The sequence below is a fragment of the Sciurus carolinensis genome, chromosome 7 (genome assembly GCF_902686445.1).
Source record: "Sciurus carolinensis chromosome 7, mSciCar1.2, whole genome shotgun sequence".
In the NCBI taxonomy this organism is placed as follows: domain Eukaryota; kingdom Metazoa; phylum Chordata; class Mammalia; order Rodentia; family Sciuridae; genus Sciurus; species Sciurus carolinensis.
The window spans coordinates 65939319-66053905 of record NC_062219.1 but is presented as its reverse complement, the minus strand read 5'-3'; the positions used below and the strand labels follow the sequence as shown (position 1 = coordinate 66053905).

At 37.6% G+C, this 114587-nt stretch overlaps 2 pseudogenes; both read left to right on the top strand.

Moving 5' to 3' along the window:
- The first annotated feature begins 20970 nt into the window (after positions 1–20970).
- LOC124989235 (glutathione S-transferase A4-like) lies at positions 20971–30108 on the top strand (annotated as a pseudogene).
- Positions 30109–48377: 18269 nt separating this feature from the next.
- On the top strand, positions 48378–83523 carry LOC124989234 (structural maintenance of chromosomes protein 4-like; annotated as a pseudogene).
- Positions 83524–114587: the final 31064 nt, after the last annotated feature.

Sequence of the window (114587 nt, the reverse complement as noted above, 5' to 3'; positions counted from 1 at the left end):
GAGTGGTTTTAATTTACATTTCTCTAATTACTAGAGATGATGAGTACTTTTTCATATATTTGTTGATCACCTGTATATTTTCTTCTGTGAAGTGTCTGCCCAGTTCCTAAGCCCATTTATTGATTGGGTTATTTGTATTTTTGGTATAAAGTTTTTTAGGTTCTTTACAAATTTTGGAGATTAGTGCTCTATCTGAAGTGCAAATGGGAAAGATTTTCTCCCACTCTGCAGGCTCTCTTTTCACATTATTGATTGTTTCCTTTGATGAGAAAAATCTTTTTAGTTTGAATCCATCCCATTGATTGATTCTTGCTTTTATTTCTTGCATTCTGGGGGTATTGTTAAGGAAGTCTGGTCCTAAGTCAATGTTGGGGGCTATGCCATGCGGACTGTGCCGGGATGGCGCCTGGCAGCCAGCCAGAGGTTGCTTTGATCACATCGGCGGTGAGGAGGTTGATTAACATAAGCACACCCAGGTGATTTGTCATTGGCCTTATCCAATTAAGTCCATGCACACAACGCATGCACAGGTGTTCCCGAGTGCTCCTGATTGTGCCTGCTCATTTTGACCTTTACCATGCTTGGGCAGCTAGCTCCTCACCTAATCTTCACATAATTGGCATCAGCCCTACCCTTCACCTCCTGGAGGGGATATAAGCCGACTCTCCTCGAGTGCCGGGGTTCGAGGTTCATGGCCCCAGGTTCAAGGTTGGAGGTTCCAGGGTCGAGGTTCCAGTTCCCGGGTTTCCTGATTCATCAATAAACCATTCAGAATTCAAGAGCCTCACTACTCTTTTGTCCCCCGCGCCACATTGACTCCGCTGGATGGCGTCAAGTCAACACGATGAAGATTTGGGCCTACTTTTTCTTCTATTTGGTGAAAGATCTCAGGTCTAATTCCTAGATCCTTGATCCATTTTGAGTTGAATTTTGTACAGGGTGAGAGATAGGTGTTTAATTTCATTTTTCTGCATATGGATTTCCAGTTTTCCCAGCACCATTTGTTGAAGAGTTTATCTTTTCTCCATTGTATGTTTTTGGCACCTTCGTCTAGTATGAGATAACTGTACTTATCTCAGTGGGTTTGTCTCTGTGTCTTCTATTGTGTACCATTGGTCTACCTGTCTACTTTGGTGCCGATACCATTCCATTATTGTTACTATTTATTGCTCTGTAGTAGAGTTTAAGGTCTGGTATTGTGATATCTCCTGCATCACTCTTCCTACCCAGGATTGCTTTGGCTATTCTGGGTCTTTTGTTCTTCCAGATGAATTTCATGATTGCTTTCTCTTTTTCTATTTGGAATGCTATTTATGTGGGATTTTAATTAGAATTGTGTTAAATCTGTATACTGCCTTTGGAAGTATGGCCATTTTGATAATATTAATGCTGCCTATCCGAGAACATGGGAGATCTTTCCATCTTCTAAGGTTTTCTTTAGTTTCTTTCTTTAGTGTTCTGTAGTTTTCATTGTAGAGGTATTTCACCTCTTTTATTAGATTGATTCCCAAGTATTTTATTATTTTTTTTGAGGTTATTGTGAATGGAGTTGTTTTCTTAATCTCTTTCAGAGGATTCATTGCTTATGAATAGAAATGCATTCAATTTATGTGTGTTGATTTTATATCCTGCTATTTTGCTGAATTCACTTATTAGGTCTAGAAGTTCTCTGGTGGAGTTTTTTGGATCCTCTCAGTACAGAATCATGCCATCAGCATATAGTGATAGTTTGAGTTCTTCTTTTCCTATTTGAATCTGTTTAATTTCTTTGGTCTGTTTAATTGCTCTTGCTTGAGTTTCAAGGACAATGTTAAATAGAAGTGGTGAAAGAGGGTATCCATGTCTTGTTCCAGTTTTTCAAGGGAATACTTTCAGTTTTTCTCCATTAAGAATGATGTTGACCATGGACTTAGCAGAGATAGACTTTACAATGTTGAGATATGTTCCTACTATCCCTATTTTTTCTAGTGTTTTGAGCATGAAGGGGTGTTGTATTTTGTTGAACGCTTCCTCTGCATCTATTGAAATAATCATATGATTCTTAACCTTAAGTCTATTGATGTGATGAATTACATTTATTGATTTCCAGATGTTGAACCAACCTTGCATCCCTGGGATGAACCCCACTTGATTGTTGTGCACTATCTTTTTAATATGTTTTGTATGTGATTTGCAAGAATTTTGTTAAGGATTTTTGCATCTATGTTCATCATATTTGTCTAAAGTTTTCTTTTCATGATGCATCATTATCTGGTTTTGGTATCAGTGATACTAGCTTCATAGAATGAATTTGGAAGGGTTCCCTCCTTTTCTATTTCTTGGAATACTTTGAGGAGTATTGGTATAAGTTCTTCTTTGAAGGACTTGTAAAACTCAGCTGAGAATCCTGGTCCTGGGCTTTTCTTGGTTGGTAGGCTTTTGATGGTTTCTTCTATTTCATTGCTTGAAATTGATCTGTTTCAATTGTGTATGTCTTCCCAATTTAGTTTGGGAGGATTATATGTCTCTAAAAATTTGTCAACGTCTTCGATATTTTCTATTTTGTTGGAGTACAGTTTTTCAAAGTAGCTTCTAATTTTGCTATTAGATGGTGTCTGCATATTTCCCTTTTCATCATGAATTTTAGTAATTTGAGTTTTCTCTCTCCTCTTTGTTAGTGTGGCTAAGGGTTTATCTATTTTGTTTACTTTTTCAAGAACCAACTTTTTGTTTTGTCAACTTTTTTAATTGTTTCAATTTCATTGATTGCAGTTCTTATTTTAATTATTCCCTGTCTTCTACTACTTTGGTATTGCTCTGTTCTTCTTTTTCTAGGGCTTTGAGATGTAATGTTAGGTCATTTAGTTGTTGACTTTTTATTCTTTTCTTGAATGTGCTTCACGCAGTGAATTTTTCTCTTAGTGCTGCTTTCATAGTGTCCAGAGATTTTGGTATGTTGTGTCGTTGTTCTCATTTACCTCCAAGAATTTTTTATCTCTTCCCTGATGTTTTCTGTTATCCATTCTTCATTCAATAGCATATTATTTAGTCTCCAGGTGTTGGAGTAGCTTCTGTTTTTTTATTTTTCATTGATTTCTAATTTCATTCCTTTATGATCTGATAGAATACAAGGTAGTATCTCTATTTTTTTGTATTTACTACGGGCTGCTTTGTAAAGCTCTATGTAAGGGCATAATATATGGTTTATTTTAGAGACGGATCAATGTGCTGCTGAGAAGAAAGTGTATTCACTCATTGATAGAAGGAATATTCTATATAGGTCTCTTAAGTCTAAGTTATTAATTGTGTTATTGAGTTCCATGGTTTCTTTGTTTAGTTTTTGTTTGGAAGATCTATCCAGTGGTGACAGCAGTGAGTTAAAGTGACCCAGAATTATTGTGTTATGGTCTATTTGATTCTTGGAATTGAGAAGGATTTGCTTGATGTACATTGATGCCCTGTTGTTTGGGGCATAAATATTTATGACCCTTATGTCTTTCTGAGTTATGGTTTCCTTAAGCAGTATAAGATGTCCTTCTTTATCTCTTCTGATTAACTTTGACTTGAAATCCACTTTATCAGATATAAGGATGGAAACCCCTGCTTTTTTACTGAGTTCATGTGTGTAGTATGTTTTTTCCCATCCTTTAACCTTTAGTATGTTGATGTCTTTTTCTATCAGATGAGTCTCTTGAAGGCAGCATATTGTTGGGTTTTTGTCAATCCAAACCGTTAGTCTATATCTTTTGATTGACGAGTTTAGGCCATTAACATTCAGGGTTATTACTGAGATATGATTTGTATTCCCAGTAATTTTGGCTTAATTTTGGTATTTAACTTGACTTGGTTTCTCCTTTGATTGGCTTTTCCTTTAGGGTAGTTCCTCCTTTTGCTGACCTACATTGTTGCTTTTCATTTTCTTCTCATGGAATATTTTGCAGAGAATGTTCTGTATTGCAGTCTTTCTATTTGTAAATTCTTTTCACTTTTGTTTATCATGGAAGAATTTTATTTCATCTTCCAATATGAAGGTTAGTTTTGCTGGGTATAAAATTCTTGGTTGGCAACCATGTTCTTTCAGAGCTTGAAATATGTTGTTCCATGCCTTTCTAGCTTTTAGGGTCTAGGCTGTGAAATCTGCTGATATCTGTATTGGTTTCCCCCATGTGTAATCGGATGCTTTTCTCTCACAGCCTTTAAAATTCTATCTTTATTTTGGATGTTAAACGTTTTCATTATAATGTACCTTGGTGTGGATCTGTTGTAATTTTGTACATTTAGTGTTCTGTAAGCTTCTTGTAGTTGATTCTCAGTTTCATTCTTCAGGTTTGGGAAGTTTTCTGATATTATTTCATTGAATAGGTTGTTCATTCCTTTGGTTTGTTTCTTTGTGCCTTCCTCAATCCCATTAACTCTTAAATTTGGTCTTTTCATGATATTCCATATTTCTTGGAGGTTCTGTTCATGATTTCTTACCATCTTCTCTGGTCAACATTATTTTCAAGATTAAATATTTTGTCTTCTTTGTCTGAGGTTCTGTCTTCCAAGTGGTCTAGTCTGTTGGTGATGCTTTCCATTGAGTTTTTTATTTGGTTTATTGTTTCCTTCATTTCAAGGATTTCTGTTTGTTTGCAGTTTATTTTTTTCAGAATTCCTATCTCTGTTGAAATGATCTTTTGCTTCCTGTAGTTGCTCTTTCAACTGTTTATTGAAGTGAACATTCATTGCCTGCATTTGCTCTCTTATTTCACCCTTTGTTTGGTAAACCATTTTAATTATGTATATTCTGAACTCCTTTTCTGACATTTCTTCTACCATGCTGTCATTGGGTTCTATGAATATAGATCTTGGTTTCTATGTAACACTTTCTTTCCTTGCTTTTTCATGTTGTTCATGTATTTTCCCCTCTAGCAGTGTGAGTCTGGGGTATTGCAGTTTCCCCCTGTAGGCTTCAAGTGACCCTACAGGTTTCCAAAACCTCTTCTTTAAGGGGGAGATCAATATTAGTCGCACCTCATAACAACAATATTCAGCCCTAAACCAAATAGCCACTATGAAGACATTAACAATCTTGTCATAATAAACAGAGAAGATGAGTTCAATTATAATCTACAGAATAACACATAGATTTGCAATGATGTCTATAATTTCTAATGGTGGACAAAGAGGATGGGGAGGGGTATAGGATGTAACTGTTAATGGGATAAAAAAAGAATATAAAGAAATACTTGATCATAGAGTGATCATAGAATCAGAAGAAGTTGGTTGTTAGCATGAGAAAAGGGAGAGAAAGACTCTGAGAAAACAAGTAAACAAAAGAAAAATAGAGCAAGAAAAATAAAGAAATAAAAACAGAAAAATTTTCAAAAAGGAGAAAAAAATCTACACTATAACAGTCATATATATACTATTCAAACCTCCCAGGCTTCAGTAGCCTGATGCATGACAGGTACCTAACAATGAGCTTCCAGTCTCCAGTGGGCATCTCAGGATGGGATTGTTTCCATTGAAAAATGGCAGCTCCTGCTTCAGGATAATCCAAGATGGTTTCACTGGTTTCCAAACACGTTGGCAAATGGGGAACTGCAGCACAGGGCATGGGTTCTGAGTTCATTTTGGGCGTGGTCAGTTGGGCTGGGGGTCCTGGAAGCAGAGTGCAGTCAGGCCGGGGTTCCTGCAGGTCCTGGCTATTGTCTGAAAATGGTTGCAGCCATGTGTAACCAAACCTGTGGGTACTATGACAATGAACTTCTAAGCAGGCAGTCAGTGATCTACTGGCAGTCTATGGGCAGTCTGCAGGCTACCATAAGATGATCTTCAGTTGGACCTTGGGTGGTGGTTGATGGGTAGGTGAAAGGTAGGAGATGGGCAGGCAAGAGGCAGTCAAATAGGCAAATGCCAGATGATAGGCAGCAGTGAGTGATCTGCACTCAAAAAGTAGTCATATGCTTGCAGACTATAAGTGATGGAGATGGACAAATGGGGTAAAAAGCAGGGGCCTGATGAGCAGCAAAACTGCCTCACAGAGAAACAGATTTTCCTCTGCTTGAAACCCAAGTTACGGAGTAGTAAGGAACGCAGTCACTCTCAAGTCCGCCATCTTGGATCTCTCCTATTTTCACTAATCTTAATCCCATTTTGTCCCATGGTTCCAAGTGTGGAACACCAATAAAAACTCAAATATGCTATATATTAGAATATATGCTATAACTATAAAACATACAATATAGTTATATAATGATAAAGCTGTAATTATAATATAACAACAATTTTAATTAATATAAAGATATATATAAACTCTAGCTTATGATCTCCCACCTATTTTAATGCACCTGTGTCAATTTCATTGAAATATTTACATAATTAAAAACTTGGAACTTAATGCATTAAAGAAATAATTAGAGCTCTGAAATTTTTATCTGGGGATCCAAGATGGCGGACTAGAGGGTGACTGCATCTCCTGTCACTCCAGAACCCAGGATTCAAGAAGGGGAGGCATTGAGAGATTTGGACTAAAATAGAGCCATGGGGTGAGTCTCCCCCACCAGGTGAAGCTCAGCCTGGGCGGCAAGCCCAGATAGAGGTGGCTTATCAGAGCAGGGCAGGGCAGCTAGAGTCTTCCCCAGGCAGCTTTGCACACTCCTGTGGTGGGGCCCTCCCACACGGCCAGCTTCTCCAGCTTCTCAGAGCAGGCCCCCCAGTGACAGCCTTTCTGCACAGAACCAGCTCCAAGTCCCAGAGCCAGCACGGCAAGCTCCAGCCCGCAGGCAGCTTCAGGGACCAGGACAGGGCAGCCAGGGACTTCCCCAAGCAGCCCAGCTCCCTCCAGCGGGAGGTACCTTTCAAGGCTAGCTTCTTGGAGCAGGCCACCCAGTGAGAGCCTTTCTACACAGAGCCAGCTACAAGTCCCCGAGCCAGCAGAGAGCTCCGACCCGCAGGCAGCCTCTGGAACCAGGGCGGCCAGAGACTTCTCCAGGTGGCTCTGCCCCCTCTGGCCACAGGCTCTTTCCATGGGGCGATCCAAGATGGCGGACTAGAGGGTGACAGCATCTCCTGTCGCTCCAGAACCCAGGATTCAAGAAAGGGAGGCATTGAGAGACTCGGACTAAAATAGAGCCACGGGGTGAGTCTCCCCCACCAGGTGAAGCTCGGCCTGAGAGGCAGGCACAGATAGGGGTGACTGATCAGAGCAGGGCAGGGCAGATAGAGTCTTCCCCAGGTAGCCCTGCTCACTCCGGCGGCGGGCTCCTCCCACACGGCCAGACCCCCCAGTGAGAGCCTTTCCGCACAGAGCCAGCTCCAAGTCCTGGACCCAGTAGCGGGCTAGGGGCAGCTTTCTTCAGAAGCACTGCATTATCAAGTTCCTCCAAGAATTCAGGCTACTGAAGGCTGGGAGGTGATACACTGGAAATCTACAGGGACACAATAAGCCAATAGAGGAAATCTGCAATATCTCAGAGTTCCATTGAAATTTGACCAATATGAGAAAACAAGGGAAGAAAATGTCCCAAACAAACCTAGATACTATATCAATAAAAGTCAATGACAGCACAGCAGAAGAAATGTCAGAAAGGGAGTTCATAATGTACATAATTAAAACAATCAGGGAAGCAAACGAGGAGATGAAAGAGCAAATGCAGGCATTGAAGGAGGAGATGAAAGAGCAAATGCAGGCATTAAATATTTGCACCAATCAACAGTTAAAAGACCAAATACAGGAAGCAAGAGATCATATCAATAAAGAGTTAGAGATACTGAAAAAAAAATAAACAGAAATCCTTGAAACGAAGGAAACAATAAACCAAGTTAAAAACTCCATAGAAAGCATAAGCAATAGGATAGAACACCTGGAATACAGAACCTCAGACATTGAAGAAAAAATATTTAATCTTGCAAACAAAGTTGACCAAACCGAGATGGTAAGAAATCATGAACAGAATCTACAAGAATTATGGGATATCATGAAAAGGACAAATTTAAGACCTATTGGGATTGAGGAAGGCTTAGAGAAACAAGCCAAAGGAATGAACAATCTATTCAATGAAATAATATCAGAAAATTTCCCAAATCTGAAGAATGAAATGGAAAATCAAGTCCAAGAGGCTTATAGGACTCCAAATATACAAAATTACAACAGATCCACACCAAGACACATTTTTTTCTATTGTAAACAAATGGGATACATGTTGTTTCTCTGTTTCTACATGGCGTAAAGGCATACAATTTGTGTAATCATAAATTTACATAGGGTAATGTTGTTTGATTCATTCTGTTATTTTTTCCTCCCCCCCAACCCTCCCACCCCCATTGTGTGTCCTCATCCACTTATCAGCAATATCATTCGTCCTTTAGTTTTTTTGAGATTGACTTATCTCACTTAGCATGATATTCTCCAATTTCATGCAAATGCAATAATTTTATCATTCTTTATGGCTGAGTAATATTCCATTGTATATATACACAACAGTTTCATTATCCATTCATCAATTGAAGGACATCTAGGTTGGTTCCACAATCTGGCTATTGTGAATTGAGCAGCTATGAACATTGATGTGACGGTATCTCTGTAGTATGATGATTTTAAGTCCTTTGGGTATAGGCCAAGGAGTGGGATAGCTGGGTCAAATGGTGGTTCCATTCCAAGTTTTCTAAAGAGTCTCCACACTGCTTTCCAGAGTGGCTGCACTAATTTGCAGCCCCACCAGCAATGTACGAGTGTACCTTTCTCCCCACATCCTCGCCAACACCTATTGTTGCTTGTATTCTTGATAATCACCATTCTAATTGGGATGAGATGGAATCTTAGGGTGGTTTTGATTTGCATTTCTCTTATTACTAGAGATGTTGAACATTTTTCCATATGTTTGTTGATTGCTTGTAGATCTTCTTCTGTGAAGTGTCTATTCATTTCCTTAGCCCATTTGTTGATTGGATTATTTGCATTCTTGGTATAGAGTTTTTTGAGATCTTTATAGATTCTGGAGATTAGTGCTCTATCTGAAGTATGATTGGCAAAGATTTTCTCCCACTCTGTAGGCTCTTTCTTCGCATTGCTGATAGTTTCCTTTGCTGAAAGAAAGCTTTTTAGTTTGAATCTATCCCAGTTATTGATTCTTGCTTTTATTTCCAAGGCATATTTTTATGAAAATATCTATAATACAAAATAAAGACAGAATTTTAAAGGCCACGAGAGAAAAGAATCAAATTACATTCAGGGGGAAACCAATAAGAATATCAGCAGATTTTTCAATCCACACCCTAAAAGTTAGAAGGGCCTGGAACAACATTTGCCAAGTCCTGAAAGAAAATGGATGCCAATCACGAATCTCATACCCAGCAAAACTTACTTTCAGATTTGACGACGAAATAAAATCCTTCCATAATAAACAAAAGCTAAAGGAATTTACAAAAAGAAAGCCAGCATTACAGAACATTCTCAGCAAAATATTCCATGAGGAAGAGATGAAAAACAATGATGCAAATCAGCAACAGGAGGAACTAGCCTAAAGGAATAGCCAAATAAAGGAGAAACCAAATCATGTAAAAAACAAAAATGAGTCAAATGACTGGGAATACAAATCATATCACAATAATAACCCTGAATATTAATGGACTGAACTCATCAATCAAAAGACATAGACTGGCAGATTGGATTAAAAGAAAGATCCAACAATATGCTGCCTGCAAGAGACTCATCTCATAGAAAGAGATACCCATAGACTAAAGGTGAAAGGATGGGGGAAAACATACCATGCACATGGACACAGCAAAAAGCTGGAGTATCCATCCTCACTTCAGTTAATGTGGACTTCAAGCCAAAACTAGTCAGAAGGGATAAAGAAGGACATTACATACTGCTTAAGGGAAGCATAAATCAGCAAGACATAACAATCATAAATATCTATGCCCTGAACATTGACTCATCCATGTACGTCAAACAAATCCTTCTCAATTCCAGAAAGCAAATAGACCACAACACAATAATACTAGGTGATTTTAACACGACTTTCTCACCATTGGATAGATCTTCCAAACAAAAATTGAATAAAGAAACCATAGATCTCAATAACACAATCAACAGTTTTGACTTAACTGACATATATAGAATATACCATCCAACAAAGAACGAATACACTTTCTTCTCAGCAGCACATGGATCCTTCTCAAAAATAGACCATATTTTATGCCACAAAGCTACTGTTAGCAAATACAAGAAGAAGGAGCTACTACCTTGTACTCTATCAGATCATAATGGATTGAAATTAGAAATAAATGACAGAATAAAAAACAGAAACTTCTCCAATACCTGGAGATTAAATAATACACTATCATATGATGAATGGATAACAGAAGACATCAGGAGGGAAATAAAAAAATTCTTAGAACTAAACAAGAACAAAGACACATCATATCAAAATCTCTGGGACACTATGAAAGCAGTACTTAGAGGAAGAATTATTTCATGGGGCACATTCAACAAAAGAAGTAGAAATCAACAAATAAACGACTTAACACCACAGCTGAAAGCCCTAGAAAAAGAAGAGCAGACCAATACCAAAAGTAGTAGAAGACAGGAAATAGTTAAATTCAGAGCCGAAATCAACGAAATCAAAACAAAAGAAACAATTGGAAAAATTAACAAAATAAATAGTTGGTTCTTTGAAAAAATAAACAAAATTGACAAACCCTCAGCCATACTAACAAAGAGAAAGAGGGAGAAAACTCAAATTACTAAAATTCAGAATGAACAAGGAAATATCACAACAGACACGATTGAAATACAAAACATAATTAGAAGCTATTTTGAAAATCTATACTCCAACAAAACAGAAAACCTCGAAGACATCAAAAAGTTTCTAGAGACGTATGAATTACCTAAACTGAACGAGGAGGACATATACAACTTAAATAAATCAATTTCAAGTAATGAAATAGAAGAGGTCATCAAAAGCCTACCAACAAAGAAAAGTCTGGGACCAGATGGGTTCTCAGCCGAGTTCTACAAAACCTTTAATGAAGAGCTCATTCCAATACTCCTCAAAGTATTCCATGAAATAGAAGAGGAGGGAACCCTTCCAAACTCATTCTATGAAGCCAATATCACCCTGATACCTAAACCAGACAGAGACTCTTCAAGGAAAGAAAATTTCAGACCAATATCCTTAATGAACATCAACGCAAAAATTCTCAACAAAATTTTAGCAAATCACATACAAAAATATATTAAAAAGATAGTGCACCACGATCAAGTGGGTTTCATCCCAGGGATGCAAGTTTGGTTCAACATCAGGAAATCAATAAATGTAATTCACCATATCAACAGACTTAAAGTCAAGAATCACATGATTATTTCGATAGATGCAGAAAAAGCATTTGATAAAATACAGCACCCCTTCATGCTCAAAACACTAGAAAAAATTGGGGTAGTGGGAACATTCCTTAACATTGTAAAGGCCATCTACGCTAAGCCCAGGGCCAATATCATTCTAAATGGTGAAAAACTGGCGGTTTCATATGGCGGACTAGGGGGCGGCTGCATTTCACGTTGCTCCAGGACGCAAGATTCAAAAGAGGAGATAGTGAGAGACTTGGGACCAACTCAAAGCCGCTGGGTGAGTCTCTCCCATTGGGGAGGCATCCTGGATGGGGCGGTAGCTCCGGAACGCAGGGAACTTTGTGAAGTAGAGTTGCTCGGCGAGACGCCCCTCCCCCTACTGGAGCAGTAAACACGGACAACTGGGATCATCGTAGAGGAGGTGGCTCAGCACAGCGCTTGGACTCGGAGCAACCACTGGGGCTCCGGGCGGCTGCCTGAGGAGGAGCTGCGTGGCGAGCTGTTTAGACCCAGAACAACCGCTTCTGAACACCGGGGGGTTGCCCGGAGGAAGAGGAGGAGCGCGGCGGGTGCTTGACCTAGGAGTGACTGCATCAGAGCCACAGGCAGTTGCCAGAGGAGGAGCTGCGTGGCGAGCTGTTTGAACTCAGAACCACCGCTCCTGAACACCGGTGGCCTGCCTGGAGGAGGAGCGCGGCGGGTCACTTGGTCTAGGAGTGACTGCATCAGAGCCACGGGCAGTTGCCAGAGGAGGAGCTGCGTGGCGAGCTGTTTGAACTCAGAACGACCACTCCTGAACACCGGGGGGTTGCCTGGAGGAAGAGGAGAAGTACGGCAGGTCGCTTGGTCTAGAAGTGTCTGCATCAGAGCCACAGGCGGTTGCCAGAGGAGGAGGCGAGTGGTGAGTTGATTGGACTAAAAGCAACCGCTCCTGAACACCAGTGGCCTGCCTGGAGGAGGAGCGTGGTGGGTCACTTGGTCTCGGAGCCACCGCTCCTGAACACCCAGGGGGCTACCCCAAGGAGGAGGAGGAGGAACAGGGCGGATCACTTGGACTTGGAGTGACTGCCTAGGGCTACGGGCGGTTGGTGGGAGGAGGAGACCTGAAGTGAATTGCTTGGGCTCCTAGTGACTGCGTCGCAAACCTGGCCGCTGTCCGGAGGAGGAGGTGTGTGGCAGGTCTCTGGGTATCGGAGCTATTGTACGGGGCTCCAGGTGGCGGCTCAGAGGAGGGGCCGCATAGCCAGGCGATTAGGTGCAGAGCAGGGTCCCAGGAGCTAGGTGGCTTCTTGCTGGAAGAGCCGCACAGAGACACGCCTAGGGGCGGAGTGAAGTTTCCAGGACTGCGGGCAGAGTCTCTGGGAGAGGCAGCCTAAGGAGACTCGCCTGCAAAGGGTGAGGCTCCCAGGCCCAGGAGGTAGGTCTGGGCCCCTGGGAACGTTGCAGAGGAAGACAGCCCAGCCCAGGTGGTAGTTGTAGATTGAGGAGAACCTCTAGGAGGGGAACTGATCAGCAAGACGTCCCCACCGAGTGAGTCTTCCCTGCCGGGTGAGGTTTTCCCACAGGGACGGTAAAACCAGAGACACAGGCACAAACAGGACTTGCCTCAGACCGCAGCCTAGTTCCCTGTTGGATGACCGTTGGTCAACAAGTGGAGGCACCTCTGCCCACTAGCAGGGAATATATGCCACCTGAAGGTCACCACCCCTAGAGAGGCAGCTTCTTCGTGGAGCTCCGCATTATCAACTTCCTCCAAGACTTCAGGCTACTGAAGGATAAGAGGGGATATACAAGCAATCTTCAAGGACATTATAAGTCAATAGAGGATATCTGCAATATCTTAATGACCCACTGATTCCTGAACAATATGAGAAAACAAGGGAAGAAAATGTCCCAAACAAATCTAGATGTTACATCAATAAAATCCAACGACAGCATGGCAGAAGAAATGACAGAAAGGGAGTTCAGAATGTACATAATTAAAATGATTAGGGAAGCAAACGATGAGATGAAAGAGCAAATGCAGGCATTGAATGATGAGATGAAAGAGCAAATGCAGGCATTGAATGATAGCACCAATCGACAGTTAAAAGAGCAAATACAGGAAGCAAAAGATCATTTCAATAAAGAGTTAGAGATATTGAAAAAAAAACAAACAGAAATCCTTGAAATGAAGGAAACAATAAACCAAATTAAGAACTCCATAGAAAGCATAACCAATAGGATAGAACACCTGGAAGACAGAACTTCAGATATTGAAGACAAAATATTTAACCTCAAAAGCAAAGTTGAACAAACAGAGAAGATGGTAAGAAATCATGAACAGAATCTGCAAGAACTATGGGATATCATGAAAAGGCCAAATTTGAGAATTATTGGGATTGAGGAAGACTTAGAGAAACAAACCAAAGGAATGAATAATCTATTCAATGAAATAATATCAGAAAATTTCCCAAATCTGAAGATTGAAATGGAAAATCAAGTCCAAGAGGCTTATAGGACTCCAAATACACAAAATTACAACAGACCCACACCAAGGCACATTATAATGAAAATACCGAACATACAAAATAAAGACAGAATTTTAAAGGCTGTGAGAGAAAAGAACCAAATTACATTCAGGGGGAAACCAATACGGATATCAGCAGATTTTTCAATCCAGAACCTAAAACCTAGAAGGGCCTGGAACAACATTTTTCAAGCTCTGAAAGAAAATGGATGCCAACCAAGAATCTTATACCCAGCAAAACTTACCTTCAAATTTGACAATGAAATAAAATCATTCCATGATAAACAAAAGCTAAAAGAATTTACAAAAAGAAAGCCAGCATTACAGAACATTCTCAGCAAAATATTTCATGAGGAAGAGATAAAAAACAAAGAAGCATATCAGCAAAGGGAGGAATTACCCTAAAGGAACTGTCATTAAAGGAGGAACCAAGATGTGTCAAAAAATAAATAAAAAAATAAATAAAACTTTAAATATGAACCAAATGACCGGGAATACAAATCATACCTCAATAATAACCCTGAATGTTAATGGCCTGAATGCATCAATCAAAAGACATAGACTGGCAGATTGGATTAAAAAGAAAGATCCAACAATATGTTGCCTGCAAGAGACTCACCTCATAGAAAGAGATACCCATAGACTAAAGGTGAAAGGATGGGGAAAAACATACCATGCACATGGACTCAGCAAAAAAGCTGGAGTATCCATCCTCATTTCAGATAATGTGGACTTCAAGCCAATGTTAGTCAGAAGGGATAAAGAAGGACATTTCATACTGCTTAAGGGAAACATAAATCAGCAAGATATAACAATCATGAACATCTATGCCCCAAACAGTGGCTCATCCATGTATGTTAAACAAATCCTTATCAATTTTAGAAACCAAATAGACAATAACACAATAATACTAGGTGATTTTAACACGCCTCTCTCACCACTGGACAGATCTTCCAAACAAAAATTGAACAAAGAAACCATAGATCTCAATAACACAATCAATAATTTAGACTTAACAGACATATAGAATATACCATCCAACCAAGAGCGAATACACTTTCTTCTCAGCAGCACATGGATCCTTCTCTAAAATAGACCATATATTATGCCACAAAGCTAATGTCAGCAAATACAGGAAGATAGAGAAACTACCTTGTATTCTATCAGATCATAATGGATTGAAGTTAGAAATAAATGAAACAGTAAAAAACAGAAACTACTCCAACACCTGGAGATTAAACAATATGCTATTATATGATGAATGGATAACAGAAGATATTAGGAAGGAAATTAAAAAATTCTTAGAGGTAAATGAGAACAAAGAAACATCATATCAAAATCTCTGGGACACTATGAAAGCAGTACTTAGAGGAAGATTTATTTCATGGAGCGCATTTAATAAAAGAAGTAAAACTCAACAAATAAACGACCTAACACTACAGCTCAAAGCCCTAGAAAAAGAAGAACAGACCAACACCAAAAGTAGTAGAAGAGAGGAAATAGTCAAACTCAGAGCTGAAATCAACGAAATTGAAACAAAAGAAACAATACAAAAAATTGACAAAATAAATAGTTGGTTCTTCGAAAAAATAAACAAAATTGATAAACCTTTAGCCACGCTAACAAAGAGAAGACGAGAGAAAACCCAAATCACTAAAATTCGGAATGAACAAGGAAATATCACAACAGACACGATTGAAATACAAAACATAATTAGAAGCTATTTTAAAAATCTATACTCCAACAAAATAGAAAATTTTGAAGACATCAACAGGTTTCTAGAGACATATGAATTGCCTAAACTGAACGAGGAGGACATACACAATTTAAATAGACCAATTTCAAGTAATGAAATAGAAGAAGTCATCAAAAGCCTACCAACAAAGAAAAGTCGAGGACCAGATGGGTTCTCAGCCGAGTTCTACAAAACCTTTAAAGAAGAGCTCATTCCAATACTTCTCAAAGTATTCCATAAAATAGAAGAGGAGGGAACCCTCCCAAACTCATTCTATGAAGCCAATATTACCCTGATACCTAAACCAGACAAAGACACATCGAGGAAAGAAAATTTCAGACCAATATCCTTAATGAACATCGACGAAAAATTCTCAACAAAATTTTAGCAAATCGCATACAAAAACATATTAAAAAGATAGTGCACCATGATCAAGTGGGTTTCATCCCAGGGATGCAAGGTTGGTTCAACATCAGGAAATCAATAAATGTAATTCACCATATCAACAGACTTAAAGTCAAGAATCACATGATTATTTCGATAGATGCAGAAAAAGCATTTGATAAAATACAGCACCCCTTCATGCTCAAAACACTAGAAAAAATTGGGGTAGTGGGAACATTCCTTAACATTGTAAAGGCCATCTACGCTAAGCCCATGGCCAATATCATTCTAAATGTTGAAAAACTGAAAGCATTCCTTCTAAAAACTGGAACAAGGCAGGGATGCCCTCTTTCACCACTTCTATTCAATATCGTCCTTGAAACTCTAGCCAGAGCAATTAGACAAACCAAAGAAATTAAAGGGATAAGAATAGGAAAAGAAGAACTCAAACTATCCCTGTTCGCTGATGACATGATTATATATTTAGAGGAACCTGGAAATTCCACCAGAAAACTTTTAGAACTCATAAGTGAATTCAGTAAAGTAGCAGGTTAAAAGATCAATGCTCATAAATCCAATGCATTTTTATACATAAGTGATGAATCTTCAGAAAGAGAAATTAGGAAAACTACCCCATTCACAATAGCATAAAAAAAAAATAAAATACTTGGGAATCAATCTCACGAAAGAGGTGAAAGACCTCTACAATGAGAACTACAGAACACTAAAGGAAGAAATTAAAGAAAACCTTAGAAGATGGAAAGATTTCCCATGTTCTTTGATAGGCAGAATTAATATTGTCAAAATGGCCATACTTCCTAACGTGCTATACAGATTCAATGCAATTCCAATTAAAATCTCAATGATGTAACTTACAGAAATAGAGCAAGCAATTATGAAATTCATCTGGAAGAATAAAAAACCCAGAATAGCTAAAGCAATCCTCAGTAGAAAGAGCAAAGCAGGGGGTATCGCAATACCAGATCTTCAACTCTATTACAAAGCAATAGTAACAAACACGGCATGGTATTGGTACCAAATAGACATGTAGATCAATGGTACAGAGCAGAGGACATAGACACAAACCCAAATAAATACAATTTTCTCATACTAGACAAAGGTTCCAAAAATATGCAATGGAGAAAAGATAGCCTCTTCAACAAATGGTGCTGGGAAAACTGGAAAACCATATGCAATAGAATGAAATTAAACCCCTATCTCTCACCCTACACAAAATTCAACTCAAAATGGATCAAGGACCTAGGAATCAGACAAGAGACCCTGCATCTTATAGAAGAAAAAGTAGGTACAAACCTTCAACTTGTTGGCTTAGGATCAGACTTCCTTAACAGGACTCACATAGCACAAGAAATAAAAGCAAGAATCAACAACTGGAATAGATTCAAACTAAAAAGCTTTCTCTCAGCAAAGGAAACTATCAGTAATGTGAAGAGAGAGCCTACAGTGTGGGAGAATATCTTTGCCACTCATACTTCAGATAGAGCACTAATTTCCAGAATCTATAAAGAACTCAAAAAACTACACCAAGAATACAAATAATCCAATCAATAAATGGCTTAAGGAAATGAACAGACACTTCACAGAAGAAGATATACAAGCAATCAATAGATATATGAAAAAATGTTTAACATCTCTAGGAATAAGAGAAATGCAAATCAAAACTACCCTAAGACTTCATCTCACCCCAATTAGAATGGTGATTATCAAGAACACAAGCAACAACAGGTGTTTGTGAGGATGTGGAGAAAAAGGTACACTCATACATTGCTGGTGGGGTTGCAAATTAATGCAGCCACTCTGGAAAGCAGTATGGAGATTCCTCAGAAAGCTTGGAATGGAACCACCATTTGACCCAGCTATCCCACTCCTTGGCCTATACCCAAAGGACTTAAAATCATCATACTACAGAGATACAGCCACATCAATGTTCATTGCTGCTCAATTCACAATAGCCAGATTGTGGAACCAACCTAGATGCCCTTCAGTTGATGAATGGATAAGGAAACTGTGGCATATATATACAATGGAATATTACTCCGCCATGAAGAATGATAAAATTATGGCATTTGAAGGCAAGTGGATAAAATTGGAGAATATCATGCTAAGTGAGATAAGCCAATCTTAAAAAATCTAAAGGACGAATGATCTCGTTGATAAGAGGATGAGGACATATAATTGGGGGTGGGAGGGGTTAGCGTTAGGTTTAGGCTTAGGTTTAGGGTTAGGGATAAGAAGGGTGGTATGAATGGAGGAAGGAAGGACTATATAGAGGGAAAAGAGGGGTGGGAGGGGTGGGGGGGGGAAAAAATAACAGAATGAATCAAACAACATTACCCTATGTAAATTTATGATTACACAAATGGTACGCCTTGACTCCATGTACAAATAGAGAAACAACATGTATCCCATTTGTTTACAATAAAAAAAAATTTATCTGGGAGGGATTAATTCCTACTTTTGCATTGTTTTTTTTTTCCTTTGAGTACCTTCTCTGTAGGTTTCTTTGCTCTCTTTTTTATTTAGAGGGTTTGACTCTTATACCTTTAAATATTTGATTGTTGATGTATATTTAATATGTAAGATAGGCTAATCAGCTACTTTCTATATATGAATAATGTATATCAACTGGTATGTTTCACTTTGAAGTTACTGAGAGTTATATTTTCATTAGGAGATGTTTCCGTATCAATATGTAGAGAAGTTTTTCCTGAAGTAATTTCCAGAGAGTTCTCCCTTGAACAGTTTAACAGAGACCAATTACAAGGATATGAACAGGGTTAAAGGAAACCACCAAGGGATAGGCAGAGCCCGAGGATCATCAGAATCAAAGAGCTATTCCCTCCCTAGGACTGAAGAGGTGAGAAAAGAAATTGTTATTACAACCAGGTGGAGCTGCAACTATAGAAGAGGGTCGCTTTGCCCCACAGGAACTGTGGACTTAGGCAGAGGAGAGCAGACACTGCCAGATGTTTGCTCAACAGAAAAGGAAGAAATTCCTGATACCTCCTGATGCCTCCATTTGACTGAACCAACAGGAATCCAAAGAGCCAGCCCTATGTGTTAGGTAAGAGTGGATCACACAACTGCCTCAGCATAGAGTCCCCTGAAGACTGCACCAGCACCACCATTGGTGGCTCTTCTTGATTGCTTGTATTTTGTGTCACATGAATTTTCAAATATTTTTAAATGTCATTCCTATTTCTATTAACTTTTTAAAATTTCACAAAATGTTATGAACCTTCCTGCCTCAATATCTCCTCTTCATCCTCTGTAGATGATGCTGTGTGTGGGAGCAAGAGCTTATATTTTACTTCATTTTAATAGAGTCTGAAGGAGGAAAAGAAATAAATGTGTATGGACAAACTGACATCATGTTCAATCAAAACTCGATTTTTTCCTTTGATCTTGGACTTATGAATCTTTTGTAGATGTACACAGCGCTATGCCTTCAAGGTTTTTCTACATTGACCTGGAATGAACTCTATTCACCTGAATAAATTCAAATCTTTCTTCGAGTCACCTCAAAAATGTCCTTCTCTGGGAAGCACTGCCTGCTTCATCCCCAGCTGTCATTAATGCCCTCTTCTGAGCTTTTGTATATTACCACTCTCATGATTCTTTCCCCATTTTGCTCCAATTATGTCCACCTCTTCAATGCACTATTAGAATAGTGTACCTCTGTTCAGTGGTTCTCAAACTTATCATCCTAAGTCCTCCTGTTTATATTTTTAGTCAATTTCCATCCCAAAATGAAATCCACAGTTATTGTATCCTACATAAACATTTAAAATATTTATAGGCTTGATGGCCTTCTAGAGTAGAACACAGACTCTCGGCACCCACCTGCTCAGACCCAAAGCCAGAACTGCATCCCCAAGACCACAAGCAGCTCTTAAGGAAGATTAATCACATCCTTTTTTGTGACTTCAGAATCTTGTGTATGTTTGGCATGCAACACCATACAGCCTAAGAGAATAGTTTCCTTTGCTAGCAACAAAACATGTATTGGGAGAGGTGTTTTGGAGGAGTAATTGTGGTATATCATAATATGTGTACATAAAATTTTAATTCTATATACTATTATATGCATATAAGTTATTTATAATTTATATTACATATTATTTATAAATATATATATATATATGTAATTTATCCAAATATGCTACACAGTTTTCTGCCAAGGGAGTAAAACTCTGCAATGCCAGTGAGTCCCAAAACTTTTTTGGTAGTCTGGGATGCCCCAGTAGGAGATGCAGTTCATGGCATTTCAGTGGAGGTTTTTGAGATAGTGTTCAAAGAGAAGAACACAGATTATTCAGGTCAAGGAACAAATCTAACTATCAAAGTTGTTTGACATCATGAAAACCAAATCTTACAAAATAATTACCAGGTATGCTTAAAATATACACTCTCCTTTTGATTCCTCTGGTATCATGTCATTTGCAGTACTATGGTGAACAGTGACTTTTACCAGAGATCAGAAGACATGGGTCCCCATGTACCTTTCAGTATCTTATGATACCATTCATCACACACCAGAAGTCAAGTCACTTTGCACATACTCTGGAAGATGCCCATTGCACTATTATCACATTCAGCTATTGAAAATTAATTAGACCTTTCCTCAAGCTCAGAATTGTCCACAAGTTGAGAAGATTTTCAGATTTTCATGACTATTCAACTGGAAATGGTTGCATAAATTGCCTTGGAATGTTCAAGTCCATGGGCAGTCTGTAGAAAATGGTCTGGCTACCAAGGTGACAGCTTTTAGTTCTTTTGTTTTTACCCTAAATGAAAAAGAAACTAGGTCAAAAACCCATCAGTATCCTATCAGTCACTATGCATCATTAAGAACTCCTTCCTTTGGGGATAATTCTTTTAGTTAAAAAAAAAAAAGGCAGTAGATTCAGGGGAAAAAAAATACCTTGAACTTGCTTAAAGATGCATGAAAATTCTAAGAATATAAATAAGGCATGGAAATTTAAAGTTTATATAGCCTAAGAAAACATGTGCATCATTTCAAGCCTACATCTACATGAAGAAGGTAAGAGAATTTTAAGTATTATATAGATGATATCACTATACTGATACTGTTAATCATAATATATAATGTAGTTATAGTCATTTAAAATCATGTTCTTTTCACATATTCCTATCAAAATTATAAAGCAGCAATTGAACATACTGAAAAAACAAATGAACATATTTAATATATTAAAAACTGCCCTCAGCATAGAAAAAGGGAGCAATAAAAGGACATCATTTTTAATTTATGTGACTAATCTTTGATCAACACAAAACTTGAATTATTCCGATGTTTGCAACTCTATGAAGAACCACATTGAATACAGCACTGCTAATGCACAGTTCTGCATGTATGTGTTATAAGAGACTTGACTACCACAAACAGCTTTTCTGCCAGTGACTTGACTTTGTAGAATGATGAGCAAAGAAAAGGGCAACCCAGGCCTTGCACAGTATTTGCATTTTGGGAAAAGTCAGCACATATGAGTAAAATAGAATTAGGCTCTGGACTCAGATAACTACAAAATTAATCTTTTACTTCTTGTCATGTTTTTCCCACATTTTAATATCTTGAAATGAGGTAATTCATCATACAGTCCAAGACTTCTTTGTCTTTTTCAACCAGGTGGCAGTGAAAATGAGCAATCTTGATCAGCTCATCATGGTGCCATCACTTCAATAGAGTTACCTACTTTAGATGTCTCGAGTTCATTTGCTATATATCTAAAGAAACTATGCTGTGATTCTGCATGGGAACAAATAGTTTTTCACAAGGACAAATATACAGCATCATTTTTAAATTAAAAATTATTTTTCATTAGAAGGCATCATTCAATATTTTTTCCAAAGGCACATCTAATTGCTTTATAAAACACATCCCTTCATTTGAAAAGGACAAATAAATAAGTCTTTACATTTTCTTAACATGTGCAAGTATTCACTTGAATATGCAGGAGCTGGGTATTGCTTTTGTTGGAAATTATTACTCCCATGCCTGTTCCAGGAACTGGTACATAACAAGTGTTTGATAAATTTTTTCTCAAAGAGTGACTGATCAATGACTAAAATTTCCCAATATTTGAAAAGTGCTTGCTCAGTCACTGATCCTGGGTTAAGAATGGTTCAGTTGATTATTCCTGCCATGTACTGTAGTTCTCTAATGTAAATTTTGTGCCCTCCATTTAATAATGCATTGTTTTAGCAATTGAGATCACAGTATGATTCCCTTTTTTTCATTCACAGACACATTCAATGAATACTACTAACAATCTACAGCGAACGAGACATTGTACTAAGTTTTGTGAAAACAATGTAAAACAAATTCATATAGACCACTTAACTTACAATATCTTAAGCAGAATATTTTAAAAACAATAAAAATTAAGTAAGATAAGACTCAAGGTGGAAGGGGGTAGAAATAAAATTCGGTTAGTTTTCTTCATCGTACTTCATTTTGCCACTGGTAGATATGTTCTCATTTAAGATGCAGATGTCATTGTCACCTCAGTATCCCTGGAGGCTACCACAAAAGTCTGATTTCTGTAAGAGTCTTTTGGTTCAATGGAGAATATAATTAGCAAATGAAGTGTGAGCATGCTATTTTTGCTTTACACTGGTAAGAATAAGGATATTTTAAGTGAAAAATATTGAAATGACAGTCTTATATCAAGTTTTTATCCCCTATTTATTGTCTCAAGAGCTCTATAATGTCAGCTTCAGAAACAGACCTAGTAAGTGTTTGGCAGCATGCCATTCAACCTGTTCAGCATAATATAAAGTAGAAGAATGAGTCAAACTCTCCTTTTCTTTAATTTAAAAAAATTGGTAATATAATCCCTGATTGACATTTTAATTATTAGACACATATGAATGTACTTTTATAAAGTACCATTACCACTGTTATCAAATTACCAAAACTATTTTACACATCATGGTCACTTTTTTAAAAAGTTTTCTTTTTCTCATCTTTTTTGTATATATACACATGTAAATGTACAAGAATCTTCCCCAAATCTCAGCATTTTGAAAGAAAAAAAAGTGAAAGGTAACCGGACATCCAAAATAAAAATCAAATTAATAATTCCTCTTGTTGAGTTAGTGTTGTAACTGAAGATATTACCCCCAAAGTCACCCAAATCTGGTTTTCACATAGTTATATTTTCAAAATTATATTAAAATGTCACTTCTCACAGAAACAGTAAAAAATAACCTAATTAAAACTAAAATCCTGGGCCAAAAGGCATCCCTACCAGTAGTCTCAGACATATCTACCTCTTCAAATAGAAAGGCAAATACATCATTTTAAGATCTTTAAGACCTATCTTTCAATCTTTGAGAAACAGATAAATGGATGAAGAAAGTGTGGTATATATACACAATGGAATTCTACTCAAATATAAACAAAAATGAAATTATATCATTTGCTAGAAAGTAGATGGAAGTGTAGGACATCATGCCAATAAAATTAGCCAGGCTCAGAAAGTCAAGGGTCAAATATTTGTCTCATTTGTGGACTACAGAGAAGAAAGCAATAAAAAGATGAGGGGGAATCTCACAAAATAGAAAGGAGAAGCATAGAGTAGAAGAAGGGAAAGGGGAATTATTGGGGAATAAAATCAATTAAATTATATTATGTGCATGTATGAATATATCACAAAGAATCCCACTTATATATATAATTATAATGCATTAATTAAAATAAATAAATGGAAGAGAGACTAGTAGATTAGAGGAAGAGGTCAGAGGAGGTAGGAGGGGATGGAAAGGGAAAGTACTAGGGACTGAAATGGAACAAATGTGCATATGTGAATATGTCACAACAAACCCCACTATTCTGTATAATTATAATGCACTAATAAAAACATTAAAAATCTCAATCTTTGAGAAATGTATCTTTAATGTCATCAGAAATATTCTACCGTGAAATAGCTAAATAATTTAATATGGTGAATTAAAACTCTCATGTCCCTTTCGCTGGAGCATTTTATGATTTTTACTTCCCCAAATTTCTGATTCATTTCTGACCACTGAAATATTTTTCATGCTGATACTTGAACTTTGGTATCAGACCTCCCCCGCCCTGAACGTTTTCTTTTTCTCAACTTCCCTCACCCCCACATACACACCAAACTTGTTCCACACTTTGGAGTCATAAAGATGGAAAGTTTGCTGCTTGTCAGGGTGTTAACGAGATCATTTAAAATAAGCCTAGTGGATAGCATTTACAGATGCCTTACAGCATCACGAATGTAGATGTGAGAAGAGCCAAATTTGAAACCTTAGAAATCACAAGTGCTGTAGTTAAATCTTAAGCTCACTGTGATAGTTAAATCACTTCCCCTCCAGTTCTGAGAACTCAGGGGTGCTCTACTACTGAGTTATAGTCCCAAACCTATTTATTTATTTATTTATTGAAATAGGTCTCATTAGTTGTCCAGGTTGACCTCTACCCAACAATCCTCATGGCTCAGTCTCCTGAGTAGCAGGGATTACAAGCATGTGGCACCAGGCCTGGTTCAATCTAGTTAAATCTCAAGTCTATAAAAGGAACTTAGTATTGTACTGCTTCTGTCTTTCATGAGTTAAGTATTCTTTCCCATTTTGCACAGTGATAAAAATATATACTCATATATTTTAAAATGACAGTTAAAATTTTCTATACATGATAACCTGACACAAAAAATGCACAAACACTGGTGCATCTGCATATCCTTGGAATTTAAAAAGCTTGCAACAAGTGTGATCTAAAAAATATTTTTCTCCTCCTTTTTACCACTTGACTGGTAAAGCAGGTAACTGGTGAGCTGGGGATGTAGCTCCATGGTAGAACACTTGTCCAATATGCAAAAGGCCCTGGGTTCAAGTCCCAGCACTACAAACAGAACAGGTAGCTAGAAATGTGACTCTGATTTGTATAATTCTCACTTGCACCTCTTTCCTTCCCAGTGTGAAATGAGGATGTTCCATGAAGTACTGTCATAGATGCAAAGCTATGAAGGCACTTGACCTTGAAAAAAAAAAAAAAAAAAAAAGCAGCCAAGCTGTAGCAAAGAAGAATTAACAAAACCTACTTGACTTACCTAACTTCTCATTAAGTACTAATTCTACTCTTACATGAGCTTATTCTCTTAAAACAGGGAACTTGGGGTTAAATCCAGTGGATTAGTAACAATGTTCTGTAATCCAGACATGCAAAAGATAACAAGATGGAAGAGAAAAGTAAGATATTTTCCATCTCTGAAATATATATCATGAGCTACATTTATTACTATTTTAAGAGTATAATCTATATATGTATAAAAGTTATTTCAAAACAGTAGATTTCCTTTTTACCCTCTTTTATAAAACAGTAGGTTTCCTTTTTACCCTCTTTCAATATAAATATCAAAATTCTTATGAATCACAGAGCAATCTAAGATCTTTTTAATTAGAATTGGATTTACTTCTTTCAGTTTCAATCTGGCTATCTGCACCAACTATAGGCTTGACTCAGGTCCTTGATTTATTATCTGTAAGGGCCAAAACCAACTGTCTTTTTCTTATTTTGTAGTACTGGAGCTGTACCCTGCAAACTACTTTTCTGTTTTGTCAGTCAACTTCAACTTAGGTTCTGTCAATAGCAGGTGTAGAGGGAGAAGATGAGGCAGAGAAGAAAGAGACTACTTTTCCAGCAATATCTGACCTGTAACTTCAAGACATTAGATTATTTGTGGAATTCTTTGGAACTCTCTAGCCCTCAGACAGTAGTGGCTCGAGCTAAACTTGTTTTCTGTATGTAAGAACTCAAGTGCACTCTAATAAAATCAGTGACACACTGCAGTCAGTGTTACCATCTTTGGTACCTTAATGTTAATTTCCAATGGGACCTTTCTAGTACATTATCTTCAAGGCAATGTCTTAACCAACATGTCTGTAACTGTCAGAATCTGATCGAGAGACACAAATCATACTGATAAATTGAACTGGAAATGTTTAATATAAATCACAAAATATACAATATTTACTATGCAGAATGCAGAATTACAAAGGCAGTTGAATTCAAAGGCTTGCCAAGCTGTCATGTAAAATGTAGGGTATTGTTGGATATGAAATGGGACCTTGAAACTTGAAATGGGAGTATCTAGTTGGACTCACATCAAACTGAGAAATTAACACCAAATCTTCCTTTTAAGGAGAATTGATCTGCTCTCCCTGTGTATGGAGAACAGCCTTCCTTTGCTTTTCAAACCTAGAATGATCTTACTTGAAACAGACAGGCATCACAAAGGGTTGCCCATTATGCTCAAGGTGCAACCCAACTGCCTTTTAACACCAGAACCACAACTAGCATCAAATCTCAACTTGCTCCGAAGGATCAAATATAAGTATGATCCAAAAAGAACTAACCAACTCACTGAATAAATTATAGAATATTGCTAATATATTTGGCAGAATCCAGGGAGTATGTATGGAAATGGATTCTTAAGGATGTCATACAAAGAAGGGCAGATTATAATCTTGTATCAAGGTGAATGATTTAATTTGAGTGCATGGAGCAGAGATGTTAGATTTGATGTGTTAGCAAGTGTAGCTAGAATATTCTAACAATTTAGTCAGTTGATTGAGAGTTGATCTTAACAGTGGACTATGCTTAATGAGATTGATATGCCATAACTTTCCTGGCAAGATAAATAGAAAGGAACATAAAGACATAAGAAGATAAGAAGATTGGAGAATTTATAATGCATACTCTACATACGTGCACACATGCATACATGCACACACACCAACTATATACCATTACAGGGTCCAGAATGTCACTAAGGCTTCAAAATACATTAATGAGAGGAGCCTTAAAAATAACTGTTGGCCAAGCATGTTCACACATACCTGTAATCCCAGCAACTCAAGAGGCTGGAGCAAGAGGAACACAAGTTGGAGACCAACTTGGACAACTTAGCAAGACCCTGTCTCAAAATATGAAATGGGAAAAACAAAAGGAAATGGAGATGTGGTTCAGTGATAGAGCACTTGTCTAGCATGTGCAAGTCCCTGGGTTCAATCTCCAGTAACACACACACACACACACACACACACACACACACGCACATACAGAGTTGTATTAATTCTCATTTCTAAACCAGATATCTGGACATGACTTCTGGAATATTGGCATCAAGCTAGGCTCCCTTATTACAATGGGGATCTTAAAGTAATGGAGATTAAAAGCTAGCATTTTACCACCAAAGAATGATAAACATCCAGAAAATATAGGGACATATGGTGATAAGTAATGTATCACAGAGTCCCTGGGAATTAAAATATATAAGTAGCCTACTAGAGCATTGCTTGATCTATAAACAGAAAGAAAAAAAAAAAAAAACCCTCCTGGTTTTCATAGTCAAAACCCTGACTTGAGCCATTGCCTCTCACCCAATTTCCTGACCCAAGTATTTAAGAGAGCCTTTTGTTTAAAGAGAAGATCAGGTCTGCTTGAGAAGAAACACTTTTTATTATTATAATTATTAGGGGGAAAGAGTCTTTAGTACTGTTACAATATATACTGCATATTTTCCACCAACCTGTCCCCCCAAAAGATCTGGGGCCATTTATAGGGTGATTGTGTAGTTGAGGGGCAGATACTGAGGTGTCAGTTATTACTAAATACCGTGTCTGAAATAAAACCAATTCTTAAAGACCCAAAATGTCACTCCAGTCCTATCAGTTATAGTGAGGGTTTATAGTTGCGAGGAGATGAATGGAGGCTATGTTTGATTCACAACAATCTCTACAGCCCCACACACGCTCTCTGCATTGATACCCCCAGTTTTTTAACATGTAATTGGAACAGATACACTTGGCAATTTGTGGAATTCCAACATTGCCTCTTTGTTAGAGTAGGGAGCATTATCATAGGAAAGGCTAAGTGGAAACTCTTTCAGGATAGTAAACTGAAAGCAATACCATGTACCTGGAGTAATTACAGAGATTACTGTCAACCTCAGAACTTTAAAAGATGCAATAGTGGTGATTCCTATCAAGGTTGTAATTACCTCACCACCTGTTTTTAATATGTAGAAATCAGATAAATATTGGAGAATGACTATGAATTAGGATAATCAGATGGTTACTACGATTGTAGCTTCTTTCCCACTTTAGTATCTTTTTTGGAGCAAAGTGATACCATTTCTTACATTTGTGTATGCTGCTTTTAACTCAGCTGGTGACTTTTTTCCCTAAAACGTTAAGCACTAGGAGTTTGCTTTCACCTGAGAAGCTGACAATACACTTTGGCACTGCAGCCTCTGCATCATGTCAACTCTGTTCTAACTATCTCCTATTTTTATCATCTTGACATTCCATCTGGTCTACATCACACTAATCTAAATGTTGATGATATTGTGCTGATTGTATATGATGAATGGAAAATATAAAGTGATTTAAATGCCTTAGAAAGCTATGTAAGAATGAAAGGTCAGGAAATAAACTACAAAAGTTCAGAGGCCATACAAATCAGGGAAATTGCTTGGAGTCCAGTGGTCTGGAGCATGTCAAAATCTCTCCCCCAAGAAACTTCCTATTATGGAAAAAAATGCATAGTGCCTTTTTGGATTTTGGAGGTGACAATGGAGTGAGCTATTTCAGCTTAGCTACCAAGTTGCTTGTAAAGCTCTGGATTTCAAGGGGGATCAGAGCAAGGGAAATCTCTACAACAAGTTCAGCCTTCACTGTGCGCTTCTCTTCTATTTGGGCTGATGATCCAGCAGATCCAATAATAGTGTTGGTAGCAAAAAGAGATGCTGTACAACATAAACCAGTAGGGGAAATGTAGAACAGACCTTGAAGATTTTGGAATAAATCGATGCCCTGTTCTGCAAATAATGATTCTTCATTAGAAAAACATTTTCTGAGCTAATTCTGAACTTCAGAAGAGATTAAACTTGTAACTTTTGGATAGTAAGTAATCATATATAACCTGACTCTCAGGAGTTGAGTTTGATGAAGAATTTCTGCAAACAAAAGAACAATTGCACAATGGCAGGATGGTAATCACTTGCTGTTCCAACAAGTGCCCATGGTTGAAATTAGTGGGATGAAGTTAGTCCAGACCCAAAGCATTCTCCACTACATCACAGAAAAGCACTAGCTCTTTGGCAAGGACCTCAAGGAGAGAACTGTGATTGGCTGGCATGCATGTGGAGGGTGTTAATGTATGAAGCTGCCCCCCCACCTCCCATCAGGTACAGCCATTTTGCCTGCCTCCCAAACACTTGTCAATCTGCACTTCGCCCACCTCTTCCATTATTTCCGGCCTCCCCACCACCTGTCAATCTGTGCTCTGCCCGCCTCTTATGTTACAGGAATTTCCTTAGGCCATCCCCATTTTCCTGCTTCCCACCTTATGTCCTAACATGCTATTATTGGTTCATCAGTCAGCTTGCAAGAATTCTACTCCGCTATTCGTTCCTTCCAGCCCACGAGATTCCAATATCTGGGAGAAGACACACGCCATCTTTCTCTTTTGCCCCTTCTTTTCCCCTGAGCCGACGTGTTAATCGTCCGCATAAATAAAGTCTCTTGCCTGAGACCTCGTGTCTGCGGTGCATTTTTTCTGGGAGCTATTGGCGAACCACAACTGAGCCAAGCTATTGAGCGGCAGTTCAGCGGGATGGCACAGCGGCAGCTGCCTTACATCTCGGAGCGCACAGCAGCGGCTAGAATCGCAGCTGCGGATCCCAACCTGAGCTGCATTTTTCCCCTTACAGAGGGGATGCTGGATCCCTTGGAACTGCTTATTATGCATACTTACTTAAAACCAGATGATCAACTAAAGAAAGTGGTTAACATGACCCAGAAAGCTATAATTAGATCCTTTCCTCTTTTGAAAAGATTTAAGGTGTCATAGACAAAACTTTCTTGTTGATAATCAGCTGAGCCTTGTTGATGTGATTTTACTAGAGACATTTTGGTCCTAGAAGAGAAAATTCCTAATATCCTGACTGCGTTTCCTTTCCTCCAGGAGTACACAGAGAAATTAAATAATTTCCCTACAATTAGAAGATCCTTGGGCCCAGAAGCAAGAAAAAGCTCCCTCCTGATGAAATCTATGTAAGAACCGTCTACAACATCTTTATGCCATAGAACCACATGGCCTTCTGTGAGCAGGAGCTTGTCCCTAGAGATGGTTGCCTGCAGAGCTATCTTAATTGCTCTCGGTTCCATTAAAAGTGCTGTGTTGAGTTGGGACCTTCATGTCAAGGATGTCTTCTCTTTGAAAACTATCAACTTTTGTTGTTGTTGTTGTTGTTGTTGTTGTTGTTGTTCAGTGAATAATTATTATGGGACATTTTTTGAAAAACCTTTTTTGGGAAGGCTGGCATTTGAGTTAGAACTGGTCAAAGTTACTCATTTCCTGTTTTAGTTCTTCCTGATAATTGGCAGAATCCCATGTTCTCCCAGAGCTCCTTTCTCCTCTCTTTATACCTAAATCCCCCTCCAGCCTTTTCCTAATTTTTAGTGTCTAATAACTCAATGTCTGGTGAATGATTCTTCTCTGAGTATAAGCCAAATGGTAGTAATAAATGCAGTTGTTATTAGCCAATAAAAAGAAATAACCAATAAAGAATAAATAAAAATAAATAGTCAGCAGAGGACATCCACTAAAAAGGAAATTCTCAACAATGAGGTGAACAGAAACATATTCAGTACGTGTCAATCATCCCCTCTTCCACATACTCTAGAGCTTTTTTTTAATAAACCCATGGGGGAAAAATGCTGGCAGGAACTGAGGCTATACATGGAACTAACACCACCAAATTATCCAAACCAAGGTGACCTGTTTAGCAGTACTGCTGAGTGCTAAATCTAACAACGATAGAGATCGATGCTAAGTCCAATATACCATCTGTTCCTAGGAAGAACAACCAGTCATCTTGGGGTATGTGGATTACATTGGACCCTTCTATCATGAAGGGTAAAGATTTGTCCTCACTGAAATAGACAAATGTCCTAGAGATGGGTTTTCTTTCCTTTTCCTTAATGCTTCTGCCAACACTACCATCTGTCAGCTCACAAAATGCCTTATCTACCATCATGGTATTCTGCAAAGCATTGTTTCAGATTATTTCATGGTAAAAGAACTACAACAATGAACTTGTGTTCAAGGAATTTACTGGTTATATGGCATATTCCAGTACCCAGAAGTGGATGGACTAAGAGAAAGAGAAATTCATTTATTGAAGATAGCTCTAATCGGAGACAAACCCTGTTCATCATAAAAGAAACCCTTATCTGGTATCTTCTATCCCATATTCAAATATATAGTCCAACAATAGAAAGAGTGAAAGTGAAGTGGATCTTCTCACTATTATGACTGATAATCAACACAGAGAGATATTTTGCTCCCCATCCTAACAACAGCACTGCTGGATTGCAGGGGCAGTGATAGGAGGCAGGTTACTATGGATATAAAAACAGATCCATTGGTGAAGCTGATTTCCACCAGGGCATTTGGTATATCTTGTGCCACTGAAGCAAGAGACAAAAGGGAGAAATACTCTAGTAACTGAAGTGATTGAACTTAACCATCAAGGGAGATTTGAATTTCTTCTGGATGTTATTTCTTATAACTTTGCTCATTTTAATCTGTAACCCTTCTCTGCAATGACTAACCATGGATATCACAATGTCTTTGAGTCCTGTTCTTCTAGCAGATCATGAAGCCTGAGTGTGATCTTGAGGACTATTGCCTCAGTCCTTCAATTCAAATGTTGATTAGATGTGGCATAGTGAGCATCTGTCCCTATGCTATCTATTGTTATATAAGGGATGCTTTTGACAGATACCTTAAGTATTTTATGTGTATAGTTTTCCTTTTCTGATTGTTTATTTTGTAGACACACCAATTCCTAATCTACTAAAAGTTACCCTATAAATGAGTGTTGAATTTTATCATTTTTCTCCAAATAATGGAGAAATCTGAGGGTATAGCTCTTTGAGGGTTGTTTTATTTAGTTATTACATTAATAACACACAGAAAGTTTATTCCAAACTCAAAGTCTTCCATCAACAGTTCTTTTCAAGTTTATACATTTGTAGGTCTGCTTGAATAACTCTTCCAAACTCAGCTAGGCTTGATTCTTAACTATGGGATTGATTGATGTTAGTTCTGTACATTTCATTTTTCTAGAACCTGCAGTCTATGCAGGGAATAATCTTTTCTTGACATTGAGAGGTGCACAAAACAGCAAAAATGAAATACACAATGAATTTGGCATAGAAACCAGGCCTATTTTCACTCCTATCCATAGTTATTGACCAAAGTCATACTCTACCTCCATTTCCAGACACCACAAAATTCCATGTAAAAAAGATAGGAATATAATAGTCAAAGATTAGGAACAGTAATGCCATCAACCATATGACTCTGATGTATGTAGGGGTCACATTTCCAACTCATTCCAGTAAACAAGCTCAAGCTCATTAATACATGGTTTATATAGAAAGTACACATCTTATGCCACAAACATTCTAACTTCAGGTATCAATAAACCAAGGAAAAATGTGCACTAAATTAATTTAATAATCAGTTATACTGAATTTAAACAAGAAAGAAAATAAATTGCATACTTGCACCTTGGAGTGCACAGTTAAACAATCTTTAAGAAAATAAAACTGTTTATAACCGAGATAGGGAATTTAATTGGATAAGATACTCTATACATAAGAGTGGAAATTATTCTATTTTTATGTTCTAGCCAGTAACTGCCATTCATTAAATGAAAAATGATGAAGGAAGCATTAAGAAATCTAATATAGATCATAGTTTTTTAGATGTAAGTTAGATATTTCTTATTAAAAATCCCAACTAAGCAGTATTGAATTGACATTTTTTTGCTTTTTTTTTTTTTTTTTTTTTTTTTTTTCAGGGACAGGATGAGGGGCATTGGAAATTAAACCCAGGAGCCTTTTACCATTGAAATACATACACAGCTCTTTTTATTTTTTATTTTGAGAGGGGTGTCAATAAGTTACTGAGGAGGGTCTCAAACTTGTGATCCTCCTACCTCAGCCTCCTGAGTTACTGGCATTACTGGTGAATGTCACACACCCAACTCTACTTGTTTGTTGATCATACCACTTGGCAGTATTATGAATCTACTGATATTTGGCTTCATTGGCCTTGAAACTGTAAAAATACAGAAAGAATACAAGTAAGTATTTTTATACCTTCACCAAGCTGCCTGAATTATCAAATTCTCTACAATATTTTTTATTTAATATCCACGTTTACCCAATGTTTATCCAGATTTTTATACAATTTCTAAATCTTGTGAAATTGTTTTATAACTACTTCTGATCTGAATATGAGAAATATTCCTGATCATTCTCACTCCATACCCAGATATCTTTCCGTGGATGATCCACAAAATATATAAGAAAAAAATAGTTTGATCTAATACATTAATTGACTTTACAATTTGTAACATCTGTTCCATATACTTTTTAAAGATTTAGTGATTCAAAACCTCATGATACTAAAAATTTGTCATCCATGATAGATTTATATGTAAAGAATTACTCTGGAAGTACCTCATAGTTGAATGTTGTTTATATTCATCATCAAATTCATAAATGCCATTAATAATGATAGTTTCTCAGAAGAAAAAAATACTGTCTGAATAGTTGATTTGCAGTCCAACTGTACACTGTTAGCCTCTAGTATTTCTTCATCTTATATTCTCCAAGAGATAGTCTTTGAAGGCAGGATACCATTTTCAAAGAGGTAGAAAATATCATAGATAGACCAAAGATATTGTCATATATTTTGAATGGCATTCAAATTCTACTAAAATGAACTTACTGGAAGGATTTCCCAGGACTTCAGAATAGACCTCTGATTTTTTTTTTAATTATCATAAAGCTCTGACCCCACTTCCAGCAGCCATTCAATGCTGCAGCTCACGTTGCTGAATTTTTCCATATCTGCCATTAACTACATATCGCTCCCATCCCAGGTACACTCCTCACTTCCAAGATATATGTCTAACTGACCTTCTCTTGCTCAGAAAATCAGTGAGGTAGCATGGTGGGGACCCTACCACCTGCTTTCTCCCCTCCTTCACTGCCGGAATGACAGAAAGTCCTTTATTTTTATAAACAGCTTAAACATGCTTATTTAATAGTTTCAGAATATTCAGTAATTTCACCTCTTCCTCCCCTTTTCTCTTTCTCTCCCCCTCTCTTCCTCCCTCCTTCATTTTCTATTTATATGGAAACCACATATTTCATAGTACAAAACATTTCCTGGATCTTTTTCACACATGTAAATCACAAGGTATGTGCAATATAAACACGGTTCTGAAGACCTGAACCTTCATAACTGAAAAACAGACAAGAAGCTATGTGTAGCTAGAAAGAAGTATGAATCAATTCAAAGACAAAGCAAAAATGACTTAGCCCCTCTGGGCTACTATAACAAAATATGTTTTACTGGTAATTCATAAACAACAGAATTTATTGCTCACAGTTCTAGAGGTTGCAAAGACCATGATCAAACTACCAGGGATTCAGTGTCCCATAGATGAAATCTTCTATGTGACTTCCTTTAGTAGAAGGGGCAATCTCCCTCAAGCCTCTTTTCTAAGGGCTTTGCCCTCAGGCCTCAGTCTCCTCTAAAGACCCACCTCTACATACTATCACATTGACAATTAAGTCCCACTATGCAAATTTGGGAGGACACATACATTCAAACTGTTGCAGTAGCAGAAAGAACTTTTACAGAGAGATGAAATATCAAAGAGAAAGGGGAACAACTAGTGCAGAATATATAAGTCCCTATTTACAAGTTAATAAATAGATGTAGTTTAAAGGCAATTTGAGGACAGGAAGTTTATGGCCTGAGCACAGCTTGGTGAAAATTACTTTGGCAACTGTGTCCAATACCAATTATGGTGGGCACAAGGTGGCTGTAGGAAGTCCATCAAGAAAATAGTGGTCGGAATCTTCAAGATGGCGGACTAGAGGGCGGCTGCATTTCATGTTGCTCCAGGACTCAAGATTCAAAAGAGGAGATAGTGACTTGGGACCAACTCAAAGCCGCCGGGTGAGTCTCTCCCATAGGGGAGGCGTCCCCAATGGGGCAGTAGCCCCGGGACGCAGGGAACTTTGTGAAGTAGAGTGACTCGGCGGGTTGCCCCTCCCCCGCCAGAGCGGTAAACACGGACAGCGTAGCGGAGCGAAAAATGGCGGATTGAAGTTTCCAGGACCGCGGGCAGATTCTCTAACCTAAGGAGACTCGTCTGCGAAGGGTGAGGCTCCCAAGCCCAGGAGGGAGGTCCGGGCCCCTGGGAACGTTGCCTGCGAAGGCTGCCCTGCCCAGGCGGCAAGTCACACCTCCCCCGCTGGAGCAGTGAACTCGGAAAGCGGGGAACTTTGCAAAGGAGGTTGTGCGACACACCGCTTGGTTTTGAAGCGATCTGCGAGGGCTCCAGCGGCTGCCAGAGAAAGAGCGGCTGCCAGAGAAAGAGAACGTTGCCTGCGAAGGCTGCCCTGCCCAGGCGGCGAGTTGTTTGGATCCAGCAACCGCCTGAGCAACGAGGAGGGGACTGCCCAGAGGAGGTGGAGGTACGCAGTGAGTGGCTTGGTCTCCAAGCGCCCACACAGAGCACTGGGTGGCTGTCTGGAGGAAGAGACGAGCGACGACGGGTCACTGGGGCTTGGAACATATGTACGAGGCTCCAAGTGACTGGTCAGAGGGCGGGTCGCATAGCCAGGCGATTAGGTGCATAGCAAGGTCCGGTCCAGGGACCTAGGCACCTTTTCTTGAATGAACTACACAGAGACAAGCTGAGGGGCGAAGTGAAGGTTCCAGGACTTCGGGCAACTTCTCTAAGAAGGGACAACCTAAAGAGACTCGTCTACGAAGGGTGAGGCTCCCAGGCCCAGGAGAGCTACACAGAGACCAGCTGAGGGGTGGAGCGAAGGTTCCAGGACTTCGGGCAGCTCTCTGAGGAGGGGCCACCTAAGGAGACTCGTCTGCAAAGGGCAGGGCTCCCAAGCCCAGGAGGTAGGTCCAGGCCCCTGGAAACGTTGCTTGGGAAGGCTGCCCTGCCCAGGCGGTAGTTGTGGACTGAGGGGAACCTCTAGGAGGGGAACGGACTAGCGAGACCTCCCCACCGGGTGGGTCTTCCCCGCCGAGTGAGGTTTTCCCACAAAGACGGTAAAACCAGAGACACAGGCCCAAACAGGCCTTGCCTCAGCCCGCAGTCTAGTACCCCTTTGGATGACCATTGGTCAACAAGTAGAGGCACCTCTGCCCTCTAGCAGGGAATATACCCCACCTGAAGACCACCACCCCTAGAGAGGCAGCTACCTAGGGGAACACCGAAGTATCAACTTCCTCTAAGACTTCAGGCTACTGAAGGATAAGAGGGGATACGCTAGCAATCTTCAGGGACATTATAAGTCAATAGAGGAAATCTGCAACATCTCTGCAGTCCACTGATACCTGAACAATATGAGAAAACAAGGGAAGAAAATGCATCAAACAAATCTGGATGTTATATCAATAAAATCCAATGACAGCATGGCAGAAGAAATGTCAGAAAGGGAGTTCAGAATGTACATAATCAACATGATAAGGGAAGCAAACGATGAAATGAAAGAGCAAATGCAGGCATTGAATGAACGCACCAATAGACAGTTAAAAGAGCAAATACAGGAAGCAAAAGACCATTTCAATAAAGAGTTAGAGATATTGAAAAAAAACCAAACAGAAATCCTTGAAATGAAGGAAACAATAAACCAAATTAAGAACTCCATAGAAAGCACAACCAATAGGATAGAACACCTGGAAGACAGAACCTCAGATATTGAAGACAAAATATTTAACCTCGAAAACAAAGTCGAACAAACAGAGAAGATGGTAAGAAATCATGAACAGAATCTCCAAGAACTATGGGATATCATGAAAAGGCCAAATTTAAGAATTATTGGGATTGAGGAAGGCTTAGAGAAACAAACCAAAGGAATGCACAACCTATTCAATGAGATAATTTCAGAAAATTTCCCAAATCTGAAGAATGAAATGGAAAATCAAGTTCAAGAGGCTTACAGGACTCCAAATACACAAAATTACAACAGACCCACACCAAGGCACATTATAATGAAAATACCTAACATACAAAATAAAGACAGAATCTTAAAGGCTGTGAGAGAAAAGAACCAAATTACATTCAGGGGGAAGCCAATACGGATATCAGCAGATTTTTCAATCCAGACCCTAAAAGCTAGAAGGGCCTGGAATAACATTTTTCAAGCCCTAAAAGAAAATGGATGCCAACCAAGAATCTTATACCCAGCAAAACTTACCTTCAGATTTGACGACGAAATAAAATCCTTCCATGATAAACAAAAGCTAAAAGAATATACAAAAAGAAAGCCAGCATTACAGAACATTCTCAGCAAAATATTCCATGAAGAAGATATGAAAAACAAAGAAGCAAATCAGCAAAGGGAGGAGATATCCTAAAGGAACTCTCAAATAAAGAGGAACCAAGTTGTGTCAAAAATAAGCAAATAAATGAATAAAATGAGTCAAATGACCGGGAATACAAATCATATCTCAATAATAACCCTGAATATTAACGGCCTGAATTCATCAATCAAAAGACATAGACTGGCAGATTGGATAAAAAAGAAAGATCCAACAATATGTTGCCTGCAAGAGACTCATCTCTTAGAAAGAGATACCCATAGACTAAAGGTGAAAGGATGGGAAAAAACTTACCATGCACATGGACCCAGCAAAAAAGCTGGGGTATCCATCCTCATTTCAGATAAAGTGGACTTCAAGCCAAAGTTAATCAGAAGGGATAAAGAAGGACATTTCATAATGCTTAAGGGAACCATAAATCAGCAAGACATAACAATCATAAATATCTATGCCCCAAACAGTGGCTCACCCATGTATGTCAAACAAATTCTTCTCAATCTCAGAAACCAAATAGACCACAATACAATAATACTAGGTGATTTTAACACGCCTCTCTCACCACTGGACAGATCTTCCAAACAAAAATTGAGCAAAGAAACCATAGATCTCAATAACACAATCAATAATTTAGACTTAACAGACATTTATAGAATATACCATCCAATGAAGAGTGAATACACTTTCTTCTCAGCAGCACATGGATCCTTCTCTAAAATAGACCATATATTATGCCACAAAGCTAATGTTAGTAAATACAAGAAGATAGAGACACTTCCTTGTATTTTATCAGACCATAATGGATTGAAACTAGAAATAAATGAAAGAGCAAAAAACAGAAATTACTCCAACACCTGGAGATTAAACAATATGCTATTATATGAGGAATGGATAACAGAAGATATTAGGAAGGAAATTAAAAAATTCTTAGAGGTAAACGAGAACAAAGAAACATCATATCAAAATCTCTGGGACACTATGAAAGCGGTACTTAGAGGAAGATTTATTTCATGGAGCGCATTTAATAAAAGAAGTAAAACTCAAAAAATAAATGACCTAACACTACAGCTCAAAGCCCTAGAAAAAGAAGAACAGACCAACACCAAAAGTAGTAGAAGACAGGAAATAGTTAAACTCAGAGCTGAAATCAACGAAATTGAAACGAAAGAAACAATACAAAAAATTGACAAAATAAATAGTTGGTTCTTCGAAAAAATAAACAAAATTGATAAACCTTTAGCCACACTAACAAAGAGAAGACGAGAGAAAACCCAAATCACCAAAATTCGGAATGAACAAGGAAATATCACAACAGACTCGACTGAAATACAAAACATAATTAGAAGCTATTTTGAAAATCTATATTCCAACAAAATAGAAAATTTTGAAGATATCAACAAGTTTCTAGAGACCTATGAATTGCCTAAACTAAACGAGGAGGACATACACAATTTAAATAGACCAATTTCAAGTAATGAAATAGAAGAAGTCATCAAAAGCCTACCAACAAAGAAAAGTCCAGGACCTGATGGTTTCTCAGCCGAGTTCTACAAAACCTTTAAAGAAGAGCTCATTCCAATACTCTTCAAATTATTTCATGAAATAGAAGAGGAGGGAACCCTCCCAAACTCATTCTACGAAGCCAATATCACCCTGATACCTAAACCAGACAGAGACACATCGAGGAAAGAAAATTTCAGACCAATATCCTTAATGAACATCGACGCAAAAATTCTCAACAAAATTTTAGCAAATCGCATACAAAAATGTATTAAAAAGATAGTGCACCATGATCAAGTGGGTTTCATCCCAGGGATGCAAGGTTGGTTCAACATCAGGAAATCAATAAATGTAATTCACCATATCAACAGACTTAAAGTCAAGAATCACATGATTATTTCAATAGATGCAGAAAAAGCATTTGATAAAATACAGCACCCCTTCATGCTCAAAACACTAGAAAAAATAGGGATAGTGGGAACGTTCCTTAACATTGTAAAGGCCATCTATGCTAAGCCCATGGCTAATATTATTCTTAATGGTGAAAAACTGAAAGCATTCCCCCTAAAATCTGGAACAAGGCAGGGATGCCCTCTCTCACCACTCCTATTCAATATCGTCCTTGAAACTCTAGCCAGAGCAATTAGACAGACCAAAGAAATTAAAGGGATACGAATTGGAAAAGAAGAACTCAAACTATCCCTATTTGCTGATGATATGATTATATACTTAGAGGAACCAGGAAATTCCACCAGAAAACTCTTAGAACTCATAAGTGAATTCAGTAAAGTAGCAGGATACAAGATCAATGCTCATAAATCCAATGCATTTTTATACATAAGTGATGAATCTTCAGAAAGAGAAGTTAGGAAAACTACTCCATTCACAATAGCCTCAAAAAAAATAAAATACTTGGGAATCAATCTCACAAAAGAGGTGAAAGACCTCTACAATGAGAACTACAGAACACTAAAGAAAGAAATTAAGGAACACCTTAGAAGATGGAAAGATCTCCCATGTTCCTGGATAGGCAGAATTAATATTGTCAAAATGGCCATACTACCAAAAGTGCTATACAGATTCAATGCAATTCCAATTAAAATCCCAATGATGTACCTTACAGAAGTAGAACAAGCAATCATGAAATTCATCTGGAAGAATAAGAAACCCAGAATTGCTAAAGCAATTCTTCACAGGAAAAATGAAGCAGGGGGTATTGCAATACCTGAACTTCAACTGTACTACAAAGCAATAGTAACAAAAACGGCATGGTATTGGTACCAAAATAGACAGGTAGATCAATGGTACAGAATAGAGGACACAGACACAAACCCAAACAAATATAATTTCCTCATACTAGACAAAGGGGCCAAAAATATGCAATGGAGAAATGATAGCCTCTTCAATAAATGGTGCTGGGAAAACTGGAAATCCATATGCAACAAAATGAAAATAAACCCATATCTCTCACCGTGCACAAAACTAAACTCAAAATGGATTAAGGACCTTGGAATCAGACCAGAGACCCTGCATCTTATAGAAGAAAAAGTAGGTCCAGATCTTCAACATGTCGGCTTAGGACCAGACTTCCTCAACAGGACTCCCATAGCACAAGAAATAAAAGCAAGAATCAACAACTGGGATAGATTCAAACTAAAAAGCTTTCTCTCAGCAAAGGAAACTATCAGCAATGTGAAGAAAGAACCTACAGAGTGGGAGAAAATCTTTGCCAATCACACTTCAGATAGAGCACTAATCTCCAGAATCTATAAAGAACTCAAAAAACTCAACACCAAGACTACAAATAATCCAATCAACAAATGGTCTAAGGAAATGAACAGACACTTCACAGAAGAAGACCTACAAACAATCAACAAACATATGGAAAAATGTTCAACATCTCTAGTAATAAAAGAAATGCAAATCAAAACCACCCTAAGATTCCATCTCACCCCAATCAGAATGGCGATTATCAAAAACACAAGCAACAACAGGTGTTGGCGAGGATGTGGGGAAAAAGGTACACTCATACGTTGCTGGTGGGGTTGCAAATTAGTGCAACCACTCTGGAAAGCAGTATGGAGATTCCTTAAAAAACTTGGAATGGAACTACCATTTGACCCAGCTATCCCACTCCTTGGCCTATACCCAAAGGACTTAAAATCAGCATACTACAGAGATACAGCCACATCAATGTTCATTGCTGCTCAATTCACCATAGCCAGATTGTGGAACCAACCTAGATGCCCTTCAGTTGATGAATGGATAAAGAAACTGTGGCATATATATACAATGGAATATTACTCAGCCATAAAGAATGATAAAATTATGGTATTTGCAAGCAAATGGACGAAATTGGAGAATATCATGCTAAGTGAGATAAGCCAATCTCAAAAAACCAAAGGAAGAATGATCTCGCTGATAAGTGAATGATGATACATAATGGGGGGTGGGAGGGGTTAGTTTTAGGGTTAGAGTGAGGGTTAGGGAGGGGGGCAAGAATGGGGGAAGGAAGGACTGTATAGAGGGAAAAGAGGGATGGGAGGGGTGGGGGGAAGGGGAAAAAATAACAGAATGAATCAACCAACATCACCCTATGTAAACGTATGATTACACAAATGGTATGCCTTTACTCTATGTACAAACAGAAAGAACATGTATCCCATTGGTTCACAATAAATAAAAAAAAAATAAAAAATAAAAAAAAAAAAAAAGAAAACTTTAAATTTCCCTATGGAGAGAAAATTCCAAAAAAAAAAAAAAAGAAAAAAAAAGAAAATAGTGGTCATGGCCTAAATGTAGTGTAGTAAATGCCTAGACAATTTGATAGTATAGATAAAGATGAGAAGTCAGAGCATAGTGTATTATTATAACATGTACTTTATGTGTCTATAGCATGCCAGACTCTACCAAGTGCTGAGAATAGTATGCTGTGTAAAAACAAACATCGTCTTTGTATTTAGAAAACATACAAACAAGATGAAAAACATGAAAGAAGGCTTTCCTGAGAAACATATTTATCCAAAGGATAGGGTTGGCCAACCAAAGGTTGCAGCTATGGAGAACATATGTGGAAATGCTACTTTTCATCAGATTAACTACATTTTTGGCAACATCATTTGTGTCCTGCTAGTTCACCATTCACTCATTCAACAACTATTTATTGCACAGTTTATTCTGTGCCAGTAGTAATTCCAGGTACTGGATACAATGAAAAACATATTAAAATCTGGTGGAGGAGAGAGAAAAGCAAACTGGGCATTTCAATGTGCTGTAACAAGTGTTTGGTTGATCCAGGGGGGAAAATAACATTAACAGTAGTTGCAGTATCTTCAGTTACAAAATAATAATTATTATTACCATAGTCCTAAGAATCATCTTCACAGATTTTTAATTGCATTAAACACCAGATGCAAAAATATGCAGTTGTAGGTATTCAAAAGATGATTAGAACCTTACATGATCATTTCTTATAAGTATCCATACCATGGTCAATGCATGGGCACCCTGACCCCAGGCAGAAAGAGACCCAGGTAGTGCTCAAATTGTCAGTCCTGTTTCAGTTTTGTGACTAACTCCTGCTATCTTCATTTCAAATGCAGAATAAAATCACATTTAAAAAAAAAAAAAAAAAAAAAAAAAACCTTTCCATGAGCAGGCAGAGAAAAATGAGGGGGGAATGGCTAAAAACTCAGGTAAATCTCATGCTACCAAAGGCACTAAATTTAAGGTTCTTACTCCTCTGAGAGAAGCAGTGTTTTTGCCAGCAATAATCCATGTCAGAGCAGGTGACCCTGTCAAATAACCACAGGCCTTCTGAGTGACTGGAGGTGAAAGGCAAAAGACTGTTTCCTAAATCCATCTTCCTCAGCATCCATAGAACTGCAAAGAGAATTTGTGCATCTTTACAACACTTATTTGGTGGATTCTTGTCGTCCAAGTTCAGTAAACAATGTCTCACATCCTGCTTACTAACCACCAACACATTTCAGGTGCCAACTGCAGACTTCTCAGGAAATTATAGTATGCAGAGAATTCTGCCAAAAGATAAGAAGGATCTATAGGACTTGGCTGAGAAAAGGAATCATTGGAGCATAATTCCATCCAGCTTGAAAGGTCACACAACTCAAGGTTGCCAAAATGCTGCTACTGAGGATTAATTAATATCAATTCAGCATCCAAGAGCATCTGGCATTTGATCACAATTGCCTTTCTCAGTCTTCGCCCACTGAAAATGGTTGTGGAGATTACAGCTAGCAGTGCCAACAGGCTCATGCCTGTCTGGCCACAATAGAATGAAGGAGGGTTGGTGTGTACAGAGGAAGTTTTCTCTACTTATGAGGCAGACAAAGATCAGTGTTTTAGTCATATATCTAGGACCATTCAAAATAACATAAACTAGCTAAGATGTATTGAATTCTAAATACATGCCAGAGCCTAAGTGGGCACATTTTATACATTCAATCAGATAGCCTTCATAATAACCCTGAAAGGTATTATTATTCTCATTTTATGAGAAAGAAGAACTGATTCTTTAAGTGTTGGCCAAAGTCATGTAACACACACAAATTCTCTAACTTTAAGGTCAGCACTCTTTCCCCATGCCAGCCATAATTCCAGGTGCTAGGGATACGAGGAAAAACATACTAAAGTCTGGCGGAGAGAGAAAAGAGGAGGGTCTTTCCATCCATGTCTTGGTGAACCTAAGCAATTGTTTCTCTGCTGTGCAAAACTTTGCCTAATATATACAATATTTAGATCCTGTTGATTAACTTGAGTTGGGCCACAACTCTTCCACACATAAAACCTTAAGAATCATTCATAGTTCTGAGTATTGGTTTAAACCTTATCAATGTGCCTAAAATCAGTTGAATTCTTACCCTCCCACTAGAGTCAAACTTAGGACATATAATGGAGAATTAACCTCACATCTTCATGATACAGTATGGTTTGCTAGAAACAGAGCAGTGAGAAAATTAGCTTTTTGGTAGACAATCAAACAGTTTTAAGTACCTCTCCTTTTCCATATCTCTCTTGTTCTGAATTAGGTCCATTTTCTCTGATGCATAGTGTAGGACATGAAAGATTCTCCATTTTTTCTTTCCATTCCCAAAGACTCATTTTCAAACATAGGGTTGTGATTACACAATTTGGAGGGTAAAATAGACATTCTGAGTTGCATTAGATTTCTTGCATACAAATTCTTTAAAATACAAAAATATTTTTACACCTTTTAAAAAATATGAATGCTCAAATATGAAGGAAAGATGTTGATCATGAGGGTATCATGACTCTGCTATAAGAATTAATGTAAGGGACTGGGGAGATAGCTCAGTTGGTAGAGTGCTTGCCTTGCAAGCACAACCCCCTGCGTTCGATCCCCAGCAACACAAAAAAAAAAAAAAAAAAAAAAAAAAGAATTAATGTAAGATCCTAATTCATGGTTAGTTATACCTAGGTCAATCTACATACCCCAGGGATAATGTTTTATTTTGTTGTCATTTTAAAACTTTTCCTATATTCCTCAAACACACAGACAAATGCTTTGGATTATAGAAAGATTGGCATCAATAAAACAAATATACATTGTTGCTCCTACTTCATTGTTGCTCCTACATTTAAAAATTTTGGTAACCAACCTCTAGTGATTTCATATCCTACCTATCAAATCTGATATTTTCTGCACTCTTTTAGTTACTGGATATAATAATGTCAAGTCAGCTTATTATTTCCCAGGATTTGAAATTCGAGAATTCTCAAACTAGAGAATTCTCAAATCCATCCATAACTCTTGAGAGTATAGAGATAGGACTGGGCATTTACTCAGTATACAGATGCAAAATAGCATGCCTACTTTATAAATATTACATTACTCCTGGTCATGGTAGTGTGGATGAGGTCATTGGTTTGCTTCAATTACAGAGTAGAAAAAAGTTTAAGAGCACTTATTAGACTATGATGGCAGCAAAGGGACCCTAAGCAAGGTGAGGCTCTGATTGATGGGAAAGGAAACCTATGAAAGAGATTGACTCAGGAAAAGAAACAGCTCATTTTTCAGAAGACATGGACATAGATGTACCCCATGTACATACAGTTCATGGTTGTAAATAATCCCAATTATGAGTGTAAACTGTCTCTAGGGGGTAGAACATTCAAATGCATGTCCTAAGAAGATGGTATTCTTTAAAAAGTCCTGGTACCAAAACCAGACAAGAACAAAGAAAGAAAGAAAGAAAGAAAGAAAGAAAGAAAGAAAGAAAGAAAGAAAGAAAGAAAAGAAAGAAAGAAAGAAAGAAGCTAACTACATGCCAATATCTTTGTGGAACATAGATTGAAAAATCTTTAACAAAAGACTAGCCAACGGAATCAAATGAAATTCATCCCAGGCTGCAAGAATGGTTTGACAAGTGCAAATCAATAAGCATGCTACACCACATCAATGGAATAAAGAATTAAAACCATATGATCCTTTCAATATATACATAAAAGGCATTTAATAAAATTCAACATTTCTTCATGGTTAAAACACTGAATAAATTAAGCATAGAAACATACCTCAACATAACAAAGGATAGATATAAAAAACAAACACCTACAATCACACTTAAGGAGAAAAAAACTGAAAACTTTCCCTATTAGATCTAGAGAAGACAGGAATGCCCACTTCCACCACTAATATTCAACATAGTACTGAAAATCCTAGTCAGGGCAGTTAGACAAGAGAAAGAAATAAAGGGTGACTAAATTGAAAAAGAATAAGTAAAATCATAACCTTTTGCAGATGATATAATCTTATATATAAAAAAAATTCCACAGGAAAACAATAGAACACTGATGAAATAAATTGAAGAGAACACAAAGAAATGGAAAAGCATTCAATGTTCATGATTAGAGGAATCAATAGTATTACAGTGCCCATATGAAACAAAGCAATCTGTCAAATTACCTATGACTTTTCTCAGAGAACTAGAAAAATAATCATAATGATTATATGGAAATACACACACACATACACACACACAGAGTTAAAGGCATTATGAGCAAAAAGAACAAAGCAAATGAATTGCACCACTGGATTTCAAAACAAATTACTAAACTATAGTAATTAAAGCAGTATTTTATGGGCATAATAACAGATAAAGACAAATGGAACCGAATTGAAAGCCTTAAAAGTAAATCTATGTATCTATAGCCAACTGATTCCAGACAAAGATGCAAAGAACATGCCTTGGAAAAAGAACAGCCTTTTCTATAAATGGTGTTGGGGAAATTGGACATCCATTTGCAAAATAACAAAAAATCAACTCAAAATGGGTTAAAGATCTAATTGAAAGATCTAAAACTAGAAAACTAATAAAAGATAACATAGAGAAGACACTTCAGGGCATTAAAATGGACAAGGATTTTTTTGGACAAGAACCCCAAAGCATAGGAAACAAAAGCAAACACAGAAAATTGGAATTAAATGAAACTAAAAAGCTGCTGCATAGAAAAGGAAATAGAGTGATAAGACAACATACAGGATGGCAGAAAATACTTGTAAACTGTACATCTGACAGGAAGTTAATATGCAGAATATATAAGGGACTTAGAAAACTCAGAAAAACAAATAATACAATTAAAACACAGGCAATAGATCTAAATAGACATTTTTTCCAAGGAAGACATACAAATGAAAAAAAAAAGTTCAATATCACTAATTGGTTAGGAATATGCAAATCAAATCAAAATCACAGTGAGATATCATCTCACTCAATTAAAAACAGATATTATCAAAAAGATAAAGGATAGCAATTGTTTGGAGCATATCATAGGAATGCAAATTAGTACAGCCATCATGTAGAACAGTATGGAAGTTCCAAAAAATTTTTTAAATATAACTATTATATGATCCAGCAATCCTACTCCTGGGTGTATATCCAAAGGAAGTGAAATCTTTATGCTGAAGAGACACCTGCATCCCCATGTTTATTGCAGCACTATTCACAGTAACCAAGAAGTAGAAACAACCTAAGTGTCCATGATGAATGGGTGAAGAAAACATGATAGTTACACACAGAGGAATATCAACCAGTTCTAGAAAATGAATGAAATCCTGTTGTTTGTGACAACATGGATGGAATTCGAGGTCATTATGTTAATAAAATAAGTCAGGCACAAAAGGGCAAGTACCATAAGATCGCACTTACACATGGAATCTACAAAAGTTGCTCCCAGAGAAGTCGAGGGTAGAATGATAATTACCAGAGGCTGAGGAAACACGAAGAAAATCATAGGGAAAGGTTGATGATCTGGTATTAACTTATAGTTAGATAGGAATAAGAAGTTCTGATATACTACATTAGGGTGAATATAAATAACATATTGTACATTTTTAAAAGTTAGAAGAAAGGATTTTGAGTGTTTCACCATGAAGAAATGATAAATAGTTAAGAAATAGAAGAAAGGATTTTGAGTGTTTCACCATGAAGAAATGATAAATAGTTAAGAAATAGGTTACCCTGATTTGAACCTTATACAATGAGTGAATGTGTCAAAATGTCACATTATGTACTCAGTTTATAGGTAAAATTTTATCAGTTAAAAATTTTTAAATGTCTATTGTATAATAGGCACTGCATTGGGCACATTGCACATAACATAAATTAATTTGTTCAGATTTTTTCTGTGTCTCCTGGCTAAGGTAGAATGGGTTTAGATAGAAAAAATAAATTCCCAACTCACACAGCTGAAGAATGAAGACTCATATCCTGGTCTGTTCAGAAGCAAGGCTTAATTTTTTTTTGGTACTGGGGATTGAACCCAGGGTGCTTTTCCATTGAACTATATTCTCAGTCCTTCTTATTTTTTACTTTGAGACAGGATGTTGCTAAATTATTTAGGGTCTCACTAAGTTGCTGAGGCTGGCCTCAGTCATGAGATCCTCCTGCTTCAGCCTCATGAGTTACTGGAATACAGACATGTACCCTGTATTCAGCAAGGCTTAAATTCTTACCATTAGGTTTATGGCACCTGGTGTCCACCTGGAAAAATTCTACTGAAACTTTCACATGGCTTCTTTCCTGATTTTTCAAGTTTATCCATGTATAGCTTATGTTCAATTAAATATTTTAGTTTATAGTGTCAGTCTTTTCTTTCCTATTTTAGTAGTCTAATTCACCAGCTTTAGCAATCACCTTTAGTCAAACAACTTTGAAATCTTTATCATCCTTTCTATGCAAGTTTCAAAAGAATATTTCCAACTGCTTGTCCTAATCCTCCTTCTAACCCAATACAACATATTCATAAAAACTTTATAAAAAAACTTAGAGACAGAAAGGATATTAGTTTACCTACGTAAGAGTAGAAAACTCATATGAAGTACTTTCTATCCTAAGTGCTGCCCTGCCTACTCAAACACAACGTATGACAACAGAGAATGCCGACACTGTTATCCTCTACTGCCTCTCCTGCTGGACAGGTAAGAGCACTTCAACCCTTGGAGATTAAGTGTGGCTCAAGGCCACCTGGACAAAGAGCAGAATCAGAAGTGGAATATTTTGCACTGCAAGTTTTGTATTTCTTTATACACAATTATCTCCCTTTATCTGCCCCCACCAAAACTCACATTTTCCCTTTATTTCCTAATTTTGTTAGTGACTTTATGGAGTAGGAGGAGTAGGTTCTTACAAAGCATCAAAACCACAATGAGATGTCACCCCACTCAATTTAAAACAGATATTATCAAAATGATAAAGGAGAACAAGTGCTTGAAAGATATTATAGGAATGCAAATTAGTATAGTCATTGTGGAAAACAGTATGGAAGTCACCCTGGGTAACTCTCAGTTGCCCTGACTGAATCCCCTGTCATTCTTTTTCTACTCTTTATCCAATCTATTGCCCAGCCCTGTATCTTTAATTTTAGTATCTCTCTCATCTAGTCCTAAAATTCATTTCTCTACCACTCCCACCTTATCTCGCACTTTCATCTAATTTTAGACTCTTTCCCACTTTCATTTCCTGATTCCTGGAACCAACCACTTCCTGCTCTTCAGACGATCCTTTTGGCATCCATCCTTGCCTCTAAATAGCATACATATACTGCCACTGCTTGAACTTTTAATTGTAGGTACTAACTATTAAATCTTACAATAGAAGATCAAAATTCAACTCTCTTTCTCCCTAACTCCCTCTATACATTTCAAAGTCTTTATCCTTCAAATATAAATATACTGTGATTTTGTTTGGATCAGTGTACATAGTGTTATGACTAAGTAAAGGCTTTTTCTTAGAGAGCCACATGGCACAATTTCTTTCCTTTTCTCTACTTAACAGTTTGTTTCCCTTAAAATTTTATTTGCTTAATTTTCTGTCATGAATTCAACTACAAATACCTCACCCCCACAATTGTGTTGGTATCTACTCAGTACATTTAAGACCTTTCAATTCAGTTCTCACTGAACCTGCTCCATGAAGACTGCTCTACTGACCAGGCAGAAAACCAGAGGTTTGCTCCTTGAAGATGGCAAAACAGGCTGGCTTTCAGTCCTGTTGTACTGAGATCTAGATTTAGCATCACCCTGGTGATTCCCTTTTTCTCACTCTTAGGTCACATCTCTGTTTTCTGTACCCCATGTCTTCTTTCTAACTGTGCTTTTATTTTGTTGGAGTTGTATCTGAGTGAAGGTGCATGAAAGGTAATTTTGTTGAGGCTTTTTTATTTTACCCTCACATTTTATTGATAGCATAGGCACAGAATTGTAGGTCAGAAACTAATGTCTTCTAACCTCCAGCATTACCATTGTCTGTGACATTTTTATTCTCAATCCTTTCTAAGAACCTGCTTCTTCTCTTCCTGTTTATTTTTCTAACTCTCTGAGAGCTTGTAGGATATTTTCTTGGTTTCCAATGTTCCTGAAATTTCACAGTGACATACCCCATTATATATCTATTTTTATCCATTTTGCTGAGAACTCAGGGAGCCTTTTCCAAATATATTTGAAAATTATTCCTCTGCACTTTCTGTTTTCTCATTTTGAATTTCCTAATATTTGAAATGTTGAATTACTTGGATTGTACCTCTTATCCTCTGAATCTGAGAGATTTTCCTAATTCCCAATCATTCTCAGAGAGTTTTTTTTTTCCATTTCTGCTATCATACTTTTAATTTTCAATAGTTTAGTTGTTGTTGTTCTCTGTTCCATTTCAAAGCACCTGTTTCTGCTTCCTGAATGCAATCTCTTCTTTTGTCACACAGAGGATACTAATGATTGGTTTCTTTAAGACTTTCTTTTCCCACCATAATCTGTTTCTCCAAGGTTTTACTTTGGTTTCTATCATTAATATCAGATGTTTCGTTCAAATTTGTGACGATCCTGGTATATTAGCTGATATTTAAAAATGACCCACCAAGAGGCTTTTGGAAGCCTAAAATGATCAGGTGGAACTATGGATAAGCAACTTGACCAAAAAGTAAACCCAAAGGTCCAGATTTGATTTTGGGGAAACAGCTATGGAGCAATTTCTTTAAAACTTTTCCTCTTGGCCACTTAGATTCCCCAGGGAAGAATCTCCAGTTTCTGGTTGCATAGCATAGGCCACATTGCCTACATAATAGTATATGAGAGGAGAGATAATGCTGAAGGTCTCAGATTTAAAGTAAATGTTCAGTAGATGTTCCTGTTTTCATGCAATAATCTTGCCCTCAAATATGCCTATTGTTCTCCAGTCCAAAGACCCCCTCTATTTTACCATCATCAGAGAGCAGATCTCTTGTTTTCTACCAGATTCCAAGAAGGAGGTCATCTTGACTTTGTAGGATACTGGAAAGAATAGAGAGCACTATTATTTTTCTAATAAACAAACTTTCAGTTGATCTTGTTTATCACTCTAAATTCACCTACACACCTGGTGCCACCAATTCCTGAGCCACTGAGAATTCTATCATGTAAGTTGGATGCACTTTTAATTCGTGCTATTTCTCAGATTTCTATGTTTTTGTTCATCCATCTACTTTTTAAGCTCTGAACTTTCTTGCTATTGACTAATTTCCATTTCCCTTGTCCTTTCAGGCTTATGCTCTAAAACTAAAACTCCTTTATTGTCATTTTAGTGTGATTTGGGGGAGGGAACAAAGGTTCAAAGAGATTCAACTTGCATCTTGTACTAGATGTTGGACTTAGTTTCCTTTTGTTTAGAAAATTACAACAGTCTTCAAACTCCCTGATCACATTGGTCCTTGCAGAAGTAGTCGGCATCCCTGTGGATGAAAGTTCCCTTTCATTGACTAGATCAGTTCTCAACGAATTTGTCATCCTTACCACTACTCACATGAACAATTTTTCCATCAGGATCACCTCTCAGTACAATGATTCACCTGCTTGCAATGGCTGAGGTTCTAATGCTTCATACACGGCCCAGTCTGCCATTTTGATGTATTACATATGATTCACAGCACCCCCAGCATTAGCCAAAGTTGACTTTTGTTGTTGTTGTTGTTGTTTCCTTAATCTGCTATGCATTTTGTTCTCTACAAATTTGCTTTTCCCTTTTCTTACACAAATTTCACTGAGTCTCCAAAGGATAGGCCAGATGTTCCTCCCCAAGAAAGCATCCCTCCTCCTCAGCTCTGTGTTACATCACACTTCACACACAGTGCTGGGTACATCTCATGTGGGGTTTCCTTAAGATATTATTTGTATTGTTATTTCATTTCTGTGCTACATTACAAGTTCCTTGAGATTAAGAATTATGTCTCATTCTTCTATATTAATCAATGCAATAAATACCTTGTGGTTTTATGTTAACCACAATTTAATTTAATTTAACCTATCCAAAACATACAAGAGTAAATAATAACTACTGAAACTTTAATATATTTTTCCTAATTTTTATATTTTAATTTTTTAAACAAAATGAAAAACCCCACTCACTTCATCTCTGCTGGTTTGGTTCATAGGAAATGTAGAATTCTAAGCATGGTATGAAATTTGGTTATAAAAATTGTATACTTTATTATCCAAAAGCATAATTTTCCTATGAAATATGTAGAACAAAATTTCTTCTTCTGTTTTTTTGGTACTAGGGATTGAACCCAGGAGTGCTTAACCACTGACCCATATCCAGTCCTGTTTTATATTTTATTTAGGGCAGGGTCTCATTGAGTTGCTTAGGACCTCACTAAGTTGCTGAGGCTGGCTTTGAACTTGTGATCCTCCTGCCTCAGACTCCCATGCTGCTCGGAGTACAGGCATGCACCACTGTATCCAGTTTGAACAAAATTTCTGTGCAGCTTACTGCTGAGAATTTGTACACGTTCATGAGACCAATTTCCCCAGATAAGAGAAAATTGCTTGCTCCAGGGGTTTATGAGTATTATTACAGTAAGTTCAGAAAGATGGACAAGTATCCTCAGATTTCTATTTTGTAAATCTACTTCAGCATTTAAAATATATTGTGTCAGCAAGAGGAGAGGGCAATAGATCATAGCATATGCTTCAGAAGAAATAGCTACTGTTATCAAAATAAATTTGGTTTTAGATTCCATGATTCCCCAATTCTTATTTTCATGATGATATTTCTATAACTTATTTCTGATTACCATTAGTCATTCCTTATTATTCCATTTAACATAGCCCTTATTTATCAGGCATTTATTTTGTGCTAAGCCTTTGTGTATTATTGTGCCCACTTTTACAGATATATCAATGCAGTCTTAAAAAGAAGCTAATTTAACTGTCTAGGTTAAAACAGCAGGTAGGTAGTTCTCTATTTGATTTTATTTGAAGTTATTTTTAGGTGCTAATTATCATTTAGTCTATATAACTTTGCTACAAAGTTTTTGGTTTTGCCTTTAATCCAGAAATGAGTGGGGAAAGAATTTCTTTATGAAAGATTTGTTACCTGTGATGAATAGTTAAAAAGAAAACTCCCTATATATTTAGTCACTAAAGCACATACTCTGTGGGGAACAGGTGACTTGGATCATGGTCTCCAACAGCCTCATAGCAGGAAACTGTGCCTGCACAGGGAACTTCCTATGAATAAGTGCAGGTCAAGATTGCCCAGTTTCTGTGGTGATGCCCTGCTTCAGGAGGTTCTGTACAAGACTCAGAGCTATCTATCAGTCTTGACCCTGAGTTCAGACACCAGCTGCCAGGGATAGAGCTATGAGCACAACTAGATAATTATAATTGGTTGCCATTACTTTGACCTTCAACCTGCCTTCTTGAAGAAACGTTCTCACAGAAAACCCTTCTGATGATAAAACCTATATAATAAACATGCTGAGCTAGCTTTGGGTCATTGTTCCTCCATCAGAGGACGGCGTCCCACCTGATTCCAGCTTTCTCTATGTGTATTTTTTTGTCTTTTCTAATCTCCGCATCGCCCCTCACTGGTTTCTGAATTAATGACTGTGCAGGTTGCAGCAACACCCTTTGTATGATATCTGTGTGTTCGGTTCTATTTATGTGTATCCAAAACTGGTGGAACCTGTTCTGCAGTATTGTCTGTCTTCCTTTCTTGCACTTGCTGTCAAAAACCATTTTGCTTCATGTTGTGTGTACATCCAGCAGATCAGCCCAATTATCCACTCGGCCAAAGCAAAATAATAATCTTGCTTTATAAAACAATAATCTTTACAATATAATAATAATAGCTCAGGATAGTTCAAATATCAGGTCCCTCACAGCTGTTTTCCATTCCAGGCTAGAATTAAGTTTTTTTTCCTTCAGTTTGTAGGCTCTCATTTACTAAACTTTATCCCTACTTTGCATGTAACTATAACTTGACTTTGCAAATTTCACTGGGAAATGGCACAAGAATAAAAATAGAAATGTCTGAGCTGCCTAAATGTGAGCCTGGATCTCATGGGATATTTTATCAGATGCCAAAAGACTCCAGTGGGTAGGGCTTGCCAAGCTCTGCATCCTCTGCATGGCTCCCAACTGTGCACCTTGCCCTAGTTGGCCACTTTGTACTGGGAAGGAGTCAGTCAGGAAGCAGCATCTGACTTATACGTGGCAGACAAGGAGCAAAGAATGAAGATCTCTAAGTTTAATTATATTTTCAAATAAGTCCTCTGGAGTATGAAGTTTGTGGAGGTCTTAGAAAAGAGTATAAAGGAAAATGGACTGAAGCTACCTGCAAGACTGTTTTAGAGAAATAGTTGAATCAGTGTTGTGTTTTCACAAAGTCATTTATAGGAGAGCATAAAATGAATCCTCTCTGTTTCTGTGAGTCCTTATTAAGATGGCAGAGGTTGCAGCTCAGGGTTGCAGCTGCTACCCTGGTTATCTTTTTAGAGTTGAATTCCAAGGCTGCCTCTTTGACACCAATCCTGTGTATTTTCGTAGTTAGCACTGCCTCTACATCCAGTTTTCACAAATGCATCAATATCTACTTTCTTACCCCCACCACAAGTACTACTCTGCTCTAAATTCTCTGGGATGAGCACTCTAGATGGTGAACAGGCAATGCCCTTTCAAATTTCCACTGTTCTACTCCTAAGACTAATTTTCACCTCACTTCTGCATCTGTTGAAATATCTGAAGACTTTTGTCAATCACCATTTCCAAAATCCTTCTGTAAATCCCCAGCTGCTTCCTCTTCTCCTATTCTCCTATGGTTCTCAGCTCGGATATTTTTACTCGGCCTATGTAAAATTGTCTGTCTCTCCCACCAGAGTGTAGATGGGGGTTATTTGTGTTCTTCTTTTCTAGTAATGTTACTTCCTGATACCATACCATGTTCATGATAAGAACATAATTTTCTTTTGAATGAATGTCTGCTGAGAACAAATTTTCAAAATTTTTTAGTTTAAAATTCATAAACTATTAAAATGTTTTATACATTTTAAATGTAAAGTTATATGTATATCATTATAATGAGAATTTAAATATACAGATAACAAAGCAAGTTAAAGTAACTCAGGATTCCCAGTTCCCAGAGATAATACCTATTTAACATACTGGGTGTGTCCTATATATACCTATATTTAATATATCAATATTTCAAATGTGTCACTCACAGATAGGAACAGTTCTGTTAACCAGGATTAAATCTGGTATCCATGGGATGTTGTTTCTTACCTATCGTCCCTTAGCAATGTAGGTCTTTGAACAACTCAAGCAGCAGTCCATGAGTATACATGTGGGACTCTTGAAGAACCTATTCCTTATAATTACTTCTTTGTCATTTCATTTGTTAAATAAATGACTGAACCTCTGGTATGAGCTGAACTGTCTCCGTACACATATACATACAATTCATGTGTTGAAGTCCTAATCTTTGGTGGCTTAGGATGTGATTATATGTGGAGATAAGGTGTTTAAAATGCTAATTAACGTTAAGTGAGGTCATTGAGTTAGACCCATATCCAATATGTCTATTATCTCTGAAAAAGGAGGAGATTTAGGACACAAATGCACACACACACACACACACACACACACACACAACTCTGCCAGAACACTTTCTTCAGACTTGAACTTGTGACTCTTCCCTGAGTCTCCTGCCTGCTGGCCTACCCTGCAGATTGTGGATTTGCCAACCTCACTCACAATCATGTGACCCAATTCCTTGAAAGAAAGAATGTGTGTGTGTGTGTGTGTGTGTGTATACAGTTGGCCCTCCATATCCATAGGTTCTGCATTTGTGGATTCAACCAAATATAGGTCAAAATATTCAGAAAAAAATTAAGTTGGTATTGAATATGCACTGATATTTTTTCGTTGTCATTGTTCTCTAAATGATACTGTATAACAACTACTTATGGAGTATTTATACTATATTAGGTATTGTAAGTAATCTTGAGATGTTTAGATTTTATGTAAGTACTACACCATTTTGTATAAAAGACTTGAGCATCTACAGATTTTTGGCATCCTTGGCAGGTCCTGGAATCAATACCCCATAGTCACCAATATCCACATACACATATATACTATCCCATTGGTTCTGTTCCCCTGAATAATCATGACTGATACAACTTCTCTAATTCTTTGTCTCCTTACCAACAAATTACGAGTAACATGGTGCCTGCCTCATGATATGCAGAAGCGCTTACAAGGTTCTTAGCACAGTGCCTGAAGTTCAAAAGATATTGATTATCATTATGAATACTACTGTGATAGGCAATTACATTCCTTTGTATTTTTCCAAAATTTATGCTAATTTTCCTCAATAGATTATTGGTTCACAGAAAATTTTTTTCCTTAGGGAGGGTACCATGTTAAATATTACTGTATGACAAAGCCAGATCACTGTTTAAGTCAGGCCTAATGTTTGATTATTGAAAAATATACAATAAAGCAAATATTTTAAAACTTCAAGAATTTCAAAAAACAATCAAAGGAATACTTAGTTGTCCTTTTATTCTCTACACAAAATGATATTACATAGCATGCAAATATTACTACATTGATTTAAGCTGATTATGTACTTTCTTTCTTTTTTGTATTTCCAACATAACTGGACCTCAAAATTGAGGTTGTTTTTATAACCTAGAGGATTTTTTTTCCCATCACTTAAAAATTCTCCTAGGAAACATGATTGACAGCAAAGACATCATGTCACTTGAAGCATCACTCAACCACAAGTCTGAAAATATTTTGAACAGTGGTCCCTTAGCAAACTTTGAAAACCTTTCAAAGTTTTAATGCTTATTATTACAACAAAGCAAAATTTTACTTCTGATAAAGATGCACTGCCATCTTTATAGAAGCTACTTGAGAATAATAACAAGTCAATTTTTTCCCAAGAAATAAAGAACATAAATATAATGTGGATACTAAGAAAGCTTCAAATAAAAAGTAGCCAGTAAAATTTAACCAAGGTTTCTTGCAACAGTAAACTTTGAACATACTGCTTCCAGTATTAGGTATTATTGATTTTAGAGAAAAGCTAACTTAATACTTGGTGTAGTTTCTGCCTAGAATGCTAGAATGCTCTTCTAATTTTTTGAAATAAATAATTTTGTAAATAAAATTTTTATTAAATTTCAAAAATGCATTCTTCAATTTTTAGCTCAAATATCACCTCTGACAGGCTTTTATTGCTCACATAATTGAGAACATATTTACTGAAATTCTGTTGCTTTATACGTGTGTGTGTGTGTGTGTGTGTGTGTGTAAAATCTGCTTATAATCTTTCTATTCCTTTCTCCCTCACACATCTGCAAACTTACATACAAAAGAAATGTAAATTTCAATTTTTCCAAAAGTTTACTTTATTCTCTTTAGGTTAAGTAAGTTCTTCTCAGTCAATTTCCCTGGAGTTGAATGTGTGTTTAGATGGGGTTTGGGATGAGAGAGAGGCATTGGATGGTATCAGACAGTGATTGACCTCATCATCTCTCCATGCTAGGTCTGGTGGAGTGAGCTTGTTCCTGTCTGATCTTTAATTATCTATCCATTTCATTACTGCAAACCCCCTTCCAATTGCAACATTGGCAAGTTGTCTAAGATGGGTATCTTCAAAATTAAATTTTTTCTCATGAATATGTTTATTTAATAACAGAGTACTTTTCTAGATTGAAAAGAAAGAAACGCATTCAGTGTATCATAAGTTTTTCCATTGAAAAGATGGGGGTTAGGAACTCATGTAGCCCATGTGGACGCATGTTAGTCCATTGATTGCAATTAAAGCACTGTAAACTCTATAGTTTTCGCTGAAGAAAAATATTTTGAAAAAAAATATGAAGTACTATGAGAACACAGTATGAAACTGTGAACTGTGACTTTAAAGATCTAGTGTTCCTAAATGAAATTTTGTAAGATCTGGATCTCTTTCACAATCAATGACCTATTTAAATAGATTCTATTTGCCTGCCTGGTTCAGTGTTATTTCTATCAGCAAGTTGATGTAGTTAATTTGTTTTAATTAGGGAGAGTAATGGGCTGTCATTTATTTTGCTTTTCAAATTATTCTCAGCTCATTCTGTATTGAGAGCACTTTTAGGGCTACTTGATGCTGGCTCTGCCCAGCACCAGGAGAAGTTCTTTGTGTTTAGAATGCATCTGAGTGGCATATTTAGGCAACTCTAGTAAAGGGCACATGAAAACTCAGGATATTGAAAGAGTTCATATTTTTGTCATGTTATTCTAACCTGTAGATATTGCTTATAAAATTTGATGACTAATATTTTTTTAAGTTGTGAAATTGGTTGTAACATATGGTCTTTCAATTTTGGAAGTTGTTTCTTTGTGTGTCCAATTCTCTTTAAGTAATTTCACAACCTAGCTAATACATCTAAAATAGTGCAATTTGGTCTTTTAATTAAGTTACTGTTATGGTTTGTATATGAGGTGTCCCCAAAAAGTTCACCTGCGAGACAATGCAAGAAGGTTCAGAGGAGAAATGATTGGGTTGTAAAAGTCTTAACCCAATCCGTGATTTAATCCCCCTGAAAGGATTAACTGAGGTAACTGAAGTGGTAGGGTGTGGCTGGAGGAGGTGGGAATTGGGTGTGGCTTTAAGGTACATATTTTGAATCTGGAGAGTGGAGACTTGCTCTCTCTCTGCTTCCTGATGATGTGAGCTGCTTCCCTCTGCCACACTCTTCTGCCATGATGTTCAGCCTCACATCAAGCTCTGAGGAATGGAGCCCGCCTTCTATGGAGTAGGATCTCTGAAACCGTGAGCACTCAGATAAACTTTTCCTCCTTTAAAATTGTTCTAATTACATCCTTTCAGTCATAGCAGCGAAAAAGCTGACTAAAACAGTTGCATAGTTATTTCTTAACCCACCTTGAAAACAAAACACAAATGGTTCACAGTGAATCAAAACATTATCTTTCATTATCTTTCATAATCAGTGTTTTAAGTCCTCTACAAGACAAAGAGCAAAACTAGCCTCTTAAAGCAACTCTCTTGTTCACAAGAAAATTTATTCTTATAATAACAAGGGAATATGTTGTTATTTTGGTACTCAGTGTGATGAGGTGGGAAGAATAAGGAATTTGAATTCAAATGACCTGGGGTTAACTCTTATCAAACTTCTGGGGACCACACAATGGATACGGTGATAAAGTAATTATTATTTTGAAAGTGCCTACAAGAGCACCCACAGTATCAAAAGTCTCTTTCTGAACCATAGCACAACTTCTAGCACTGTGGTGGTAGGGCATTGGGAGTTGAGATGCAGTTTCCAGGATCTGATCACCCTGAATCTGATCCTGCCCTGTCACTTAGTGGCTATCAGAATAGGATCAGATCAATCCTCTCTACCTTAGTAATTTAATCAACCAAAAAATGAAAATAGTAGTACCTCCTATAATATAATGCCGCTCCCCTGCCCTTTATGCTGCATTCATTTTCCTGCCTCCCAACTTCTTGTCACTCCCCCTCCCTTTCCTTTGCAGCCATTTCCTCGCCTCCCAACTACTTGTCAGTCTGTGAACATCCTAGCTAGCTATTGGTTTATCAGTCAGCTTGCAAGTATCCTTCTCCGTTATTGGTCCCCTGTTAGCCCGGTGGAATTCAACTGCTTAAGGATAGCTTCCCTGCCATCTTTTCTCTTGCTTTCTCTCTCCTACTCACTTTCTTTCTCTCTCCTCCTCGCTTTTCACACTCTCTTTTGCATGCGCCCTTTCTCTTTTCCTCTCATTTTCTCACCTGCAGAGAAACACTCTGCTTAATAAACCCTCTTATGTCAATTCCCATGTCCTGCGTGGTTTTCTGGGTTCTTACACCTCCCTCACAGTGTTTTTGTGAGGATTTAATGAATTAATTCATGTGAAAGTCTGAAGACTGTGTGGGATGCAGTAAGAATCCACTGAACACTTGGTATGATTATGATAGTGCTAATAACCAAATGGTACTACTGATACTGATAGTTCATTTCAGTTCTGCTGTATAGTTCTGATTGCTGCTCTCCAAAAGCCTCCTACTTCTGGTGGTTCCTCTTTAGGGAGTGTGATTGATAGCCATGGGTTAATATTTATAAAAATTTATTTTCATAATTATAAAAGAATAATAGATAATTGTTACATTAAATTAGAAAATACTCAAAGTATAAAGAGAAAAACAAAAATTAACCAACTTGGGTTTATGACTTATGTATTTCTTCTAATTATGTCTTACTTGGCATATAGATAGGTGTTCAATTAAATTTGCATCATTTTATATACACAGATTTATATTGATTTTTCATTTAAACATTAATCATGAGCATTTCTCCAAATTGTTGTTTTATTCAAGATTAATGTTAATAACTACATAATATCCCATCATCAAACAAACTCACCAGTATTGCACAGTTGAATATTGAGACTAATATCCCATTTCAGTTCATATAAATTACACTATAAGAAGTACCTTTGTGCTTAAATATTTGTCCATATTATCAACTTAGTTTCACTGTATTTTCAGCACCAGAAGTTTTTGCTTTAAAACACATTAAGAATCTTTATTGAAACACTTTCTAGAATTTTTACATATATACTTTACTACTCTAGTAGAAAAACTGTGTCTCCTTTTACTTTTAATTTTCAATTATTTGATCAATTGGACTTGTGCAGTTTTTCAACTATTATATTTTGGATTCCCTCTTTTAATTGTCTGTCTTTTGCCTAATTTTCTATGGGTTTTTTTAAAATTTTCTATTGTCCTTTGAATAAATGACACCTTTGTTGCTGTTTTCCTTATCAAATTGTAAGCACTTCCAACTCTTGCTGGTTCCCCTCTGAGGACAGAGCTCCACAGAGCTCCACTGCCTAACACTGCTATCCTGGAACCCTTTCCCCACAATTCTCTGCCACTAGAAATGAGGAATGACTGGTGGGAAGTTTGGAATAAGAAACTGGACAAGTGGAGCTTCACTCTGTCCCCAGGGTCACGTTCCTCCTTTATAGAAACCATGGGAAGCTTTTTTCTCATCTGTTCTTCTTTGTGTGTGTTCTAAGAGTAACTCCACTTGGGAGGCCTGGGACTTTCCAGAACTGCCTGGAACCCAATGGACAGGTCTACCCAATTCTAGTGTTCAAGTTTAGAAAGTTCATCACTGCCAATCACAGAGGCCACCTGAAACCCTTCCTCATTACAGAAGTACTACTTTGCCCTCTATCTACCCCTTCTTTATCTCTTCCTGTTGGTTCAAATCTTGGGTAGGGAAAGTTATTCATTGGGCCTTCCCAAACCCCAAAATCTGTTTGAAAGTTGAGCAAAAGATACAAAGCTGAATTTGGTAATAATGAAAGTTAATAATAAAAGATCTGGGACACTGAAATGGGGGTGGGAGGATTAAAGCTACATTGATTGGTTTTTCCTTGACAGGTCACTGAAGCTTCTGATAACTACATGTACACGCAAGTAGTAGTCTTGAACATTTTCACAGGGTTGAAGGAAATTCAAGCAGGCTTCCACAAAAGCACAGCATGCCTTGGTCTCAGAATACCTCAGCTTCTGGGGCTGCCAGGTAGCAGCAGAGAAGCAGCTCCTACAGTGCATACCAGTGGGGCCTGGCTATGGAGCTACACTGGCACCAGACTCAGCAAACAAGTGCAGTTTGTGGAGTGAGGGGCACCCCAGCAGATACAGCTGGGCTGTGCATAGGAAGATTTGATTACACAGCAAAGTCTTTCTATGTCGGCTTTTTAGGTATTTGGGGGTCATATAAATTTTTGGTGCTTTCCCTTGGGAATTTTTTTGTTGTTGTTGCTTGCTGTCATAGCTTTATTTTGTTTTGTCAAATAAGTCAAATATTAAATTGCAACTCTGTTCTATGGGAACTGCAAAAAAGAGGGTGTGGATTTTAATCATTAAATTGTTTACATGAAGCCTAGGTACAGCTGACTAGATTTATCCACATTTTGTTTTATGTCTGGATTTCAGTCATGAAAAACAGGAAATTGTTGAGTTTGCTAAGTTTGGGAGTTTGGGTATAATAGGGTATTGTCCATGAGCTTTTTTTTTTTTTTTCCCCAGTGCTGGGGCTTGAACCCAGGTGTGCTCTACCCTAGAGTTATATCCCCAGTCCTTTCTTATTTATTTATTTGTTTATTTATGTACTAGGGACCCAGGAGCACTTAATCACTGAGTCACATCCCCAGCCCTTTTTATATTTTATTTTCAGATGGGAGTCTTTTATTTTGAGTTGCTTAGGGCCTTGCTAAGTTGCTGAGACTGGCTTTGAACTGACAATCCTCCTGCCTCAACCTCTAGAGCTGCTGGGGTTACAGGTGTGTGTCACCACATCTGGCCCTTTTTAATTTTTATTTTGAGACAGTTTCTAGTTAAATTGCTGAGGCTGATCTCAAAATTTTTGATCCTCCTGTCTCAGCCTTCAGAATGGCTGGGATTACAGGCTTGTGCCACTATGCCAGACTGTCCCTGAACTCTTAAAATTCTACCCCTAATATTGTCTCTAGGTTGCTGTGGATTTGTTATTTAGGCAACTTCTGAAATGACTTAAAATTTTGCAAGACCCAAATTGTGGGTACACTCACAAAAGAGTGGTATATTTTATTCTGTAAGTTAATAGAAAGGAACAGACTTTATCATAGAGAGACATGCCACTTTCTTGGGGTCAATGCAATACTGCAGGGCCAAGGGGGAAAGGTGGTTTGTGGAACCCACGTTTGGAACATTCTGTTTCTAATAACCAAGTTGGCTCAAGAATCAAAGAGAAATTGAAAGTAGTGTGTTTAAGAAAAAAAAAATGGTTCAGTCCTATTCTCAGAACAGGAGCAGTGGAAGCTTGGAAATAAATCAAGAAAGACAGACTGATTAAACTGGAGTAACAAAGAAATTTCCTCAGGAGAAAGGCTGAGATCTGAGGAAATGGATTATGTGGCTATTAAAGGAAACATGAGCTCTTGAAGGACAGAATGATCAATAATAAAAAGAATATCACAGTAAGCAATATTACATTGTATTAAAGTAATAAACTGTGTACCTGGTGTTGTGAGGATAAAGTGAGTTCATATGTGGAAAGTCCTTAGAGCAAGGCTTGCACATGGGGAGGGCTCTGTGTCACCTGTTGTCATTATTGTCATTACTGTTAAGCGTAGAGGAATAAAGATAATGAACTCATAATCAGAATAAACTGTTACTCACCTCGGAAACATCCTCAAAGAGCAGAGGCAGAAAACAGAAGGAGGATAGGTTAACAAAAATGTCCCACTTCAACTGAAAGCAGGAGAGAGTAAAACTTGGAGTCAAGGCCTAGACATGCAAAAGCTCAGGAGAGCAGCGACAGAGGGGTGGTCCCGCCAGCATCTGGAGGCAAGGTTCTCCAGCCAAAACAACTAGGGGTTTGAGGATCTTCCCTGGGAGTCAGTTTTCATAAGTAGAAACATTTCCACAGGAAGAGGTAGGCGCCACAGTTCCTGTGGCAAAGGACAAAATGACCACTTGTATGAGAGAGCACTACCCCCCAGGTCTGCCCCTTACCCTCACAGTAGCACTGGAAGCCAGAAACACCAAGCTCTCTGCTTGGTTTTCTTTGGTTAATGCTATTTTTCTTTTTACCTTACCAGACTTTCACATTCACTTTCTTTACTTAATTATTGCTTCTGCCTGTCTCACTCTCAACTCCATTGGTGCATAAACTGGGTCTGTTCAAATTTCTAACATTTAGAAGGTACCAACCTGGCATAAGTTGATTTGATATTTAAGATGACAAAGAGATTTTTTTCTTCTGATTATTCCAAAGCACATAATTAGAAACATAATTATTCCTTCACATTTTAAATTCATAATATTTTCTTTTTCCTATATATTTTGAAAATATATATATATATATATATATATATATATATATATACACAATGGAATATTACTTAGCCATAAAGAAGAATAAAATTATGACATTTGCAGGTAAATGGATGAAACTGGAGAATATCATGCTAAGTGAAATAAGCCAATCTCAAAAAAACCAAAGGCCAAATGTTTTCCCTGATAAGTGGATGATGATACATAATAGGGGTCAGGAGTGAGAGAAGAATGGAGGAATTTTAGATTATGTAGAACGAAATGAGAGGGGAGAGGGGGTGGGGATATGAAAGATGAGTGGAATGAGACAGACATCATTACCCTATATACATGTATGATTACATGAATGGTGTGAATCTACATCGTGTACAACAATAGAAATGAAAAGTTGTACCCCATTTGTGTACATTGAATCAAAATTCAGTGTGTCAAAATAAAAATAAAATATTTAAGTTTCACATTCTAATAAGAGGGTGAGTTATGGAATAAGGTGCCTATAGGGACACTGAGTTTCCTAGGACCAACTTAATACCTGAAGAATTATATTTGCTCTTGGTCATGACCACATCTTCCTGCTTCAATGTCTCTCTCTCTCTCTCTCTCTCTCTCTCTCTCTCTCTCTCTCTCTCCCTCTTCTGACATTGTACATGAAAAACTAGTGGAAAACTGAAGGCAATACTATCCCTCCTTCTTCACAGAGAGCTTGCCTTTTCTCTACCTGCAAATAAGGTGAAGAGCTACCACTGGTTCTAACTAGGAGCTGAGCAGACCAGGGATGGATACAGCTTTAGACAAGACTCAGTTCACCTTCATGTGAAATGTTTAAGAATGAGATTGTGTGTATTATAGACCTACCCCTCCTGTCTACTGAAATTCTGTAGGAAAGTTGCTCTTGCTTCTCTGTCCAGACCCATTCCTCCCTGGGGCCCCAGCACTCAGCAGAACCATGCCTTTTTCGTTTCTACAGATTCCAATCTGGATTGCTTTATTGATGAATTTGGCTGAGAGAATGTGAGAATAAATTTTGGAAATTAGTCCTGGCCATAAATTTTAAGTCACCAAATGTTTCCACACACATCATCTCCCTTTGAGCATGTTTAAAGTTTCAAGATATCACAAACCTAGTGATTTAAACAACAGGAATTTCTGCCTCACAACTCTGGCAGCTAGAAGCACTAACTTGAGATGTAGCAGGATCAGTTCCTTCTGAGGGCTGTGAAGGAAGGGTGTGACCAGGCCTCTCTCCTTAGCTGTGGACGGCCATCTTCTCTGTCTCTTTACCTTGGTCTTCTTTCTATGAGTATTTGTCTACATATACAAATTTCCCCTTTTTATAAAGACACCACTCATATGCAATTAGGGACCACCCTAAGGACCTCACACTTCCTCATTACATCTGCAATGATTTGATTCCCAAGTAAGGGCACATTCTGAGGTACCAGGAATTAGGACTTCACCATATGAATTGGGGGACAATGTCCATAATTAAACCCATACCAGTGTCTTAAATACAATTACTTTCACCTCTGGAATCCAAGAATGAAGAAGACAAGTAGTAGTATGGAGATTCCTTTGAAAACTTGGAATGGAACCACCATTTGACTCAGTTATCCCACTCCTCGGTTTATACCCAAAAGACTTAAAAACAGCGTACTACTGTGGCATAGCAACATCCATGTTTATAGAAGCTCAACTCACAATAACCAAGCTATGGAAACAATCTAGGCATTCTTCAACAGATGAATGGATAAAGAAAATGTGGTATATATACACAGTGGAATATTACTCAGCCTTAAAAAAGAATGAGATTATGGCATGAGATGGTAAATGGATGGAACTAGAGAATATCATGCCAAGTGAAATAAACCAATCCCAAAAATCCAAAAACCAAAGGTTCTCTCTGATTTGTGAATGCTAACCCAAAACAAAGGACGTTGAGGGTAATAATAGAAATAGATTGGACAAGATAAAGGTTAACAAAGGGAAGGTGGGGAGCGGAATATGAAAGACAATAGACTTAATTGGTCATGACTTTCCTAACCTTGTATTCGTACACAACCAAAGTAACTCCACATTGTGGGGAGCCATCCTTATCTAGCAGAATCAAACAAGGTCTAGCCATGGGACACAGAGGCCTGACTTCTGTGTGGAAGTGGGTCCCTATCTAGTTTCCCTGAGAAAATGGCTCCCCTAACTCTATGTCATCCTGTTCATCAAAGAAGAAGCCCCTCCTATTCCAGACCCCTTTACTTGTGTAATTATAAATAAAAGAGTTGGACTACTCCACGTTGTTAGAGACAGATCTGGTATGGCCCAACCCGTCACGCTCCCTCTCATTTAAAAAGAGTACTGGCTCGTGTGTGTTTATTGATTAGATAAGTTTATGGGTAATTGATTGATGTATAGTCAACATCATCCTCCAGCAGTTAACCCTTTTCTCATCCACGTGGGACATGGCTGAGAAACCCCCACACCACATCATGTACAATCACAAAAGTGGGAACCTAACAGAAAAAGTTATACTTTATGGATGCATATTCTGCCCAAATACATTCTACTGTACACGACTGTACTTATACACATAAGTAACAGAATGAATCAAACACTATTACCCTATGTAAATGTAAAAATTTTTTTAAATTTTGAAAAAAAAAAATGTGTGAAGCAATAATAAGTGAAAAGCACACAAACTGAGCACCCTGAAGGTTGAGGCAGATGTATGCCATCCTTCAGTCTGTCCTTCTCTCTCCAGGGGAAGCCGTCCCTATGGATGAAAACTCCAGGGAACACTCAGCTCTGCAGCTAAACTGAGCACTAGAGAGGATATCACACACAGATTCCCCCAAATTAGAAGCAGTCTTTCCCTTCCTGCCACAGGATTTATAACATTATATCAATGCCAACACTGTATCAACACAATGCCTCATTCAGAGGAAAACTTTCTCTGATCTTGGTCAGGATACTTGTCGCCAGTTAAACTCAGGAGAAACAATGGTAGATGTTTGGTAAAGATCAGAAGTGGAGTGAATCACAGGGAAAGAAATTAAATTGACACTCTCAGAAACCCAAGAAATGAGGGTGCAGGAGCTGAGGGGGAATATTAATATTTAAACATTCAGTTTTCAGAATGCTGAAAAACCTTCTTTGACTAACCAAGTATGAAGAGACACGATGTGACTTTAGGATACATCATAAAATGCCATGCCGTTTCTGCCTGGTTTACTGGAGATCTCTTTTAGGAGCCATAACATGCCAGATAAGAAGTCAACTACCCTGAGGCCACCTGGTAGGATACATGCAGGGCTCAATAAGCAGAACCAGCCTTTAAGTCTTGGCTGCTGAAAACTTAACATCCCTTTTACTTAAAAAAAGAAGAAAAGAAAAGAAGAGAAGATAAAGAAAAGGAAAGAATGAATGAATAAAAGAAAAAATTCCTAAAATATCCCTAATACTAGTGGGTAGTAAAACAGTACTTATTATTAGTGTGCCCCCCCATACTCAAGCACCCGCATGCACTCTGACATGTATACATTTATTATTCACATTTTCCTCTGGAAAAAATGTAAAATATTGTCTTTGCTGATTTTCTCTACAACCCTGCTGCTATTGTTGTTATGAGAAACTAGTTGGACTCCTAATAACAATCATTCCTTAGAAAGATATAGAAACTATTTTTAAGGAAAATGTTTTGTTAAAGCAGCACATGTGTTGGTCTTGCTACGGCAAAGTTTAACTTTAAAGTTAATCATTCATCGCACTAAACATTGAGAAACAAGAACCCTTTCTCTCTTACTTCCATCTGTCTGTCTTTGACCTACCTCTCCCTGCCTCTTGTCCAAAAGTCTTGTTCAAAGATCATCTGTTGGGGTGGGCGAGACCTAGGGCCCAGGGTTACGCCACATGCATCCAAGATGGTGACTGGCAGAGAGCCAAAGGGCGTGCTGAATGCGCCTTGAGAAAAACAGGAAGCATTTACCATTGGCTGTATGATAATTAGTTCAGCCCCCTAGCGCGTGGACAGATATATCTTACATGTATGCTTGAGCTCGTGATCGCTTGACCTTTAATAGGATTGGATGGACATATCTGATTACAATTGCTTATGCATGAGACTGCTTATATATTGAGGGTGTTATCCGAAGAAGGCGGAAGCTGCTCCATGAACTTCTGAAGAGTACATGTCGTTTGTCCCGCTGATTGGAGGCAAGCGGCAAGCGGCAATCTGTCACTTATAGTTCTGCAGGAGGTATGATATGCCCACATCTGAAGCTCAGATTTGGAGCTACAGGTCATTCTGACTATGAACCAAGCAGATGGTATCCATGAATTCAAAAACTCGATGAAAAATGTCTTTTATGTAGAAAGACCACTTTTAAATTATCCTATGTGCCACGTTCCTCCACGTCACTTTCTTTCAAAGAGTCCCAGCAACACCTTCACAGATGCATCTTTAGAAGAAAGGTGAAAGCATATTTTCTTTTAAGCTTTAATCCCCAAATAAGTGATCCAAGATCCAGATGAGTCTATGATTTTCCCTTCCTGTTTTATATTTCTTACAGAAATAGTTTCAAAGATCCTTTGACCAATTTACAAATCCATACATGGGAGTATGTATTTCTAAAGTTTATTCAGAGTATCAGATGTCAAAATTTTTGCTCTAATTTAAAAGTTCTTGATGGCTTCTTGAATTTAAATATGCTATTAAAGGAAGTTTTATTTAAAAATTCACATTTGATATAGGGATTTATCATATCTCTGCACTACAGAAAAAAAAGTAAATGCAAAGAAAAGAAATGAAATGAAGTTATCACTGACATATTTACTGATAAAAAGACAGTACTAACACATTTTAAGTAGCAGTTTAAGCTTTTTGTCAACATGTAATAGTTCCAACAATCCATTTTAACCAAGCTCAGCTCTCTGTCAGGCACTTTCCACTGTGGACTGGGGAAGGGCCATCGCTGGAGGGGTGGATGGACAGGACCTCCAAAGCCCCTGATTTGACTATATAGACAAAGAAGAAAGTGAGGAGTCCCTGTGGTCATATTCTGGAACACGTGCCCGCATCACTTCCTGACTTCAAGGCATCAGGAGAACATGGTGTTTCTTGACTTTCAAAGTCCTCTAACCAGGTTAATCTTAGAAACAAACAATCCTCAAATTTCAGTATTTTAATACAACAATTCCTGCTTAAGTAACAGTACAGTGAAAGTAGGAATGAGTTCTGCTCTCTGTGAAGATTCAGGGACCTCAGAGCCTTCTACTTAGTGAATTTACCTTCTTTTAGCACCTTGTTAAATCTCTGTCTGGGCACCTGATGGGGAAAAAGAGAAGGAGGGGAGACATTTGGTCTGACTGTCTCAGCCTGGATGGTACACTCATCATTTCTCTTCCCATTCTGCAAGCAAGAACTAGATACAAACACCATAGCATACATCAAAACAAAGTTTACATTTTTCCCTAACTTTTTACCATTGGAAGAGTTTGACAATAGAAGCCAGTGATGCAGCTAAATAAAGCCTAGAGTCATTCATGTCTGATCACTACACTGAGTGTTAACATTTGTGGCAAAAAAGGACTTTACAAAAGCAATTAAATTAAAGATTTTGAGAACTAAAGTATTTCTTCTTCACTTCCTGCATGGCTACTTCCCTAATCCTGAGGAAGAAAATTATTAACTAAAAATCTTATAAAATATAGCTTGATGTGGTAGAAGCATACCAAGTAACAAGTGATGCATATGTCACTGTTACCTCAATAACTTATTACCTGTGAAAAATGCAAAACTTTTGACTGTATAACAATATGGCATTTAAAACCTCTCATTTCCAAAGTGAGAAAAGACAAAAATAAAATCTCTCATTTGCTAACCCCCAGTCTAAGCAATAATATTTAAAATAAAACTCTCAACATGTTATGTACTATTCTTGCCTTAATCTGAAAATGATGCTGGTTATGGTGTTGCCATAGTTATCTACACATTAATGATTAAACTTCCTTTCTTGTGCTCAATAGAATGTATATGGAGAAAATGCAAAAGAGGTTTCTGGTTTTTTTAGATGGTCATAAGATAAAAAGTTCTCAAATAAAATCTGTGTATTAAAAAACAGTTCAGGCTCTAATGCTCTACAGATCTTTGTCATGGATACCAATTATGGTTTGGGTTTTTTTTCTCATGAACTATGGTAATAAATTCTCAAAGGGATAAGCATTTTATGCATCAGAGATTCATAATAATTTCCTGGAAGAGAGAAGTTGTAAAAAATAGGTATGAATTATGCAAAGATACAGATTTACTTAAATTCCATAAAGTATCAGAAAATTGTTTATCCCCCCACCAAGTCTATATATAAAACTATCACAATAACTTACCAAGGCAAGGAAAGTTTCAGAATTATAAGGTTGATAACTAACAGTTTTTCACAGAAATGACTTTGTTTCAAAAGGTGAGATAATTTTGTTTATTATATTTCTAAAATCACTTAAATGCTGGTCTTTTTTCCAACTTCCAACAGAGCAAATAATTTATCTCTTCACTAGAGACTTTCATTAAAAAAAAAAAAGTAGCTAAAACTTGGAAAGAGTGTAAGAGGACTCTAAGTCCTCAGATCATTTTGCTCTGGTGAGAAGATAAAAGGAATTGTGGTCATATTATCTTCCTGTATTTCTCTATTTGTTTATCCCATAGATGTTTTTCTGAGTGCTCAATATGTGCCAAGCTGTGCCTTCCTGCTAGGGATACAGAAATGAACAGTCACAGTCACAGGTCCCATCCTTATAGTGCTTTTAATAGCACAGGTAAGAGATGATGAAGACTCAAGACTAAGGACTGAGAATGGATCACTCCCTTCTGACAGGAGGTTGAACCGTAGGCTGGTCTTTGGATTCTTCAGCCTATTTTTTAAAGTTTCCTGGCAAGAATCTTCCATGGTTCCCCCAAAATGAGTAGTTGTGTTATATCATTACAAACCAAATTCCTACAACAGCATCCTGTTTGATATCTCCAATGAACAAATTATATATAGATTTCAAGGCATAAATCAGATCTCACTTTCTCCATTTAGGCTTCCCCAACTGGGTGCTCTCTCTCAGTCCTTTGAAAGCCTATAAATTTCTTTTTACAATATCAAAAATCATGTTGGGAACTTCACTGAGTTTCTATTATGAACCAAGTTCTTTTACAAACTGTATTTTCATATTTAGACAATCTTATAATGAAACTGTCTCCACCTTATAGATGAAAAGGTTTGAATTTCAATGGAGATAAATAAATTGTCCCAGATTAGAGCTACAGTTCAACTCATGACCTTATTATTCAAAATCTCTGTTCTTTCAATCATATTGACTTAATAAAAATTTTTACTATTTATCAGATTCTTAATTCTCTTAAGCCAGGAGTCACCTTTAAATAGGTCTGCTTTTTGCCTAACATGTTGTGCTAAGAGTGAAAAACTGATTCTGAAGAGATCTAGGACAACATAATCATCTCAGCAAGTCATTCCAGTGACATGTGCTGAGTGCACAGAATATCAGTGAAGTCCTTGTGTCAGATTTTACAAAAAATGAAGATTGAGGCTTAAACACTGGTACTTTATTAATAGTTTCCTATTGCTGCTGTAGCAAATGGCCACAAAGGAAGTGGCTTAAGACAACACAGATTTAGTCTCTCATGGGTCTGAAGGTCAGAAGTCTTTAATCATTTATTTAATTTATAAATAAATGCTTATCTTCTGATCAATAGGATTAACTGAGATTGCCACCCTCACTTCTTTTACCAAAGTGTAACAAGTAAACGTCTCCCATCCCAGTGAAAGCTTATCCAAAGCATGGTACCATCTTGAGAGATCACGCCCAGTACGAGGGACAGAGGAAGACTGTGCCTTCAAAAAAAAAAAAAAAATAGACAAAAATTTGCAGCCTGATATCCTCTAATTCACTGACCTTATTATGCTTCAAGAAAAGCACTGAAATTTCTCAGGTTGAATAAGACATAAAAGAAAGGATAAATAGCTTGTGTGTGCCTATGACATCCCATGAGAGCATATGTTACTCTGAGTAAATGCTGGCTCATGGTCTTCTAAATAAAGTAACACAGTCATCCTGCAAGATGAACTTGATACACAAATTGATGCACAAATTGTCATGCAAGGAGGCAGAGTTTTGTTCTTGCATTATTTTTTAAAAGAAAATAAAATAGAAATTTAATTTTAAGGACCTCTCATGGATGCCTCCTGAATTTCAGTAGATAAATATTAGTAGGTGCTAGTAAAATGGACACTTGAAAGAAGTCCTAGGGGCCATTTTCGAGTGAAGGATCCAGAGCCGAAGCACCAGTAGGAGCAGCGGGGAGGGAGTCTTTACAACTGTTTCCAGCCCTAGTCTGAGTGGACTGTCCCACAGCGACCATGCAACATAAAGGCACCCAGCCCTCCACAGCTTGCTGTAAAGAGGAAGGACCATAGTTGTCCCCTGACGGACAGCACCAGTAGCGACAAGGAACCTGAGCCACCAACCTTTGGCACCGAGAGCCTAGTTGCAGCTGCAGAGACTCCAGGGTGAAGTTGAACAAATTTCTATGATGAAACCAAAAGGACAGACTGAACATGATGAGCATATGCTTGAATATTTTGAAGATATTATTGATTGTGGACGGCTAAGTGAACCTATTAAAATTTTGTCAGAGAGTTGAAATGAACATAGAGGAGAGAAGTTAAGCAGAGTTAAAATGGTGGAAAAGGAAAAGGATGCCTTAGAAGGAGAGAAAACCATAGTCATTGAATTTCTTACCTTGGAAAATGAAATATTTAGAAAAAAGAAACACGTTTGTCAATATTATATTTATGATCTGCAGAAACGAATCACCGAAATGGAAACTCAAAAAAAAAAAATTCATGAAGATACCAAAAAAATTAATGAGAAGAGCAGTATACTGTCCAATGAAGTGAAAGGTAAGAATAAAACCATAGAAGATATAGAGAAGAAACTGAATAAAATACAAAATTTATTGAAGAGAATAAAGAAAAAATTACACAACTAGATTTGGAAGATGTTCAGTTTAGGGAAAAACTAAAACATGCCACAGGTAAAGCAAAAAAACTAGAGAAACAACTTCAAAAAGATAAAGAAAAGTTTGAAGAATTTAAAAGTGTACCTGCCAAGAGTAAAAATGCCATAACTCAGACAACAACTAGAAGTAATTCCCTTGAGAAGGAAAAAAGAGAAAGAAGAAAAAAAATTAAAGGAAGTTATGGATAGCTTAAACCGGAAACGCAAGGCCTTCAGAAAGAAAAAGGAAGTTGAGAGAAAGAATTTATGGGTTTCAACAAATCAGTAAATGAAGCACCTTCAAAGATGGATGTAGCCCTGTCAGAACTTGATATCTATCTCAGTCATCATAATACTGCAGTGTCTCAATTAAGTAAAGAGAAAGAAGCTCTAATCGCAGCTTCTGAGACTCAAAGAAAGGAAAGCTGCTTTTGGAGATATAGAGGCAAAACTTCCTCAAACTGAACAAGAATTAAAGGAGAAAGGAAAAGAACTTCAAACACTCGCACAAGAAGAAATAAACTTTAAAATTTGGTTCATGATCGTTTCCAAAAGTTGACGAAGTGAAGAGTTCTGATGAATTGAAGTAGGGGGAAAGTCCTTGATGCAATAATTCAAGAAAAAAAACTGGCAGAATTCCGGGAATATATGGACGATTGGGAGACTTAGGAGTCATTGATGAAAAGTATAATGTTGCTGTTTCATAGTGTTGTCATGCTTTAGATTATATTGTTGTTTTTTCTATTGATACATGTTGCTCCCTGTGGGGCAACAAGGTCCGATGTACCTCCTCAGGGCCCGCCTGAGGAGAATACAGGGCCGAGCAGGATGATGAGTGTCGGCGGCAAAGGAAATACACCAGAGCCGGGAGGTCTGTCACCGCAGGAGGCACAGCAAGAATCTCGTTTATTGAGGAAATTACACAGCTTTTATGTAGGTGGGGGGCTAGGGGGGAACCAATCAGCTTAAAGGTCAGCAAGGCATGGGAGGTTCATGCAGGTGAGAGTTCCATAGGACTATATGGCAAGCACAACTGATCACGTTCACGGAACTGTTGTTAACCAATCCCTGATGGTGGTCCGATTTATCTTCATTAACTATTGAAACCGCCTTTGAGGCCTTGATTTTGCTCACTCATCAGGGAGTAAGGAGTCAGCCTGAGTTAGTTAACGTGTCATTGGTCCCAACATATCCCTTTTTTGTTTTATATTGAGGGTGTGTCTGTCTTAGGTTGCCCCTGGGAGAGTCTTACCTATCATGGAACATCAGCCTAGCAGTTTGGGGGTCCGCCTTACTCAAAGGTGTGCCTGTCTTAGGTTGTCCTCCTCTGAGGATTGCCGCTTGCCGCCGCTTGCCACTTGCCGCAGGCCAACGGGACAAACGACACGTACACTTCAGAGGTTCAGGAAGCAGCTTCCGCTTTATTCAGATAACACCCTCAATATATAAGCAGTCTCATGCATAAGCAATTGTAACCAGATATGTCCATCCAATCCTATTAAAGGTCAAGCGATCACGAGCTCAAGCATACATGTAAGACATATTTGTCCACGCACTAGGCGGCTGAACTAATTATCATACAGCCAATGGTAAACGCTTCCTGTTTTTCTCAAGGTGCATTGAGCACGCCATTTGGCTCTCTGCCAGTGGCCATCTTAGATGCTTGTGGCGTAACCCTGGGCCCCGGGTCTTGCCCACCACATTTCCCCCTTTCTGTTTATAAAAGAGACCGTGCCTGTCTTAGGTTGTCCACAGCAGAGCAACATCCTTACCCATCATTGGACAATAAGGCTCTAGCCCTCATTTCCTGTCTTAGGTCAGTATGAGCTCCCCATGAATCTTACCCGTCTTTGACTACCGGTCCAGCATATTTAACCAGACTTGGGGGGATGAGCCAGCATCAATTGCGATGAGAGCTTGGCAAATAATGGCTGTTTCTCTGCGCCGATGTATACGCATTTTGTATAAACACTATATGCACAGAACAGATACAACACACAATAGACCTCCCCCGGACAAAAACCCAACCCATTCTTTTCCCCATTGAACAGCGGACTGAAGAAATGTGGCCAATTGTTGTAAAAATAGGAGGATATAGAATAGAAGAGTTGGTAAGGGGTACAGGATAGGGCCACGTCTTTACTATCCCCCATAGTTCACGCGAGTCTCCTCCATTAACTTGGTGAGAAATCGCCAAAACCATCAGCAGGAGAAGCCTCCTCATCTTCTTCTGTTTTTGGGTCTCTGTTGAGGCCTTGACCAATCTCTCCGACACCCAAATTGGCAATTGTGTGTCCTGTGGGAAAACACAAACAGATCCATGGGTCCAGATTAACACCGGATCCGGGCCTTTCCATTGTCCCAATAGAATGTCCTTCCAGAGCACTTGAGGTAGATGTTTTTTATTAGGCTCTGAATGACGGTCAGCAGCCGATCAGCCCTCAGAATCAAGATTTAAAAAATTTAAGATGAACAAGGCAACAGATAATTTGTCTTTTGGGGATCTGTATGATGCCCCTATTCCCCCTTTTTGTTTATAAAGCATGTTTTTAAGTGTTAAATGGGCACGCTTAACAATGCTTTGTCCAGTAGGATTATAGGGAATTCCTGTGACATGTTGAATACCAAAGGTGGAACAAAATTGTTTAAAGGCCTGGGACGTATATCCAGGATGATTATCTGTTTTAATTTGTTTGGGAACCCCCAGAATGGAGAAAGAGTGGAAACAGTGTATTATTACACCTTTGGTTTTTTCTCTAATATGAGCAGAGGCCATAATAAATCCTGAAAAGGTATCAATAGACACATGAAAGAATTGTAGTTTTTCAAATTTTGAATAATGAGTTACATCCATTTGCCAAATATGATTGGGCTGAAGCCCTTTTGGATTTACTCCTAACAAGGGGTTAGGAATAAGTGAAGCACATTTAGCACAAGACTTGACTATGTCCCGAGCTGTTGCCTTAGTAATTTTATAGCGTGTACGTAGAGTGGAAGTATTTACGTGAAATTTGGAATGAAAAGTTTTTGCATTTTCAAGCGTATTAAAGATGTGTAGGTCTTTGGTGGCCATGTCTGTTAAATCATTGTGTAAACTTATAGGAACTGGGAGGCCAGTATGAGCCCGAACATGTCCAATAAAAAAGGATCTTTCCTGTCCCAGATAAGTTTTTGTAAGCATTGTAAATATTTAGTAATAGTGGAGGTGAGGGAAATCAGACCAGTTAGTTCTAAATTTTGAATAGTATTAACAACGTGTTTGCTATCAGAGAAGAGGTTAAAAGGCTCATGGTGGGTTTTGAATACTTCTATAGCTACTAATAGTTCTGTTTGTTGTGCAGATAGGGTATTAAACAGCAATGTTTCTGTAACATTATCTATAGTAATAGCACCCATACCATTTTTTGATCCATCAGTAAATATAAGGGTAGCTCCTATAATAGGTTTTTTTCAGGTGACTTTAGGAAAAATTATAGGATGTTGACTCCAAAATTGGAGAAGAGGATCAGATGGGAAATGATTGTCAAACACAGCAGAAGTACTAGTAAAGACTATAGCCCATGAATTTGAATTATTAATAAGATATTGTATCTGATCAGTAGTATATGGAGTAGTGATTTTTAAGGGATGTAATCCAAAGGTGGAAAGGGATACTTTTAATGCCTTAAGAATTAATTCTGCCACAGATTCAATAAACAAGGATAAGACTTTGTTAGGGGCATAATTCATGTGAACCCATAGAATAGGACCCTTTTGCCAAAACACTCCTGTGGGTAATTTATTTGTGGCCAAGACAATGAATGATAAAGGCTTAGCTAGGTCAATAAGATCAAGATGAACCTTTTCCATAGCTGTTTCAACAAGCTTGAGAGCTGTTCGAGCCTTGGGGGTAAGCACCTGCTTAGAAAGGGGGTCAGAATCACCTTTAAGAATATCAAACAGGGGGCCCAAACTTGAGGTGGGTAAATGAAGGTAAGGTCTAATCCAATTAATATCACCCAAAAGTTTTTGAAAATCATTTAAAGTTCTAAGTTTGTCCACCTGAACAGTAATTTTTATGGGTTTGACCATAGTTGCATTTATGATAGATCCCAGGAAGTTTTTGGTGTCTGTCATTTGTACTTTACCAATGGCAATATGTAAGCCCCATCTTTCCAGTGACTTTAATAAGGAATTATAACATTGCTCTAAGACAGGTTTTTCCTTATGAGCTAGCAAAATATCAGCCATATAATGATAGATTAAAAGTTGAGGGTTAATTTGTTGATACACACCGGGGTGGAAATTAATCTGATTACCTTGCCCTTCATATGATCCTTGGCCTGTCAGCATGTTTAGATTCCATTGAGGAATGCCTACAACTGCATTATGTCGGGCAGTATCAGAACATAACTCCTGGTTAGCCACCTTCCATTTTAATATGGCTACGCTTTTGTTAGGATTGGAAGCCATACCCGATCCCCTTAAAGTCTGATCTGCCTGTTGAAGTGGCCAGGCTTTGGGCCATTCTGTAATTTTGGTAATACTTTTGTCAGTCCCAGTATCTAATAAGCCCTCAAAACTTTTGCCTTCTATCACTAACTTTGTGATAGGTCTATCTTTTAAATCCAATGTTAACATGACCATATTTTGGCCAGTAGAACTTAATCCTTTATATCCCCTAATAATATTCTTTGATGGATATTGATCATGGCAGCTGGGTAAGACCAACAATTGTGCTATGCGATCATCCTGAGCTATTATTGCTACACCTCTTGGTGAAGAAGCAAGGATTTTTATTTCTCCTGTAAAATCAGGGTCTATAACTCCAGGGACAATATTTAATCCTTTTAAAGCAGAAGAACTCCTCCCCAGAACTAGTCCCACTGTTCCTTTAGGTAATGGGCCGACAACCAAAGTTGGTATTGGTTGTACTCCCATCTCTGGAGTTAATGCTGCTCTGATGGAGGCACAGAAGTCTGAACATCTACTTTCTCTTTCAGAAGCTCAACTTGATTGTTCTTCTTTTACAGTTTCTAATATTTTTTCCCTTCTCTTAACTGTTCTTGAAATTTTGGTTTTTTGGAAGTCAGACAGAAATGAACTAATGTCCATATCACCACAACAACAATAGACAGAAACGAAACAAGAGAAGGTAACACAAATAACACCTTACACATATTCGTTTACTACAGGACATCCTTCGCTGTCTCTTAGGACAGCCTTTCATTACATTCCCTCTCTAGGGGAATCTTCCGTTACATTCCCTCACTAGGGGAATCTTCCGTTAAAACCTTAAGGTCACCGTTTCCTCAAATAGGGAAACCTTCTCATTAATTACGCTAGCAAAACTGTCTTTTACTTACCTGAGCGCTCACCGCTCCCCATAGGGGCCACCACTTGCCACTTGCTGCTTGCCGCCGCTTGCCACTAGCCGCCAACCAGCGGGACAAACGACACATACACTTCAGAGGTTCAGGAAGCAGCTTCCGCTTTATTCAGATAACACCCTCAATATATAAGCAGTCTCATGCATAAGCAATTGTAACCAGATATGTCCATCCAATCCTATTAAAGTTCAAGCGATCATGAGCTCAAGCATACATGTAAGATATATCTGTCCACGTGCTAAGCGGCTGAACTAATTATCATACAGCCAATGGTAAACACTTCCTGTCTTTCTCAAGGCGTATTCAGCATGCCCTTTGGCTCTCTGCCAGTCGCCATCTTAGATGCATGTGGTGTAACCCTGGGCCCTGGATCTCACCCACCCCAGAGGATCTTACCAATCATTGACTACCACTTAGCACTTCAGGCTGGCCCCTCAGGAGGAGCGGGGCTTAAGGGAGAGACACTTAGACCCCAGTGTCCTGATATGAGTGATCCATGATCCTATAGGGCTCCCAATCATCACTATGAAGGGCGGTATAATGCTGTTGGACCACCATGAGCTACACAGACTTAGCCTAGCTTTTCAGGAAATGGATAAGCTTATTGATTGTGCAAGGTCCAAAGGTGAACACAAGGATAATGGTGATTAGCAGGCCCATAAGTGGGAGGAGGTAGGGGAACCACCTGTGTAACCCAGTCCAGAGGAAATTAGAGTGGAGCTCACTCCTACGATGTTCCAGATCTTCTTGTAGGTTTTTGATTTTATCTTGTACAATGCCAGAGCAGTTGGCATAGAAACAGCACTCTTCACCAAGGAACAGGCAAAGCCCTCCTTCCTTCGCTGTTGCAGGATGACAGCGGCCAAGGAATCAAGTTGAACCTGTAGATCTAAGATGGTAGAGCTGCAAAGTGCAATGTTAGGAACTCTGTGTAGCTCTCAAGGAAGTCCACTGTCCAAAGTCATGAGGTCAGGGACCCTAATCTTAATCACTGTTGTCCCATTTTTGCTACTGCGCATTACACTCTTTCTTAAGTGTCATTTTAAGCAGTTTACATATATTGACTCCTGAGTTCATATGAACATTAGTTAACACAATTTAACATTATATCTAAAACATGAATTAAAGAAAGGCTGAGAGAGCTTTTAAGTTTCCTTTTGTGTGGCAAAGTGGCAAAATGCTTTCATGCTTAACCTTTAAACAAATCAGGCTCTCAATAACTTTTAGAAATACATTTAACAAATTTTACATATACCCCATTGATGACAGGTCCTATATAGAATATTAAATGATAGGTTTACCATTACAGACAAGTTTAATTTGGAGACTAGCAGCTTGATAAATTTTCTCCTTTAAAGGCTTGTATACCTGGAAAATATGAACACATTTAGTATACAAAGAATAATGTTTTTAAGTATGTTACTCCATGGAATAACTTTGTAAATTAATCAGATGTCTCTAACAAACATGTTTGAGTAATCCCATACATTTCAACTCTAATTCACTCATCTTATTGTAAAAAACCAAGATATCAGACAAGTGTAAAAAAAAAAAAAAACAAGATGTCAGACAAGTGTAAACAGTATCTGCCATCTCTTTCCTGTTGAAGAAAAGTCCTAGAAAAATTGATGTTAGACATTTTATAAACATCACAGTTTTATTAATTTGACCACCAAGAGACTTGTGAGTTCATTTTAAAGACATTTTACTTCTATTAGTTTACCCAATTTAAATGGAACCTTTATAAATCATGTGAATTAAAAATATTTGGATCCATTTTTAAATTTTAATTTTAGAAGCGCTCAATTTTGATACAGACAAAACATGACATCAGACAGCACAACATACAAATAACACAAAATCAAAGGCCTTGTAACTTTATAGGTGAATCTCCATTGCAATGTAACAGATGTTAAAAACCTCTAGTTGAATAAAAAAATAGAACTGATCAAAAAAGTCATGAGCTCAAAAAAAATGTAGAATTCAAAAAAAAAAACAAGAGTCCTGGAAAAATGATACAGCCGTTAATTACTTTAGTAAAGCACCATAAAATTTACTTTTGCTGAAGTTTAGATAAGACTCTTTTTGGCTTCCTCCATTTACATTTCAATGTAAGCCTTGACTGAGATCTGGAAGGAGCTGACAGGTTTTAGCAGAAACTTTGTGCCTGGGGCATTTTAACCCTTTTTCCTGGTTCAATTCAGGTTTGGACGCAGAAACTTGTGAAACAATTATCTCCCACTACTTGTGGGGAATGGGGCTGCTATATCATACTCCTTACTAGGACATGCCACTGATGGTTGGGCTGGTTACTCCCTCCACACCAGCGTATGTGGGACCTCATGGCAGGAGGACTAGGTGGGCTGGGCAGAAACAGCTGAGTTGAAGTTGGAGGAGGAGGAGAGATTAAGAGGGGGAGAAGAAGGAGGCATTCAGAGAAGCACAAGAAAGAAGAGACTTGAAGATAAGGAATCCCTTTCCATCTGCCCACTCACTTGCAGAAGCTGTGTGCCAATATCTTTGGTAGCCACAATCCACCTTCCCATGGAGCGATCTTTCATGACTGCACAGGCCAATTTGTGATCAGTAGTCATTCCTTCCCAAACTAACATTTTAACATTTACTGGGAAGGCCATACAGGGAGTGGGGAGGTTAGAGTCAGTGAGTTCTTACCCAGTATCATAAAATGGCTGCCAACTGGAGGCAGCGGCTCTTTGGGGGAAAACTTGGAGCCCCCTTTGGGAGGTCCTGGAGAGAAGCAGGCCTTAAGGGCGGATAATGTAGGGCAAACTCCCAATGGGGGACCCTCCCCTAAACTGATTTCCCTCTTCCTAACAAGTTGTTCTACATGATCCCATGTGGACCAGTCAAACAAGTTTGCTTCAGGCAGCCAAGGGGCTGCCTTAGTGAGGGCCTTCCAGGTCTGAAATGCCTGGCTATCTGAGAGCTCCAATCCTCTATCTACTTCTAAGGAGAATTCTAAGGAGAGTCAAGGGAGGAGTCAGACTTGGAATTGGACTGTCCCATATTTTATGGGAGTACACTCACCCGGAGTCCGATTGGCCTGTCGGCCACTTCATCTTCCTCACACGGGGCACCAGTTGTTGCTCCTTGTTGGGCAACAAGGTCCAATGTACCTCCTCAGGGCCCGCCTGAGGAGAATACAGGGCCGAGCAGGATGATGAGTATCGGCGGCAAAGGAAACACACCAGAGCCGGGAGGTCTGTCACCACATGAGGCACAGCAGGAACTCATTTATCGAAGAAATCACACAGCTTTTATGTAGGGTGGAGGCTAGGTGGGAACCAATTAGTTTAAAGGTCAGCAAGGCACAGGGGGTTCACGCAGGTGAGAGTCCCATAGGACTATATGGCAAGCACGAGCTGATCATGTTCACGGAACTGTTGTTAACCAATCCCTGACGGTGGTCCGATTTATCGTCATTAACTATTGAAACCACCTTTGAGGCCTTGATCTTGCTCACTCGCCAGGGAGTAAGGAGTCAGCCTGAGTTAGTTAACGTGTCATTAGTCCCAACAGATACAGTCCAAGAATGTGTAAACTTCCTTAAAAGAAAATATTGGAGTTGCAATTTTTATAGGTTTAGATAAGATGGCAATATGGGAAAAAAAAAAAAAAAAAAAAGACCAAAAATCAAACTTCTGAAAATACTCCTTGATTATTTGATTCAGTTAAGTAAAGAAATGAGGAAATCTGCCAAGCTTTTCACTTAGCTTTACAAGATACATTGGTAACTGACAACTTGGACCAAGCCACAAGAGTAGCATTTGAAAAAGATTGAAGATGGAGAGTGGTAACTTTCAGGGGCAAATCATAGAACAGTCAGGTACAATGACTGGTGGTGGAAGCAAAGTAATGAAAGGAAGAATGGGTTCATCAATGGTCACGGAAATCTCTGAAGAAGAGGTAAATAAAATGGCATCACAATTGCAAAGGGATTCTAGAAAAGCAGTGCAAATCCAAGAACAGAAAGTACATCAAAGAATTGGTGGTTAGATTAAGGCATAATGAATGAGAAATGAGGAATATCTTAGAAGAGTTTACTGCAAGCATCCAGCGTTTATCAGAGCAAGAAGAGTATTTGAGTGTTCAAGTTAAGGAACTTGAAGCTAATGTACATGCTACAGCCCTGACCACAAAAAGCAGAAATTTCTAGAATAAAATGTCAGTGCTTTCAAAACACAATATGATGATGTGACTAAGAAAGCTGGCAAAGTAGAAGCTGAGGTTATACGGTTACACAAAATCATTGTAGAAATCAATAGCCATAAACTCCAGACCCAACAAGATAAACTTGACAAAATAAATAAGCAATTAGATGAACATGCTTCTGCTATTACTAAAGCCCAAGTAGCAATCAAGTTTGCTGACAGAGATCTTAAAAAGGCACAAGACTCTGTTTTTCACACAGAGAAAGAAATAAAAGATACTGAGAAAGAAGTCAGTGACTACACAGCAGAGCTAACAAGTCTGGAGGACAAAGCAACAGAGGTCATAAAAAACACAAATGCTGCAGAGGAGTCCTTACCAGAGATCCAGAAAGAACATCTTAATCTACTTGAAGAACTAAATTTATTCAAGAAAATGAACATGCTCTTCAAAAAGATGCACTTAGTATTAAGTTGAAACTTGAACAAATAGATGGTCACATTGCTGAACACAGTTCTAAAATAAAATATTGGCAAAAAAAGATTTCAAAAATATTATTACATCCCGTTGAAAATAATCCTGTTGAAAAGGTTTCAGTTCTGAGCCGAGAGGATCTGGAAGCAATCAAGAATTCAGATTCTATAACAAAGCAGATTGCACTTTTGGAAGCCCAGTGTCGTGAAATGAAACCAAACCTCAGTGCCAATGCAGGGTACCAGAATGGACAATTCTGCAACAGGTAGCAGAATTGGACAAAATTACTTCTGAAAGAGATAGCTTTAGACAGGCATATGAAGATCTTGGAAAACAAAGGCTTAATGAGTTTATGGCAGGTTTTTATATAATAACAAATAAATTAAAGGAAAATTGCCAATGCTTACTTTAGGAGGGGATGCTGAACTGGAGCTTGTAGACAACTTGAATCCTTTCTCCAAATGAATCATGTTCAGTGTTCAACCACCTAAGAAAAGTTGGAAGAAGATCTTCAACCTTTCAGGAGGAGAGACAACACTTAGCTCATTGGCCTTAGTATTTGCTCTTCACCACTACAAACCCACTCCACTTTACTTCATGGATGAGATTGATGTAGCCCTTGATTTTAATAAAGTATCCATTTTTGCCTTTGACATATATGAACAAACAAAAAATGCTCAGTTCATAATGATTTCTTTTTGAAATAACATGTTTGAGATTTCAGATTGACTTATTGGAATTTATAAGACACAATATTACAAAAAATGTTGCAATAAACCCAAAGGAAATTGCATCAAAAAAACTTTGTTGAACTCATTTATACTGAAGATTCTTCAAACTGAATTGGCAGAGATTCAATGTAATATTGGTTTTCTATTTTAAAGTAATTGAGTTGTACAAAATACATATTCCTAAGCTGTATGATAAAATTGGCTTCTATTTTATTTTATGCTATTAGAGTCATTATCTAAAATATATTCTCTATATTAGGAGACTGTAAGAATGAGTTTTGTTAAGTGGCAGACTGGAGAAAAATAAAATGCCAGAGAGTTAGGTGACTTGCCCTTAAGGCACTCTAAAGTTCTAAATTATTAGATCTGTTATCAAGTCTCAGCATCCCTTCATGGACTTTTGGCCTGCGTTGGAAAGGCTTGCTAATCTTGGGTAAATTCTTAAGGCATTCCACTTAATTTGCTAATTCTGACAATCACTGTTCCTATTACTTAAATAGGATTTTCTTGCAAATCAGTCATTCTGAATTTTTTGCAGTAGTTTTAAACATACATTTCTAAAACTTAATGTCTCCATTTAAAATGTATTGCAAGAGAATGTCTACATAAAACTAGGCTGTCTCTTAAGTCAAAAAATGCCCTGCTATACTTGGTTCATGAAAACAAAGCATATAGGGGTTAAGTTCCTTAGTAATAAATGGAAATTAAGCTATCTTGAGTGTTACCTAAGAGATTGTCAGGATTTCACTGTATTGGCTCAAGGATGCTACAACCTCTACTAGAAATAGATTGGCAAACACCTAACTTTCAGAAGGAACTTTGGTATTGAATCAAGTCTTTGCCTTAACTCTTCAATTTCTATTTATCCTCAGTAGTTAATTGCCTCCTTATTCAATGAACCATCCTTAGGTATTAATAATACAACATAGTTCGCAACATACTACAACCAATGAAACTGTAAACATGCTTTTATGTAAACATAAAAGCAGCATGGACCTAAATAAAGCAAAATCTGAAAATTAAAAAAAGAAAAGAAAGAAGTCCTAGGGAAAGAAAACATCAATATATTTTATTAGAAAAATGCAGGCAACTCACCATGCAAGCCTCTCCAAAAAATAATTGGTTTGTGGGGAAAACAAAATGAAGCACCTAAAAATACCAAAGCTAGGTTTCAAAAGCATCCTAACTTCAAATAGGGAATTATTAATGATTTCCTTCTATATTATCAGAGAAAATCTGGGAAAGAATTCAGCTGCATATTTTCATCAAAGCAAACATTTTGTTTTCAGTACTGGGAATTGAACCCAGGGCTTCATGAATGCTAGGCTGATTACATCCCCAACCTGAGAGGCATATTTTCTATCTATCAGATAATATTCATAAATCCACTGGACATATAACTAAGAGTTTGCAACATGAGGTAGAGGCAGGTATTTAATCAATATTTTTATAAAATTGTGTTTCTTTCCACTTTGATTCAAAGTTATTCTCTCTCCCAAATAGGAATATTCTACACCAAGAGCCCACAAACTTCCAGATGGTTTCTGACGCCGTCCAGTGGAGTCAATTTGGCGCGGGGGACAAAAGAGTAGCTAGGCTCTTGAATTTGGAACGGTTTATTGATGAATCAGGAAACCCGGGAACTGGAACCTCGAACCTGGAACCTCCAACCTTGAACCTGGGGCCTCAAACCTGGAACCCCGGCGCTCTAGGAGAGCCAGCTTATATCCCCTCCAGAAGGTGAAGGGTAGGGATGACGCCAATTATGCAAAGATTAGGCGAGGAGCCAGTTGCCCAATCATGGTAAAGGTCAAAACGAGCAGGCACGATCAGGAGCACTCAGGAACACCTGTGCACGCGTTGTGTGCATGGACTTAATTGGATACAGCCAATGACAAATCACCTGGGTGTGTTTATGTTAATCAACCTCCTCACCACTGATGTGATCAAAGCAACCTCTGGCTGGCTGCCAGGTGCCATCCCGATGCAGTCCACATGGCTTAGCCCCCAACAGGTTCCAATGAGGATTGTACGTGGAGCTATAATTTTTCCTTGAAATGAGGATGGTCCAATACTTAATTTTGTTTGCTTATCTGTTTGTTTTCAAAACATACTTGAGCGATTCTTCATATTGAAGTCATTCCAGCTTCCCCTTTCTTTTGAATTGTTTCCCTTTCCTACAACTCTCTCTTATGTCTCTGTGTATATAGCTGAAATATTATAAATACTGCTTGTGTTAGCTGTGAGAATGGGCTACTCCCCCAAGTCACCTTCAGATGATAAGATCTTATGAAAATTTAAACTTTTCTCCCTTAACACCACTGTACTACAAATAGCTTGCTATGTTCTTTTAATAATTTATTCTGTGTTAAAGAAATGGGGAAGCTTGGGTCGCCTGAGTCTGTAACTACCATTGTACACACAGAAGCAGAGCTGGATGAAAGCTGAGTCATCATCCTATCCTGGGCCCCCATCCCTGATGAGATATCTCAAAGAGCTTTAAAACAGTAGGATCCCATCAGGACTGAATCAGAATCTTCAGAGGGCAAGGATCAAATATTGATGTTTCTCAGATCATTTTCACATTCACTCAGGTTTGAGAGCCACATTATCCAATCCATGAACCATTTTCAGCCAAGAAAACTGAATCCCAGATTCAGTTACTAGCCTCCCTGCATAAAGTAAAAAGCAGAAAACTTGAGTTGTATTAGAGTGCTACGTTATTAAAATGCAAGGTCCTTTCAGTTACAAGGACTAGAGGTTTTCAAAGGCTTCCTGAGGAACAGAAAAACTGTATTTCAATTTCAACCTCACTATTTGTTACCTGATTTTCAGGGGCCAGTGCAAAATGAACATGTGGGGTCTCTTTTCATAAATTTGCAATATGGTGGCAAAGCTCCTATTAATATGTGACATCAATAACAAAGCACTAAACCAAGCACAGAACCCTTTTACGTTTAGGGTCTGGATGCACAGGACACACAGCCATGAAGTTGACTCTGATCCAGGCTTTGATGTCATTCTGTATTCATAACAATATGTTGCTTTAAAAATAAAATGCACAACTATAAAAAGAAATATATATATATATACATATAATATATATATGTACATATAATATATATATAAATTATAGGGGACCCCAGAGAATGTGCTTGGTGTTATACTCTCCATCTGAGATGTGAAAAAAAAGGGAGTTTTCATTCTCTGGGTCCTGTTAATAGTCAAAAAAATGTGGTCTTTAAGGGACTAAGTCCCTGATCTTTCCATATTGCACCGGAGTGTCCAGAGACAGAGTTAATGTAGCTAAGGCTGGGCCCTATCAGGGCAATGTATGTGGGATGCTGACTGTAGCAACAGGGCTGGAGGGTCAAAGATGCCTCAACCCAGTGGTTCTCCAAGCTGGGACTCAACCAAAAGCAACCCAAACTGATTTTAGCCAAAACTCTTTACCTCCCAGAATGCCTATTAGCATCTTTCCAGATACATGTACCAAACATGGTACATGGTTTGGGATGAAATAGAGGAAGCATTATTAGAGTTAGATAATCCTTTTCAAAGAAGTCACACATGGAGAAGCCCAGGTTGGATATCTGAAAAGACCAAAGGAAAGATTGGAACATAAAGCCTGTGTCCCACTGAGGGGCAACAGCAGTTTTGCAGGTCCCTCCACAGACTTGAACACGGGAGGTGGCCCTGGTTGCATTCTGTGTCAACTTTCCTGAAACTCATGTATATCCATAGCATTTTCTCAGGGATATTATTTTATGCTGACTCAGACATTTTTCAAATGATTGCTTGATGAAACAGAAATTAGCACTTTCTGCCTGCAAACTGATAATAGTAAAAAAAATTTAAGTAAATTTGGCTACAGCTAAAAATTACAGAGAGAAAGCATTTCCTAGCTTAAGACAATTCTAAACACGTGCATTCTTGTTCCCTGAGGCTGCTGGCAGTAATTTGCACAGACATACTGTGAATAAACGTCTTCTTACTATATTTGTTTAGTTATGACAGCAGATTCACAGAGCAATCTTAGCATTGGGGGGGAGCCCTAAAAATACTTGGAGTATGTGTTCCCATCGAAGTAATACAATTAACACAGAAACAGGAAAACAAACCAGTCTTTACATAACTAAGTTATAATTTCTATTTTTACTTAGAAACGTTATATGTTTGTTTTCCATCAATAACTTGCTATAAAAAAAATCCTTTCAAGCATATTATCTACCTCACTTTTCCTATATTTTCTGCCAGTCAGGCAACATTTTGTGTTGATGATGTCCAGAACCCTGAGCCTGAAACAGTGTGTCAGCAAAATGTTTATATATTTAGCAAAGAACCAAAACTCTGTCTCTCAAGGAGGTTATAATTGAAATATCAAACAGATTTTTTTCCTATATTAAAGAAAACATTTTTCATAAGGTTTTCAAAAATCAGATTTATCTTAAGAGCAATTCAGATCCTTTGGGGGAAAATATTTTTATCAGGGTTTCAAAATGTAATTGCCTTACTCTTAAATGTTTATTCATAATTCAAAAACATGACTTTAAATATTACATTTTCCATCTGTTTTAAAATGTAAATACCCACAAAAGCTGCATGTTGCCAGTTTTTCTGATCCACTTTTTTATTGCCATAAAATATTTCTTCTTACAAATGTGGGAATTTCACACAAAAACAGCTAAATAGCATGGATCTGTAAAGCAAGATTACTTTAGAACCAGTATATACGTGAATGAAGAAAACTGCAGAAAGTATTTTTTCCACTATAGCATTACATTTGAATTTATTTCTGAATATAGGATTTCAATAAAAATCATCTTTTATTAATAAGGACATTATGTTTAGATTTCACATAAGCAGACATTTCCTTCACAATACAGAAGCTAAAGGTCACCAAGATATATCAAACTGGAGAGGAACCTGGAATTCAGTGTTCTTTATACTTCATTTTATTTCCATGTTTCATATTTTCTCTTTTCCACATCCCTATTTGTCATTCAATAAAATGGAACAAATACAGTATGCTAGAATTTCCTTCTCTGATTCTGGGTTACCCTTAATCCAGCATATCCCAAAGATTCTGAGTCTCAGTGACCTGATCTGTTGCGTAAAGTACCAAATAACTACAAAAATCTTTAAATGTTATAACTAAATACCACCACTGTACTTTCAATGCTGGCTTTCTTGGAGAAGAGATGACTTGAAAACCTTCTCACAATTTCCGGGTTAGGATGGCAGATTGCCTACCTAATTTCACTCCTCTCTAAACTCCGCTAATGTAGTCAGTGCATGTTCTCACTCATATGTGTGATCTAAGAACATTGATCTCATAGCAATGGAGAGTAGAAGAGTGATTAGCAAAGGCCCAGAAGGGTGGGAGGAAGAGGTGATGGGGAGACCATGGTTAGGGAAGATAGGAGTGCAGTTACATAAGAATGACTTCCAATGTTCTACAGCATAGTAGGGCAACTGACAACAAATAATTGCATATTTCAAAATAGCTAGTAGAAAGGATTTTGAATGTGCCAGACCTGGTGGCAAATGCCTATAATTCCAGTGACTCAGGAGGCTGAAGCAAGAGAATCATAAGTTCAAGTCCAGACTTGGCAATTTAGCAAGACCCTGTCTCAAAAGAAAAAGTAAAAAGGGTTGGGGATGCTGCTCAGTCATAGAGCACTCCAGGGTCCAATCCCCTGTGGCTCAAAGGAAAACAACAAAGAATTTTGAATGTTCCCAACACACAGATGATAAATGTTTGAGATGATGGATATGCTAATGCTCTGATCTAATCATTACACATTATGTGTATGTATTGAAATATCATTCTGTAGTTAATAAACATGCAAGATTATTGTGTCAATTAAAATACATATATATTTTAAAACTACAGTAATTATATGTTTAAAGAGAGGGAGCTGAAGACATGAGGCAGAGTGAAAAGTACTAAGTACAGGCTCATCAAGCAACCTTGAACCCATCACTGTCGGATGGCAGAGTCCACCTTTCCTGATGCTCACAATTCACACAGAGAATATGATCTTTCCTAAAGGAAATACCTAAAAGTGTTCTCCCCAGAACGACCCACTTGGAGCATTTAATTTTACATTTCAAATGTAAAAATTCCACTCATGTATTCAGGACCACTGATCATCCCTCTTATTCCTAAACATGAACAGATATAATTAAGAGTCACAGATTACCACATACTTTTGCAAAGTCTCTAACATGGAGGGAAGAGATCAACTTAATGACTAAGAGAAAACTGAGTTGAGGAAACTGCCTTTAATATCCTCAGAGATACAGGAGAAGATGCCACATCCACACATCCATGAAACAATGGGAAGACACTTAAAAGGTCAAGAAGGGCTGGACATGTAGCTGAGTGGTAGAGCACTTGTCTAGCATGGGCAGGGCCCTGAGTTTGATATCCAGCACAACAAAAAAGATAAATAAAAAGTGAATAAAGAAAAGACTTTGGATTTTTAAAATATTCTAACAGGATAAAAAGGATTTTATAAGCTTATGGAGAAGTTAGAAGACAATTTGAAGGATATAATCCAGGGAGTAGAAGAAATACATAAAGAATGAATAATAAGAAAGAAAAGAAATTTGAAGTTTTATTCTTTCCATAAAATGAGAACAAGAGAATATGGGAAGTAGAAAATAATTTCATTCCTCATAATTAAAGAATATAACTTTCCCCACTGGGAGAACCAAAGTGTGGAAACGGTCACACTAAGAGACATCAACATAAAATTTCATAATTCTGCATGAAGACAAAGAAAACATTCTATAAGCTTCCAAGGAGGAATGGAAAGGAAAAGAATCACATACAAAAGATGAAAAATCAAGTGACTTTGAAGCTCTTAATAGCAACACTAGGAGCAATGGAGCAATACCGTCACACTTTCAAAGGAAAATAATTTCCAATCTAGAATGCTATGCCAAATCAAGCACTCAGAGGTTAGAATATAGGTGTTTTCAGTACGTGCTTCGTATCAAAATATTTTCACCCATGGTTCCTTTCTTAAGGAGTTCCTTAAGGACGTACATCATCTCATTGAAAAAGAATAACCTAGAGGGAAGACATAGGATAGAGAAAACAGGAGATACATGAGTGAAGGCAGTTATGAGGAAGGCAGTAACAGAGCCACCAGGATTCAACTCTGGCCAGTTGGCACAGTGGGGTTCAAGAAACAGATAAGAACTGAAATCACCAAAATACCCACTTCTACATCTTTTTTAATCTGAGACAGATTAAAAGGCACAAGTGAGCCTGACCCACAGATTTTTATCCAGACATGGTATCACCACATGCTGATGAAGTGCCTGTCCCTCCATGGCCTGTTCAAAGGATTAGAGAAAATTTAAGTGCTCTTCTTTGACTTACTCCAGAGAACAGAAGGTAGGCTGTACCAAGTTTAAAAACACAAAATACAGAGCAACTGTCTTCTGTTGAGCATACACCTGTGTGACACCAAGTGCCTGCTTTGTGGAACAGCCTTCCAGGTACTCCAGGTATGTTTCTGACTCCATGAAAACCCAGCAGTGGCTGACTGGGAGAATGTTTAAGTCATATACCAGGAATCCTCTAGGGTGGGTAAAGGTTATAATTCATTACATGAATCAACAAATAGAATTTATTTTTATGACACTCTTCTGAGCTTGAATATTACACATTTATTCCTAAAAAAACTAACCTTGTCTAGTGGTACTGAAAAATCAAGTTAAAAAAAAAAAAAAAAAACTCATGAGAGGGGCTCTGTAACACCAGCTAGACCACTAACTTCTCTTGTCTTCTGAAATTTGGTTCTTTTCATCTGAAACCTCATCTAATACCTACTGAATTGTTCTACCTCGCCTGCATCAAAAACTATCCAATTAACAAAAAATGGTCATTGTTGAGATTAGGGATAGAGAATAATGTATCTTTAAATGAGACTGTCATATAATTGCTTGATTTAGGTACTCTTTATATAATAATTAATATTCAGAATATATAAAGAACTCAAAAAATTTAACAATAAAAATAAAGAATAAAAAACCAAATAACAATCAATAAATTGACAAAAAAAATTCTCAAAAGAAGAAATACAAATGAACAACAAATATATGAAAAAATTTTCAACATTCCTGGCACTCAAAGAAATGTAAATCAAAACTACATTGAGATTTCATCTCACTTCAGTTAGAATGACAATCATAAAGAATACAAATAATAATAAATGTTTGTGAGGATGTGGGGGAAAACATACACTTATACATCATTGGTGCAACCACAAATTAGTACAACCACTTTGGAAAGCAGCTAAGTTTTCTCAAAAAAACTAGGAATATAGTTACCATATGATCCAGCTGTTCCACTCCTTGGTATTTTCCAGAAACAAACAACAAAGACAACAGCAAAACTAAAGTCAGCATATTATAGTGATGCAGGCACATAATGGTCATATAATGCAATTCACAAGAGCCAAGTTATAGAACCAACCCAGGTGCTATCCATAGATGAATGGATAAGGACAATAGGGTATATGTACACAATGGAGTTTTACTCAGAAATGAAGAAAAATGAAATTATGGCATTTGCTAGTAAACGGTTAGAACAGGAGGACATTATGCTAAATGAAATAAGCCAGAGTCAAAAAATTTAGGGTCAAAAGTTTTCTTTCATATGAGGAAGTTAGAGCAAAGTAAGGAAACTGTTTTCCTTATTTAAGTATGTGTAGTGGGGTGCAGATCCCATGAAAACAGAGGGAAGATCAGGAGGGAAGAGAACGGAGGTTGAGGAAGGGGGAAAAAGGGAAGAAATGTGGAATGAGATTGACAGAATTATGCTGTGTACATATGAATATAGCACATGAAATCCATCTTTATGTATATCTATAAACCTCCAATTTAGAAAACAATAAAAAATTGAAGGAAGACCAGTAGAGTAGAGGAAAGGGAAGAGGAAGTAGGGGAGGGAAAAAGGAAGCACTAAAGATGAAAATGGAGCAAATTATATTCCAGGCATGAAGATGATGTCAAAACAAACCCCACTATTATGTATAACTATAATGCGCTAATGAAACTTTAGAAAAGAAAAAAGAGAAGAAATTGCTTGGTTTACCTTAGGAGTGATAAAAATGGTTTTTGGTTTTGTTTTGTTTTTCTGTGCTCAGGGTAGGACCCGGGGCACTCCACCACTGAGCTACACCCCCAGCTATTTTATTTTTTATCTTGAGATAGAGTTGCCCAGGATGACCTGGAACTTGCCATCCTCCTGCCTTAGTTTCCTGAGCAGTTGGGATTACAGTTGAGGTAACAGGCATGCAACACTTCATGCATCTGGCAGGGATGGGGTCGGGGGGATGCTTATTCTGGCCACTAATAGGTAAGAGAATTAAAAGAAGTTTCTGGAAGGACATCTTAAGATTACCAGTGTCCCCAAACCACTAAGAATCAAAGTGTTATGAATTCTTTCTTCTCTTACAATATTTACCTTTGATGACAAACCCTTCCTTTCAGGAGTTGATCTTAGTGAAGGAGGGATGAAGCAGAAGTTGCAATGAAAGCTTTGGTTTGTGTTTGATTTTGCTTTTTATGTTTTATTTTAGTGATGAGATCAGGACATTGAATCACTGGAAGAGGTGTTATTTACATTAAAAAGCATGGAGAGTTAGGAGAAAGCAAATAAAAGTAGAACAAAAATAATGTAGAATATCTAAATATTGGGCTTATCAGCCAGTTCTAAAAATAAAGTTTAATGTGATAAAGAAATTTGGGGCCAAGAAAAAATGTTTATCCACTCAGGGACTGGAACAGTTGCAAAATCCTCATGACCTGCCTGGAATAAACACTTTCCAACAACAAAATTACTATGACCTAATCACTGTTATTATTTTATATACTTGCAAAATATTTTACTCGTTCAGCTTTGTGGTCTGAGTCAGCCATTGGTGACACATTTCCTTAGTTGTCACCTGCTTTTCCAATGAGTATTATTCAGTCTGAGGATCACTGCATTTGGCCACACATTTCCTAGTTCTCAAAAGGTCCTGAACTGAGAAAAGTTAGAGATCACAAAAGGAGGGTGTGGTAACCTTTCTATCATCCAAAAGCAGAGAGAAGCCTTAACTCTTTCAATATCCATTCCAAGCTGAACATGATTAGGAATCCGAGTACCACATAAAGGGAAATAGGATACCAGGCTCTAGCCTGCTTTCATTCTGTTCTGTAATGAGTAAGATTTCGTATCTTCTGTCCATCTGTGAAAGCTACTGAGGCCATATTAAAACCATAGACTCCCAAATGAGAAAAGAAAAATGCTGATAACTGGTTCTCTTAAAGTATCAAGCTCGAATTTACTAATGTGTTCCTTATCTTCCAAGGCTTTGGCAGAAGTTCTCCTATTCTTAGAAAACTTGGGAAAAGCAAAGAAGACATATGTTAACATACTTACACTTAGTCAAAGTGGCCTTTCTAAAATAATAAATGGAGAAGCTTCCACAAATGGGTCACTGCTTCTTCTGACCACTGCATCTAACTAAGAAGGATTATGCATTAGGCATCAACATTCACCCAGCATTGTCATCATACAAATTTTCCCTCCTCCTCTTCCTGCAACAAATTCACTTTCTCAATAATGTATCTCTGGGTTGGTTAGAGGGGAATTAAATTATGTATCTCTGCAAATTAATTCCTATAGTATTTAAATGATCACTTGCTTAGATTATACATGAATTACTTTTCCAAAGAAATCACTGTTCTAAAATACTATGAGTCTTCATTGGAAGTAAACAAGCAGGATCTGTTTCTAATCCTGCAACTGATAAAGAAACATGTAAATTCCCACTACAACCACTGCTCTACCTCTCAAAATTCTTTTTGAACTTACTCATGTACAACAACTTTAACATAAATACCATTGATTTACGAGAGAGAAGGGGGGCATCAAGTAGTTTAAACTAAGAATTTTCTATACACCATCTCGTCTTGGGTTGGTTATTGCAGTGGTCTAATTACTGTACAGAATACAGACAAATGATTTATTAGAAAGTAGATGACCCAAATGTCTAAGAATATAAGAATTACCAGTTCTGAAGGTAGAATATAGCTATGATTACAAAAATTAAAACATGAGATTTTGTATTTTATTTTTCTTAGAAAAAGTTATTTAGCACAAGTTCCAGTTTCCTCCAGTAGCTTCTTTTTGACATTTGATTTGAGTTCTGTTCTGTCAAAGGACAAAATTACAACTTAGTCTAGCAATTTAGTCTAAAAATGTTAATTAACTTTATTTTCGATTCTAGAATAAGGTAAGACTTCATTCCATAGAACAGAATAAGTGTTCCATGAATCACACAGTAGAGTTAGGTTTTATACACTAAAGAGTAAGCTGGCTTAAGAAATCAGAAACAAGACATGAATAGTAAATTATCATTTCAAAGTTGTTTTCCTTGTAAGGTAGGGATAAAGAGACAGAATAACAGAAAAATAACTGATTGGGTTAACATCATTTTACTTTAGGTTGTCTTTTCTCATGAAAGGATTAAGTCACAGGGAACCTGATTATGATGTCAGTTGAAACTGATCTGTATGGGAAATTTGGTTCTCTGACTACATTTCTCAGAAAGTTAAATGAAGGACTCTGTTTCAGCTTCCTGACCTGCAATTTAGCATGAATGGCTCCATTTTTATTTTAGACTGGTCTGCTGGGGCCTACTATAGGAGCTTAGTCCAAAACAATGGACTCCTGTAATTTTTAATAACAGTTATCAAAGTCACATGTTTCCATCGTTGTCCATTCAAGGTTTTGCAATGTTTATTTGCCTTGGATTTTTTGTGCTGATGGCATGACTCAGCAGTTGGCAACTGCCAATAGGAAGAAGAATAAAATGCTCATTTACTCAAAGGCTGGGTAAAGGAGTAGTTCTTAAATTGTCCTACACATAGATGGAACCAGAGTCTACAGAGTGTTCCAAGTGTTGAAGAAGTATAATAAAAACAAAGTTCCTCCCAACCCAGGAAACCTCTCTGAAAAAAGTAGAAGGAAAATAAGATAATGTTATTGTTGAATATCTTAACCGTAATGCAATGCTCATCACAGGCAATCCACTAATGACACTGTGAAGACAAAAATAATCTCTTTTATGTAGCTAAGTGGATATAATCCTTTACATTCATGTTTTCAAATTAAATTTCTGGTTTTCTTATATCGTTATGACTTTGGAGGAAAATGCCTGCTGAAGTTAGGCTCATAATCTCCAGAGACTGGATATTAGGAATTATCTTCCTTGATGATAATGTTTCAGAGAGTTGGTCTTCAAGTCTTTGAAGGGCATTCCCAAGTTGTGAGACTGACACAGGCTATCTTAGAGTTTTACCTTTCACCTTCCACCAGAATGTGACAGAACTAGGTATAGGTGCTGCACAGTAGACCTAGAAAGACTGGACCTGAAATCACACAAAGAGGATCATGCCCAAATTTGGCAAAGAAGCAGTGAACTCTCATGCCTTTGATGGGTTTTGTGAGCTTGGAAAATCCATATCATAAGTGACCAGTGTACTGGGAACAAAATTGACCAGATTACATTGTTCTGTTGTGTGCATGTACAAATATGGAACAATGACTAATTATAAGACACCAATAAACACACACACACACACACACACACACATACACACTATATATATGTATATGTGTGTGTATATATATATATCAACCATTAATCATTAAGTCAGAATTTAAAATGCAAACTCAATCTTCAACTGCATATTTTCTTTTCTATACATGAAGCAAACTGAACTTCAGAACGTTGGGGTATAAAATGAACAATTGTAGCCTGACAGTATAAGAAGGAAAGAAAGTAGAGGAGGAAGGAGGGGAGAGTACATAAGGAAATAGCCTAGGGTTGCACAGGAGGTAGAGCCCACATCATCTGTGTTGGGATGGCCATCACAAAGAATGGATCCTGATCCACCGAAGCAGTGGTGTAGACAGGCAGGCAGCTTAACAAGAGAGATGAGTCAATGACAGTGAGTGAAAGGAACACTAATTCCTAAAATGGAATTTATTACTTTCTCCAGGACTGGAAGAGTGAAAAGGCCATGGAAGAACAGGATCTTCAGCCTGTATTAGGAGAAAGAAGCTCTTGTGGGTATTGGACAAGTCTAGGTCCAACTTTGTCTGATTTACTCTGTGACTTGCCAAGTTGATTTCCTTTTACTGTATCATTTATTCAGGAAGAGGAATTATAGAATAAATATCAAGAGCAAATTTAAAAATAAAATGTGACCTGTGAACACTTGGGAACACTGTGCTCCTTCTTGAATGTTTTTTATAATTCATGATTCTCACTTTCATTGCATGACCCTAGATAACCTGAGGAAATTTTCCATCCATGACTCAGATTGAATTTCTTGTGCCAGGAATGGGAAGAAAGTAACTCAAAGTAGAATTATTTTGTTTTTGAAAACAGTGAAATGTGACATTCTTATGCTAAACATGCTAAGACTCAGATCTTCTATGCTTATTTACAGCCTATCACATACTAGTTATTTTTGGATGTAAACAAGACAGAGAAGATCATTTCTGTCATGGAAATCGAAGTGAAGTAGGAAAAATCGCAGGAGTAGGCAAATGATCATAACCAAGAACGAGGACCCAGCACGGCAAAAAAAAAAAAGAACGAGGAATTGTGCACAGCAAAGTGTAGGACACTGTGAATGATACCTGGAACCCACAGTTGAAGTCCTAAGGAGGGTTTCCAAAAGTAGAAAAGTCTATATTTATTTCTACAGTATGTCTTCCATTGTCTACGCAAAGGGATGACATGATGACAGTTTTATTTTTTAATCTATTCATGTGGGTATGATTTTCTACTGAGAAATCTTTTTTAAAATCAAGATGATATTTTACCTTTATTCTTAATTTAAGATAAAAGGAAGGATGAGTAGTTCATTGCATTTTGAAATCATGTGAACTTCTTAGTGGTTATTAATAGCTCAATTCAGGATATAACAGGTTGAATTCAGCACTTTACTGAATAAAAGATATTTCCAGCAGAAGAGATTTGATTAAAGGAGAACATGTTTTTCCCATTTAGAGTAACAGTAAATTCAATTTAATTCATTGACTCTAAGTAAAGTCAGCATTCTTAGGGTCCAGGACCCTATAAATACATGATAAGTGGCAGATAATGATAATTAGGTGGCTCTTTAGTGGCTTTTTAAAGTTAAATATTAGGATGTGATGGGAGTATACATCACATGGAAATTAATCCTAAATTGGAAATCTAGGTATAATTACAACTAATCATTTTAATTGTTTAATTGCTTAGTCTGAATGGGCTGCTTGCTATAGTTGTGTCATTGATATCTTTGTAATTAGATCTGTATGTTTCAAGGAACAAAATAATCCACCAACACCTTATTATTCACCAACAGAACTATTAAGCAATGAAGGCAAAGACAATATAGGTCCATGCAAATATGCTCAAATAACAGTTAATAGATTGCAAAATCCCTAAGCTGGCTCTTAAGATTTTTATCTCATCCAAATAAAAATAGTTTTATCTCCTTTTAGATTATAAAACAGTAAATTTTCAATTTAAAATATTTTTATTCAATAGAAACAAAGAATAAAGATATAAATACATAAAGAATATAGATAAAATCAACCTTAATGGGTCCACCTAGATATAAATACTAATATTTTCTTTTATACCTTCCAGATTTCTTACCACCTACAGATTTTTTTAACAAAAATTGGATCAGTTTTAAACATTGTCTTTCATCACACTTCTTATATATATTATATTATTAAAATACTTTGGAATCTATGAATATCATTTGTCTTCTTCAATGTATATCTAGTTCTCAATATATACTTTTTCCTTATTTACTAAGTCATTCCATTTTTAAAGTTCAGTTAGTTTTACATTTTTTGTGTGTGTTATTTTATGAAATTCTTCAACAAACATTACATTCTTATTATTATCTTATGCACTTTACTTCAAAAATTCTTACACTACAATTGCTGAGCTAAGGAGAATAGATAATTAAAAGGCTTTGGTTAGAATATTACCAGACTTTTCTCTAAAATTATTATGTCAATTTTTAGCCTTATTTACAATATACAAAATGGACCATTTTCTGATATCTCATCAATGTATGTGTGTGTGTGTGTGTGTGTGTGTGTGTGTGTGTGTATTGGGGGAGGCGGTAAGAGCACATGTTGACCAAATGTTCTAAAATAAAAGTAGGCAAAAATTATTTAAAATTTTATAAAGTTATTTATAAGGAGATTTATAAAGAGATATTATTCTTAATATATAAATGGAACTCATAAGTCAAGGAGAAGGAGAAGAAACACAAATACCTCATGGCCACTAAACATTTATCTAGGGCTTTTTTGGATATGCTACAGATCTTACCTAGGGTCTCAGGCATGCTAAGCATGTGCTCTACCACTGAGCTACACTTCAGTCCCCTTATCAATATTTTATACTTTTGCCTTGCTAGTTTTTCAAAGTCTAAGGGGGAATAGCAAAGAAGAAAAGTCTTTTAGAGATAAAGGATATGTTTATTTTATTGATTATTATATTATTTCACAAATATATATACATCAAAATCCATCATTTGCATATTTCAAATACATGTTGTTTATTTTATGTCAATTATATACCAATAAGGCTAAAAGAGGAAAAGAACCTAAAACAGTGGAGAGCAAAAAAAAGTGTTTATTTTTCATATTTCTGATTATTAAAAAATTTAAGTATATTATTTTAGATGTTTAGTGATCATTAGGTATTTGTGTTTTTTTCTCCTAACTTGTGAGTTCTCTTTAGATATTAAAAATAATCTCTCAGGGCTGGGGATATAGCACAGTTGGCAGAGTGCTGGTCTCACAAGCACAAGGCCCTGGGTTCAATCCCCAGCACCACAAAAAAAAAAAAAAAAAAAAAAGAATAATCTCTCTTCATAAATATCTTTCCTAATTTTGCATATTTTTATTTTAGAACATTTGGTCATTAGAAATTTCAAATATTTAAGTAGTTTATCTACCAATCTTTTCCTAATATGTCAAAATTGGATCCTGTAGCAATGTTTCTGAAGCCATAAAGTATTCTAATGTTATGGTTAAGTCTGTTTTGAAAGAGGTCTACCAACCATTCATTGCCTGCATTAGAAGCTAATCCCAGAACAAGGAGAGTTTTAGAAAACAGGGCCACTTGACTTTTCAATCTATCTTTAGCTACATGGCAAAAGTTCTCACTTTTCCCACAGTCATACACTTCCTTTTACAAATAGCTTGTATATTAAATTGAATCATAAAATTGAAGTCACTTGACAATTTTTGACACCAAAAATATGTCAATTTTACGTTGTTCCATTTAACTGGCAGAGTCAGGTACATACAGAAATTTGGGAGTCTGGAAGACTCAGTGACATCAATTAACAAACAGTACTGAATTTCTTAGAGATAGAGTCCCATATACAGAGAGTAAGCCTCTTGCACCAAGAGGAGATTTTGTTCTATTTATGTGAAAGGCATCTGGTATTAGCAAAAGCAGAGACTGCAAGAACAACTGCAGGCCTGGTGGACGTACCATCATTTCTAGAGCAGGGGCAGGCCTGACTCAGCCCCAGCAGAGCTTTGGTGCACAGGTTTATAAATTATAATGGCCCAGCATTGGCTTCTGCGTTATCCTATTTCTCAGCTATACTCCAGAAAAAAAAGTACATAGAGGAAAGTGATGTTAGTGCTATCATCAAAATAAGGAAGTATATCCAAAACCAAGGGAATTTGAAATAAAGGTAAGATGGAGGAGACATAGCAGAGAACATTTTGGTCTTCACTGGGGGCCCTACAGGTGCTGGCTAATGTGAGAGTGCCAATCATAAGCTTCAGTTTGTTTAGAAATTGAAATATGATGCGTACATGGAAACAAGAGGCTAAGTTGTTGAGGAAAGAAGGGTTACAGGTCTAAATAACTCTAGAGCAGGAAGTGAAGAAAGCACAGACTGATTATAGGGCCCTGGGCTACTACTGGGCTTGAAGAAATACCACAAGAACTGTGGGACAAGTTAAAGCCATGAGCTTTTGTTGGGAGAGTTGCTACTATTATTGAGGTTGCCTGTTCCTTAGAAAGAGCAGAGCTGCATCCCTAAATAGGTGACATTCAATTTAGCACTGATTTTGGAATATGGAACTCAAAATAAGATTCTGCAGTAAATGTAATAGGTGTTAAAAATTCAGAAATAATATTATTGAGAAAGGAGATAGACATTTTCTATATTTTTATGATAGGAGTGTTTTAAATGTTATTCTCTCAAAATAGCAAACATTTTACATGAATGGTGAGTTCTTCCCGAGTGATAAGATAGTGTGTGATTCACCATTTCATGGGTGATTACAGACTTTGAAATTCACAGGAGAGAAACCTCAGATAATTGAGATTAATTTAGGGGGATAACCTAGCAAAACTAAACCTAATAACCCTTTCTCTCCCTTTCTCTTCTATTTTTTTTTCTATAAGGTGTTCCCCTCTCCTCAATTCCTACCTTCCCCACAAAGAATCTCTGCTGCATTACTTTTCATCAATTTTTTAAATGTATGAAATGCTAGAGAGTTTTAGGAGAATAAGATGGCGGACTAGAGGCTGACTGCATCTCATGTCACTTCAGAACTCAGGATTCAAGAAGAGGAGATTTTGAGAGACTCAGGACCAACCTAGAGCCGCCGGGTGAGTATCTCCCACTGGGCGAGTCTCCCCAGCCAGGACAGTAGTCCTGGAACACAGGGAACTTCATGGAGAAGAGTTGCCCAGCGAGACTCCCCTGCTGGAGCAGTGAACGCAGACAACTGGGAGAGTCGCAGAGGAGGGCTGCCCACAGAGAGGCTTCTGCACAGAGGTAGGCTCCCCAAGCCCGGGCGGGAGGCCCGGACTGCAGGCAGCTTCTCTGAGGAGGGCTGTCCAGCAGGTGACTCCCTCACAGGGCCAGGCTCTCTGGCATAAGTGATGAATCCTCAGAAAGAGAAGTTAGGAAAACTACCCCATTCACAATAGCCTCGAAAAAAATCAAAAACTTGGGAATCAATCTAACAAAAGAGGTGAAAGACCTTTACAATGAGAACTACAGAACACTAAAGAAAGAAATCAAAGAAAACCTTAGAAGATGGAAAGATCTCCCATGTTCTTGGATAGGCAGAATTAATATTGTCAAAATGGCCATACTACCAAAAGTGCTATACAGATTCAATGCAATTCCAATTGAAATCCCAATGACATACCTCACAGAAATAGAGCAAGCAATCATGACATTCATCTGGAAGAATAAGAAACCCAGAATAGCTAAAGCAATCCTTAGCAGGAAACATTAGCAGGGAGAGTGACCACAGGTATCGCAATACCAGAACTTCAACTATACTACAAAGCAATAGTAACAAAAACGGCATGGTATTGGTACCAAAATAGGTAGATCAATGGTACAGAATAGAGAACATGGACACAAACCCAAATAAATACAATTTTCTCATACTAGACAAAGGTGCCAGAAACATGCAATGGAGAAAAGACAGCCTGTTCAACAAATGGTGCTGGGAAAACTGGAAATCCATATGCAACAGAATGAAATTAAACCCCTATCTCTCACCCTACACAAAATTCAATTCAACATGGATCAAGGACCTTGGAAACAGACAAGAGACCCTGCATCTTATAGAAGAAAAAGTAGGTCCAAATCTTCAACTTGTTGGCTTAGGATCAGACTTCCTTAACAGGACTCACTTAGCACAAGAAATAAAAGCAAGAATCGATGACTGGGATAGATTCAAACTAAAAAGCTTTCTCTCAGCAAAGGAAACTATCAGCAATGTGAACAGAGAACCTACAGAGTGGGAGAAAATCTTTGCCACTCATACTTCAGATAGAGCACTAATTTCCAGAATATATAAAGAACTCTAAAAACTCCACACCAAAAATACAAATAACCCAATTAACAAATGGGGTAAGGAAATGAACAGACACTTCACAGAAGAAGATCTACAGGCAATCAACAGATATATGAGCTTTTTTTTCTGACCAGAACAAGCTCCAAGTCCTGGAGCCAGCACAGCGGAGCGTACTCCCGCACGCAAGCAGCTTCAGGGACCAGGATAGGGCAGCCAGAGACTTCCCCAGGTAGCCTGGACCCCTGCGGTGGGAGGTGCCTTTCAAGGCTAGCTTCTCGGACCAGATCGCCCAGTGAGAGGCTTTCTACATAGAACCAGCCACAAGTCCCCGAACCAACGAAGAGCTTCGATCCATAAGCAGCCTCTGGATCAGGGCAGGGCAGCCAGAGACTTCTTCAGGCGGCTCTGCCCACTCTGGCCGCAGGCTCTTTCCACGGGGCAATCCAAGATGGCGGCCTAGAGGGTGACTGCATCCCCAGTCGCTCCAGAACCCAGGAGTTAAGAAGGAGAGGCATTGAGAGACTCGGACTGAAATAAAGTCACAGGTGAGTCTGCCCACTGGTAAAGTTCGGCCCGGGTGGCAGGCCCAGATAGAGGTGGCTTATCAGAGCAGGGCAGGGCAGCTAGAGTCTTCCCCAGGTAGCCTTCCACATTCCGGTGGAGGGCTCCTCCCACACGGCCAGCTGCACGGTGCAGGCCCCCAGTGAGAAACTTTCCACACAGAGCCAGCTTCAAACCCTGGAACCAGTAGGGAACTAGGGCCAGCTTTCTTCGGATGCACTGCATTATCAAATTCCTCCAAGACTTCAGGCTACTGAAGACTGGGAGGTGATACACTGGAAATCTACCAGGACACTATAAGCCAATAGCGGAAATCTGCAATATCTCAGGGTCCCACTGACAGCTGACCAATATGAGAAAACAAGAGAAGAAAATGTCCCAAACAAACCTAGATACTACATCAATAAAACCCAATGACAGCACAGCAGAAGAAAGGTCAGAAAGGGAGTTCAGAATGTACATAATTAAAACGATCAGGGAAGCTAATGAGGAGATGAAAGAGCAAATGCAGGCATTGAAGGAGGAGATGAAAGAGCAAATGCAGGCATTAAATGATCGCACCAATCAACAGTTAAAAGAGCAAATACGGGAAGCAAAAGATCATTTCAATAAACAGTTAGAGATACTGAAAAAAAAAACAAACTGAAATCCTTGAAATGAAGGAAACAATAAACCAAGTTAAAAACTCCATAGAAAGCATAACCAATAGGATAGAACACCTGGAAGACAGAACCTCAGACATTGAAGACAAATTATTTAATCTTGAAAACAAAGTTGACCAAACAGAGAAGATGATAAGAAATCATGAACAGAATCTACAAGAATTATGGGATATTATGAGAAGGCCAAATTTAAGAATTATTGGGATTGAGGAAGGCTTAGAGAAACATACCAAAGGAATTAACAATCTATTCAATGAAATAATAACAGAAAATTTCCCAAATCTGAAGAATGAAATGGAAAACCAAGTACAAGAGGCTTATAGAACTCCAAACATACAAAATTACAACAGACCCACACCAAGGCACATTATTATGAAAATACCTAACATACAAAATAAAGACAGAATTTTAAAGGCCGCCAGAGAAAAGAATCAAATTACATTCAGACAGAAACCAATAAGAATATCAGCAGATTTTTCAATCCAGACCCTAAAAGCCAGAAGGGCCTGGAACAACATATACCAAGCCCTGAAAGAAAACGGATGCCAACCAAGAATCTTATACCCAGCAAAACTTACCTTCAAATTTGATGAAGAAATAAGATCCTTCCATGATAAACAAAAGCTAAAAGAATTTACAAAAAGAAAGCCAGCATTACAGAATATTCTCAGCAAAATATTCCATGAGGAAGAGATGAAAAACAACGATGCAAATCAGCAACAGGAGGCGCTAGCCTAAAGGAATAGCCAAATAAAGGAGAAACCAAATCATGTCAAAAACAAATATGAGTCAATTGACTGGGAATACAAATCATATCACAATAATAACCCTGAATGTTAATGGCCTGAATTCATCAATCAAAAGACATAGACTGGCAGATTGAAAAATCCAACAATATGCTGCCTGCAAGAGACTCATCTCATAGAAAGAGACACCCATAGACTAAAGGTGAAAGGATGGGGAAAAACATACCATGCACACCGACACAGCAAAAAAGCTGGAGTATCCATCCTCATTTCAGATAATGTGGACTTCAAGCCAAAACTAGTCAGAAGGGATAAAGAAGGACATTACATGCTGCTTAAGGGAAGCATAAATCAGCAAGACAAAACAATCATAAATATCTATGCCCCGAACATTGGCTCATCCACGTACGTCAAACAAATCCTTCTCAATTACAGAAATCAAATAGACCACAACACAATAATACTAGGGGATTTTAACACACCTCTCTCACCACTGGATAGATCATCCAAACAAAAATTGAATAAAGAAACTATAGATCTCAACAACACAATCAACAATTTAGACTTAACGGACATATATAGAATATACCATCCAACAAAGAACAAATACACTTTCTTCTCAGCAGTACATGGATCCTTCTCTAACATAGACCATATTTTATGCCACAAAGCTACTGTTAGCAAATACAAGAAGATAGAGATACTACCTTGTACTCTATCAGATCATAATGGATTGAAATTAGAAATAAATGACAGAATAAAAAACAGAAACTTCTCCAATACCTGGAGATTAAATAACACACTATTATATGATGAATGGATAACAGAAGACATCAGGAGGGAAATAAAAAATTCTTAGAAGTAAACGAGAACAAAGACACCTCATATCAAAATCTCTGGGACACTATGAAAGCAGTACTTAGAGGAAGATTTATTTCATGGGGCGCATTCAAAAAAAGAAGTAGAAATCAACAAATAAACGACTTAACACTACAGCTCAAAGCCCTAGAAAAAGAAGAGCAGACCAATACCAAAAGTAGTAGAAGACAGGAAATAGTTAAATTCAGAGCCGAAATCAACGAAATCAAAACAAAAGAAACAATTGGAAAAATTAACAAAATAAATAGTTGGTTCTTTGAAAAAATAAATAAAATTGATAAACCCTTAGCCACACTAACAAAGAGAAAGAGGGAGAAAACTCAAATTACTAAAATTCGGAACGAACAAGGAAACATCACAACAGACACGAGTGAAATACAAAACATAATTAGAAGCTATTTCGAAAATCTATACTCCAACAAAACAGAAAACCTCGAAGACATCAACAAATTTCTAGAGACATATGAATTACCTAAACTGAACGAGGAGGACATACACAACTTAAATAAACCAATCACAAGCAATGGAATAGAAGAGGTCATCAAAAGCCTACCAACAAAGAAAAGTCCGGGACCAGATGGGTTCTCAGCCGAGTTCTACAAAACCTTTAAAGAAGAGTTCATTCCAATACTCCTCAAACTATTCCATGAAATAGAAGAGGAGGGAACCCTCCCAAACTCGTTCTATGAAGCCAATATCACCCTGATACCCAAACCAGACAGAGACACATCGAGGAAAGAAAATTTCAGACCAATATCCTTAATGAACATTGATGCAAAAATTCTCAACAAAATTTTAGCAAATCGCATACAAATATATATTAAAAAGATAGTGCACCACGATCAAGTGGGTTTTTTCCCAGGGATGCAAGGTTGGTTCAACATTCGGAAATCAATAAATGTCATTCACCATATCAACAGACTTAAAGTTAAGAATCACATGATTATTTCAATAGATGCAGAAAAAGCATTCAATAAAATACAGCATCCCTTCATGCTCAAAACACTAGAAAAAATTGGGGTAGTGGGAACATTCCTTAACATTATAAAGGCAATCTACGCTAAGCCCATGGCCAATATCATTCTAAATGGTGAAAAACTGAAAGCGTTCCCCCTAAAAACTGGAACAAGGCAGGGATGCCCTCTCTCACCATTTCTATTCAACATCGTCCTTGAGACTTTAGCCAGAGCAATTAGACAAACCAAAGAAATTAAAGGGATACGAATAGGAAAAGAAGAACTCAAACTATCCCTGTTCGCGGATGACATGATTATATATTTAGAGGAACCTGGAAATTCCACCAGAAAACTTTTAGAACTCATGAGTGAATTCAGTAAAGTAGCAGGTTACAAGATCAATGCTCATAAATCCAATGCATTTTTATACATAAGTGATGAATCTTCAGAAAGAGAAATTAGGAAAACTACCCCATTCACAATAGCATCGAAAAAAATAAAATACTTGGGAATCAATCTCACAAAAGAGGTGAAAGACCTCTACAATGAGAACTACAGAACACTAAAGAAAGAAATTAAAGAAAACCTTTGAAGATGGAAAGATTCCCCCATGTTCCTGGATAGGCAGAATTAATATTGTCAAAATGGCTATACTACCTAAAGTGCTATACAGATTCAATGCAATTCCAATTAAAATCACAATGGTGTACCTTGCAGAAATAGAGCAAGAAATTATGAAATTCATCTGGAAGAATAAAAAACCTAGAATAGCTAAAGCAATCCTCAGTAGCAAGAGCGAAGCAGGGGGTATTGCAATACCAGATCTTCAACTCTACTACAAAGCAGTAGTAACAAAAATGGCATGGTATTGGTACCAAAATAGACAGGTAGATCAATGGTACAGAATAGAGGACATGGACACAAACCCAAATAAATACAATTTTCTCATACTAGACAAAGGTTCCAACAATATGCAATGGAGAAAAGATAGCCTCTTCAACAAATGGTGCTGGGAAAACTGGAAAACCATATGCAATAGAATGAAATTAAACCCCTATCTCTCACCCTACACAAAACTCAACTCAAAATGGATCAAGGACCTCGGAATCAGACCAGAGACCCTGCATCTTATAGAAGAAAAAGTAGGTCCAAATCTTCAACTTGTTGGCTTAGGATCAGACTTCCTTAACAGGACTCCCATAGCACAAGAAATAAAAGCAAGAATCAACAACTGGGATAGATTCAAACTAAAAAGCTTTCTCTCAGCAAAGGAAACTATCAGAAATGTGAAGAGAGAGCCTACAGAGTGGGAGAATATCTTTGCCAACCATACCTCAGATAGAGCGCTAATTTCCAGAATCTATAAAGAACTCAAAAAACTCTACACGAAGAATACAAATAATCCAATCAACAAATGGGCTAAGGAAATGAACAGACACCTCACAGAAGAAGATGTACAAGTAATCAACAGATATATGAAAAAATGTTCAACATCCCTAGTAATAAGGGAAATGCAAATCAAAACTACCCTAAGATTTCATCTCACCCCAATTAGAATGGTGATTATCAAGAATACAAGCAACAATAGGTGTTGGCGAGGATGTGGTGAAAAAGGAACACTCATACATTGCTTTGGGGTTGCAAATTAGTGCAGCCACTCTGGAAAGCAGTGTGGAGATTCCTCAGAAAGCTTGGAATGGAAACACTATTTGACCCAGCTATCCCACTCCTTGGCCTATACCCAAAGGACTTAAAATCAGCATACTACAGAGATACAGCCACATCAAACTTCATTGCTGCTCAATTCACCATAGCCAGATTGTGGAACCAACCTAGATGCCCTTCAGTTGATGAATGGATAAAGAAACTGTGGCATATATATACAATGGAATATTACTCCGCAATGAAGAATGATAAAATTAAGGCATTTGCAGACAAATGGATGAAATTGGAGAATATCATGCTAAGTGAGATAAGCCAATCTCAAAAAACTAAAGGACGAATGATCTCGCTGATAAGTGGATGAGGACATATAATGGGGGGTGGGAGGGGTTAGCATTAGGTTTAGAGTTAGGTTTAGGGTTAGGGATAAGGAGAGCGGTAAGAATGAAGGAAAGAAGGACTGTATAGAGGGAAAAGAGGGGTGGGAGGGGTGGGGGGGAAGGGGAAAAAAAATCAAACATCATTGCCCTATGTAAACGTATGATTACACAAATGGTATGCCTTGACTCTATGTACAAATAGAGAAACAACATGTATTCCATTTGTTTACAATAATAAAAAAAAAAACAGATATATGAAAAAATGTTCAGCATCTCTAGTAATAAGAGAAATGCAAATCAAAACTACCCTAAGATTCCATCTCACCCCAATTACAATGACAATTATCAAGAATACAAGCAACAATAGGTGTTGGCAAGGATGTGGAGAAAAAGGTACACTCATACATTGCTGGTGGGGTTGCAAATTAGTGCAGCCACTCTGAAAAGCAGTGTGGAGATTCCTCAGAAAATTTGGAATGGAACCTCCATTTGACCCAGCTATCCCACTCCTTGGCCTATACCCAAAGGACTTAAAATCAGTGTACTACAGTGATGCAGCCACATCAATGTTCATAGCTGCTTAATTCACAATAGCCAGATTGTGGAACCAACCTAGATGCCCTTCAGTTGATGAATGGATAAAGAAACTGTGGTGTATATATACAATGGAATATTACTCAGCCATAAAGAAGAATAAAATTATGGCATTTGTAGGCAAATGGATGAAACTGGAGAATATCATGCTAAGTGAGATAAGCCAATCTCAAAAAACCATAGGCAAATTATCTTGCTGATAAGCAGATGATGATACATAATGGGAGCTGAGAGGGAGGCAAGAATAGAGGAAGGAGGAACTATATAGAGAGAAAAGAGGATGGGAGGGTTGGGGGGAAGGAAAAACATAACAGAATGAATCAAACACCATTACCCTATTTAAATGTATGATTACACAAATGGTACGCTCTACTTCATATACAACCAGAGAAACAAGTTGTACCCCATTTGTTTACAATTAAAAAAAGAAAAAAGAAAAAGAAATGCTTGCTTGCTATTGTTTGACACAAATCATGTAGCCAAGCAATCATGGAAGTTGCCATCCTCAGCTCAATGCAAGGCAACAATGGTGCTTTGGGCATTTTCTCTTCACAGTACCCAAGTGTGATATCTGTGACTTCAAAGAGCTTTTTGAAGAGCTGAAGGATCTTAGGTAAGGTTAATAAGCCATGGCACGTAAGTTAAACATTATTTCTGGGCGTGTCCATGAAGGAGTTTCCAGATGAGGTTAGCATTTGAAACAGTGGACTCAGAAAAGCAAATTGCCCAAAATGTGACCATTTGCTCTAAAATAGACCCTGAGGGCTCTGGGGAAGTGGGTAACATGCAGATAAAACAAGATGGAATTTGATGATGGATGTGGAAGCTGGGTAATAAACATTCAGGGTCTTTTATATTTATATATATGTAAACATATTTATTATATTTATATCATATTTATATATATTATATTTATATACTTTTGACATAAGCTTAAAAATTGCCATAATAAAAAAGAAAATAAAGTTTTAAACTTCTTTAAAAATCAAAAAATAAAAGAGTGGATTGCCTTCTCCAGTGCTGATGAACATTGTGAAATCCATCAAGGGTCTTGAATAGAACAAAAAAGGAGAGGAAGACTCTGACTATCTTTTGTCCTGTCTTCCTGGTTGAACTGGGACATCAGTCCTCTTCCCCTTGAACTTGGATCTACCATCTGCTACCCTGCTTCTCAGGTATTATGACTGAGACCAAAATTACACCCAGCTTTTGTGGGGAACTATCCATATCTAGCAGAATCAGACATGGTTGAGCCATGGGACACAGAGGCCTGAGTCCCAGGAACTGGCAGCCATAAGAGACTGTTCCAGATGGCTGGTGGTGTGGGGGATAGGTAGCCCTGTGTGGGAGTGGTTTACCGATTGGGAATATGCTAATTTCCCTGAACAAATGGCTCCCCTGACTCCACCCCATCCTATTCATCACAGAAGAAGCCTCTCCTGGCCTTGGTCCCCTTTACCTGCGTGTCTATAAAATAAAGGAGAGGTAAGCTACTCCATCTTATTAGAGGCCAGATCTGGTATGCCCCCATCCATCATGTATCCTCCATTTGAGAAGAGTATTGGCTCTTGTGTGTTTATTGATTAGATAAGTTATTGGTAATTAATTGATTTATTGCTGGCATGCCCTCCTCCGGCAGTTAACCCTTCCCTCATCCACGCAGGACGTGACTGAAGTTCCCACAAGCTTTCCTAAGTCTCCTGCAGTTGGCCAATTGGGAGACTTTCTGCCTACATAATAAGATAGGCCAATATCTTATGACAAATTTCTCTCTGTATAGATATGTGTCCTATCATTTCTGTTTCTCTGGAGAGCCCTGACTGGTCTGAGCAAATTCCATACCCTAGGTGAGTAATTTATTCATTCAACAAATATTTATCAAGTGTCTGGGCACTGTAGATACAACAGTAAAAAAAAGAAAAAAAAAAAAAAGTAAAGTTCTTGCCTGTCTGGAACACATATTCTAGTGAAATTCTGTCATTGTACATACCAGGATACTAGGATAGCCACATATTCCTATCTCTACCATTTAGAAATTACTGATGGACAGATTTTTTGCAGGAGGCACCAAGAATTGCATGGTTTAGCAGCATAAACACTAGATCTTGATGGAGTTTAGGTATTATTTTGGTTTGGGATATTTCTCTTGCTTGTGATTATCTTGCTTGTGATTACCTTAGTTGGAATCCAAAAGGTAAAACACTGTCATTAGCCTGTGTAATGAGGTTTTTCTTTCAAAATATTTATGTTTTCTTCCCCTAAGGAAAAGAAATAAAGACAATACTAATAATCAGGGAAAAAGCACATTTTGGTTCAAATTTTATCATAAATCAGAAATTGATTTTAAACTATTCAAAGTGTTTTGGCAAAAAAAAAAAAATTGAGTTTCACTATTGCTACATTCTCTCTAGCTAAGATAGAAGTATTGGAGCCAAACATAATTTTTGGTTCCAGTGGGGGAGGAAATAAATCAATTAAAAAAAACATTTCTCTCATATTCTTTCATAGATGCTTAGGGGGATTATTGCTCAGTGAAGGGCTCCTCAAGAAAGCTGAGGCCAAGTCTCAGTTAGAACTTTGAAACAACTGCCCCAAGTGAAACTAACTGAAAAGGAGGGTCCAAGAAAGCAAGAGGTTGCTTACTATCACTTACCATTGGCACTATCGAGGAAAGCAAGCTTCAGATCCAGGCAGTCTGCAGGCATGAGGAGCTAGCAGGAAAAGTTGGCTTTTGTTTTTTTCTCTCTCTCTTCTGGAGTGTGCATTTTAAAGTGCATGTTTGTGGAAGCATGCACATTGATAAAATGAAAGAGGCTATCTGTGAACTGAGGCAGCCTGGAAGCCGTTCTACAATTCCACAACCTCACATACATCAGCACCACCCCCTACCACCACCACCACTACCAACAAGAATATTGTGAAAATTTCATAAATTAATTTAGTCTTAAATGGTCTAAAATATGTTACATAACATAAATGCTAAATATTTATTTTAATGTCAGTTATAGTTATTATATTAAATTGAAATAACATGGCAAAGGTAAATACCTATAGAAAATACTTGACCATCACTCAAATGCTGCCAGTCTAAGGGAACGAAGAGGAAAACAATCCTATAAAAATCTCTTATCTATAGTCTGATGTCTATTTTGGTCAGCTTTTTCCACTGCTATGACCAAAAGACCTGACAAGAACAATTTTAGAGGAGGACAGGTTTATTTGGTACTCATGGTTTCAAAGATCTCAGTCCATAGATGTCCAACTCCTTTGCTGTGGGCCTGAGGTGAGGCATAATATCATGGCAGACAGGTGTGATGGAGTAGCAGTTGAAAACATGGCACCAAAAAGCAGACAGGGACAGCTCCCCTCACCAGGGACAAAATGTAAACCCCCAGGGCATGAACTCATCAACCCACCTCTTCCAGTCACACCTTATCTGCCTACAGTTACCACCAAGTTAATTCTTACCAGAGAATTAATGCACTGATTAGGTTAAAGTTCTCATAAGCCAATCATTTCACCTCTGAACTTTCTTGCAATATCAAACACATGAGCTTTTGTGGGGACAACTCATATTTAAACAAGAGCAATATCCATCGTCTCCATTATAAAGATCAACTAAAACTGTAAAAAACAAGATGGTTGAGTGGGAAAAATTGCCTTTCACACAGGTAAAAAAAATATTACATATCAATTAGGTAACCACAACCTCTTTTCTCATGTGCATTAACCACCATGATTCTTTAGCTCTAATGAAACTATTTCTCAAAGAATAAATACATGTACAAGAAGAAAATTATATAATTGCACTCATAATACGATCACAGTAGTAATGGTGTTCAATTTATTTGGAAATATGAAAAGCAATTTTGAAAAGAAATATTTTTAAACATCTCAAACTCACTTCTGAAAATGAATTGAATGTATGGAAGACATTTAATTGAGCAAGAAAGATCAAAGGAGAGCCAACACAATAGTGGGAATAACTGTTTTAACAACCCAAGGATTTGGTCCTCTTTGTTTCAATCAATCCTGTCCATGATGTTAAGTACCTATATTTGCTTGGCAACAGGTTTATAAAATATGTTCCTCTTATTTTTATGTCATGCTTTTTTAACCAAAAAAGTCACTTGTCAAGAATTGGTGAAAAAGTCTGCTTTAGTTGAATACATCTTTGGAGAGAGGGTTCAGTAACAAACAATACAAAGACAACCCAACCTTAAAATAATTTTAAATAAGGTTTAAAACTGTAATAAAGTATAGTGTGTTTGGATAAGTTATGAGACCCCAATTCTTCCACAAGTCCTAAAAATCCCTCTTTTAATGTTAGCACATTGTGTACATAGATATGTGTTGTATAATTATAAGGGAGTGTGGATCCTTATTACTGACTTCCTTAGGGAAGTTTATTCACATAAAACATCTCCCTCCACAGATATTCATTCAATAATTTCAGTGTTAATAGATTTCAAAAATCATACTGTTTTATTATAAACATCCTCATGTACTTCGACCTTAACTTGGAAAATTTTTAAATATATGGAAATCAAGAAATTCCAAAGTCATAATTTTTCACTCCTGGGGCTTCTGGGAAATTTCCAACTGAGACTTTGAGAAGAGTTTATGCAAAGTCAGGATTTCACAGACATTTCTGAAAATGCCCCTTGCTGCTGCAAGTTTTCCAAAAACCTTACTTAAGAATATAGGTGTGAGGTCTGATTACATAAGGAAGCTGCAGTACATTTTCCTTACTAGGCATTTTATAAAGAAAAGTTTTATACTTTAAGAGAGCAGACAAAACAATATATATCATCTACATTTAAAATTTTTTTCTTTAAATTCCAGACTTCATACTGTTTGACAGATTTTCTGAGCTTTTTGTATCTCATCATCTTCATATATTCATGCAATAGGAAAACCACAAGACCTCAGTCATGCTTCAATTAGGACTCACAGATAACCACAGTCTAAATCTCATTAACTTGGACCATGAATTCCCAAAATACAACTTCAATTTGCTGAAAAAGATTAAAAGGCACATGTGGCATTTGTACTGCAACGAGAAATCAGAGCAGGTGAAGAGCTATCAGTATCAGGATTTTATACTTATTTTGCAAGCTTATGTGTTAATTTTAAAAGGCTTATGAAGTGAGTTCCCTAGACAAGAAAATAGAGAACTAATCAATCCCTAGAAATTCCCCACTGGAAAAGCCCCTGCTTCTACCACCCTCCTTCCCTTAACTAAACAACAAAATACATGTCACCAAACACTGAGGTATTTCACTTGAGAAAATTAAAATAGAACATTGAAAAACATACAGTTGAAAGGAATCCAAAATAAAAGAGTTCTCCCTGACATCTTTCTTTCCATTGATGGTCTGGTCAACTCTTCATATCCCAACCTCTTTCAGGTCTTTCCTTTTCCTTGCTGGTTCATGGTGTCTGGAATTCCTTATACAAAACCTGAAACAAGCCAGGAGACTCTAGGTCTTCATCACTGTTCAGATATGTGGATCTCTCAGTACCATCATATTCCATCTTAGCCAAACCTACCTCCCACCTGAAATTCCCTGCAAAGATTTCTCCAGGATGTTATAATATTTAGCAGCAGCAGGGTCCGTGTGGTAGAGAGTAAAACTCTACAAGCTGAGCAACACCAGCAGCATGGTGTCCCTCTGCCTGAACCCAACACCTAATGATCCTGAACAAAAATAAGCATACCTCAGAAAATGCAAAGGAGGATGTCAAGTAAATCCCATGC